General features: G+C 58.0%; 1 protein-coding gene and 1 long non-coding RNA gene across 7 annotated transcripts; one reads left to right on the plus strand and one right to left on the minus strand.

Moving 5' to 3' along the window:
- Nucleotides 1-6,290: 6,290 nt before the first annotated feature.
- On the minus strand, nt 6,291-16,174 carry LOC121817284 (uncharacterized). Of its 2 annotated transcripts, none has more exons than XR_006057125.2 (2): nt 15,779-16,174; nt 6,291-6,667 (listed from the first exon to the last, which is right to left on the minus strand). It is a non-coding gene; the product is annotated as an uncharacterized LOC121817284 (long non-coding RNA). The 2 variants fall into 2 exon arrangements; XR_006057126.2 differs by having other exon boundaries at nt 13,839-16,174.
- Nucleotides 16,175-16,299: 125 nt separating this feature from the next.
- Nucleotides 16,300-107,425, plus strand: NUP210 (nucleoporin 210). Of its 5 annotated transcripts, XR_006057124.2 has the most exons (41): nt 16,300-16,651; nt 30,540-30,676; nt 32,645-32,776; nt 37,119-37,215; nt 41,937-42,087; nt 44,567-44,699; nt 50,265-50,423; nt 50,980-51,048; nt 52,000-52,106; nt 52,812-52,952; nt 53,773-53,910; nt 54,863-55,018; nt 56,822-57,020; nt 60,470-60,615; nt 62,804-63,025; nt 63,518-63,691; nt 66,571-66,763; nt 67,244-67,350; nt 67,887-67,991; nt 68,081-68,182; nt 76,536-76,664; nt 79,001-79,128; nt 79,227-79,362; nt 80,848-80,910; nt 81,066-81,245; nt 82,892-82,972; nt 84,178-84,309; nt 85,457-85,615; nt 88,927-89,018; nt 90,755-90,929; nt 92,780-92,955; nt 95,467-95,687; nt 96,840-96,976; nt 98,988-99,111; nt 100,414-100,560; nt 101,976-102,226; nt 103,438-103,654; nt 104,546-104,641; nt 104,729-104,812; nt 106,038-106,295; nt 106,373-107,425. XR_006057124.2 is itself a non-coding variant. In XM_027957836.3 (40 exons), exons 1-40 carry the CDS (start codon nt 16,479-16,481, stop codon nt 106,136-106,138), a joined length of 5,670 nt encoding a protein of 1,889 aa, XP_027813637.1. In that variant the 5' UTR covers nt 16,300-16,478; the 3' UTR covers nt 106,139-107,425. The 5 variants fall into 5 exon arrangements, 4 of the variants coding, with proteins under 4 accessions (XP_027813637.1, XP_042092393.1, XP_042092394.1 ...); XM_027957836.3 differs by having other exon boundaries at nt 106,038-107,425; XM_042236458.2 differs by lacking the exon at nt 16,300-16,651 and adding an exon at nt 17,959-29,980 and having other exon boundaries at nt 106,038-107,425.
- The last annotated feature ends 31,338 nt before the right edge of the window (nt 107,426-138,763 follow it).

Genomic DNA, 138,763 nt, shown 5'->3' on the forward strand with positions numbered 1-138,763 from the left:
CATATTTATCTAACTTTTAAAATTAAAGACATAAACTGTTATAAAGTTGACTCTGATTACTATCATGACTTGGGTGGGAATCAAGGAGCTCAAATCAGTTAGTCCTAAAGGAAATCAACCCTGGATATTCACCGGGAGGAGTGTGGCTGAAGCTGAAGCTCCAATACTTGGGCCACCTGATGTGAAGAGCCGCTTATGGAAACGTCCCTGATGCTGGGAAAGATTGAGAGCAAGAGGAGAGGGAGAAGTCAGAGGGTGAGATGGTAGGATGGCATCACCAACTCAACGGACATGAGTCTGAGCAAACTCATGCAGACAGTGAAGGACAGGGAAGCCTGGTCCGCTGCAGTCCATGGGGTTGCAAAGAGTTGGACATGACTGAGCGGCTGAACCGCAGCAGCAGCAAAGCTGGCTGAGATCACTATCGCGACTCGGGTGGGAACCCTTCCTGTATAAACGCTGGGTTCTGTCTGTCAGCCCTGTTCCGTCTTTGCCTGCTCTCTGCTTAGCCTGTGGGACCGGCAGCTTCCGAGCTATCTGCCCGACCCCCTTGTTTCTGCATTTGGAGATTGTCAGGGAGGAGAGAGAAAGAAGCTGTCCTCCTTTCTGCCCCAGCTCTGCAGGTGGATGGTGCTTTCAGCTGTGGCAGGAGACGGACCCTAGGCCCCCAAGCTCATGGTGGAGGGCAGGGCTTCCGGCGGGTGTGTGGTACCTGCGCATTCTCGACATCAGTCCGGGGGCAGAGACAGCCTCCTGATGTCTGAGTACTGTTTCCTATTGTTCATCCCCTTCAACACACTTGAAAGCAATTATTGACATTAAGTACTTTTCTGCTCAGTATAGCTAGAACAACTTCTATTTTCCTGACCAGGCATCAGTTCAGTTCAGTCGCTCAGCTGTGTCCGACTCTTTGCGACCCCATGAATCGCAGCACACCAGGCCTCCCTGTCCATCACCAACTCCCGGAGTTCACTCAGACTCACGTCCATCGAGTCCGTGATGCCATCCAGCCATCTCATCCTCGGTCGTCCCCTTCTCCTCCTGCCCCCAATCCCTCCCAGCATCAGAGTTTTTTCCAATGAGTCACCTCTTCGCATGAGGTGGCCAAAGTACTGGAGCTTCAGCTTTAGCATCATTCCTTCCAAAGAAATCCCAGGGTTGATCTCCTTCAGAATGGACTGGTTGGATCTCCTTGCAGTCCAAGGGACTCTCAAGAATCTTCTCCAACACCACAGTTCAAAAGCATCAATTCTTCGGCGCTCAGCCTTCTTCACAGTCCAACTCTCACATCCATACATGACCACTGGAAAAACCATAGCCTTGACTAGACGGACCTTTGTTGGCAAAGTAATGTCTCTGCTTTTGAATATACTATCTAGGTTGCTCATAACTTTTCTTCTAAGGAGTAAGGGTCTTTTAATTTCATGGCTGCAATCACCATCTGCAGTGATTTTGGAGCCCAAAAAAAATAAAGTCTGACACTGTCTCCACTGTTTCCCCATCTGTTTCCCATGAAGTGATGGGACCAGATGCGATGATCTTCGTTTTCTGAATGTTGAGCTTTAAGCCAACTGTTTCACTCTCCTCTTTCACTTTCATCAAGAGGCTTTTAAGTTCCTCTTCACTTTCTGCCATAAGGGTGGTGTCATCTGCATATCTGAGGTTATTGATATTTCTCCCGGCAGTCTTGATTCCAGCTTGTGTTTCTTCCAGTCCAACATTTCTCATGATGTACTCTGCATAGAAGTTAAATAAGCAGGGTGACAATATACAGCCTTGACGTACTCCTTTTCCTATTTGGAACCAGTCTGTTGTTCCATGTCCAGTTCTAACTGTTGCTTCCTGACCTGCATACAGATTTCTCAAGAGGCAGGTTAGGCGGTCTGGTAGTCCCATCTCTTGAAGAATTTTCCACAGTTTATTGTGATCCACACAGTCAAAGGCTTTGACATAGTCAATAAAGCAGAAATAGATGTTTTTCTGGAACTCTCTTGCTTTTCGATGATCCAGCGAATGTTTTTGGCAATTTGATCTCTGGTTCCTCTGCCTTTTCGAAAACAAGCTTGAACATCAGGAAGTTCACGGTTCATGTATTGCTGAAGCCTGGCTTGGAGAATTTTGAGCATTACTTTACTAGCATGTGAGATGAGTGCAATTGTTCGGTAGTTTGAGCATTCTTTAGCGTTGCCTTTCTTTGGGATTGGAATGAAAGCTGACCTTTTCCAGTCCTGTGGCCGCTGTTGAGTTTTCCCAATTTGCTGGCATATTGAGTGCAGCACTTTCACAGCATCATCTTTCAGGATTTGAAACAGCTCCACTGGAATTCTATCACCTCCACTAGCTTTGTTCATAGTGATGCTTTCTAAGGCCCACTTGACTTCACATTCCAGGATGTCTGGCTCTAGGTGAGTGATCACACCATTGTGATTATCTGGGTCATGAAGATCTTTTTTGTACAGTTCTTCTGTGTATTCTTGCCATCTCTTCTTAATATCTTCTGCTTCTGTTAGGTCCAGACCATTTCTGTCCTTTATCGAGCCCATTTTTACATGAAATGTTCCCTTGGTATCTCTAATTTTCTTGAAGAGATCTCTAGTCTTTCCCATTCTGTTCTTTCCCTCTATTTCTTTGCATTGATCGCTGAAGAAGGCTTTCTTATCTCTTCTTGCTATTCTTTGGAACTCTGCATTCAGATGCTTATATCTTTCCTTTTCTCCTTTGCTTTTTGCTTCTCTTCTTTTCACAGCTATCTGTAAGGCCTCCGCAGACAGCCATTTTGCTTTTTTGCATTTCTTTTCCATGGGGATGGTCTTGATCCCTGTCTCCTGTACAATGTCACCAACCTCATTCCATAGTTCATCAGGCGATGGGTACAATGCTATTGATTGGCATGTTTGTAAAATTTATACATAAACAGCATCAAGCTGCGCCTAATATGCCGCATTTTCTGTTTTAAAAAAATTAAATTATTTATAACTTATGCAGATACAGAAAAGTGTTTGGTTTTACAGAAGGGTGCAAAGTGAGCCCTCGTGGGACCGTCAGTCAGGCGAAGAAAAAGAACATTCCTGAGAGCAGAAAGCCCCAGGGTTCCCTGATGATGTGGCTGCTTCATGCAGCGCTGTGATGCTGTGATCTCAAGCTGTCAATCTGCGGGTCTGGGTCATCCTTTTTTACTGTTGCATTTTATCCCAAGAGTGAAATTAGAGACACTTCCACTTTATTTATATTCACAAAAAAAGTCTTGCAATAAATATCCTTCTTCGCATCTGCTTGTACACGTGAGGCTTTCTCTGTAGCCATTTCGTCTCACTGCGGGTCACAACCTATAAGCGGCGTGAGAGATGAATGTAAGGGATTTCAACCAAAATTGTGTGTGTGTGAGTGTGTGTGTAGCAGAGTTTTATTAAAGTATAAAAAGGACAGGGAAAGCTTCTGACACAGACATCAGAAAGGGGGCAGAGAGTGCCCCAGACTCCAACCAAACTTCTTTTACAGCTTTATCGAGATACAGTTTGCGTGTCGTGAAAACTCATGCATTTACAGCGTTTCGCGGTATTTCGGAGTTGTACCAGCATCACAATGTTCTAATTTTACTTACTTAGTTTTTGGCCGCTCAGCGTGGCGAGTGTGATCTTATTCCCCAACCAGGGATCAAACCACTGTCCCTTGCATTGGGAGTGTCGACTCTCAGCCACTGGACCCCCAGGAAAGTCCGAGCGTGTGTTAGTCACTCAGTCACGACCTACTCTTCGTGACGCCATGGACTGTAGGCCGCCAGGCTTCTCTGTCGATGGATTTCTCCAGGCAAGAATACGGGAGTGGCTTGCCGTTTCCTTCTCCAGGGCATCTTCCAGGGGTTTAACCAGGGTCCCCTGCATTTCAGGCAGATTCTTACTGTCTGAGCCACCAAAAAGCCCAGGGAAGTCACCAACCACCCTCTAATTTTAGAACATTCTCAGAGCCCCTCAAACCAACCTTTGGACCATCAGCAACCGTTCCCCATTTCTGCTCTCCACCCACGCCCCCACTGCCAGGCAACCACTAAGCTACGCTTCTGCTTCTGGAAATTCTGGACATTTCGCATGAATGGGGTAATACGGCGTGTGGCATTCTGTGACTGGCTGCTTTCACTGACCATGCTGCTTTCAAGGTTCGTTCACGTTGTAGCGCGTCTGAACACTTGCTTCCTTTTTGTTGTCGAACAGTATTCCATTGTCTGGCAGACCACACTCGCCTACACTCCTCAGCTGATGGACGGTTGGGTTGTTTCCCCTTTTTGGTTGCTGTGAGTAATCTAATGAATGTCTGTATACAGGCTTTTGTGTAGAGGAACGTTTCCTTTTCCTTTTGGGTATATACCCGGGAGCAGAATTGTTGGCTCATAGGCAACTCATTGGAAAAGACCCTGATGCTGGGAAAGGTGGAAGGCAAAAGAAGGGGGCGGCAGAGGAGGAGACAGATAGATAGCATCGTCAAGTCAATGGACGTGAGTTTGGGAAAACTCCGGGAGACAGTGAAGGGCAGGAAAGCCTGGCGTGCTGCAGCGCATGGGGTCACAAAGAGTCGGACCCGACTGAGCAACCGAACAACAACAATGGGGGCTTCCCCCGTGGCTCAGCTGGTAAAAAACTGCCTGCAACACAGGAGACCTGGGTTCGACCCCTGGGTTGGGAAGATCCCCTGGAGAAGGGAAAGGCCACCCGCTCCAGGATTCTGGCCTGGAGACCTCCATGGGCTGTGTAGTCCGTGGGGTCGCAAAGAATCTGACACGCCAGAGCGACGTTCACTTTCAACAACAGGGCAGCTCTATGTTTAATTTTTCAGGAACTGCCAGGCTGTTTTCCAAAGTGTCCGCACGATTTTGCATTCCCATCAGCACTGAGCGAGGGTCCTTTGGGGGCCCGCCGAGGCCTCCAGAGTTGAAAGAAAGATCATTTTAAAGGAAAGACATTTGAGATTCACAGTTGCAGGAAGAGCCTCTTCAGAGCTTCCTTCATTCAGTTAAAGGTGGAAACTTCTGGACCCTCCTTTCTAGGGCTGGAAAGAAGCGACTGGAAGCCCCTCGTAGCTGCTTGCCTGCTGTGCCAAGTCGCTTCAGTCGCGTCTGACTCTTTGCGACCCTATGGACTGTAGCCGCCAGGCTCCTCTGTCTGTGAGATTTCCCAGGCCAGACACTGGAGTGGCTGCCGTGTCCACCTCCATCCCCTCCCAACCCAGGGGTCGAGCCGGCCTCTCCTGCACTGGCGGGTGGGTACCTTACCACTAGCACCACCGGCTGAAACAAACATCACAGGCTTTCTGACTTCCCGTTTGCTCCTCTGGAAGCCCGTTTGTTATTCCACGGAAGCATTTCCCCGTATCCTTCTCCCCTGTTAAGTCCTCAGCTATTTAGAGATTATGTTTTCCTGTGAACTTCCAGTACCTATAAAAGTCTATCTTTCTTCTTGCTAACCTGCTCCCACTACTGAACCTAACATGGCAGGGGAAAGTTTTTCCTTCCCTGTGGTTCCAGTTCCCACATCCTCGCCAGCACTTGTTGTGTTTCTTTTTGGCTATCACGGCCATCCCAGTTGACGTGGAATGCTGCCTGTTGTGGTTTTGATTGACATTTCCCTGGTGGCTGATAATGTTGGACATCTTCCCATTGGCTGTTTATATATCTTCTGCAGAAAAATACCTATTCACGCGCTTTCTTCATTTTTTAAATTGGGTTATTTGGCTTTTTTTTATCATTGAGTTGTTATCCAAGAACTTTTGAAAGAATGAAATATAGGGAAAAAGGCTTAGAACTATGTCTGGCACGTATTAAACACACAAATGATGAAATACGAAACAGAAGATATCAGAATGGTCACCTGCAGGAAGGTGAATGCTGCTTCATGAAACTTGCGTTTCACTCCCACAAAGCATTGTGAAATGGGTCACATGTGGTTGCGTTGCTTTGTTTTTCAACGGCACTGCACAGCATGTGGAATATAGTTCCCTGAGCAGGGATCGAACCCATGCCCCCTGCCGTGGGAGCGCGGAGCCCTAACCTCTGGACCACCAGGGAAGCCTCTGACTGGTGTTTCTCATACTGCGGGTTGCACTCAGAAAAGTTCAGATTCTGTTAGTAGGTGCAACCTGTTATATACAGGATGGATAAACAACAAAGCCCTGCTGTATGGCCCAGGGAACTGTAGCGATGCCCTGCAATACACCACAAGGGGAAAGAGCGTGGAGAAGACCGCGCATCTTCACAACTGAGTCACTCTGCTGCACAGCAGAAATTAACATGGTAAATCAGCTATGCTTCAGAATTTTTTAATTGAGAAAAAAAGTTCAAATCTCATATTCTAAGGTACATATGTACGAGATGAATTGCTAGGTCTTGAGCTATGTCCGTGTTCAGGTTTACTAAATACAGATCCAAATCCCTCCCCACCATTCTGAAATAAAAAAACAACCCCCCAAAACCCCTCACATCACTTTGCCTGTAAGTTCTCATCAAAGTCCTTTGCAGTGAAAACTGACATACTTGTGTCGAGACGGTTTAAAGTCTTCTGCCCATTCAGTGTGAGCACTGATGCTTAAGAGCAGCTGAAGTGTTGACAGTAGGTGCTGGTCCTGAATTCACTGGGAGTGGTGTTGCAAAGATGGGCTTCTGCACCTTTTACTTTTCAAACTAAATGAAAAAGAAAAAGATTCTGAAACAGCAGCTTCCCTGGCGCCTCAGTGGTAAAGAACCCGCCTGCCAGTGCAATCGGGGGACCGATTCCTGGTCCAGGAAGATCCCACACGTGTCTGAGCATCTAAGCCCGCGTGCCACCACCACTGAGCTGCGCTCTAGCGCCCATGCGTTGCAGCTGCTCAGCCCCTTGCAGCCTGTAGCTCGTGCTCCGCAGCGAGACAAGCCGCCACAGTGAGAAGCCCGCCTAGAGAGCAGCCCCCTGCCGCTAGAGAGCAGCCCCCTCTGGCCACAACTAGAGAGAGGCCCGCACAGCAGCCAAGACCAGCACAGCCAAAATAAATGAATAAAAAGAGATTATTTTTAAAAATTCGGAAACATATCTGGTCTCAGATTTCCAAGGACTTGCACACACATGTACTGAAAATCTCCAGTTGGCTGGAGCAATTCACACCTCCACCAGCCGTGCAAGAGACTTCAGTTCCCCTGCCTTCGCTCAGACTCGAGAGAGTCAGACTTTAAAAGTCTGGCTGATCTGATCAGTGAGAAAAGACAGCTCCTTCCTGTTTCAGTTTGCCTTTCCCTGGGCTCAAGGAGGGGGCAGATCTTTTTCTGTGTACTGGTCGCTGGGACTTTCTCTCCTGGGAATTCTCTGTATGTTTAGCTTCTCTGTATGATTTTCCAGCTCTCCACCAACTGACTCTAACACCGCGTTCAAGTAGCTCTAATTTGCAGCTGGTGGAGAACTTGCATATATTCTCACAAACTTCTGTCTTTGCCCTGAGATAAAAATGGCAGGAGAGAAAGTGGGAAGTCTCCAGCGAAGATGATCTCTGCCAGGTCGGGCCATCCCCAGATAGGTCCTAACGGCACACTGGTTATTCTGAGTTAAAATTACTCAGGGCTTCGCCGGTGGCTCAGAGGGTAAAGAATCTGCCTGCAATGCAGGAGATCCAGGTTCGATCCCTGGGTCAGGAAGATGCCCTGGAGGAGGAATGGATACCCACTGCAGTACTCTTGCCTGGAGAAGTCCATGGACTGAGGAGCTGGGAGGGCCACAGTCCTTAGGGTCACAAAGAGTCGGACACAGCTGAGAGGCTAACACTTGAGATAGATGTTAGCACAAGAGGGAACCTGTGACCCTCCTCTCTGCATTTCGAAAAGCAGGGAATAAATCTCTCCTGTAAAAGGGCCACTGCCTGCATCTGGAAGTGGAAGGAAACAGGGGATCCATGGTGGAGCGTCTATATAAACAAACCTGTTACTTCTTTAATTTACCACCCCAAGGCCCAACTCTGATTAGAGTTCCCAAAGCCTCATTTCCTTTTTCCTGTCAATTCCTCTCAAATTTATTGTTTCTTTGTCTAAAGAAATATACAAGCTGCTTGCTTTGGCCACCTCTTAGGTCCCATTACTGTGAAACCTCTATGAGCACAAATTAAAATTTATTTACTTACGTGTCTTGTGTCCATTTTATTATTAGCTCAGCCACAGGAACTCAATGGGGGGAGAGGGAAATTTCCCCTCCCCAATAGACACTGCCTTTCTCAATCCTGCAGAAAGCATTCTGGGCCCACGGAGTAAAAATGGGAGCAAAGAACCGCACCCTCCACCCTCACCAGCTACTTAAACTTTGAGTTCATCAAAGTTTCTAATGGATGCAGAACCTAAATTATCCACTCAAGTCACGTTCGGACTTAAAGTGAAAGTGAAAGTGAAGTCGCTCAGTTGTGTCCATCTCTTTGCGACCCCTTGGGCTGTAGTCCACCAGGTTCCTCTGTCCACGGGATTTTCCAGGCAGGAACACTGGAGTGGGGTGCCACTTCCTTCTCCACCTGACTTAAAGGACACTAGGATCCGCCGCAGTCTAACGTGCACCTTTGTGATGTAAATACTGTGATGCTGTCCGCAGTTTAGGGACTTCCTGTTGGTCCAGTGGTTAAGGCTCTGCGTTTCCACTGCAGGGGGCGAGGGTTCGATCCCTGGTTGTGAAACTAAAATCCCACGTGCCCAGGCCAAGAGTTACAAAAACAAAACAAGAAACAAAAAGAACCCCCAGAACAGTTTAGCTAAAGTTTCCTGGCTGTTCTGCGAAATGAAAACAAGTGCCCTGCGGGATGGGCGGGGAGGGAGAGCGCAGCTTCACGCAGGAAGTCATCCTTGGCTCTGACAGGCATCTCGGCCGGAGGGCGGACAATCTGCCGCCTGCTGCAAGGTCGCCGGAACTGCGGCCCCTTGGCTTCAGTGGACATATGGAAAGTTATGGGAAAACCTAAAGTTCCTCCTGATCACTGCATTGGCAAGTCTGGGTGAAATGAAAGTTTCCTAATGTATTTTGTTTCCTGGGTTTGAATTTTCCTTTCTGTACAATGTCAAGCTCATTGGGATGAGTAGGGAGTGGTGGAGACTGTGGCAAACTGGGGAGGTCGAAAATCCTTCTTTCAAAAGATGTCGGCCACTCGTGTCTGGCAGGTCGTTTACCCTGTGGAAAGATGAGCCCCGTGTTGCCAATACTTCTGATTTTTTTTTTTAAACTTCTGATGTTTTGAAAGAAATTATAAAGCTAGATTTTATGTTAAAAAAAACCCGATTATTAAATATTGGGAAACAATTCAAAGGGAAGAAATCTGGGTAGTGTTTTCTGTCTGAGGAAGAGGAACGTCCTCCTTGTGGAGAAAGTAATTGACTACATAGTGTCCTAAGCCCTGTCCTAAGGTTACGTGTCTTAATGGAATGTCTGTGCCTTGGAGACCATGAGGAACTCCATGTTGTCAATGAAGGTGTAACCTTCTCAGGGCCACGCAGCCAACAGGGAGCAGGGACGGCGTCTGACCAGCATATGCAGAGGCCTCAGAGAAAGCTGTGCCCGAGGAAGGGCTGGGGGCTGCCCACAGCACGAAGGTGCGCTGTCCAGAGATGCTGCACCCAGCAACAGGATGGACTGAAGTCGGTCTGGTCTCCGTAACCACCATGCCCAGGCAGGATTAATGGCAGTGATAAAAGACACACCATATGTTTCTAATTCATCACACAGGGATGAAATACACAGACGCCTGGAAGCCTCTGTAGGTTTAAGTTCTAAAGAGTCCCTGTGGCTACTGTTAAGGGTTTAAAAAAAAATCCTTTTGTTGTGGTGGTGGTAAAGTTCATGTAAAGTTTATCACCTTAATGACTTTTAAAAATAATTTTATTTATTTACGTGTTTTGGCTATGCTGGGTGTTCCTTGCCTCACGGGCTTGTCTCTGGTTGCCCTGAGCAGAGGCTACTCTCTAGCTGCGGTGTGCAGGCTTCCGATTGTGGTAGCCGCTCGTTGCAGAGTGCAGGCTCTAGGGCACACGGGCATGAGTAGCTGGAGCCCTCAGACTCTAGAGCTTGGGCTCAACGGTGCTGAACTGGCTTAGACGCCCCGCGGCGGGTGGGATTGCCCCAGATCAGGGATGGAAGCTGCGTCTCCTGCATTGGCAGGTGGAATCCTCACCCCCACCAAAACTGCAAACTTCTTTTTAATTGCATTATTTAGTAAATAGACCCGTACACCCTGATGTTATTTATTACTGCAATGGGCAGATATGTAAGCATGTTTTTAAGAAATGTACTAATATAATTAAAAAGAATAATCTATTAGCTTTCCCTTTGGGGCTGTATTATTTAATTTTTAATAAAAAATAAAAATATCTTTTAATTAAAAAATCAAAACAATAATTTTGTCTTATGAAGGAGTGTTACAAAAAAACGTTCATTCCTAAGAGGCTGAAATAGCCAACTGTGTCCCACTGGATGGGAGGGCCTGGGAGGTGGACGGAAGAGGTGATGCTGTGTCGGAAGCAGATACACCTGGAGGGGCCTTAAGATCACGGAGGAGTTTAGACTCTTCTGCCAAAGGCATCTGGGGGGCTCTGGAGGGTGGGCCAGGCAGGCGTGTACTGTGGTGTGTCAACCACTCTGGTACCAGCGTCCGCGTCCTGGTGGTGGGCAGGGCGCATCTGGGAAGCCAGGGCTAGGACATACTCTCCTCCAGTATTTTTCAGATTCGTTTGTGCAGAATCTTCCACCTTTGTTGTGGCCTGCAAGCTCTCAGCTGTGGCGTGTGGCATCCAGTTCCCTGACCACGATCGAACCCAGGCCCCCTACGTTGGGAGCGCAGAGTCTCAGCCAGTGGCCCACCAGGGAAGACCCCCTCCTCCAGTTTTTGGTGGCCTGGTGAGGTCGAGACCCCCTGTGTCTCTCCAGGGCTGCTGGCGTCAGGCTTGGCGGTGGGATGGCACGCGTGCCAGCACTTCCGAGGGGCCTGACGGTGTGGCGCTTCAGTCAGCTTTCCCTGCCTCCACTGTCCCCTAGTGAGGTCTTCGGGGAAGAAGAGAGCTGGGCGGCGAGGATGAGGGCTTCGGCGGTCCAGGGGCAGAGAACTGGCCCGGGCATTCCCTGATCCTGGCAGGGGATGGAAGTGGCAAGTGTGGGAAGGCCGCCCTCGTGAGCGTGAATGTGCAAATCAAAACGAGATCCGGCGAGCAGGCGGCGTGTCTGAGCACTGGCAAAAAGCTGCAATTTCTGCCTAATTAGACGGTGCCATTCCCTTGAAGTTTTAGAAAGCATTTTGCCAGGGTTGGAGCTGTTCCATCGCGCCCAGCCTTTTTCTTTCTTTTGTTTTAATTTCCCTAAATGCTGAGGTTTCCATCTCAGAGATGGTGCTGAAGGCCCACAGCGGGAACCCCCCACCTTTACCTTAATCCTCAGGGACCATGACTAGAAGCTGCTGTGGCCTCACGCCGCGGGAGGACCACGGCTGCCGGGCAGCTCCCACAGATGGATGGCGTGGGGGTGGGCAGGCGGGCGTGAAGTTGCGCTAAAGAGGAGCTGCTATTGCGAGAGGAACACAGACAACGCCTGGAGGCAGGGAGCCGGCCGGGGAGCCTGCAGATTAAAAGCTCATTTCGGCCCATTGCAACGTGTGCACCTTACTTGGATCCTGATTCTGAAAGTACAATTTGTGGGAAAAAAAAAAAAGCTATGACAGTTGGAAGTCTGAACTCTGGATATGTTATGACTGAGAATTACTGGTCGTTTTTTAGATGTGGTGATAGCTTTGTGGTTATCGTGTACATGTAAAAGGGTTCTTATCTTTAGTGATACACACTGAAATGCAGATGAAATGGTAAGATGTCTCGGAATTGTTTCAAGTGAGATGGTTAGGGGCTGGAGTCGGCTGCAGAAGGAGCAATGCTGGCCACAGCGGTGGCTGTGGGGGTGGAGGGTCCCGCCGGGGGCTTCGTTTTGCTATTCTAGCAACTACTGTGGATGTGTGAGCTTCTCCACTGCACCATTTAAAAAATATATTTGTTGCAAACAGTTGAGAGATGGATTCTAATACGACAGCGTGCCAGTAGAGGCAGGTTGCTTGCCTTTGAAATCCCCTCTCGACCCTCATTCGCTCCTGGAGAAAGGTCCTTGTCGGCCGGGGCGTGGTCCTCCTCCCAGGAACTAGAGCGTGGGCCTTGGGCTCCGGAAGCAGTGTCTCCTGGTAGACTCATGGCATCCTATTGTTTCATTGTATTTATTTTATGGCTACTATTTGAGCAAATGATGCTGCATTCCTATTTACAGAACTGACAAAGTCTCCTTAAATAAATGTGAACGGTTTGATTTGAAGACAAATAGGAAATACCAGTACCCGTGGTCCTCAGTTCAGTTCAGTTCAGTCACTCAATTGTGTCCGACTCTTTGCGACCCCATGAATCGCAGCACGCCAGGCCTCCCTGTCCATCACCAACTCCCAGAGTTCACTCAGACTCACGTCCATCGAGTCCGTGATGCCATCCAGCCATCTCATCCTCTGTCGTCCCCTTCTCCTCCTGCGCCCAATCCCTCCCAGCATCAGAGTCTTTTCCAATGAGCCAGCTCTCAGGGCTGCACATTTTTTCTGAGTGGTGGGAGACAACAGGCATGGCACACACTGACAGAAGTCACTGTCCTGTCTCACTTTATTTATCAGGCAGACGAACGTGGGTCCCTTCCTTCCACGGGGGCTCTCTGTGCCTGGGGCAGCATGGCCTGCTCAGGCCAGGCCCCCTGGCCCCCTGAAACTCAGATAAAGCACTGGATTCCCAGAGAAGGTACCCAGAGGCAGGGCATGGACGCAGATCACACATAGAAGGCAGGTGCTGCTTAGAGTCTGGGACCCAGACACCGTGGGCAACTGGGCGGGGCTGGGCTGGGGTGGGGGTGGGCAGGACTAAGGACAAAAGAAAGAGGGAAGGGAAATGTTCTGTCCATCATTTTGTTGCTTCCTGTTGGCTGGTTTCCTCAGGGGAAATTTCCTGACTGCCTTAAGGTAAGCACCTTAAGGTGGCCAACAAGCTGTGTCTACCGAGATTATTCTGTTAGGCCTGTTTGTACGTTTGCTTTTCCCTTTGCATAATGAAACTTTTTTCTTTTCAGGTAATTATAGATTCACATGCAACTCTTTCTTTAATGTTTTTTTTGTGTATTTGGCTGGGCTGGGTCTTAGTTGTGGCACGTGGATCTGGTTCCCTGACCAGGGATGGAACCCGGGTCCCCTGCGTTGGAAGCCTGGAGCCTTAGCCACTGGACCACCAGGAAAGTCCTTCCCATGCAGTTTTAAGACACAGACAGAGACATGTTTAAGACAGAGCCTGTGTACCCTCTCCCCGGCACCACCCCCCCCCCACCAATGGTGACTTCTTGCAGAACTATAGGACACCAGGGAACTCTTTGAATATCTTGTAATAATTTATAATGGAAAAGAATTTGAAAAAAAAGTAAACGAATCATTTTGCTGTATACCCGAAACTAAGGCAACATTGTATCGATAAATCAAGTATGTGTCAATTAGGAAAAACCAATGGGACATATTGTAACCAGGATTTACCCTGCAGTGCAGGAGACCCAGCTACAATTCCTGGGTTGGGAAGACCCCCTGGAGATGGGCTGGCAACCTACTCCAGTATTCTTGCCTTTGAGAATCCCATGGACAGAGGAGCCCGGCCGGCTACAATCCATGGGGTCGCAGAGTCAGACACCACTGAGCTACTAACACGTTCACCTTTTCTCAGTCAAGACGCATTTCCATCCTCACAAAGATTTCATATTTCACAGCCACATCACCACCATCCCCTCCCCTGTCTGACTCTCACCCCGTCAAGCACTCACCTGTTCTCCAGTTCTATAATTTTGCCATTTTTAAGAATGTTATATGAGTGGAATTATGCCATATGTAACCGTTTGTGATTGACTTTTTTCCACTCAGCATAATTTCCTTTGAATTCGAGTTACTGAGTGTATCAGTTGTTTTCCTTTGTTGCCAAGTAGCATTTCATGGTGTCGACTGACCAGTCCGTTTTTCCATCACCCATGGAAGGACTCCTATGCTGTTTTCAGTGCTGGGTTGTTCTGAAGAAAGTTGCCTTGAACACTGTATGTATGGGCTTTTGTGAAAACTAAGCTTTCATTTTCCTGGGATAAATGTCCAAGATAAATTACATTCACTTACACTCAAGATGTTTTCTTTACAAATCGACATCACTGATTTCTCCTCAATAATCAGAAGATCTGGAAAGCTGGGGTCACAGGGATTCATGCTGCCCATGGACCAGACGGGCTTAAGATCCCCAGTGGCCCACCGAGTTCCTTGTATTTACTTATCTGCTGGACAAGGCTCCTGGCTTGCCAATTTAACTGGGCAGATTGGAACATGACGAGGTACATCATGAATTTCAAATATACACACACATGTATTTGCTTATATATGCATAAAATCTGTCTGGAAGCATACCCAACCAGAAAACACTGATTGCCTCTGGGAAGGGGACTGGGTGAGGGGGAGGAGGGGGGAGTCATTTTTACTATGAGCTCTTTTCAGCCTTTTTAGCTTAAACCATCTGTTATTTACTAAAAAAACAAATCAATAAAACACGCAAACAAGAACACTAAGAACTCCTCACAGACACCCACCCTGGGGCTGTTTTTTTTCATACAGCTCTCATTTCTTTACATAAGAGAGCCCCCTGGAATTTCCCCTCCCAGAGCCCTTGGCTCCACACAGGGAAGAGCCCAGCTCACAGAGCTCTCTCTGCCTTTAGGCCTTGAGTGGAAGTGAAAGTGAAATAGCTCAGTCCAGTCCGGCTCTTTGTGACCCCATGGACTGCAGCCAGTCAGGCTCCTCCAGGCATGGGATTCTCCAGGTAAGAATACTGGAGTGGGTTGCCATGTCCTTCTCCAGGGGATCTTCCAGACCCAGGGATCGAACCTGGGTCTTCCACACTGCAAGCAGGCTCTTTACCATCTGAGCCGCCAGGAAAGGCTTTGAGTGTGATCCCCAAACATTCCTCCCTACTGTCACAAAGCTGGCTGGCCCCTGAAGGGCAGGCCATCAGGGCCTCTCTGAGACCCAGTGAGATGTCTTTGCCCAACCTCCTCCCAGGGGCCACCTCCTCCCAGAAGCCTTTCCCAGCAGGACTGAAGTTCAGCCTCTCCCTCCACCCTCAGACAGGGTCGTCAGGGGGCCGGAGTCTGTCAGTCCTGTCCGACTCTTGGCGACCCCGTGGGCTGCAGCCCGCCAGGCTCCTCTGTCCATGGGATTCTCCAGGCAAGAATGCTGGAGTGGGCTGCCATGCCCTCCTCCAGGGGATCAGGGGGCCTCCCGGTTACAATTCAGGGCACACTTCCTGGATCCTTCACACCGGGGCCCCTGGGCACTCGCTCCGCCCTTTCCTGACCTCCCACTAGGCTGGGGCCTCCCCTCCGCGCAGCGGATTATCATCTTAACTGGGAGTAGGGTACATGCTGAGCCCTCTCCTCCTGTAAGTCTGGACAAAGACAACTACAAACCCAGAACACAACCTGTAGATTGAATGTAAGATCGGAGGCTTCTGCGCCCAGAATTCACTGATGCTGAGCGTTCCCTGCCGTGCAGTTGAGGGCAGAGGCTGGCAGAGTGTGCTCTGGCGGTGTCAGCCCCTAAATCTGCCCTTTGAGTAACCTCCCATGGCTTCCGGAAGGAAGAGAGGGGGTGCAGCGCAGAGAACAGGGCTTTGGGGGCTGAGAGCCTCGGCGCTGTCCTTCGTGGCTGAGCGGCCTTCAGGCCAACTCACCTTGTTTCTCCTCGAAAACTGGGGACCACAGTGCCTCCCTGGGGGAGATAGAAGGGTCCAGGTCTTCAGCAGGTGGCTCATACTTGCGGAACTAGGCGCCTCTTTTGGATGCCCAGGCCAGGATGCGTACACATTCCGGATTTCCTGGGAGCCCGTTCCTTCGCGTGTTGATGGGGGTCTCCTCCGACCGAGCTCGAGGTCTCAGGAGCCTGGCTGACTTGTTTGTGAGGCCCTGGCCAGGCTCACTGGCCAGGGGCGCTGCCTGGGGCCCAGTGAATGGCTGCGGGTGGCGGAGAGGAGTCTGAAACCAGGGGACCGAACGTGGAGGCCGGGAAACCGTGCAGCGCTTCCCGCGCGGTCGACGGGCGTCCTGCAGGCCGGCGCCGTACTCGCCCTGCCCGCGGTGACTCGGGCGCACGCCCCGTCCCACTCACCCACCCCCCCGCGGGGCCCCGGGCGCGCCCCAGCCCCTCGCTCCGCCCCGCAGGGCCCGGGGCTGGGGCTGCGAGCCCGGCCCCTCCAGTTCCCGCGCTCAGGTCCCGCCGGGGCCCAGGAAGTGGCCCCGGGCCGCGGCCCTCGCCCCGCCCCACTCCCTCCCGCGCTTATCACCTGCCGGCCGGGCGCGCGGCCGGGGACGGAGGGCGCGAGGGGAGCGCGCGGGCCGCCGGCACCGGGTCGCGGGAGGGGACGCGCGGCGAGGATGGCGGCTGGGGGCCGGGGGCTGCGGCCGCAGCTGCTCCTGCTCTCGGGGCTGCTGGCGCTGGGGCCCGGCGCGCTGGCGGCCAAGCTCAACATCCCCAAGGTGCTGCTGCCCTTCACGCGGGCCACGCGCGTGAACTTCACGCTGGAGGCCTCGGAGGGCTGCTACCGCTGGTGAGCAGCGGCCCGGCGCGGGCCTGGGACGCGGGCGGCCGGGCGGGCGCGCTGCAGGTGCGCGGGCGCGGGGAGAGGGCCGCGGCCCCCGGGCAGGTCCGGCGGGGCCTGCGGCGCGCGGCCTTCGGGCCGGGCCGGGAGGCGGGGAGCCGCGCTCCCCCGCGGGCCCGCGCAGCAGGTGCGCCGACGCGCGCTCTCGGGCCCCGGGCTGGCGGCCGATCGGCCACGGCCCCGGCTGCTGGCCGCTCGTGACCCGGCGGCGTGCGCGCGGCTCGCCGCCACTGCGCATGGCGCCGCCCGGGCCTCGGCGCGTCGCGCGGGAGGGGGCCTGCCGGGCGCGGGGCTGCGGCCGGGAGCCCAGCGGTAGGCGTCTGGCGGGCGCGGCTGAGGGCCTCCGAAGACCTATCGGTCCGGGGCTTCCGGAGGGACCCTCTGCTGGGGGAGAGGGTCACAGAGGAGAGCTGCCGGGCCGGGATGCGCGTCCACGTGGTCGCACTCCGTTCTCCTTCAGGCTCCGGGAGGGGTGGTCGGCGCCCTGCAGAGCCCTGGGATGGGGACGCAGGCAGCTCGCTGGAGTCTGTCTGGTGACTGGTTCCTGGCGCCGGCCTGGTGTGGGAACCCGGCTTGTGGGGAAGCCGGGAAGGTGTGCGCGGGAGTTGAGTCAGCAGTGCAGCGTCTCGGGAGGGAATGTAAGCCTTTGATGAGAGGTCTTTCGGACAAACCCTTGGTTTTTAACACATGATACACCTACACTGGAGAAAGAAATGGCAACACAGTCCAGTATTCTTGCCTGGAGAATGTTATGGACAGAGGAGCCTGGTGGGCTACAGTCCCTGAGGTCGCAAAGACTCAGACAGGACCGAGCGACTAACACAGCTACATTACAGATGGAAGATGCAAAAGAATGGTTGGTGATTCACCCCAGGTTGCCCACAGAGCAGGGCTGGCCTGGATGCCTAGCTTGCTGGGGGCTCAGGAATTCTGCACCTTGTGGGGGGTGTGATCTGGGAAGCCCAGGAGCTAATGAGACTAGGGGTCTGCCTCACCCCAAGGTGGCTGGGCGATGCGGTCCAGCTGCTCCATCCCTCGGATGGAGAACAAGGCGGCCTGCGGAGGCCTCCACTCGCAGGAGATTCATTCCCAGCAGGGCGCTGAGTGCTGGGTGTGGCGGAGGCCCTACCACACCTCCCTGCCACCTTGCTGCAGATGAAAGGGAGGGGTGCCGCCCACACGCTACACCCTGCTCCTTTATTTGGTTGCTTGTTTCCAGGCTAGCCTATAACAGGTGTGATTGCATTACAGAGTCCAGAGTGTGTTAAGTCTGCGGGGCCAGTAGTCCATGGATATCGAGAGAGCATGCTGCTGGGGCTCCGACTGTTTTTTCCCGAGTCACTTCAGGCGTCTCTGACTCTTTGCAATCCCATGGACTGTAGCGCGCCAGGCGCCTCTGTCCATGGCATTCTCCAGGCAGCAAGGCTCAAGTGGGTTGCCAAACCCTCCTCCAGGGGATCTTCCCAACCCAGGGCTTGAACCGGCGTCTCCTGCATTGCAGGCAGATTCTTCACCCACTGAGCCCCCTGCATGCGTTGCTAGTGCCGATTCGATTTCTGAAGGTCGCCTCCTGAAATGACAGTGCAGTTAGCCAGACACACTTTCGGGTTAGTGCCTTCTGCACCTGGTGAGTCGTATTTCCGGCTTGGTATCAGAGGCTGAGCTTCGCTCTGACTTTTCTGCATCCTTGTCCAGGGCCCTGACTGGTGTTGGGGGATCAGCTGTCAGCCCAGACTTGGCCCGAGACTGTGCTCCTTCTATGGTTGAGGTTGTCTCTTCTCTTAACATGGGAACAAGGAAAAGGAAGCCGACTATTACAAACAGCTGGCTTCAGACGAGCCCCCTTGGGTGTCCTTGTGTGCTGCTTCCTGAGATTCTAGAGCTGTGTTTTTTGTTTTTGAAGTAACAACTGGTTTTTTTTTTCTTCCCCCCTACCTGCTGTTTTTGGAAAAACTGATGGATTTTAATTTACCTATCTAGCTTCTTAGGAGGAAGGGGGAAAAACAACAACGAAAAATGCCTAATCTGTGATGCACCAGGGGAGTGCTAAGTACCTTATAACTTGTTTTGAATCTGATCCATAGTCTTTTTATTTTGCAAATGTGTGACTGCTTGAGTGTCTCAGAGGTATTTGGTGCTGTGATTTCTCCCTTAACGTCACAGGAAAAGCTGCTGTTCTTTAAGCGCTGGAAATGTTTGTTTTCAGTCCCCTTTTCCTAGCCCAGTCAGGTGTTGTTTTAGTTTTTGAAGAGTCTCTCCTGGAACTTTAAGAGTGGGTGTGCAGGCAAGCTTTCTATCCGCCTTCTTCTTCACCCGAGGAGGTCACTGTGAAGTCTGTGAGTGGAGAACAGAGAGCGTGAAAACGCCCCTGGACCCTGGGGGAGTGTTTGCCCAACCTTTGCATTTTCAGCCCAGCTCCCAGTTTTCTGGATCATTGCACACCTGAGCCAGAGGCTTTCAGTTTGCTTTCTCTGTTTCTTGATTTTATAGCATCAAACACTCAGGCAATTTTAAGGTGAGGAGAGCTATAGAGATTCTCAAGTCAAGACTGTGCACACATCAGTGCGAGCCTCGGGAGGCCGGTGCTCTGGGGGCTGAGTGGTGGTCTCCATCGGGCAGGAGCCCACGGAAGGGGGCAGGGGACAGGGGACGGTGCCTTCTGACCCACCCTCTTTGGGGATGTGCAGCCTCTGGCTAATTGGCCAGACCTGACTGAACCCCTCCCGTCACACCAGTATTGCTGGTTTTGTGACAAGTTCCTGGTTCTTTTTTGATATTTCGTGTCATTGCTTGGGTGCACGCTCAGTCGGAGAGTCGTATCCAGCTGTTTAGGACTCCATGGACTGTAGGGTGCCAGGCTCCTCTGCCCATGGCATTTCCCAGGCAAGAGTACTGGAGTGGATTGCTGGGCTGGTGACCGGGGCCTGGCTGTGCCCCCACCCCTACCCTGGCCCACGGGTCCTGGTTCCCCCATGGGTGCTCGGGTCCCCCCTCCCAGACCCACAGAAGGAGGTGACGGCAAGTGTGTTTACCTGCTTCCTGGGTGGTTTTCTTCCTGCTCCCCTTGCCTGTCCCTGACCCTCACCCCACTCTGCTCTCGCGGTGACTTCCGCCCTGTCAGCCCTGCGTCTGTGTGTGTGTGTGTTGGGGGGACGGTTAGCCAGTGGGTGGAGGGTGTCTTCCTCTGCCCACACCCACCTCTTCATTGCACAGCCATTACTTCTCCTTTTTCCACTCCTGACCTCCCCTGTCCTTGGGTTCCCATGTCCGGTTAGACACCCTGAAGATAAATTTCATTTCTGGCGCCAGCGTGTTTCTATTTTTTCTTTAAGAAACAAAATTGGTGAAATACACATATCATTAAAGTAAGCGTCTCTAAGCGTCCAGCTCAGTGACGCCAGCTATGTTCACGTTGTTGTCCAGCCATCTCCGCCATCATCTCCAGAACTCTTTCATCTTCCCAAACTGAGACTCAGGCAGGGTCCGCTATCGCTCCTCCCGGCCTCCAGCCCCGACACCCACCTTCTAGTCTCCTTAACGCACTGTGGTATCAGCCGGTTTCCTTCTTCACCCCCATCCCTGGAAGTAGCAACATTGTTTTCACTCATGTTTGTCTTTATGGTTGCTTCAGATGGAAGGCAGATGATACACGAGTGATAGACAGTTTCCTCTTTAAATGCTTTTGCAGGACTTCCCTCCTGGTCCAGTGGTTAAGACTTCCACTTTCACTGCAGGGGTATAGGTTAGATCCCTGGTTGGGGGAGCCAAGATCCCACATGCCTCAGGGCATGGCCTAAAGGGCATGGCCTAAAGGGCGTGGTACTTTAAAACTTTTTAAAGTACCTTTTCAATAAAGAAGAATCAATTTTTTTTAAATTAAAGTAGGAAAATGATAAAAGGGTAACTTGGATATAACTGGAGGCAGAAAGAGAGGGGCTGGGAACTGGGGAAGGCACCAGTGTCCAGGCAGCCGCCATGGTGGGTGGGTGGCCAGACACCCAGGCCCAAAGGCAGGGACTTGAGTCCTGCAGGTGGGGGCGGCCGAGGCAGCCACAGAGCAGAAGCAGCGTTTCTGCTAATTCCTTTGCATGTTTTGCGTGCTACTCTCCACTCAATCCTGAAAACAAAACACCTCAAGAGTGACCACCCACTGCGCAAATAGGGAACCGAGCAGAGCCAAGTTCAAAGCCAGGTGACAGGGGCTGGCCGGCGGTCCAGTGGTTAAGACTGCTTCCCAGTGCAGAGGGTGTGGGGTTGATCCCTGGTCGGGGAGCTAGGATCCCACATGCCTCCTGGCCAAAAATGCTCAAAACATAAAACAGAAGTACTGTTGCAACAAATTCAACAAAACCTGGGGGGGCGGGGAAGGCCCACTTAAAAAACAAAAGGCGAGTCACAGGCTTGTGCCTTCTCAGTCCTGGGATGCCCAGGAAATGTGCCTTCTCATCAATGGCCGTTTTACTCAGGTTCCTTCAGTAGGGCTTTCGGAAAGTGGACGGTACGCTGAGAAGCAGGATTAAGGATGTAAGCAGGGTCGGGGTAATTGAGGGCATGGAGTCAGTTTTCACTGAGGTCTGTCGGCCTGGACGCTCCTGTGGGCAACTGCAGATAGAGGGAGTCTGCTGGCTTTGTTCTGAACGATCTGGGTGCATTTATCACAAGAGGGGAGGGTGGTGTCCGGGTGAGCGGTCTAGAGACCAACCTCACTGAGGTGTTTCTAGGAATGTATCCTTGGGCAAGTTGCATCCCATCCATGCTGTTGTCTCCGTGGGTATCATATGGAAGTTTCAGTTGGCTTGTTGGGAGGCAAATAAAATATTTGTGCTGTGTTTCGTTCTGTGCCTGACACATAATAAGCACATAATAAATGACACTTTTTTTCTTTTTTAAAAAATATAGTACCAGCAGTTTGAATGAAATGAGACAACATGTCTTGAAGAGTTCAGTCGGGGTTTCACTTGGCTCGACTGTCCTGAGTTGCCTGCATGTGACAGGAAACTCAAACCACAATAGTTTAAATAAAGTTTAAATAAACTTTGAAGTTACGTAAAGTTTAAATAAACTCTGTTTTGGCAGCGTTTGCTTCAGGCTGCACACAGGGTGCAGTGAGGTCAGCAGAGCCTGGTCTGAGGTCCTAGGCCTGGACCTCTGCCTGGGGCTCCCTGGACAGCAGTTCCAGCCCTGCAAACCCCGTCACTGCTGTGGGGGCACACCCTGGGTCTGGACCCCTCCAGCCCAGGGTTCACACTGCTTCCTGACCGGGCCTCCCAGTGTCCCAGGAGCATGGGTGCCTGGAACCTCATGGTCTGAGGGTGGAGAAGAGCCACAGAAAAGCTGGGTGCTGTTACTGAGGCGGGGGGCAGAGGCTGGGCAGCCAAAACCCAACACGGGTCCCCTGCACACAGGTCCCCACGTGTGCACATTTACCCGGCTCCGTGTGTGTGTGTGTGTGTGTGTGTGTGTGTGTGTGTTGGGGGTGGGGAGGGTGTGTGTACCCTGGGTTTGCTCAGCTTGGGCCCTTGACGGGAGCTGCTGTGATCTGGCAGGGGGAGGGGGTGGTCTTGCTGGAATGTGGGTGAGAAATTCTAGAGGAAAGGAGGCAACATGGCCGCAGGCCATCGGCACTGCGCCACAGGCTCCCCCAGCTGTGGGGTGCCCCCGCCCCCTCTCCTGTGCAGGACCTGGGGGAGGGCTCTCAGAACACCTTGGTGCCTTCCAGTCCGCTTAGGACATTTGGTAAAATTAAGTTTACAGCCACAGACCTTCTCATAAAGAAAACTACAAGCCTGCGTTGCCTCACTTGTAAATTCTGTGAAACATTTAAGGAGGAAATAGTACAAATCCTCTACAAACTCTTTCAGGAAAAAGAGAAAGAACAGTCATTTCCCAGTTTATTTTTATGAGGCCAATATTACATTGATTGCAAACCAGGCACAAATATTATAAGAAAAAGAAATTCACAGACCCAGAGTTCAAGATTCCTTCACAAAATAGCAAATCAAGTCCAGAAAAATATAAAAAGGGTAATGGATTATGACCAACTGGGCTGGTTCCCAGGAATGCAAGGTTGGTTTAATACTAACCAATCAGTGTAATTGCTTGACCAACAATAAACAATTCCATGAACCAAATGAAGAAGAAAAGCCATATAATGGTCTCAATACGTGCAGAGCATTCAGGAGTCACTTATAACAGAAAATGAGGCACGTTTGGAGTAGAAGAGACTCCATAACAAACCGAAATGAAGGTGCCAGTTTCTCAGTCGTGTCCAGACCTTTGCGACCCCTGTAGCCCACCAGGCTCCTCTCTCCATGGAACTGTCCAGGCAGGAATACTGGAGTGAGTTGCCATTTCCTTCTCCAGGGGATCTTCCTGACCTAGGGATTGAACTCTGGTCTCCCACAATGCAGGCAGATTCTTTACCATCTGAGCCTCCAAGGATGCCTGTCAACCTCTTAAAGGGCATCTGTACAAACTGGCACCAGGGTCTTACCTGCGTGCAGCAGGGGCAAGAAATGAGCACGCCGTGGACTGTGGACGAGGGAGTCTGGCGGGGAGGAGGGTCACGCCTGCCGTGGTCTCGGGGCCTTCGCGCTCTCCTGTGCTTTTGTTGGAATGCCCTTCTTGCAGTTATCCAGGGACCCCGTGGGGGCCCCTCCTGCTCACACATCCCGCCTGAGTGAGGCTCCCTTCAGCATCCAGGTGGAAACCGCAGCCCTTCCCTCCCCTGGCTTCTGTTTGTCCACAGCCCTGGTCTCACTCATTTGTCTGTTCTTATTCTCCTCCTACCAAAAAGTGAGCTCCGGGAAGTGGGGTGCTGATGTTTAGTTGGTGCTTTGCTGTGTTCCCAGCACCTCGGAAGTGCCTGGAACATCGCACAAAACCCAATAAAAATGGATTCATGCATGAATGAATGAGTCCACTAGGGACCCCAAGGAGAACCGGCTGTGGGGTCAGCATAAGCTCAGGGAAGGCGGGGGGAGGGGAGCTGGGGGGAGGGAGCACAGCCGGGAAACCCACCTCTGACTCTTTGCTCTGACTCGGGGCTCTGAGGATGTCTGTCTGTGGTTGGGGGTGGGGCCCTTCACTCAGGGAAGCGGATGGGCAGGTCAGGCATCAGTGATGACAATCTAGAAGGACCCCTGTTCTCTTCCTCCCTTTAAAAATCAAAAGTTCTTGTGGTTGGAATCTCACCAAACACCTCAGGGCCACAAGCGCTCATTTGGGCACCTGCTCCTGGTTCCTGAGTTTGAGAGCTTACTGTGTGCGAGGCCCTGTGATAAGGTGTCTATCATCCTATCCAGGCCACCCCAACCCTTTGCAACAGGTATCATTTTTCTTCCCATTGTACAGATGCAGAAACAGAGGCCCAGAGACGTTGACTTGTTTGTTCAAGGTCACAGAACTGGTGTGTGGCAGCGCCCTGCTGTCCTAGGCCTTCACCTTCTCGGCAGACAACAGGGCCATCTTGCCAGCACCGCCTGTGCCAGGGGCCTGGGGAGGGCCAGCTCCTCCTGCGGGCCTTGGGGCGAGTGAGCAGGGAGGGTGGGCAGGCCTGCTGACCTCTGGCGAAGATGCACGGAAGGACAGATGGACAGGCTGAAGCAGCTCTCATCCCTTCTGAGCAGCTGCATCAGTGCATTTACACTGGGGGCAGGGCCCTCCCTGGTGGTCCAGTGGCTGAGTGTCTGCCCTCCAATGCAGGCGACGTGGGCATGATTACCTGGTTAGAGAAATAAGACGCTACGTGCCACGGGTCAGCTGAGCCTGTGGGCCGCAGCTGGAGAAAAGCCTGCACACCGCAACAAAGGACGGTGCAGCCAGCATAAAGTAAACAGAAAACTTAAAACAAGTAAAACAGCAAACAGAAAAACTGGGGGCAGAGGAAGGCTCTTGTGCAGAAAAGCCGTTGAGCCTGAACGTGCTTCTTTGGCAAACGCGAGGCTGTATCCAAATGACCTGGCTGTTAGGGCTGGTTCCCACGTGGGCGTCCCAGCCTTCCACCCCACGCAGACCCTGTCTTCTCTACCGAGTGCCCAGCCGTCTCTGAGCCCACAAAGGTCAGGCTGGGGAAGCCGTTGCGGCCCGCGTGGTGTCTTTCCCTCTTTCCCTGCCTTCCTCGCCTGGGTCCTCCCCAAGCAGCGTGGGCACGGTCTGGTTGTTAGCTCTCTGGCCAGCCTTGTGGAGGCCGCTCGGTCCTTGTCTGAGATACCCTGGAGCCGGCGGCTGATGGACAGACCCCGCCCCTCACAGCTGCCCCAGGAATGCACTCTGATATTTCCTCCCCAAACTGCAGCCACTCAGCCGCTGTTGCACGCTGCCTCTTCAAGGTCCTGCCTGTGCTAGACCTGTTTCCTTCAAAATGACTACCTTTGGGAACACTGGAGATGCTCCTCCATATTAACATTTAGGAGCTCATACGTTTGATGCGTTTGTATCTCCTGAAACAGTAAAGATGAATGTGGGCTAATTAAAAGACGTAGAGACTCAATCTAAAAGAAGCTCATCTGCGCCTCGCTGCTCTGTGGCGCCGTGTGTTTCTGGGGAAAGCACTCGTGTGTTGCGAGGACGGTCTGATCTGGGCTCACACAGCTATGACCACTGGCCCTGCCACTCATGGCTGTGTGGCTTTGGGGAAACTACTCAACCTCTCTGAGTCTCAGTTTGGCTTTATCCACACACGTCTGCTGGAGGGTTAAGTGATCTGATGGATTGAAGGATTTAGCTCTGGGCTTAACACAGGGTAGACAATGCCTTTCATTATCTTCTATGCCCTCCCTATATTGCTCCGGTTCTCCAGAGACCCACGATTAATAGGAGATATATATGTGGCTTCCCAGATGGCGCTGGTGCTAAAGAACCCGCCCGCCAAAGCAGGACACGTAGAGACGCGGGCTCGATCCCGGGGTCGGGAGGATCCCCTGGAGGAGGGCATGGCAACCCACTCCAGTGTTCCTGCCTGGAGAATCCCGTGGACGGAGGAGCCTGGCGGCTATAGTCCACAGGGTCACAAAGAGTTGGACATGACTGAAGTGACTTAGCGTAGACGAGTGGGGGCTTTTTGTTCTAGTCAGGCCTCAACTGAGTGGGTGAGAGCCACCCACACTGGGGAGGGTAATTTCCTTTACTGGTTTACTGGTTTAAGTGCTAATCTCATCCCCAAACGCCCTCAGACACACCCAGAATAATGTCTGACCCTGTAGCTGGGCACCTCATGTCCCAGCCAGACTGACACGTGAAATGAGCCGCCGCACGGCCCCAGCACACTTCTGTGTTTTAAAAGAACCGTGTCTGGATATCTCTGCGTTTGCCGCACTCAAGGGGCTCCTGCCTGTCATCCCCCCTTATCTCCACTCCCTCTGCCCGGCTCGGGCTGCAAGGTGATTAACCGTCGTGTCTGTGAAGGATGGCCCGTCCTCCCTGCGTGGAGGAGGTGATTCTTCTCTTGCCAGGTCCCGGGGGCAGCAGCTTTCCGGAACTGCACAGGATCAGCACTTCCCTTCGCAGCCCAGGAGGGAGCCAGCCTCCTCTGCGGGCAGCTCTCAGGGTGATCAGAGCTCTGAGACGCAGACACAGCACTTCTGAGGGACTGAGACGTGATTCGAACGGCAGGGAACATCCGCGTTTGGGTCTGGAGCCCTGTGTCCTGACCCTGGCCCTCAGAGAGGCCCTAAACCAGCCCGCCTTCACTCCGGGGGCTGTAGAGGCTCAGACGGTAAAGAACCCGCCTGCAGTGCGGGAGACCGGGGTTGGACCCCTGGGTGGGGAAGACCCCCTGGAGAGGGCGCTGGCACCCCACTCCAGGATTCTTGCCTGGAGAATCCCATGGACAGAGGAGCCTGGCGGGCTACAGTCCGTGGGGTCACAAAGGGTCACAGCTGACACTGTCACGTCAACACTTCACTCCTCCGAGCGCACAGCAACTCTCCAAGTTCCATCTAACGCTGGCGGGGAGTGCTGTTGTTTAGAAGTTAGAGTGACGCAGAAGAGGGTGGAATAACACAGTGAACACCCGTATCCCCAGGGTCAGAAGCAGGCGCTGTTAGCAGGCTGTGTGTGTGGCTTTCTCCCCTTAGGAGACGTTGTGGGTGGAGCGGCAGCCCCCTTTGCTGCCGCTCCTAGTCTTCAGCCCCTGCCCCCAATCCCCACTCTGAATTTGGGCTCCAGGGGTCCCTTCCCTTTCGAATCCCTTGACAAGCACCTTAGAAAGTGCTTTTTCCACTGACTCACGCCAGTGACAGGGACACCCGACACCAGGCCCCTGCTGGGCTCTCTGCTCTTAAAGGCACAGCCAGAGCACACGGGCCTGCAAGCATCCTCCAAGGTAACCGAGAATGACCCTCTGGTGGGGACAGAGACACCCCTCCAGCCTGTCTTACGCCCTCTAGGTGGTTGGGATGAGCCCGCCAGCTTCAGATGTGGGGCCCTAGAGCCGGGTGAGAGGGGGCAGTGGTGGGGGGTGCGCTTTCCAGCACCCCAGCTCCCTGTGAGGGTGGACCGTGGCTCCCTTGCCCTTAGCTCCCCTGAGCGGGAGCCCCTGTCTGCTGGCTGGACCCTGCTGCAGTCCTGAGTGGGCGGTGGGCGGCTGCACTGGCTGGTCTGTGTTATCTCCAGGCTGCACTTACTGCCCTCGTACCCACCCTAAGTGTGAAGAGGAGGGGCTTCTTTAAGAGCTGCTGGGAGCCCAGGCTGGGATTAGACACCATCCCCAGGGCTCTCCATCCCCTGAAGGCCTGCCCCGGGACCACTCACTGTGTCCAAAATGCAGGGCCCCCCGGGTCATAAGGATGATCGGGATGTTTGCGGTGAAATAATACGCGTCATTAAAATTAAGATCAACCAGTGAGCAGACTGTCACCCCTGCAGTGGAAGTGCAGTCTTAACCGCGGGGCCACCAGGGAAGCCCCTACCTACTGCTTTTTAAGAAGGCAGCGAGGACATTTAGATGTGCTTTGCGGTGTATTTCTCTCGGACAGGGCGGCTTAGGGCTGTCCCTGTACCTAGCAGAGCCCTGCAGCCCTGGAGGCCCTGGATGAGGGGTGGGGTGCCCCCGGCCAGGCTCCGGGGCTGCAGGCATCTCAGGGGCCACTCATGGGGGGCCTGGGTTTGGGAGGACTCCAGGCCTCTTGGACTTAAATGAGGGCAGTCTGCTCTTATCCGCGTTGACTTCTTTACTGGGAGAGTGAGATTAATTCACTGCCCTGAGGGAGTGCGAAAAGAGCTTGTCATCCCTGTTCTTGAGGAGCCTGAGATTCAGGGTTGGGGAGGGACTTAGAGCCTGGATTCCTGGCTCCCAGGGGCCACGGAACAGGGCTCCCCACATTGTTTCTCAAAGTTAGAAGCAGAAGACAATGGGCTGTCTTATTTTTTTACAACAGACTCTTAAAAAGAGCAGTCTTAGGTTGATTAAAAAATATGAGCCCAAATTACAGCAATTTCCTGTATATACCCCCTCCCCCCACAGCATCTGCCACCGTCAACATCCCCACCAGATGGGGCATTTGTTTCAGTCGGTGAGTCTGCACGTGTGTGTGTGTGTGTGCGCGTGCGCGCGTGCGTGCTCGTGGTCCGTTGTGACTGACGCTTTGCGACCCCATGAACTGCAGCCCACCAGGCCTCACTGCCCATGGGATTTCCCAGGCAAGGTACTGGAGTGGGTAGCCAGGCCCTTCTCCAGGGGATCGTCCCGACCCGGGGACCAAGCCCAGGTCTCCTGCACGGCAGGCAGATTCTTTACCCCTAGCGCCGCTTGGGAAGCTGTACCTGCGTGGACACCTCATCACAATCAACGTCTGTGTGCCGTTACACAGCCGGCACTGATTCATTGTGGCCAGCCAAATGTGTCGCGACTGTATCATTGGAGTATCACACAGAGTAGTCTCACTGTCCTAAAACTTCTCTGTGCTCAGCCTATTCATCCCTCACTCCCCTTGTCACTGAAAAGTTTTTTTTAAAGTTTGGAGCAATTTTAGATTTACAGGAAAGTTGCAAAGATAACACAGAGTTCCTCTGTGCCTTCGCCCAGCTTCCCCTGCAGTTACCATCCTTCCAGACCAGGATTGCTGAGAACGGGAAACGGTAGCCCTGGAACTTGAGCTGACTAAACTCTAGCTGGCTCGGGCTGCGTCAGGGCCTCCACTGAGCTTCCTTCTTTGCCCCTGGGTCCCCTGGATCCAAGCTGCGCCCTCCGTCACATTTGTCTCCCGGTCTCTCAGGTCTGAGCTCTCTGTGTTTTCTGTTCTTGTTTCCATGTCAGGTTTTTTTTTTTCCTTCAAAGTGAGGTAGGTATAGTTGATTTACAATGTTGTGTTAATTCCCACAGCAGCTTTGTGAGCCTCTGTGCACGTGTGGGGAGGTCTGATGCCCTTTGAAATCACCTTGGAACAACGAAGCTGCCGCAGTTCTGTGGTGTGGGGCGAGGCTGTGCCCCGGACCATCTCGCTCCTCCCTATCTGGGCTCAATCTTTGTTGTCTCCACTGGTCTCTGAAATGTACCGTTCTCGGGGGACGTCTCTTGCTGCAGGGACCACAGGTGCATTTCCCTGGGGGCTTGGACGTTCGTCTCCCTCGGCCTCGGGTGAGGTTCATCCTCAGAGTAGAGGCGTTGCTATACCCTGCTGGGTGCTGTGTGTTCGCCTGTCTGAGCGTCCGTGCTGAGCTTGGAGAGGCTTGCGTCGACTTGGAGACGTCAGTTGGGTATATTTCACACCATTGCCTTTTAACAGCAGACTATACAAGTTTCCTTCTAAGTAAACCAGGACACTGAGGCTCCAGGCAGTGAAAGCCCAGGGCGGGGGTGGCAGCCATGACTCGGGAGTGCCCACTCCCTGCTGGGCACCACAGTGCTGCACGCAGCCCTGGGGACCACAGGTGCCCTTCCCTGGGGCCTCCCCGCCTGGAGCACATGGAGGGCAGCCCTGACTGCGCTCTGAAAAGTGGGGATCAGATTAGAACGTTCACCTGCTCAAGATGGCCCAGGGGCTGGTCATTGTCCTCAGAATAAATCTTAGCTCCTTCCTGTGGCCTCCAATGCCTGCTTGCCCTCCGTACCCCGTGTCCCTGAGCTCAGCACCCCATCTTCCTGACCTCAGCGCCTTGACCTCAGCATCGATCTCCTGACCTCCCGAGTGGCTGTGCTCACCCGGTTCTGCAGAGTCCACTCTGCTCCTCCCCACTCGCTGCATCTCGCTCCCCTGGGAACTGCTGCTACACCAGGTCTCAGATGAGAAGCCTCACGCTAACCCTGGGTGCCTGCTCATCACACTGTCCCTTCAGCCGGTTAGTCCAAGGCCCGAGTCTCCGAGGGAAGTCACGGATTCTGCGGACCCGTCCATCTGAATGTTTACCTGCCCTTCTGCCCACCTTCACGTAACCTTGGCCCTGAGTGTGCTGGGCCGTAGTGCCTGTTGTCTTGGTTCCTGTGGGCGGGCTCTGGGTTTGCAGAGCTTGTTGGGTAGGGAGGTGACCGTCTGGGAAGCTGCCATATGCGCGACCCAGCCTAGAGATCAGCGGGTACCTGGCCTGTCCTCCTCCCTGGGGGCTGTAGGCACTTTCCCCACTGAGAGTTATTTCCAGTTCCAGGGAATTACCCTGTCAGGACTGTTGAACGTAGGGGTGTTTCCAAGTGTCCCGGCTCCTGTGGGATGAACTCGGGGCGGGCGGAGCCTGTTCCCAGCAGAGGGGCTTGGCCGCCCAGCTCACCCAAGTCTGAAGCTGGCAGAGCCCGGCCCCTCTCTCCTATGAGTCTGGGGCAGACGGAGGCCGCAGCTCTGGCTTCGGATCGCAGCCCTGCCCCTCCAGCAGCTCCAGGGAGCACACTCTTATCTTCCCGCTGCAGGTCGTCAACCCGGCCGGAGGTGGCCAGCATCGAGCCTCTGGGCCTGGACGAGCAGCAGTGCTCCCGGAGGGCGGTGGTGCAGGCCCGCCTGTCCCAGCCCGCCCGCCTGACCAGCATCATCTTCGCAGAGGACATCAGTAAGGGCTTCCAGGCCTGGCCCTGGCGCGGAACGGGGAGGTGGGGAGGTGGGGACACCCTACTGAGACCTTGGGCCGCTGGGGCTGTGGAGCCGTGGTTGGGCACACTTCGTCTTCTCTTGCTGGGTTGCAGGACGCCTGCAGAGTGGGTGGGGGGTCACCAAGCAGGGAGCACCCAGCCTGGTCCCCCCTGCGAGCGCCATGCTCCGCTTTCCCTCCCGTGGAGGGGGGCTTCCATTTCCAAGTTGTTATTTGTTACCAAAATGACTCTTAGTGATTGGAAATGGAGAGGTTTGTGCAGCGTTCACTTCGGCATCTTTAATTGACCATATTATGGTCATAAGGGGCTCCCCAGGCGGCGCTGCTGCTGCTGCTGCTAAGTCGCTTCAGTCGTGTCCAACTCTGTGCGACCCCATGGATGGCAGCCCACCAGGCTCCCGCGTCCCTGGGTAGTGGTAAAGAACCTGCCCTCCACTGCCGGAGATGTAACAGTTTGATCCCTGGGTCGGGAAGCTCCCCTGGAGAAGGAAATGGCAACCCACTCCAGGATTCTTGCCTGGAAAATCCCATGGACAGAGGAGCCTGGCGGGCTACAGTCCACGGGGGCACAAAGAGTGCTCAGAAAACAATGAATTCTCCGCTGTGCTTTCCCCCCACCGAAGATGGCATGAAAGGCTCCCATTTTAGTGTAGGAGTATTTTTAATAGCTGAGTAACGAGCCTTCCCCGCACTGGATATTCAGACTGTTTTCTGATGTTTGTTTCAGTGTTATGTAAGAAACTCATGTTACACAAGATAACAATTTTGGGTTCTTTCAGGTTATTTCCTGCCAAGGATAGAGTCCCAGCTTTACTGGGTCACAGTCTATGTAAATATTTTTGAGACTTTTGATAATGAGGCTGAATGACTTTCTCAGAAAGCTAAGCGTGTTCAAGTAGTTTTATATGATGCCTGGAGAAGAGTCGGAATGATTCTTTATCCCAAGTTATTTCTTTACCCTAGATTCTCCAGGTAATGCCGTTTACGCATCTTATTGATGGAGCAGATAAAAATGTCAGTGTGGAAGTGCAGATGCTCTTTCATAGTCGAGTGAGAAGGGCACGGCGACCCACTCCAGCGTTCTGGCCTGGAGTGTCCCGTGGACAGAGGAGCCTGGCGGGCCACCGTGCATGGGGCCGCAGAGTCGGACACGGCTGAAGCGACTTGGCACGTCGTTGATGGTGTTATGCAGCAGCGGTGTACACACGCTCAGATGCACAAGCTCTGGGTGTGGCTCCTGATCTCTGCGCGGGGACAGGTGCTCAGAGCAGCGTCGTCCTTTTGGGTGCTAACTCGTCAAACCAGGGCCCTTGTCGGGGAGCTCAGATGTCACAGCCTGAGCAGAACTAGGGAGTCTAGGGACTGGTTGCCACAGCGTTAAGAAGCCGTGTGTTTGCTCACTTGCTCTGGGCCTCGCTGGGCCTCGCTGGGCCTTTTCTCCAGCTGTGGCGAGCAGGGCTGCCCTCGAGTTGCTCTGCGCCCGGCTTCCCCAGGCGGTGGCTTCTCCGTCGTGGAGCTCGGGCTCCAGGGCGCGCGAGCTCAGTCCTTGCGGCTCCTGAGCTTAGTTGCCCCACGGCACGTGGGATTTTCCCGGACCAGGGATCGAGCTTATGTCTCCTGCGTTGGCAGGCGGGTTTTTGACCGCTTAGCCACCAGGGAAGCCCCTTGCCACAGCTTTAAACGCTGGTGCCCAGGATGGAAGAGTACAAGACGGACAATTAATGTGCCTGCAAAGCCCTCACTTCCTGGATGTCTGGGCTGACTCCCAGGCCGAGTGAGGCTCCTAAGGGTGACTTGGCTCTTCCAGCCCTGTGTTTTTGGGGTCATTGGTCACCCCCAGTCTTTGCCAAAGCGTGAGACCGCCCACCCTATGAGGCGCTGGAGGGGGTGTGAGTCCCCCACTGCCTGACCGTGCGCTCCCACCTGCAGCCACCGGCCAGGTCCTGCGTTGCGACGCCATCGTGGACCTCATCCACGGCATTCAGATCGTCTCCACCACCCGAGAGCTCTACCTGGAGGACGCCCCGCTGGAGCTGAAGATCCAGGCCCTGGACTCAGAAGGTGAGGCCACCGGGCTGTCCGCCCTCCCCTAGCCTGTGGCCCGCTCTCTCCCTGGTGGGGGGGGGGGCTTCTCTGGCCAGGAGGGTGTTGTGCCACAGGTCGGGACCGCCTCTGAATGGACACCGGGCCCCTGGGGGCAGCAAGGCCACGGCCACGGCCACGACTCCACAGGGCCTAGAGGTCAGCCCTGTGCCTGGAGGGACCCGGTTGGTACAGCGTGTCTTTGGGAAGCGACAGCATCGTCTGGGCAGCGGTGGGAGCTGAGAGCGGCTCACAGGGTCGGTGCTGTGACCAGCAGAGGCCTTGAGGGCTGGGCTTGGCTTCCTGGTCCAGACTGCAGACTGCGTGCATGTGTGCGCGTGCTCTTGTGTGTGTGTGTGTGCGTGTGTGTACATGCGTGTGTGCACGCGTGTGCATGTGTGTACGTGTGTGCGTGTGTGCATGCGTGTGTGTGCCCACACATGTATGTGTGTTGTGGGCAGTGCGTCTCTGCTGCCAGCCCCATGCCCCGACCTCCCGTTTGTAATAGCGCAGTCACTTGTTCTGGGCTGGGACTCTCCTCACAGTATCTGTGTTGCTGGGTGGCTGACTGCCCCGGCCGTAGTCCAACCTCTCAGTCAGGGAACAAAGGGAGTATTTGTAGGTGGAGGTTTTGTCGAAGAAAGTAGGTCAGGCCCAAAGACATCTTTTCAACAAAGGAGCTTCTAAAACTTGCAGTCCAAGTCAAGTCTCTCCTTGCCTTTGAAACCTCCCCTGACCGCTCTAGCCCCTGCTTCTAGAAGCACTTTCCCAGATCAGGGTTTCTCAGGCTCGTGGGGTTGACATTTGGGGCAGATAATCCTTTGTGGTGGGGGCTGCCCAGGACACTCACGGCAGGCTGGTCAGCAGCGTCCCTGGTCTCTGCCCTGGATGCCAGGGGCGCCCCTGAGCTGTGTCAACCAAGGCTGTCTCCCAGCCATCGCCCAGTGTCCTTTGGGGTCAGAGTCCTGTTTTGGAGTGTCTCCATGCCATCTTTCCTCTCTGCGTCATTCATCTGGTGAGCTGCCCGGCGTCTCTGAACTGCCCTCTGACCGGCGAGACCGACATAGAGACACTCACCTCGCTGGTGAGCAGATGTGCAGGCCCCGCCCTGCCCGGCGTGCAGTGGGCGCTCAGCCCGCTAGCTGTCACTGGGTGGGTTCTGCCTCTGGAGTTCTGCCAGGTACTGGGGTGCTGCATCTCAGGCTGGGGTCCACATGTAGGTCAGGCCCCACGTGTACCCCAGCAGGCACTGTCTGTAATCACTCTGGGGGCAAAGGGTGAAGGGTCCACAGGTTGGGAAGCAACCCCAGGGGGCTCAGAGGCGAGGCGTGGAGATCACAGGTCAGGAGAGTTTCTTAGAAGCTGTGATGCTTGAGCCTCGAGAGGTGTGGGGTCCGCCAGGCAGGGACCCTGTTTCATCCTTGAGACTGAGATTGGAGAGGCCGCACTGCTGTCTCCTGATGCTGAGTTTTTCCTGGGCTCTGGGGTCTGCGCCACGGTCTGGGGTCTATTTTTTTGACCTGAGGTGGTCTGCAGGGTGTCTGTCCCGGGTTCGTTGTTTTCTGATCTCTCCCAGCCTGCATGTGGCTGGTGCCCGGGCAGCGCTGGGTGGCTCTGGTCCCCCAGACGCCCCACCCCCGTCCTGACACCCAGGCTCTGCTCAGAGCACCTCCCATCTGCTTTCAGAGGCTGAGCCCCCCGGGCCACAGCCCGCACCCCCGCCTCCCCGTGATATCCTGTCCTCGGGGCTCCCGGCGTGGGGTGAGTCCCTCCCCTCTGAGACCCCCAGCACTTCCCAGCCCGGCCTTGGGGTGCGGGCGCCTTTCGCTCTGCCTCTGGACAGGGTCGGGGTCCCACCATTCCCCGTTTGGCGGTGGGCTTTGGTCCAGCAAATGTTCGTTAGTGTTTGCTTATGTTTTCCAGCTGCCCTCCTGAGACCAGGGCGGGGGGCGGGGGTGCCAGCTCCAGAGACTGGGTCCTGGCATCTCTTCGTTACTGTGAACACTCGGCACCCAGTAGGGCTAACAGACACGTTTGAAACAGACAAGCGCCCAAGCCTGCAAACTCCTGCTGACTGTGTGGGTCCTGCAGCCTGTGTTGCGGGGAGGTGCCCTTGCTCGCTGTCCGCTCTGAGAAGTCGCGCTGAGACTGCTTGCTGTCTCCTGTGGCTTCATTCCGTCTCCCAGACGTCAGGGCCAGCTTCACGCAGGGCCTTGTGCGCCACAGGGCCCTGGGCTTGATTTAACGCTCCACTGCTGCCGTCTTGAAATTTTGATGCGTTTCTTTTCGCACTTGTGTGTGGTGAGCGGGGTCCGCTGGGACTTGGAGCCTCGGGGACTTGAGATGCTGCTTCACTGCCCCCTCCCTGCCCCCGGGGTTCCCTGCCTCCTGTGCCCCGTCCCCTGGTGTCCTGGGTCTTGCCTGTCCCTCGTAGTTCTTGTCCCATGACAACAACTGCCTTCCATCCCCCTGGGCTGGGAGTGAGCACGCCAGGGTGTGTCGGGTGGAGCACGGGCAAGGCCTTTCCGGTCCCAGGACCGTCCGGTCCAGCTGCTGCGTTTTGGCCAGAGTGAGCCTCTCCCCTGGCCTCATCCGGCTTCCGAGCACATCTGGGCACAGCTTTAGAGGTTTAGCATGGAGGTCGGGGGGCCGGGAAGGGGAGATGCTGACTCCATTTCCCGGGGCCTGCTCAGCCGGGACGCAGCGTGTTGGTTCAGCAGCTGGCAGGGGGGGACCCCACTAGCTGGCATGTCTGTGTGTAACCCGAGTTGCAGGGCAGGCACTCTGGGTGCCTCTGAGGGTCTGTGCTCACATTGGGGTATCTGTGCCCTTCCAGGGAACCCCTTCATCCAGCTCTGTGTCTGGGGCTGCCTCTGCCTCCCTCCAACTGCCCCAAGTCTGACTTGCCTCCTGACACCTTCCTTCCCTTTGGGATGAGGGCCCTGAGCGAACCAGGGCCCTGCAAACCAGGCGCTGGTCCTGTGTGTGCACCTCCCCACGTGGGCAAAACTTTCAGAAGCCCACGGACGCTTTCTGCTCTAGGAATGGTCCCACAGTCATCCCTCCCTTCACGTCTGAACGTGCAGGTGGGAAGGGATTTTGATGCTGAAAACAGAGCTCCAAGCGTAGCTCCTGAAGTGGATGAAGACAGGGATTTCCTGTCTCCAAATCCCAGGTTAAGAGACCCCGGGAGGCCTGCCCCAGCCTCCATCTCCTTGTCCTCAGTAGGCCATGGTGACCTGGCTGGCACCCTGCAGGCCCCGCCTGGGGCCCTGTCTCCTCTCGGCCTTCTCCACAGCCCTAGACCTCAGAGGTGGGCTGGGGCAGACTCTCAGGCCCATCTGACTCTGAATGCCTTGGTCTTCGCACCATAGAAAGAGCTTTTCGAGGCCCCCGAGGCTCTGTTTGGGCGCTGGCCGGGTGGGGAATATCCGAAGATGATTGAGGTGGAGCGGGAGAGGCAGTAGCCTGTGCTGGGGCATGTGGCGAGCCGGCGGAGAGGCTGGGCCAGCCGTGGGCCACTAGAGGAAGAAGGGGCCAGGCCGCCGGATCTGCGGGCTTGTGAACTTGGGCACATACATGGCGCTTCTTCATTTGAAATGATGGGAACCAGTGGAAAGGGGCAAGACCAAAATCACCCGGGGAGAAGGCCACCGTAGCTCCGGGCAGGTCAGGCCTCTGAGCCCCAGGTTTCATCTCCCGCCCTGCTTCTGAGTAGCAGCGCTAGGCATTGCCCTTACCTTGAGAAGGTGTGTACAGAGGGCTTCAGCCCCTGCCTGGGTCCTGTTCCTCCAGAAATCATCGCCCACTCACGTGCTGGGCTCCGCCCGTTCTTCCGTCTGGGCCAAGGCATGCCTCCGGCAGTCAGGACTTCAGAGCGGAGGCCAGCTGTGCGAGGCCCACCTCCTCCACCGGGACCGGGGGTCTCGGCACCTCGGGGAGGAGAGAGGATGGGCACGTGAAACCAGACGGCCGGGGTTCCTCTCCCAGCATGGGGAGGGGCTGGGGGGTTGACTCACAGTCTCAGGAGCCGCTGTCTAGACTGAAAAGCGCTCACCCACTCGAGGGGTGAGGGGCACACAGGTGGGACACAGTGTGTCCATGGGAGACCCGGGGTCAGGGGGCGGAGACCCGGGGTCAGGGGGCGCAGCCCCGCTTGGTCACGTGACCCTGATCCCTTACGCCTCGGTTTCCCCTCCAGGAGGGAGGCTGGAGATGGTGCCCCCGCTCCATGGGGGGTGGTGCTGAGTCCACCGCCCCTCCCCTTGGCCCCGGGGATTAACTTGGGTGCACCCCCCCACCCCCTGCTCTGCTCCTGCAGGAAACACGTTCAGCACGCTGGCCGGGCTGGTCTTTGACTGGACGATCGTGAAAGACACGGAGGCTGACGGCTACTCAGACACCCACAACGCGCTCCGGTAAGAGGTGGGAGGGAGGTGGGAGGGGGGTGGGCTGGGGGCTTTCACCCTCATCGTCACTGTTAGCACCCCCGTCAGCGAGGAGCGCAGGATGGTTCCCAGGCTGCCGGCCGACGTGCCCCGGGACTGGTCCAAGTGTTCGGCTGGCGCAGCCGTGCGGGGCCTTGTCCCGGGGCCTTGTCCCGGGGTGTGTTCTGGGGGCCGTTGTCGAGGGCGCTGGGCTGTCCAGCTGCAGCAGAGAAAGCTCATCCTGTTACCTGGAGCTGTCACGGGGTGCCAGAGGGGTGGGGAGGGGCCCCACGGTGGGTGAGTGGGTAACAGTCCCGGCTAGGAGGTCCCTTCAGCTGTGACAGCTGGTCACAGCTGTCCAGGCACGGGAGGGTGCCTGTCCCAGCGCCGGGCGGGACAGGAGGCAGGGGGCCAGTTCTGCAGACAGATGGACGCCTTGTGGGAGGACTCGCTCCCCGTCTTGACTTGGGCGGTCCTCCTGACAGCCGTGTGGCTTATGTTCCCCTGTCCATTCGCCTCGGATTGGTAAGGGGTGGAGCTGGACTTCAGCTGTTCTGGTCTGTGGGAATCCTCACCGTGCCGCATGGTGGCCACTGGCCCCACCCTGGCCGTTCATGCTTACACCAGGGAAGACGGGGGTCGGTCTCCGATGCACGGACCCTATCAGTTGCTCGTTAGCTGTGTGGCCGGTGTTACCCGCACTGGGCAGGGCGGACAGGGCATTTCCATCGGCAGAAGGTTCTGCTGGCTGGCACTCGTGCGCTCCTGGAGTCTGGGCTAACATCCCCTGAGAGGAGGTGGCTCAGTGGTAAAGAACCTGCCTGCCAGTGCAGGAGACGCGTAAACGTGGGTTCGATCCCTGGGTCGGGAAGATCCCCTGGAGGAGGAAATGGCAACCCACTCCAGTATTCTTGCCTGAAGAGTCCCATGGAGAGAGAGGAGCCTGGTGTGCTGCAGTCCATGGGGTCACAAAGAGTTGGACGCGGCTGAGCGACTAAACAGCAACAAGAGCAAAATGCTGCATCGCGTCGAGCTGCATTGAATACAGTTCGCGGGGGAGGAAGACTTACTTTTTAAAGATTTGCAGCGATTTTCAGCCTACAGAAAAGTTGCAAGTACGGTACAGGAAGTGGATTCCCCAAACCATTTGAGAGCAAGCAGCCAGCCTGGCTGTGACCCCCGATTATTTTAGTGTGTGTTTACCATCTCTTAGGACACTTCCCTGCATATTGACGAGACAGTCATCACAGTTAGGGAATTAACACTGATGCCTGCAATCACTGGACCTCATTCAAGTTTTGCCAGTTCACCCCGTTTGTGGCAAACACGCAGCCCAGGGCCCCCTGCCTCAAGCTGTCCTGTCTCTCCTCGTCTCCGTCAGCCTGGGGACTTGGTCCAGTTTCCTGGGCCTTCTTTGACTCCCGGGATGTGGGACTTGTGATGATGGTAGTGTAGATATTTTGTAGAGCTTCCCCCATTCCAACCTGACGTTCCCTCTGATTAGACCCAGAGTCTGCATCTTTGCAGGGACATCACCAGAGGCGAGATTCCGCATTCTCACTGCATCTTATCATAAAGCAGCACTGACTTTGTCCTCTGTCATCCTCCGGGAGGGTGGTGTCTGCCAGGTGCCCCACTCTGAAGTCGCTTTCTTCCCCCTTGCAATTAATAACTTTTTTATGGGGAGTTATGAGTCTGACCTCTTATTTACACTTTAAAAAGTCCAGCTAAGGGCTCCAGGAAGCACTGGGGCTCAGCTCACGGCCATTTCCACAGCGGGCACTCTCACAGCCTGACACCGTGTAAGCCAGTTGCCCTCCTGGCTCAGAGCTCTCTGGGGGCTGGGCTGTCAACCTCCATCTCCTGAATGATGAGCTCTGGAACTCCTGCTGTCTTGTAAGCCCAGAGTGCAGGCTTTAGGTCAGAGAGACCTGGCGCCCAATCCTGACCTTGTCGTGTCCTGCCTGTGGCTGTCGTCAAGGACTGTAACCACCTGAGCACCAGCTTCCTCCTCCAGCGGATGGAGGCGTCACTGTGCCCGCCTTCAGGGGTGCTGGATGGGGAGCACCTTGACGGGATGAGAGCCCGTCGCCAGGCCTGGCACACACTAGGTGTTCAGGATTTGCGGGCTGCCTGCCCCCTCCCCCCACCAGCCCTGTTTCCTGCCCTGACAGCGGCCCGGAGCTTCCGAGCACCGGGCGTGAGCTGCGTGCTGACCCAAGTCCAGGAGTGCTGAGAGCGTTGGAACCAGAGTGCCCTGGGCTTTTATTCAGTTCAGCAGGAGATTACTTACAATAGCCAGGACAGAGAGGCGACCCGGATGTCCGTCACCAGAGGAGTGGGTCAGGACGCCGTGGTCCAGACGCACAAGGGAATGCTACTCAGCTGTGGAAAGGAACGCATGAGTCAGTTCTAACGAGGTGGATGAGTCTAGAGCCTGTTATACAGAGTGAAGTGAGTCAGGAAGAGAGAGACGAATCTCATCTATGAACACACACGTGTGGAGTCTAGAAGGGTGGTACTGATGATCCTACATGCAGGACAGGAGAGGAGACAAGCACAGACAACGGGCTGTGGACCCGGGGGGAGAGGAGGTGGGACAATGGGGGGGAGAGGAGGTGGGATGATGGTGGGGGGAGAGGAAGTGGGATGATGGGGGGGAAGGGGAGGGTGGGACGATGGAGGGGGTGGGGAGGGTGGGATGATGGTGGGTGGGAGAGGAGGGTGGGATGATGGTGGGGGGAGAGGAGGTGGGATGATGGGGGGAAGGGGAGATGGGATGATGGGGGCGAAGGGGAGGGTGGGACAACGGGGGGGTGGGGAGAGTGGGATGATGGTGGGGGGAGAGGAGGTGGGATGATGGGGGGGGAAGGGGAGGGTGGGACGACAGGGGGGTGGGGAAGAGGAGGGTGGGACGATGAGGGAGAATGGCTTTGAACATACACAGATGTATCTGGTGGCTCAGGCTGTGAAGAGTCCGCCTGCGATGCAGGAGACCTGGACTCCATCCCTGGGTCGGGAGGATTCCCTGGGGAAGGACCTGGCAGCCCCCTCCAGCATTCTTTGGCTTCCCAGGTGGCGCTAGAGGCAAAGAACCCGCCTGCCCGCCCGCGCAGGAGATGTAAGAGACACGGGCTCGCTCCCTGGGTGGGGAAGATCCCCTGGAGAAGGAGAGGAGAGGACACCCCCTCCAGTATTCTTGGCTGCAGAATCCCATGGACAGAGGCGCCTGGTGGGCTACAGTCCATAGAGTCGCAAAGAGTCGCAGAAACGACACTGCTGAAGTGGCTTAGCATGCACGTTACCGTGTGTGGAGTAGACAGCCAGTGGGAGGCATGGCTTAGCATGCACGTTACCGTGTGTGGAGTAGACAGCCAGTGGGAGGCATGGCTTAGCATGCACGTTACCGTGTGTGGAGTAGACAGCCAGTGGGAGGCATGGCTTAGCATGCACGTTACCGTGTGTGGAGTAGACAGCCAGTGGGAGGCATGGCTTAGCATGCACGTTACCGTGTGTGGAGTAGACAGCCAGTGGGAGGCATGGCTTAGCATGCACGTTACCGTATGTGGAGTAGACAGCCAGTGGGAGGCATGACGTCAGATGCAGGGAACCTAGACCCCATGCTCTGCGACAACCCAGAGAGGTGGGGTGGGGAGGGGGCGTATGTATACCTACGGCTGATTGGTGTGGATGTATGGCGAAAACCCTCACAATATTGTTAAGTAATTATCCTCTGAAAAATAGAAAATGATAAAAAAAAAAGAACCCAAACTCTTCTGTTTGCAAAGAAAGCAAATTTCAGCATGGAATACCTTGTGGAACGGCGAGGAAATGAGTCACCGCAGCACTCGGCCGGTCTTGGGGAGAATGAGCATGTCTGACTGCTCTCGTTCAGGCGGAATGGGAGGCTTATTTATAGATCTGTCTGTCAGGAAAGACTCAGGCTGGCCCCGCTCACCAGCCTGCGCTTTGGGGGTCCCACTCCATCCCGAATGCTCCCTCCCTTCCCACAGCCTAACGGTAGGGTTAGGGTAGGATGCAATGTGATCCCTTGTTCCTGACACTTGAGGGGTCATCGCTGAACCGTTTCCCAGATGCAGGAGCTGGCCGGGGAGAGGAGAGTGGGACTAGTGGGGAGCCCTGGCTGGGCCTCTGGTCCTGGGGCTCACCCTTCACGTCTGTGAGGCCAAAGTGTTTCATAAAGTTGACTGAGTGAAAGTCACTCAGTCGTGTCCAACTCTTTGCAACACCATGGACCGTAGGCTGCCAGGCTCCCCCGTCCCTGGGGTTCTCCAGGCAAGAATACTGGAGTGGGGTTGCCGTGCCCTCCTCAAGGGGACCCTCCCGACCCGGGGATCAAACCCAAGTCTCCAGCATTTCGGACAGATTCTCTACCATGTGAGCCACCAGGGGTCCCTCAGCTAAGTGGGCAGTCCTCAGATTTCAGTGCTGCCTTTGATCAGAGTCACAGCTGGATGTTTATAAAATGCAGGTTCCCAGGTGCAGACCAAGGGCCGGGCCGGGGACTGAGAGCCCGGGTGTTTCCGGGGATGCTGGAAGTTCTGAGGCGGGGCGTTCTGGGGACGGTTTTCTAGGCGACACCCACTGGGTCATTTCTGTGGCGCCTGGCAGCACGCGGAGGAGCCACCTAGAGGGAATGCGTGAGGTTCCTGGTTCCGCACGGCAGGGCTGAGCACACGCTTCTTTTCCAGCATCCTGACATTCCTGGAGTCCACCTACATCCCCCCCTCCTACATCTCAGAGATGGAGAAGGCGGCCAAGCAGGGCGACACCATCCTAGTGTCCGGGCTGAAGACGGGCAGCTCCAAGCTCAAGGCGCGCATCCAGGAGGCCGTGTACAAGGTGGGCGCGGGCGGCCCTGGGCTCCGGGGCGGCATCTGGATGCATGGGCCCCTGGCGTGTTTACTAGCGGAGAGGAGATGCCGTGCGGGGACCAGGGTCTGCTGTGAGCCGCGCTTGGGAACAGGTGGCTGGGGAGCCAGCACCAGCATCGCTGCACCCCCAAGGCGGTCCCTCCATTTCACCCTGAGCCCCGGTCTTGAGCCCCAACTGCTGGCTGCTTTCTAGAAAGATCAGCTTCCGGGGTGCGCTGACTCCTGCTGTGCCCTGGGGCTGGTAGCTGGTTAAGAGCTTTCTCGGCTGGTTCCGGTCCCATGGAACCCGAGAGCCCGTGTCTGGGCACCAGAGCCGGGTGTGGAGACATGTCGTCCGGCAGCAGCTGCCAAAGTCAGGGCCCCGGGGATGGGTGCTCCCCGCTTCTGTAAGTCAGGTGGGCTCGACTGAGGCTGGGGTGTGGCGGTGCCGCCCGGCCCACCCCCCGCAGAGCTCTCTGGGGGCCCCTCTGGGCAGACCGACCGGCCTCTTTCCCAGGACGGCTGGGCGTGCTGGTCTGCTGTCTGCGTGCCCTGGGCTGGGGTCCTGCCAGGAACGGTCTCTCCAATTGTGACAGGCCTGTGTGACCCGGGAGCTCAGCACCCCGACCTCAGCCCCCAGCATGCGGTGATCTGGCTTGTTTCCTGGGTGGTAGCTACAAAGCCAGGTGGAGATATGAGAACTGGGGCACCGGGGAGGGGGCGTCTGAGCTCCGGGGCGTGGCCGAGCAGGGGTCCGCTGGCGGGAACGAGTCCAGTGGGCGCTGAGTCTCTGTCACAGCACGCCTGAGCATCTCTCTCCCTTTCTTCTCTCCTTCCTTCCTTTCCGATATCTTGGTCCCACCACACGGCTTGCGGGATCTTAGTTCCCTAACCAGGGATTGAACCCATGCCCTCAACAGCCAAAGTGCTGAGTCTTAACCCACTGGACCACCAGGGAATTCCCTGAGCACTCTCCACGGGCTGTGCCTGCTCTGGGCCCCAGGCGGTAGGTTTCTGCATAGCCGGGCCCTTCAGGGACGCCTGCCAGTCCCCGCAGCCCCTCTGGTCTTTTTTTCTGTAAGTGCACGTACTGGTTATCAGCTGTGCTGGGCCTCGCTGCTGTGCGGGCTTTCAGTTGCAGAGATCGGGGGCTGCTGTCTGCTCACAGTGCGCAGGCTTCTCGCTGAGGTGGCGTCTCTCTCTGCAGAGCACGGGCGGTAGGGGCGTGGGCGTCAGGAGCTGCCGCCCCCCGGCTCTAGAGATAGGCTCGGCGGCTGTGGTGCCCGGGCTTGGCTGCTCTGTGGCACGTGGGATAGTCCCGGACCAGGGATCAAACCCGTGTCTCCTGCAGGCTCTGGCAGATTCCTTACCACTGAGCCACCAGGGAAGCCCCCGACTCAGGTCTTTAAGACCAGACGTTTTGGGGCTCATCTCTCAGGCACTGGAGCCTGATGTGAGACCCAAACCCTTCCCTCCTCAGGGAGAGGCCCCGGGTTTGGGTTCCCGGTGAGGGGTGAGGTTTATGATGAGACTGTCCTGGGATCCTAGTCGCTTTGGTGTGGTTTCCCTGCTGTTTGTCCCGTGTGAAGAGGTTGCTTTGCCAGTTTTGGGGGATTTTTAAGAGGAAGCTGTTGCATATGTAGCTGTAGACACGACTGGGAGGGGTGAGTGCAGGGTCTTCCTACATGGCCACCGGGAATGGGAACCGTAACTTAACGTTAAGTGAGGATGCGTGTAACATGTCAGAGCGTGTTCAGTAGAAAACCCAAAGAGACCTACAGAGAGGTGCAGAACCGGCCTGCGTCCAGGGATGAGCACTGCTTGTCCTCCAGGGAACACACGTCTGCATTTCTGTGGACAGGGATCCCTTGCTTTGCCCTCCATTTTCCCAACTTGTGGGGTGACGAGCAGCTCCAAGACAGTGGAAGGTGCCGGCCCCACAGAGTCTGACCATCCGGGGCGCCCCGGACTCCATGCAGGTGTCTGCCCCCGATTTCAGTCTGTCATGATGCTTCCTGAGGAGGGAGTCTGGGTGGGGACGAGAGGCGGGCTGGCGGGGTGGCCTGAACAGTGGGCGCTTGTCAGAGCGCAGCCGTTCTTCCTCGGGCTGCGAGCGGGCCCCCCACCTCCCTGGCCTTTGGGGCTCTTGCCTGGAGCCCCTGGCGCCTCCGTCTCCATAGCCATCACTCCTGGCTCCTCGATCTTCTCTGTACTTCTTACATTTAAAACTGACCTGCAGGCTACACGCTGTGAAGTGCTGTGCTCGGGGTATTTTGGCCATGACCTCTGAACGCCTGCCCCCTCTGCCACAGGGCCCCCTGGGGCTTGGGGCGTCCCAAGGTGTTGCCTTGGTTTCTCAGCCTCGCCTGCCTTCAGTGAACAGGCTGAAAAGCTCTCGAGGTTCTGTCTCTCGCCCACACCGACCCCCACTCGGGCTCACCTCCCCTTCTCTCTCTTCCTCACGCTAGAACGTCCACCCCGCGGAGGTCCGGCTGCTGGTCTTGGAGAACATCCTTCTGAACCCGGCTCACGACGTCTACCTCTTGGTGGGGACATCCATCCGCTACAGCGTGCAGAAGATCAGGCAAGGGAAAATTACAGGTGGGCCCCCCGCTGCACGCTGCGCTCAGGCAGCCTTTTTATCGCGGTGAAATAGGCATGACGTGGAACTTGCCGTTTTAGCTACTTCTTAAGTGTGGGTTTTAGTGACATTGATTATATCTATCGATAGATTGTTGTACAGCCATCGCCACCGTCATCTCCAGAACTTCGTCTTCCCAAACTGAAGCTCTGAGCCCGTTAAGCACTAACTCCCTAGCCCCCTTCTCCAGCCCCTGACCAGCCCGCTTGTGCTTTCTGTTTCTATGAATCCGACTGCTGTCGGGACCTCATGTGAGTGGAATCGTGTAGTGTCTGGCCTTTTGTGGCCGGCTTATTTCACTGAGCAGAGCATCCTCTAGGCCTGTCTGGATTGGACCAGGCGGCACGATGTCCCCCCTTCTCAAGGCTGAGTACCTGTCTACTGTCTGTATAGACCACATTTTGGAGGTTCATCCTTTGATGGACACGGTTTCTTCTGCCTCTTGGCTATTATAAATAGTGCCTCTGTGAGCAGAGGTGAACAAACATCTTGAGATCCTGCTTGCAGTCCTTGGGGGTTTATATCCCTTTGTTTGAAGAATGTCAGAAGCCACGAGCTTCCATCGGACTGGGTTTTGTTCCCAGTCAGCGTCGGACTGGCGCTGACTCCTGGGCGGCCTGGACTAGGCACTGCCCCACTTTAGGGCTCAGCGTCTCTGCTGGAGCCCTCAGGGCCTTTCTGCCTGTGTCGAGGGCACGATGGATGAATTATTGTGGATGTGTTCCGGAAGCTCTAAGGCTCTGCGTACGTGTGACGCATCCTTGGTGGTGAGTGTTCTTCATGCATCACCAGGCCTGCTAAGAATTATCATCGTCATCATTTTGTTTCGTTTACACACGTTTCGTGGTCAGAGCCCAGGGCGTCCAGGCTCGTGGGTGCGAGAGTGTCCCATTCAAGGCCTGCGGGCTGCGAGGCGTGTCCGGGCAGGCGCCTCCCCCAGTTGCTGGCTTCCTGTCTGTGAGGCAGGGCAGCAGTTACGAAGTGTGTAGCTGCTCCAACGTCGGAGCAGCCTGCGCCTGTTCCGCAGCTGGGTCTGCAGATCAGGGCGGTGGGTCTGGTCTGTCATTATCGTGTAGCAGGCGCTGCAGGCCTGGGGAGGCCTTGGGGTCCAGCTCTCTCCCACTCAGGGTGCCCTGCTGAAGGACAGGAGACTGGGGGTCCTGAGCAGCCCTAAGTGGTGGGCGCTCAGCGTCTGGCTCTTCTGTGTGTATCAGTGTGGAGGTGGGGTGTGTACGAAGCTGGGTGGGGTCCTGGCCCGAGGCTGACGTGCCCCCCAGATTTAGGACCCGGGTGTGGCCTTCTGAGACTCTTGAAGGGGAGATGGCTCAGGGGCGGAGTTCTCGGGATCCTGCCCCTGAGTGCTCAGGGGGAACGCGGTGGGAACAGGTTGAAAGGCCAGAGTGAACCTGGCGGGGGTTCCTGACAATACCACCTCCCGCTGCGCACTGTCAAGAAGCGCCTTGTGACCGGATGGAGGTGGTCTGGAGACGTCTGACCGTGGTGAGCGTTTCCTCGGCGTCGTGCTTGTCACGTCATGACCCAACAATGCTGTGACGGGGGTTTCGGTACTACCTTGGTTTACTGAGGAAGGAAAACAGGTTTACAGATGAGGAAACCGAGGCCCAGATGCCCGATAGTCACAGAGCTGTCAGTGCTTTGCCTGTAATCCCACGCCTGCAGGATCGGGGCATCCCGGCCCTGGGGAGGCACGACAGCGGCCCTCTGTCCTCCCAGGGCAGGGCGGGTGGCCTCTTTGCAGGGGTGGATGAGAGTGGAGACATGTGCCCCACCAGGGAGGTTGGGGGAGATTTAATAAAGCCGACTTCACCGCTTACCCTTCAGTGTCTGACGGACAGCACATCCCAAGACACCCAGACGACTTTTGGGCTTGGTCACTGACCTCCGGTAGAAAGCAAAGAATGGAACCCAGGAAAGTTAGCCCCGGAGAGGAAGTAGTTAAGCTGCCTTCCTCGCATCTGTAGGGTAATGAGATGGAAAATGCCTCTAAAAATAAACGCACCTGCGTGACTGATGGCACCAGGCGCCGGGGCTGGCGTGCCTTCCAGACAGATGCTCGGGGACGGACGGGGAGGAGCCAGCACCGACCCACTGTGAACAAGACATCTGGGTGGAAACGCACTGTCCGTTGTTTTTTTTTTTTTTTGGATGGCTTGTTTTTAATTGACATAGAATTCACATTGCTGTCATTTTTAACCGGCTGCCAGACAGGAAAGTCAGGGGGACGGCGTCGTGACAGGGGACCTGGATTTCGGCGAGCCCTAGTCTTATATGACGTCCCGCAGAAGGCTCAGAGGATGACACCCAGAGGGCAGTCACCCCAAATCCGTTCTTCGCGTTTTCTCTCAGTCTCTCTTCCTTCCAAATGCAGTGTTTCCCCTTTTCTTTCCTATTTTCATCTCCTGACGTCTGCCTGCCTTCCGTTAAGTGACGGTGTAAGCGAAGGTGTTAGTTGCTCAGTCACGTCCGACTCTGCGACCCCACGCAGCGTGTGCCGTGTCCCTGGGGCTCTCCCGGTGAGAATCCTGGAGTGGATGGCCATGCCCTTCTCCGCTGAGTGGTGGCGTGCTTTCTCACGAGCCTGTTTGTTTATGGAGCCCCTGCTCTGTCTGTGGGCACTGTTGAGGGGACCGCAGCGGTTGGGGGGCGGCCCAGGACCCACCCACCTGGGTCTCCAGTGACGGCCTGCAGTGGGGCAGGTGAAGGGGGCGAGGGGCCCAGAAGAGGGGTGTCTGTGAGGCCCTGCTTGGTCCTCAGTGCATGGTGCTGGTGTCACAGGCTTGCCTGGCGCAGTAACCAACTGTGAGAATAAGACGTGGGGAGGACGTGCTGGCTGAGGAACAGGGTGTCTAAGGAGACCTCGGTGACAGGGCTGCTGGAAATTCCTGGGATAAATCGGGCTGAGGTTGAAAGATGGATGGGTGTGGAGCAGGGGTTCCTGAGTCCAAGATGCAGCTATTAAAGGACCCAGTGCACCCTGAGCTGCGGCTGCCCAGAGCGACTGTATGCTGGGCTGCCTGCAGGGCTGGGCTCAGAGGCAGGGCTGTGTGCTTCTCCTCGTCCTGGGCTTGGACCCACCTCCCCAGGAGCTCCGTGGTCATCCCTGCAGCCTACACGGGGTGGGGGTGGGGGTTCCGGCAATCAGAAACACGTCTGGAGGATCAGCCAGGGTTGAGGGGGGTCAGAGCCCAGCTGCCCTCCTGCCCACGGAAGGGCACCTTTGGGGCTGGCCTCTTGCCCTCAGCAGTGGTAGCTGGGCTGGGCTGGGGCCCAGGAGCAATCTCCTCCACCTGTGGACGGACAGGAACCTTTCACATCCGCAGAGCCTTCCCTGCTCAGGACCTCAGACAAGCAGCAAGGTCCTGTGATACAGGAGGCGCTGGAGAGGTTCACCAGGCAAGCCCCTCATTTTTGTTGTCTTCAGTTCAGTTCAGTTGCTCAGTCGTGTCCGACTGTTTGCGACCCCGTGAATCGCAGCATGCCAGGCCTCCCTGTCTGTCACCAACTCCCAGAGTTCACTCAGACTCACGTCCATCGAGTCAGTGATGCCATCCAGCCATCTCATCCTCTATCGTCCCCTTCTCCTCCTGCCCCAATCCCTCCCAGCATCAGGGTCTTTTCCAATGAGTCAACTCTTCACATGAGGTGGCCAAAGTACTGGAGCTTCAGCTTTAGCATCATTCCTTCCAAAGAAATCCCAGGGCTGATCTTCAGAATGGACTGGTTGGATCTCCTCGCAGTCCAAGGGACTCTCAAGAGTCTTCTCCAACACCACAGTTCAAGAGCATCAATTCTTCAGCGCTCAGCCTTCTTCACAGTCCAACTCTCACATCCATACATGACCACAGGAAAAACCATAGCCTTGACTAGACGGACCTTAGTCGGCAAAGTAATGTCCCTGCTTTTGAATATGCTATCTAGGTTGGTCATAACTTTTCTTCCAAGGAGTAAGCGTCTTTTAATCTCATGGCTGCAATCACCATCTGCAGTGATTTTGGAGCCCCCCAAAATAAAGTCTGACACTGTTTCCACTGTTTCCCCATCTATTTCCCATGAAGTGATGGGACCAGATGCCATGATCTTCGTTTTCTGAATGTTGAGCTTTAAGCCAACTTTTTCACTCTCCTCTTTCACTTTCATCAAGAGGCTTTTTAGTTCCTCTTCACTCTCTGCCATAAGGGTGGTGTCATCTGCATATCTGAGGTTATTGATGTTTCTCCCAGCAGTCTTGATTCCAGCTTGTGCTTCCTCCAGTCCAGCGTTTCTCATGATGTATAAATAGAGTTACATCTTGTTGTTCAAGATCCTTCCAGAGTCTTGCTCCCTGAGTTTGGTTCAGCGGGCCTGGGATGGGACCAATTATTTGCAGCTTCCCAGGTGATGCTGATGGTCCAGGGAACACACTTTGAGAACACTCTGCTCCAGGGCAAATTCCTGGGGACTTATTGGAACACACAACTGGTACCCTAGGGCTGGAGATGGGCATGTTGCCCACCCCCCCTTTCAGAATTCCTGGGCGTTCTGAAGGATGTTCTGGATGAAACGCCTCTCGGATCCTTGTCCTGGGCGCCTCCCGGGGCAGCCCCCGCCTGGGATGAGGTGGTGAGCAGGGAAGCTGACTGTGGTCCCTCTCTGGAGGGCCGGAGCGGGGCCTCACACACAGGCTCGGTGAGTGGGCTATCTGATAGGAAGTCCTACAGACGGCGGAGAGGGGGCGTGTCCACGTGGTCCTGCTCCCTGTGGTCTGCGTCCCAGGTCTGCTGCCCGCTGCTGAGGGGCCCCTAGCAAGCTTCCGGTCTTGATTTCTGCAGGTCCCCCAGTGCTCACGTGAGGGTTTCAGGGGCGTCGTGGGATAAACAGGGTGAGGTGCACAGGAAGGTCAGACCCCGAGGTCATGGGTTTGTAGAACCCGTTATTTCCCAGGGAAATTGTTGGGTGGGTTCTCTTCCACAGCACGACACAGAGAACACCAGTGGAAGGTCAGGACAGCAAGAGAGAAAATTCTTTACAAATATTTCTTGAAACCCAGTGGGGCACCACAGACCAGCATCTCTTTGCAGACCCCCGGAAGATGGCCAGGTCCAGTGAGCCCTGCCCTGGGCCCCTCAGTGCAAAAGCAGCGTCATTTACTTCTGTGACAAGCAGAAAAAGCTCTAATGTTGGTATCCTGCCAGATGCTGGCAGTTTGAGTCAGAGGCTGTGCTTAATTATTAAAAAAAAAAAAAAAAAGCTGCTCATGGCATCCACAGAAAACTGATTGCCTCTGAAAATTCATGGAGAGTGTCAGCTTTGTCCACAGGCATGGAGAATACTATTAAAATTGAAAGTGCTGAAAAAAACTAGGCAAAAAAAGAAAATCAAGCAGCTGTACTGACTGCAGGGTCCAGGGATTGCCGTGGTGGGGGTGGGGGTGGGGGTGGGGGTGAGGGAGAGTGACATTGACTTTTACCATTTCCTGTCTTGGCTCTCTCCGCCCGCTTTGCTCATCCCTGTTTCTGGGTGGCCAGAACTCTCAATGCCGTCTGATCAGTACGAGCTACAGCTTCTGAACAATGTCTGGGACCCGCAGGGAGCCCCGGGCCGGCCTGTGGCGGTCTTGGCCCAGGATACGTCGACGGTCACCGCTGTGCAGCTGGGGCAGAGTAGCCTGGTCCTTGGCCACAAGAGTATCCTTTTCCTGGATGGCGCGTCCACGCATGTGTGTCCTGCACACACGTGCTGTTTGGAAGTCAAGTCACTTTTCTCCCTGAAACCTTGGCGAGGCTAAAAATAGCCCAGTTTTCCCTCAAGGTCTGAAAATCAAAAAGGACCAAAATAGCACCGTGTCTGAGCAGAACGGCTCACCTCTGTGCAGGACTCCTTGGAGAGGCTCCAAGGTGGGAGTAGTGGCTGGGGCTGAGCCCCCCTTCCTGCCTCTGGAACTTTCTCTGGTCTCATCCTAGGGGCCTGGCCTAGGCTGTTCCCATACCAGCATGTGGGCTGTCACGTGTCCCAGACTGGTTCACGTGGCCCAGGCGGTCTCCAGGGTCCCTGTAGAGGCCCCCTTTTGAGTGGAGGAAGTGCCCTGTGGCCGCCGATCCTGGAAAAGACCTGTGTTCTGCAGGCCTAGTGCAGGGGTCCTTCCATCCTTGCTTCTGCCTGCGTGATGTTGACAATGACGGAGCCACAGGAACCAGACCGAAGCCTGCCAGTCTGTTCGTTGCTCCTTAATTCAAAATCCAGGCATCCGCATGCAGGGAGCTTCCCGGTTACCCAACAGCACAATCTACGTGGTGGAGCCTGGGTACCTAGGTGAGTGTGTGCGTCCTGGGTTATCTGGGATTACAGGAGGTAAAGAGTCAGATGAAAGCAACAGCTCCCCAGAAAATGGCCTCACTTTGGCCAGATCTGCTGGCTGGGAGGCCTGGGACATCAGCTCCCACCCTGACCCCCAGTCCTTCCCCCATCTGTGTACAGGACAAGTGGAGGAAGGGTGGGCCAAATTCCAGCAGGTAGCCAGCTCTTCAGGGAGAGAAGCAGGACAGAGTAGAGTGGGGAGGGCTCTGTCTCCTGGCTTTATACCTGGGCGCTGCACAGACCGCACCATGGCTGCGGATGCTGGCGAGATGGTCTTGGAGGAAAAGAGGGGAAGGCTGGAGGCCTAGAGAGGAGGGGAGAAATTCCCAGCCATAGAGGACCCAGAGGAGCATAGTCAGGGCCAGCTGCCCGGGGGCAGTGCTCAGAGTGTAGACCTACTGTGGATTCAGGGTGCAGACTCACTGTGAAGTCAGAGTGCAGACCTACTGTGCACCCAGAGTGTGGATTTGCTGTGTATTCAGAGTATAGACTCACTGTGAAATCAGAGTGCAGACCTACTGTGCACCAGAGTGTAGACCTACTGCGCACTCAGCGTGCAGACCTATTGTGCACCCAGAGTGCAGACCTACTGTGGACTCAGGGTGCAGACTCACTGTGGGTCAGAGCTGGGCCCACCATGGATAAGGTCAAGTTTGAATGGGCCCTGAAGCCATCGGGAGTCAATGTTCAGGTTTGATCCAGGGGCATCTGAGGTCCGCTCGGGTTCTGAGGGCTCAGGGCTGCTGTGGGCATTAGATCTGCCATTCATGGGCGCTGGTCCCTCCCCGGGAGGCGTGCAGCGGAGCGGCTGTGGCCCCGGTGCTCACGGGGCCTGGTTTGCCCTCTTCCTGAGCCGCAGGCCCCTGTGACCCCAGTGCTGAGACTGTGCACCTGCCTCTTCTGCAGGGTTCACGGTCCACCCTGGTGGCAGGTGGGTGCTCGAGACTGGCCGTCTGTACGAAGTCACCGTCGAAGTGCTTGACAAGTCCGGCAACAGGGTGTACCTGTCAGATGTGAGTCCCCTTCTGGCCTGGTTGGGGGTGCAGGGGTACTTCTCCTGGAGCAGGTGCCTGAAGAGCTGCCTCAAATCACAGGGCCCCCTAGCATGCGGGCTGAGTTGGGGGGCTTCTTATGGTGCTGCTGGATCCCTGGGAAACCCTGTCATGGGGAACCTCGGGCATCTCAGGGCCCCGTGAGCCCGACCCTGCACCCTAAGGCCGCACTCCCATCAGGGTTGGAGCAGGGAGAGGAAGCCACAGGCAGCAGGGTTATAGAGGCGGTGATGGTGGCGGGGGTGGCGTCTACCATCTGCCCTCCAAGGATCCTGAGAATATCCAGACCTTCCTTGTGGGCCCTGAGGTTTCCCTTCGGCCTCTTGGCAGAAGCCACCGCCTTCCTTGTGTTCCTAGACTCGCTCCATCACCGTCTTGGGGGGAAGTTAGCTCTAAGGGATTCCATTGTTGTTCTTTGTATTTGGTGGTTTCCTTGTTGGGACCACGGGGTTTGAGAGCCAACTGTGACTTCGCGCTCCTGAGCACCAGCTCATCGGGTCATGCACGAAGGGGCTAAGGCTCAGGGCTCAGAGCTCAGTCCTGGGTTTTGTGCGGCTCACCAGTCTGGCCCGACTGCTCTTTGGAGGCCACGTGGCTTCTTTCCCGCGTCCTGACTTCCCCGAGTTGTTCCGGAATCTCCTCTCACCATCCTGTGTTGCTTTCCAGAACATCCGCATCGAAACTGTGCTCCCTGCGGAGTTCTTTGAGGTGCTGGCTTCTTCCCAGAATGGGTCGTACCATCATGTCAGGGTGACAAAGAGGGGCCAGACGGTCATCGAGGCGGCCCTCACCTCTGTGGTGGACCAGGCAAGTTGGCACCTCCCTGGGCCACCCCTGGGCCCTCTGCAGGCAGAAATGTCAACCCAGGGTGGACCTGAGCTGGAGGAGTCGGGGCCCCAGGAGCTCAGTGCTGTCACGGGTGCCGTGGGGGTCCCTCCTCCTCCAGGCTCCCAGTGGCGTCAGGCGTGGGGGCTTTGGCTTTTGCCTGTCCCCTGTCCTCTGTCCCTGTCATGGGCCAGAGCCCCCTTCCTCTGCCACTTGCTGGCTCCTGAAAAAGCAAGCCCTCACCCCTGGGACTGGATTTAGAAACCCTTGTTGGGGCCCGTGTGTCCAGCTGTGCACTGACTGGGACCCATGAGTGAGTCTTTGACTGTTTTTGGTCCTTCAGAGTTTTTAAATTCCCCCCACCCCGGTTTTGAAAGGCCAGTTGGTTTCGGTGGGAGCAGATTCTACTGATTGGAAGCTTGGTGTAGGGATTCTCATCTCCACACTACACCTCTCCTGGGCCTAGTGGAGGCTGCTGTGGCCTGGGGACCAGGCAGAGATTCCTACTGAAGTGGCCAGGTCTCCTCTGGGGGCTCTGGGAGAGTGGCTTTCATGTCCCATGCCTCGGTTTCCCCATCTGCAAAGGGAGGATAGCCACGACCGTCCCGGCAGGAGTGCCACGAGGATGCAGTCAAGCAGTGCTGACTCGAGTGGCTGTTGCAGAGCCACTGAAAGCCGTCTCCATGGAGACAAAGAAGGCTGCAGGGTACCCGGCGTCTTCCTTCCCACTCCCCCACAGTCTGAGGGGAGGGGCGGGGGTCTGGTTGTCATGCTGGTGTGTGGCTCCCTCGCCCCCTTGCAGGATGGAGGGGTCCACACGTTACGGGTGCCTGTGTGGAACCAGCAGGAGGTGGAAATCCACAGCCCCATCACCCTTCATCCGAGCATCTTGACGTTTCCATGGCAATCAAAGGCAGGCGCCTATCAGTACACAATAAAGGTAACTAGGAGACCCCATCTGGGTGACTTTCTTTGGGTGTTTCCATGTGTTGGGGCTTTAACTCCATTCTGTTTCTGTTAAATTACCTTCTGTTGGTTGAAATAATTTGAAATCAAAGTCTTTATGCTTTCTGTATCTTCCAAGGCTTTCTATCACAGTCGGGTATTTTGGTAATTAGAAAAAAAACTTGAAAAATAGGAAAGAAAACACGATGAAGAAAGTCCTGAACGTGACTTTACCTTTCACATGTGGTTTCTATTGTTCATAAAAATAATTGCTTTCTGGAAGCAGTGTAAATATCTTTAGAGAAAACCTTGGACCTGGCGGGGAGATGTCTGAACTCCGTCGCACGTCCGGTGCTCTTGGTCTCTGAAGTTCACGTGTGGCCCAAGCGTCAGTGGCAGGGCCCAGGGCCCTTTGGGGCTGGGTTCATGGGGGCCGCCTTCCATCCACCCCACTGTCTCCCGGCAGTGAGGACAGGTGTCCTACTTGTGCTCTGGGACCCACTGTCCCTTCCCTCAGCTGTGTCACCTTCCCGGCCCCTCCAGGGTTCAGGGGTGGTGGCCCCAGCGCGGAGGCTGCCGGGCTGTCCTTGACTTCACGGTAGATGACAGGGAGGGCAGGGTCTATGCAGGAGGGGCAGGGACATCACGAGCCTGTGGCTGGGGTCTCCCCCCTGCAGCCTGAGCTCGGGAGGTGCCCCTGGGTCCTGGGGCCACTCTCGGGCGTGTGCTTACACGCGTGTGTCAGTCAGAGATCCGTGGAATACAAGGACCAGAAACAGACAGGGCAGGGAGAGCGAGGAGTGGGGGCGGTGCCAGCCGGACGTTGGCTGATGCCTTGTGTCTCCACGTGGGGACGCGACGCCAACACGTGTGCGTGAAGGTGTGAGAGGGAGAGGGATAGAGGGGCAGGGCAGGTGGGCTGACCCGATGATGCCTTCCCCCGCCAGGCCCACGGTGGCAGCGGGAACTTCAGCTGGTCCTCCTCAAGCTCTATGGTGGCCACAGTCACTGTCAAGGGCGTGATGACCACAGGCAGCGACACGGGGGTCAGTGTGATCCAGGCACACGACGTGCAGAACCCGCTGCATTTTGGCGAGATGAAGGTGAGGCCTGGGTCGGGGCGGTCGCAGGGCAGCTCGGGGAGTGATCTGAGCCGCCGTCTTAACCAGCCTCAGGCTTAATTCAAAAACACCCTTTAGTCATCAGTCTTGATCTTGGCTGGGATTGTGGTGGGGAGGGGGTTAGGGGTCAGGTCCAGCCTGGCTCCTGAGCTCATGGACAGACCCAGGAGACAGCCATCCCATCCCACACCGGGCAGTGGTAGGACCGCCGGGATCCCAGAGGGAAGTCAGAGGATTCAGAAACACAAGGTACTCGAGTCACTCTAGAAGACTCTCCAACCCGAAAGATAGGACTCTGGGTCAGAAAGGCCGCTGGGTGCTGGCTTGTAAATTCATAGGGAGAGGGAGCCCCCAGACCCCAAGAGACTGGCCTGCTCCTTTCCTCTGATTCCTGTTCAGATCCAAGTCAGGAGTCCCCCCGACCGGGACGCTATACCTGGCATCCATCCCAAGTGACGTCCCAAGCAACGGCTGAAGGTGGGAGTGACCCCCGGACAGCCCCGCCTGGTGGCTTCCTGACCCCAGCTCTTTCCTGACCGCCCGACCCTGACCTCAGCTGCTTTTATCACTCCATTTAGGGCCAAAACGGAAGCTCCATACATAGCGTGTCCAGCCCCAACCTTCTACACTTTGTGGGATGTTAATGCACAGGTCGTCCTCGTCTTTTTATTTCGACCCACATGCACCTACCTAAAGATCCATGTAACTCTCACGTGTGTGCTAAGTCCTTTCTGTCATGTCGACTCTGTGCGACCCCATGGACTGCAGCCCGCCAGACTCCTCTGTCCGTGAGAACACTGGATACTGCCGTGGGTTGCCAGGCCCTCCTCCAGGGGGTTTTCCCGACCCAGGGGTCAAACCTGAGTCTTTTGTGTCCCCTGCACGGGCAGGTGGGTTCTTTACCACCAGCGCCTCCTGGGAAGCCCTAACTCTCGCATAAGGAGGGGTGTAGCCGACACAGCTTAGCTGCAGCATCGCTTCAGGTGTTTGGATGATCTGTGGCCGCGGGCTGATTCACCTCGGAGAATGCGCCCCGCCCACCCCCACGAGCCCAGAGCCCGCCGTGTGTGCTGGTCGGAGCCTGGCTTCTGGGGCTGCCTGCCTGGTCCAGACTCACCCTGCTGCCGCCAGGCGGGCTCTCAACCCCCACAGCAGGTTCCTTATCGGGCAGAGGCACCAGTGACCTTGTTGACAAGGAGGCTGGGAGGATGGGGTGAGCTCGTCCAGCTCTTGGAACGGAGCTTGGCGTGTGGGCAGTTTTGTTCGGTGTTGACACCGGTGACGCCTCTCACCCTGTGCTCCCCTCTTCTTTACTTCCCTCCGACGCCTCTCACCCTGTGCTCCCCTCCTTTACCTCCCTCCGACGCCTCTCACCCTGTGCTCCCCTCTTCTTTACTTCCCTCCGACGCCTCTCACCCTGTGCTTCCCTCCTTTACCTCCCTCCGATGCCTCTCACCCTGTGCTCCCCTCCTTTACCTCCCTCCGATGCGCCGAGCTGCACATGCCTCAGGGCCTTTGCACAGACCCTCTCTTCAGCCAGACTCCGTCTGACCATCTCTGACACGCTCCCAGGTCAAGCTCATACGTCACCTTCCCAGGGAAGCCTTCTCTGCATCTCTTCCCTGAACGTCTCTCTTGCCCCCTGCACAAAGCACCGTGTCCACCAAGCTCAGGCTTCTCACCAGCGGGTCCTGAGTGCCCACATGCAGGAATCAGGAGAGCTGAGCAGCGGCTCTTCCTCCTCTGTGTAGCCGGCTGACCACACCCCCCAACCCTGTCCTGCAGGTGTACGTGATCGAGCCCAGCGGCATGGAGTTCGCCCCGTGCCCAGTGGAGGCCCGCGTGGGCCAGAGCCTGGAGCTGCCCCTCAGGATCCACGGCCTCATGCCGGGCGGTGCCAACGATGTGGTCACCCTGAGCGACTGCTCCCACTTTGACTTGGTGGTGGAGGTGGAGAACCAGGGCGTGTTCCAGCCGCTCCCAGGTAACGAACGCAGCGCTGTGAGTGGCCGCCGACTGGCGGGGTCACCGCCGATGACCTGAGTTCTCAGCGTGGGTTGCCCAGATTCCTAAATCGGGAACTGAGCCAGCGGAGGGGTTGAGAAATGGTGTTTGTCCCCTGTCCACCCCCAGCTATGGTCTGCCCTGCACCTTTCTGCTGTGCGGCCCTCGTGTCGCTCGGCTTTCTGAGCCTCAGTCTCCACGTCTGTAAAATGGGCGTCATCCTAAGGAGACTCGCGTGTCGTGGTGCCTGTCGCAGTACCTGGAATGTGGCAGCTGCCTGGAATACACTGTCCACAGCGGTTCTGATGAGTGACAGAATCGCAGCACCTTGGAGACGCCACGGTCTGCCCCTCCAGGGCCGCTGGAGCCAGGCCCCCCGCAGTGCTGGGTGGTGAAATGGGTGGTGATGGTGGTGGCCCTCAGGCATAGTGTCAGCCCTGCCGGGTGAGGTGCGCGCACTTGGCGTGCATGACCTCACCAGACTCAGAGCCTCTGTGGAAGGAGGGGCTGTGGTCAGGCCACGTGTTGGACAAAGAGACCGAGCCGTGTCACTGCCCAGGGTCTCCCGAGGGCCCAAAGCCAGGTCCTCAGGGTGGAATGCAAGGCTGGGTGTGTCAGCACTCCCCCAGAGCCTTAGTGCCTGGGAAACGGGGCCTCCCGGGGGAGTCGCCCCCGGAGTCCCCTGGGGTTGCAGGTGATGCTAACCAAGGACTGATGGTGAGCACACCCCGGGCAGGGTGGGAGGGGTGGGGAGCAGCGCTCCTGGGCACGCCTGTGGGCCGTGTGCGCACACAGTGGTCTGAGGTTGCGGAACCTGTCAAACCCTGCATCCCTGGGGCTTTGGGGTACGTGGACCTCAAAGTGACCAGAACTGGGGGCCACCTCTGGGTTCTGAGCAGAGGAGTGACCGCTGGACCCTGGCAGGGTTTAGGGAGCTTGACAGTTGGAGGTGTTTGCAGGCTTGCCTGTGGGTCCACCGTGGTTGTGGTCATCCACAGAGCTGTTTGAAGGCGAAGCTGCTCCCAGGAACATCCCGGGACATCACCGTGTTCACAAACTTCCCCATAGCTGTGGTTGCATCTTCTCAGACTGTCCAGGGGAAACCAGGCCTTATGGGTCCTGTGTCTTCAGAGAAGCCACTGTTTAGTGGGGAGGCAGACATCAGTACGGCCTTCCCAGGTGGTTCAGCAGGACAAGATCTAGTTGCCAAAGCAGGAGACGCAGGAGGCTTGGGTTTCATCCCTGAGTCAGGAAGATCCCCTGGAGGGGGAAATGGCAACCCCCTCCAGTGTTCTTGCCTGGAGAACCCTGTGGACAGAGGAGCTTGGCGGGCTATAGTCCACAGGGTCACAAACAGCTGGACGACTGAGCGGCTGAACACCGACGACAAAACATCAGCACAGAAGAAAGAGGCCGTCCTCCCGCTGGCCCGAGTGGGGACCGCTGCTCCGTCCCGCCCCACGTGTCCTGGAGGAGTGTGCACGGGCTGCAGCCGCGAGCTCTGCGGTCGGAGGAGAAAGGACAGGTTGGGGTCCCTGGTCCTGGTCCCGGCGCTGCCTTTGTCAGAACCGCCGATGGGCTCTACTCTAGATCTGTGCACCTCCCCGTGTGTACATGCGCCTCAGGGGAAGAAAGAACCCAAAGAAATACTGACCTGTAGTTATTGCACGCGTGCGAAGCGTTCAGGAGGAAGTGCCCCGACGCTTGAGGCTCACTTCTAGAGGCGCGAGGTGTGGGACGGACTGTTGGGTGGGTAGACAGGCACCCCGAGGAGCAGAGACGAATGTTCGCTGTGGCCTCTAAGGGGCAGGGTGTGCAGCTTCATCGCGTCATTCTTTCTAAGTGTTTGGGGAAAAAACTGTAAAATACCACCAGAATGGCGTTTTTTCAAACAGGTGGGAAATACCGTGGATTGGCGGGGATGTCATGCAGCCGCTGGTGGCAGCGTGAGTCAACACAGCCATTTGGGGAAGGACGGTTGGCGAAAGTGATGGAGCTGAGCATAGACACTCCCAGGCAGTAAGGACCAGAGAAGAAATCCCACTGTCTGTGGCATGCCGTGCCGTGCGTGCTGAAACGCATCCCCAGAGAAATGCCGTGCGTGCTCATGGCAGCGGAGGGCGCCCTCGTGGCCCCACGTGGCCAACGGCACGTTAGAAGGGTTAAGCGCAGCAGCGGGTCGGATGTTCTCCTGGAATGCAGTGTCTCAGCAGTCTAACGGTAACATGATACACCACGGTAGCAAAGCAGACGAAGAAAACCGCGTCGCTATCTCAGAGGAGGCAGAGAGACCAGTGGGCACATCTCAAAACCTTTTTCTGATAAAAGCCTACAAACTGGAAATAGAAGGAAACTGCGCGAACTTAATAAAAGCCCTATATGAACACCCATAACTGACATCATACTCCGTGGTAAATGGCTGAAAACCTTCACCCTGAGATCTGGACGATGAGGCCACCTGCTGTCACCGCGTCAACGCAATAGCGGAAGTCCTAGCCAAGCTATTAGGCAAGAAAAGCAAAGAAAACATACCCAAACTGGAAAGGAACATGTAAGCTTATCCGCTTGCAAATGAGCCAGTCTTATATGTGAAAACCCTAAAGATTCCACCAAAAAACACCTCTCAAGAGTGAAATGAATGTGGAGAAAGAGTATTCGTGTGGAATCCGGAAGATGCAGCGTAGCCAGCGCGATGCTGAGAAAGAACAAACTGGGAGACCTCATTCTTCCCTCTTTCAGGACCTGTTTCAGGCTGCTGTTGATCAGTCGCTGAGTCGTGTCCGACCCTTTGTGACCCCGTGGACGGTAGCCCGCCAGGCTCCTTTTTCTATGGGATTTCCCAGGCGAGAACCCTGGAGTGGGTTGTCATTTCCTGCTCCAGGGGATCTTCCCGACCCAGGGATCAAACCTGTATCTCCTGCTTGGCGGGTGGACTCTTTACCACTGAGCCACCTGGGAAAGTCCTTATTATAGTAACTGAATCTGAGTGGCGGCTGCACAGACTTGGAGACTGGTGAAATAGAACAGAGAGCCCCAAAATACTCTGATGCCGCCAGTACTGAGCAGGAGAGAGCCAGTTACCAAGGACTTCTGCCCAGCAGTTCCCTTTGTTTGAGTTCCAAGGCCAGCAGCACTTGGCTCTGCTCTTAGAAGTGGTTAGGTTTTCCTCTGAGGAGGGGCACGGGGAGGTGCAGGTCCTGCTGGTACCTGATCCCAGTCCTAGAAATAGGGCATGTTCAGTCTGCGGGGAAAAATGGTGAGCTGTATGCTTACGACACGCGTATGCTTTTTGGTATGAGAATTATACTTGAAAATGGTAAGTTAAAAAAATTGGATTTGTATCAAGCGCAGCGTGAAAGAGGGCGTAAGCCCGTCGAGTCTCCCCTGACAGAGGCGCGGGCTCACTGACCTCTGCTGCCCCCATTGCAGGCAGGCTGCGCCCGGGGCCTGACCACTGCAGCGGCGTCACGGTGAGGGCGGAGGCCCAGGGCTACACGGCGCTGCTCGTCAGCTACAGGCACGGCCACGTGCAGCTGAGCGCCCGCGTCACCATCGCCGCCTACCTGCCCCTCAAGGTGAGCCCCAGGCCTCGCCCTCCTCTCTTCCCCGGCGCGAATTACCTGTCCGCTCTGGCAAATGTGTGTTAAATCGGATCAGCTCCAGAGGCGCTTCTCAGTCAGGATTCAGGAGCCTGCAGCAGAGCAGGGCCTGCCTGAGTGCTGACATCCATGTGGATGAAGTGACCCCACAGGGATCCAGACGGAGGGGCTCCTGGCCCACTCTGGAGTCAGCCTGCAGGGTCTCCACAGGGCCCCGTGGTGGGGACAGTGGCCCTGGGGATGGTATGGATGCTGGGGCCTCGGGGCTCTGGGTCCAGTCTGGACGTGCCCCTCACTGGGTGGCAGGTAAACGTCAGCGTCTGGGTTCCCTGTGCACACACGAGCAGAAGGCGTGAAGCGTGTTCCCGCTCAGAGCACGCTACCTTTGCTGTGACATTGACTCCCGAGTCTGAATCCAGGTCCCGCAGCAACTCTGCGACTTTGGTTTAATTTCTCAGGGCCTCAGTTTCCTTGCCTGTAAAATGGGGTTAATACAGCACCTGCCTTGCAGGGCTGTAGCGAGGAGGAGGATCTGAGCAAAACCAGATGGGCTGCGCGCCGTGCCTGGGAGGTGGCAGATGCTCAGTAGGGTTAGTAGTTAACGTGGGGGCGAGAAGGGCCCGGCCCTCCCTCTAACGTGGGGTCGTGCAGCCTCGCACGGAGACCCGAGCAGGGTGGGTCTGCGCCTCTGGGCCTGTCGGTCTGGGGTGTGTTTCCCTCTCCCCCTGGCCCACCAGAAGCAAGCTCAGGGACATTAGAAACCATCATCTCTGAACCCCTAGCCCTGGGCACAGTGTCTGATGCAGGGCAGACCACAGCGCAGGGTTGTTCTGGGTTTCTTGTGGAGACGTAATCGGCAGATAATGCTGTGGGGTTTCATTGGTGCAGCGACTGGAGACTGGTCTGTACTGTGAAACGAGCGCCATGACGAGGGTGCCTCGCGCCCATCACCACACACAGTCACGCGGGTTTTTTGCTGGCTCCTCTTGGCCTCAGAAGGTGCCGTCCTCTAGATCCTGTCCTGCACCTTCCTCCTTTTCCGAAAAACAAAGAAGGTGACCTGCAGGTCTCTTCACATACACACGGGAAGGGCTTTGCTATTTGGTCATAAAGATAGCACCGTGCTGACGGGTGTTTGGGCTGTCCCCACGCTTTCCCCTCTTAAAAAATAACACTGCAGTGCGTAGTTCTGAGCCTGCGGTTGATGTGTTCATGGAGCCCTATCTTCCGAGTCCATCCCTAGAAGGAATACTGCTTGGACAGGAGCTAAATAGGCCTGTGATTTTAGCAGACAGACATTGCTGACTTTGCTCCTGTTGGGGTTGTGCCATTTTCCTATCTTTCCCAGCAGGATATGAGAACACATTTCTTAATAATACTGTATTTGAAAGTTGCTGAGAGAGCAGATCTTAAAAGTTCTTCTCCTCACGAGGAAAAACACATTAGTAACTTTGTGTGGTGACAGCTGTTGACTAGACGTACCGTGCTGATCATCAACAGTCTGTGCAAACGTTGAATCCCCATCCTGCACTGATGAAGCTCACATAACGTTATCTGTCGTTGATCGTATCTCAAGAAAACAGCTTCTTTTCATGAGAGAGTGTGTGCTTAGGACTTCCCTGGTGGGGAAGACTCTGTGCTCCCAACGCAGGACCTCGATCCCCGGGTTCGATCCCTGGTCGGAGAGCTACATCCCATGTGCCACAGCTAAAGACCCCACGTGCTGCAGCCGAGACCTGGCACAGCCAAAGGAAAAATGAATGAAATGCATGTGTTGCTACAAACTCATCAGCAGTGTGTGTACTCAGACTTGATTTTTGCTGATGAGATGGCAGAGAAACAGTGTCCAGTGTAGTTGTGATTTGCTCTTCTTAAAATATTTTACTTTTTTCTACGTGGTGTTTCATTTCTCATGTGGTTGAGATCACTCTGCAGATATGAGGGGAAGCAGACATGCCCGTCCTTTAATGGAGCCCGTAGGCCAGGAGGGGAGACAGACGCCCAAACAGGTCTTTCCTGGCAGGGCAGGGAGCATCACATGGGGCAAGAACCAGAGAGTGGGCCCCCGCCCGGCAGGCCTGCTCCTCTGGGGGACACGCCAGCCCCCCGCCCGGCAGGCCTGCTTCTCCCGGGGACACGCCGACTCTGCTGCCTTCTCCCACAGGCTGTGGACCCCTCCTCTGTCGCCTTGGTGACCCTTGGCTCCTCGAAGGAGATGCTCTTTGAGGGTGGTCCCAGACCCTGGGTCCTGGAGCCTTCCAAGTTCTTCCGCAACGTCACCTCAGAGGACGCGGACAGCATCAGTCTGGCTCTCTTTGGGCCCCCTGCCTCCCGGAATTACCAGCAACATTGGATCCTCGTGACTTGCCAGGTCTTGGGTGAACAGGTGAGAAGGCAGCCACCCCCAGGCCTACCTTGGCCAGAGGAGGGGTGGAAAGTCATGTCCCCGAGTACCCTGCTGTGCCTCACATCCTCATTTTGTCTAATCCTCAAGATAGTCCTGAGACACAGCTGTGGCGGTTGTACCCATTCTACAGGCAGGCAGACTGAGGATCAGGGCAGGGGGGTGACTGAGTGAACACCAGGTGGGCCGAGCAGGGGGCGGGACCCTGAGACGTGCTGGCCAGTCCTGCGAAGCTGCATGGCATCCCCAGACCCTCCTCTTGGAGCAGGCCAGTTCTGTTCTGTTTGTAGGGGCCTCCAGGGCCCCCGCCGGAAGGTCCCTCCGTCTCCCATCCACATATCCCTGGACCGTTGTAAGCCCTCGGGATGGGTTATCACCACCACCCCCATTCTGCAGAACAGCCCCGTGAGTCCAGGGGCTCCCAGTGGAGCGGGGACTGAGCCTGGGTGTGCGATGCATCTTCCGCCCCGCCAGGTCATCGCCCTCACGGTGGGGAACAAGCCCAGCGTCACCAACCCCTTCCCGGCGCTGGAGCCCGCCGTGGTGAAGCTCGTGTGCGCGCAGCCCTCCCGGCTCACGCTGACGCCCGTCTACGCCAGCCCCCAGCTGGACCTGTCCTGCCCGCTGCTGCAGCAGAACAAGCAGGTGGTGAGTGGCCTCCAAGGGCCGGGCGACGGCTGGTGCCGCCCCTCCCTCATTGGCACACCTGTCCTGCCCAGCGGCGCTCGTCTGGGGGTGCCGTGGGGTGCCCGGGACCTGTGCTGTGGTAGTGTCAGGAGAAAGGGAACCTCTCCAACCCCAGGCTCGGCCGCCGCTCTCATCCCCTGTGGCAAGAGCGACGTATGAAGTCCGGGCTCTGGGAAGACCCGGCCCACTGGGTCCACTGTGAGGCTGGAGCTGGGGGCCGCTCAGGGCGGCAGGCCCAGCCCCGATCTCACTCGCGTGCATCCGCCTCCTTGAGTGACGTGGGGTGACAGCAGCCTCCAGGGTTACTAAGGGCGTGAGGGAAGCTGCACACACATCGGCGCTCAGAGGGGGGCTTAGGCGTCTCACCTTGCTCCTTGCTTCCGCCCTGCTGCGGCTTCCTGTGTGCCCAGAGCGAGAGCTAGACTCACACCCCTGCCTCCTGAGGCCCGCAGGCCCCGGGTCTGCCCGTCACCTTCCCCACCCCACCTCCGTCCCCTGTTGGACCAGGGATGGCCCCGTGGTCTGGCTTGCTGTTCCCTGACTGGGATGGTCTCCTTCTGAGTGCCCAGGCCCGCTCCTGCCTTGCTCAGCTCTCTGCTCACACATTACCTTCTTGGAGGGCCTTACTTAGCCTTCAGTTCAGTTCAGTTCAGTCGCTCAGTCGTGTCCGACTCTGCGACCCCGTGAATCGCAGCACGTGACCCCATCTAATATGTGTCCCCCGGCTTCCCTGGTGGCTCAGTGGTAAAGAATCTATCTGCCTGCAATGCAGGAGCTGCAGATTCGATCCCTGGGTCGGGAAGATCCCCTGGAGAAGGAAGTGGCAACCCACTCCAGTATTCTTGCCTGGAGAATCCCATGGACGGACGAACGTGGCGGGCTACCGTCCATGGGGTCGCAATTACTGAGCATCTAACCAACGGTAATAAAGGGCGTCCCCAGAGTTTCCTCCTCTGGTTTGCTCCTCCTCCCCGACTCCTGCCCCCAGGCACCTGACGTCCTAACGCTGTAGAATTTGCAGGAAGGCAGACCTCAGAGAGAGCCGGGCTTTGGTTCTAGACCCACCGATACAGCTTGAATGTTGTGATAAAACGAGTCACGTGAACTTCTTGGTTCTCTGCTGCGTTTAAAAGTTATGTTTATGTTATCCTGGAGCCTGTCTAGTGTGCAATAGTGATACAGCTAAGGAAAACCACGTACAGACCTTAATTTTAAACTACTTTATTGCTAAACAACGCTGACCACCAACCGAGCCTTCAGAAGTGAGTTGTGGTAGTAATTTCAAAGGCCCCTGATCACAGATGCCCTAACAGATACAGACAGAAATGATGAAAAAGCCTAAAGCGCTGGGAGAATTTCCACGACGTGACCCGGAGATGCAAAGTGAGCAAACGCTGCTGGGAAACTGGCCTGACAGGCTTGCTCTACGCAGGGCTGCCCCTGACCTGTGAAAACAGATTCCGCGAGGCTCGGCGTGTCCGAGCTATGTCTGTGCTCATCTCCTTCTCTGTGGTTCTAGAGCGGGGCCTGGCTCGGGCTGGGAGGCGGGGGCCTGTGGAGCGGTGTTGCCCGGGGACCCCCCACCCCTCTAGGCTCGCGTCCCTGCCACCCTCTGCTCTTACTCTGCAGACTCACGTGCCTGGGGACTCCGAACCCAGGCGTGGTGGACAGGGCTGGGAGGGGTCAGGCGTGGAGAGCGGATGCCCCTCCAAAGCCCCCTCATTCTGGCTCGTGCCCCACCAGGCTGGCCAGACCGTCTCAGTTTCAGAGAATAAGATAATCAGATCCCTGTGCATCCGTCCTGTCCATAACCACTGGCTGTTCACCAAGAGGGCTGCGTCTGGCCGTCGGTCAGCAGTGACCTCCGGGTCAGCCCAGGGTTGCCTCTTGGTTGAAAGATGGTGACGGGCAGCAAGCACAGCTCTGCGTGGGCTTTCGTGTGTCGTAGATCTCGCTTGAATCTGCCCTGAGATCCGGCCTCCCTGGGCCTGCAGAGTCCGCAGCCACGCAGACAGGGCCCCTGTGATTTGTGGTCCTGCAGGGACCTGGGGAGGATAGATCCCTGCCGTGTGTGCTGGCGCAATGTCAGTCTCGCTTTATGCCCCTCCGGAGCCAGAGGCCGCCCAGGACGTGTTTGCAGAGTAAATCACCAGCGCTGAAACAGGGCTGGCCTGCCACAGTGACAGACGGGGGCTGCACTCCAGCCTGACCCCGGGCTCCTGAGCTGGGCCTCGGCCGGGAGTGCCAAGCCGGGGCTTGGATGGAGCCACTGCCTGACTCCTGCAGGGGGAGAGAGGCTGCACAACGTCCAAGGAGGCCTGCGGGCTTTACACTCAGACCAGACCGTCCACCCCAGAACCTGTGTGGCCTTGGGCAAGTGACTCAGCATCTCTGAGCCGCCTCGGCCTCCCCGTCCGTGAATTTGGGGGTGGTGTTGCCGTTGCAGGACCAGGGAGCTTGCAAGCGTGCTTGACGCCTGGTCCCCTCGGCGCTGCCGACCCTTTGGGCCGGGTCCTCCCTTCTTGAGGGGGCTGTCCTGTGCCCTAGGCAGCACCCTGACCTCTACCTCCTGGATGCCAGTAGCGCCCCCTACAGTCGTGACAACCGAAAACGTTTCCAGACATCACCGAGGTCCCTGTCGAGGAGCATGGGCTGGAACTGGAGGCCGGGTTGTGTAGGACTGTCAGGGGCACCTTGACAGCAGCAGTAGTGAGCATCCCTTAGTGGGTCACCCCCAGAAGCTCGCCAGGACCCCTGTGAGCCCCCAAGGTGCATCGTGTGTCAGGGACAGGTCTGCGCAGCCTGGGGTGAGGCCCCGAGGTGAGCTCGGCTCCTTGCAGGTTCCCGTCTCCAGCCACCGCAGCCCGCTGCTGGACCTGGCCGCCTACGACCAGCAGGGCCGCAGGTTTGACAACTTCAGCTCACTGAGCGTCCAGTGGGAGTCCAGCAGGCCGTCGCTGGCCAGCATCGAGCCTGCCCCGCCCCTGCAGCTGGTGTCTCAGGACGACGGGAGTGGGCAGAGGAAGCTGCACGGTGAGCAGCGGCCCCCGACCGGCGAGCTGGGCGCAGAGAGGGGTGGGCGGCTGCGGGCGGGGGGCCAGGACCCCGTCTATCCAGGGCTGAGGCCTGGGGAGCATTGGGACTCCCCTTTATTCCTCACACGTCTGCGAGGGAGGAACGGACTCTGGGTGGGAGGTGGGGAGCAGCTCAGGGCACACGGCGGCTGAGCTCAAGGCCCAGCTTGTGCATGGACCGGGCTGGAGCCCAGACCCGGCTGCTCCGAGCTCCGAGACCCCCTGACGCTGCCGTCGGGGACCCTCGCGGCCAGGACCTGAGCTGTCCCCTCCAGCTCCTCTAAGCCTCTTTAGGAAGCTTGCTCAGGGCCCCTCAACTCTCAGAGGTGCACACGGTGTGCCCCGCCCCCCAATTTCAGGGCGGTGGGAGACTTCAAGCTGCACGCTGGGTAGAGGGGAGGCGGGGCTGCGTCACAGTCGGCTTCCCTCTCGCTCTCAGGCCTGCAGGCCATTTCGGTTCACCGGGCCTCGGGCACCACGGCCATCTCTGTCACCGCCACTGGCTACCAGCAGCCGCACCTGGACGCGGCGAGAGTGAAGCAGCCGGTACCGATCGGGGCCCCTGGGGTGGGCTGTCCTCCCAACCCCCCCCCCCACGCTCTGCCCAGTGCTCCCGGGGTCCTGAGGCTGGCCTACTGACGGGGAGCGCCTCCTTGCTGGCCCCCATGCCTCAGTCTCCCCTCCTGCGCTCCCTGCAATCTGGTGATGGTGGGGGTAGGAGGGTCCATCTGAAAGGCAGAGGGGCTCGCCCATCTAGACTCCTCCCCGCCGCTGCCCGCCTCACAGCCCCTGCTGAGTGCGCCCTGGTGGTTCAGCCCCGTCCCTGTCAGCCCACAGCCCCCACTGCCTGGGACACTGCCCCACTTCCCTGGCAGATCAGGGGGCGGCTGATTTGCCGGGACTAGGGGAGGCCTCACAGGACACAGCTCAAAGCTTGACGGGTGTTGCTGGGCTTGTGTCCCCAAGACAGCGCAGTCCCCGGTGTGATGCCAGCGCCTGGGGCTGCTCTTCCGTGGGGGGTGCCCATGTGCCTGTCTGGCCCTTGGCCGCCTGGATCTGACCGTGTGGCCTTGCCCCTTCAGCACGACCCCCTCACACCTGTGTCGGCCTCCATTGAACTCATGCTGGTGGAGGACGTGAGGGTCAGCCCGGAAGAGCTGACCATCTACAACCACCCAGACGTGCAGGTACGGCCGCCCCGTTCCCCACCCCGCCGCCCCCCATCGCGACCCCCGAGGACCCCTCCCCTCTGACACCAGCCCGGCCCCTCCCGCAGGCGGAGCTGCATGTCCGAGAAGGCTCTGGCCACTTCTTCCTCAACACCAGCAGCGCCGACGTGGTCAGGGTGGCCTACCAGGAGGCCCAGGGCGTCGCCACGGTGAGTGTGGGCTCCGCCCGCCTGCCGCTGCAGTCAGCCGCGGGTCATGTCGGTCCCGGTGCAGGGTCTTCAGCGTCTCCCAGGGGTCACTGCAGACACCCTCGAGCTGCCTGTGCAGCCCGTATCGTGTCTCACAAGCTGCCCACGCTATTAGCTACCTAATGGTTTCCTTTCAGTCGGCCTTTCGGGTACGATGGAAATATCATTACGTGAGCGACACTGTGGGAACGGGAAGGACTGTTGCCTTGACAGACACGTCGGCTCTTTCTGTTTCTCCATGTTCCTTCCCTGACCTCCACCCAGCCGTGACCACGGAAGAACCGAGCCTTCCACGCTCATCAGGGCCTTAATTCAAGTTTTCTCTTGCTCCATATTGTTCTGCAGGCTGGATGATGATGACGACGATGATTTTTTGGCAATCATTTGTGCTCTGCCATTCTCTCCTTGTGGGGCGTTTGGGTTGTGTAATTTTTTTTTTATAATTGCCCTATGGGACTTCTTTGGCAGTCCAGTGGTTAAGACCCCATGCTTCCAACACAGGGGGCACAGGTTCAATGCTTGGTCAGGGGACTGAGACCCTGCATGCCACGTGGTGAAGCCAAAAACTACAAAAAGGAAAGGGCTTCCTATGGCTATGACAAAGAGTAAAGGCTGACCAACCCCGCATCCTAACTGCCCGTGTATCGGCACAGCACGTTGTTATACGGTCACGAAAACTGAACTGTGCTTAAAAGGAAACCGTCAGGACGGAGTGTGTCAAAGCCCTATGTGAGTCGCGGTATCCTGGCATCGCAGCTCTGCCGTGAGCTCTGCACCACTCAGAGCCGAAGGCCTGCATTCCCCTGTGGGGGTGGTTGCCAGGCGTTGAAGGAGCTTTACAGTCATCCCAGCGCCCAGCAAGGCTTGGTCCCAGACTCGGGAGAGGCCGGGTGCTTGGTGCTTGGCGTGCGGTGAGCGTTGCGGCAGGCTCACCTGCAGGCTTGCCGTCTGCACTTGCTTTTGGGCACTGCCTGTCTGTGCGAGGGAGCCCTCACCACTGGCAAGAGCACTTAACACTCATTCTGGGCAAGGCTGCCATCGGACTCAGCCTTCGCAGGGACCTGGTCCCACCAGCTCCTTTCAGAAACACAGCCCGGTGCCTTGCCCACGGCTGTGCTGAACATTTGTGCCTTAGCCTGACACCTCGCTGTCTCGGCTGTAACTCCCTGCAGGTCCCTTTCTCTGACTTTCTGCATCCGATGACTGTCTTGATGCAAGGGTCACGGCATCAGTTGCTTCTGAAGTGGGACAGGTGCTGAGTAAGTGAGGCAGGTGAGCAGGACGCAAGGACCACACTGGGGAGAGCCGGGCTAGCCGACACCAGGTGCTTAGCGGTAGATGCTTAGCGGTAGATGCTTAGCGGTAGTGCTGGAGGTGATTAGGGCATGGTGGGGACTGCGGCAAACTGGAGAGCAGAGACTGGCTCAGCGACAGCTGTGGCCCCTCCTCAATCTTCAGTGTCTTTAGCAGCAGCTTTATCGAGGTGTGATTGACACACCATACGATCCACTGACTCAAAGTCACAGTTCAGTGGGTCTTAGTGTGCTCGTAGATAAATGCAACATCACCAAAGTCAGCTTCAGAGTATTTTATCACCTCAAAAAAAACCACCATAATAGTCACCTCCCTGCTCTTCCACACACATAATAGTCACCTCCCTGCTCTCCCACACACATACCCACGTGGAAGTGTGCTGGGTTTTCTAATTTAGTGTGTCTTTCTTGGTGCACTCGGGCTTTCTCTAGTTGTGGCAGGTGGGGGCTCCTCTCCGGTTGTGGTGCGTGAGCTCCTCCTCGCAGGGGCCTCTCCCAGCTCTGGAGCACAGGCTTTCACTGGGGCATGTGGGCTCAGGGGCTGCCCTCCCGGCTCTGGAGCACAGGCTTTCACTGGGGCATGTGGGCTCAGGGGCTGCCCTCCTGGCTCTGGAGCACAGACACCCGGGCATGTGGGCTCAGGGGCTGCCCTCCTGGCTCTGGAGCACAGACACCCGGGCATGTGGGCTCAGGGGCTGCCCTCCCGGCTCTGGAGCACAGGCTTTCACTGGGGCATGTGGGCTCAGGGGCTGCCCTCCCGGCTCTGGAGCACAGGCTCTCGGGCATGTGGGCTCAGGGGCTTCTCCTGACTCTGGAGCACAGGCTCTTGGGCATGTGGGCTCAGGGGATTCTCCCGGCTCTGGAGCACAGACGCTCGGGCATGTGGGCTCAGGGGCTGCCCTCCCGGCTCTGGAGCACAGGCTCAGTAGCTCTGCGCACAGGCTCCGTTGCCCCTCGGCCTGTGGGATCTTCCCAAGCCAGGGATCGAAGCCATGTCCCCTGTATTGGCAGATGGATTCTTAACCACTGACACCAAGGAAGTCCTGCGCATTGATTTTGTCCAATATTTTTTCTGTGTTTCTTGAAATAATCGTGTGGGGTTTTTTTTATTCTGTTGATATGATGTATTACATTAATTGGCTCTCAGATGTTAAACCAGCCTTGCATTCTGGGATACATTCTGCCTGATCATGATATGTAATTCTTTTTCTGTATAACTAGACGCAGTTTGCTGGCATTTAATTGAGTGTATGTTCATATTCCTGAGAGATACTGGTTTGTGGTTTTTGGTGGTGTCTTTGTCTGGTTTGGTATCAGGATGTCAGCCTCATGGAATGACTTAGAAATGTTCCCTCTTCTAACTGTTAGAAGAGTCTGTGTAGAATTGCTAACAAGTACTCTTGAATGTCTGGTAGAATTAACCAGTGAAGCCACGTTGTCACGGGCTTTCCTCATGGATAGTTTTTTTTTTTAGGAATTCAATCTCTTCACCTCTTATTGGTCTGTTCAGATTGTTTCTTTTTGAGTCAGTTTTGGTAGCCTGCGAGTTTCTAGGAGGATTGGTTTTTTGTTAGATTGTTTTTCTGACATTTTCTTACCTTCCCCCAGTGGGCAACCTTGGTCTTTAGCTCTCTTGTGGAGCCCCTCCGCAAAGGTGAAGCATGAGGAAGCATGTCGTAACATACCTGTTTTTCTCAGAGGCAGAATCGTGGATGTCAGGGCCTCTTGGGTTTATTGCCGTAAATCAGAGCAAGAAAAAGCCGTCCCTTGGTGCCTGTGGACGAGCGTGTGTTGTTAGAGGGAGTCTGGGGGCAGCTGGATGGCTGAGATCATAGGAAGCTCCCCCGAGGCATTGTTACTCCTTTTGTCCGAGAAAGGACAATCCCCTGGCCATTCCTCTTCTGTGTAAACGAGTGCTCAGTATCAGATCCTTCCCACTGAATGGAAAACCTCAAATTGTAAATGATTCCAACTGCTTGAAATATGCCTTGCTTTGCTTTATCTCTGGAGATTAAAAATAACTCCCCTGTTATCTAGAAGAGGGACGTGTCCAGTTCAGAAAGATGTGTGGAGTGCCAACAAAACTCGGGCTCCTTTTTACTCACAGTTAACCTCGCACCACACATCTTGAGTGAGCCCTGAGGGCAGCCCAGGGGCCAGGGAGAGACCTTTCCTCCAGGAACAAGCGCCTCTAAGAGTCAGTGATGGACTAGGCTACTGCTGCAGAGACTGAGCTCCCTGTCCAGGGGGGCATTCAAGCTGGCACGCTTGTCTGAAAGACTCAAGACGGGATTACAGCATCAGAGTCAAGTCTTCCCAGAACTACGAACCCCTGCTCAGTCCTGCGGTGTCCTATGGTGTATGGTCCCTGTTGGCAGCAGATTTTAGGCTTGTCCGTGCCAAGAGGGGCATGATGTCCCTGTTTATAGATGGTCCCAAAGAGCTCAAGCTAGAGCTACAGCATGGAGTCCCTTGAACTGCAAGGAGATCAAACCAGTCAGTCTTAAAGGAAATCAACCCCAAATGCTCACTGGAAGGACTGAAGCTAAAGCTGAAGCTCCAATACACTGGCCACGTGATGTGAACAGCCAACTCATTGGAAAAAACCCTGATGCTGGGGAAAGATTGAAGGCGGGAGGAGAAGAGGGCGACAGAGGATGAGATGGTTGGATGGCATCACCAATGAATGGCCACAACTTGGGCAAACCCTGGGAGACGGTGGGGGACAGGGACACCTGGCGTGCTGCAGTCCGTGGGGTCGCAAGAGTCAGGCACAGCTTGGTGACTCTAAATAAAAGAGCTGGAGCAGTGCTCTCTCCGCGTGGTGGACGAGCCTTCGCCCACGTCTCATCTTCCGCGGCTCTTGCTGACGGGGGCTGATCCCTGCCGCAGACACGACCCTGTGACTCATCTAGTACCGTGTGTGGGGCATGCCAGCAGCGCCCGACGAGGCAGGTCCCACCAGGATTGTGTTTGCCCAGAAGGTGTCCTGGAGGGGCCTCGGCCCCGGGGGTCTCTGCTTCCCCCGACCTCGGCCTGCGCAGACGCTTCTGCGGCTCCAGATGCAATCGGACACTGATTCCTTTGCCTCCTCCTCCAAGGGCACGAGGGATTTTTCACGGAGTGTTGACAGCCGATGACGGGTCCTCGCGGCGTCTCAGAGCGCTCCTTCTGAAGGACATTTACACATTTCTGCAGCATCTCCCAGCTGCTAATTAGCAGCATTCTCATTTCCCTTAATCGCAGAGACAAGGAAGCCCACAGCAGTTCTTCAATTAGCTCAGAGGAAATGTTTCTTTCTTTCGCTATCGAGGCCCATTCAGAGGCAAGAATGGCTCGTGGGTGCGTGTCGGCTTCCGTGTGTCTCTGGGCGGGGGCCTGGCGTGGGCGCACCTGGGCTGCTGCGGGGCGATGGTGCCCGCACGACGGTCTCAGGGCTGCACAGGCTCACACAGCCCCAACCCTCTGCCAGGTGTCTCTGTTTCCTTCTCGGCTGGCTTACGCACGGGAGGGTTTACCTGACTTAAACTCAGGGCTTCTTTATTCTCATCACCTCTTTACATCTCACAGGTTCCCTCCTTGCAGAAGCCGTGTGGGAATTCTAAGGGTGGCGGGAAGGAGCCTAGCACTTGGGCCTTTCATCAAGCGGTCACTCTGCAAAGGCTGGTTCCCGTCATGCACCAGCCCAGGCCAGGCTCTGGGGACTCAGCAGGGAGCAGTCAGCCAGGGGCCCTGCTCTTAGGAGCCGACCCCTCTCCTGGGTCCTGGGCTGTGGGCTGGTCCCCGTGAAGCTGTGCCTCTGAGGAGGTGCTTTGGCGTGGGGGTGGGGGGTCCTTCCTTGAGACCCGGGTGGGTGGTAGGTGGCGGCTGTGCGGCATGAACTCAGGTATGTCCCACCTTTTTCCTGAGAGGGGACAGTGGGCAGAGGAACCAGTCCCCAACCTGGCCCCGTAGGAAGCCTCGGGGCTGGGCGGGGCCCCTTGGGTGGCATTTCTTGCCTCACTGTGACCCTGGCCACTCCCCACCGGCCTTGAGGGGGACGTATCTGCGGGGGCACAATCCTTACCTCCGGCGTGGACCTGGCCACCATGAAACGTTGCTGGGCACACACGGGCGACAGAAGCCGATGGCACCGGTGACATTTGGAGGCATGCACAGGGTCCTCGCTCATCTATAGATGCTGCTTGTCAAGGGACAAGCGTGACGTGTGACAGGCCTGGGGAGCGTGGAGCCGTGAGGACGCATTGGCACCTCGGAGCCTGGCGGGCGCGGGCAGACGTCCTGAGCAGAGCTGCCCCTGGCTCCACGGCAGCGTCTTAATGAGCAGTGACGTGTCCCCCGCTCCAGAGAGATGACAGGGCTTCCTCGGGGCTCTCAGGGGGCAGTGTCACCCCTGAGGAAGGAGAATTGGTTCTGGGGGTGGGTTCTCTCCCCTCCCCTCCTGCATATGCATCCCCCTGGCACGTCCTTCAAGAGGCAAGTGGGTCTGGAGCCTGGAGAAGCAGGCGGTGACGCTTGCACAGTGGGGGTGGGGACAGGACCCTCCACCCCACCCCGTGCCACCTGCCAGCCTGCCCCCTCGCCTCCTCCAGAGCAGCTTGTCTCCAGAGCGGCGGGCAGGCTCTCCCGTGGGGCACCGTTCACCGTTGGGTGAGCTGGCAGGGCTGACGTGTGGGTGGCCCGGTGGGCCGTGTGGTCTCCCTGTGGACTGCCGTCCTGCCCCCTGTCACCCGGGAGGTGCCTGGACGTCCAGCTGCTGGGAAATCAAGTGGGAGAGAAACCGATTTCCTCAACGTCAGTTAGATCTTTGTTTAAAATGTGCAAAATGGCTCTTTTGAAGGAGAGACAAAAACACCTCCCCTGCGCACCCACCCCTGCCTCGCGCGTCTCTCCCCGTGGGTGCAGCAAGCCACCATTTCTCTGCCTCCTGAGTGACGGGCTGCTCCCGACGGCGGTGACGTTTGCAGGGGGATCAGGTCGGAGCCCTCGCTTCTTCCTGGGATTTTTAAGTGGGTTCTCTTTGGGGGACATGTAATCAGCCAGGTGAATCGTCCACCACAGAACTGGAGACCCGTGGCTCTGACCCCCCGTCTTTAGTGTATTTGATGCCAGGCTGGCTCGGTTGTTGTTCAGGGTGCCGGCGGGGTTTCCAGTCTGGGATTTTTACTGAGCTACCTGGGTCCTTCCGTGAAGTGCCCTGAGCATCCTTCACCTGTGCTTATGCCCCTGAGCCCAGCGCTGCAGGCGTAGTTAGCCCGCTTTGTCCGGCCCGGCCCCCTGCCCGACAGCTCCCTTCGGGCTGCTGGTGGCGTCCGGCTCTCAGGCGTGGCCGAGTGTGGCAGAAGGCGCCCTAAAGTGACGGCTCGGGCGCTGTGCTCCCTCCCCAGCACCGCCCCTTTGAGGCTGGGTTCCTACCCTGGGTGGGCCTGTCTCTGTATGTCCGCTGAGGCGGGTGTGGACTAGTCAGTGCTTCCCAGATAGATGAGGGTCCCTGGGGTTTGCAGACTTCTTTCTGAATTCTGGTCTCGATGAAGGCAGGACCAAAGCCGAGCTGGTGGAAGCGCAGGTCTCCGTAGGTTACCCAGCGCCTCACAGCGGTGACCCTGAATCTCCATGTACATAGACGCTGCGGGGCTAGGCCGTACTCGAGGCTCAGCCCTGAGCCTCTGCGGTACGTGCACCGCAGCCTTGGGGCGGACACACAGGAGGTCTGCCTGCTGATCAGGTGGGAGCGGCAGAGCTGCCCCAGGAGAAGTGAGCAGGGGGGCGAAGATTCCCACCTGCACCAGGGGAGACTTGGCCAGAGAGGGACCTTCAGAGCTGAGGCTCAGAGGAAACCAGCAGGTGGACGCCGGGGAGGAAGAGCCCAGATTTCAGGGGTGGATCGTGCAGCCCCGAGGGGCAGGCGGGTGCAAGCTGTTCGGAGGATGACGGCCGTGGGGGGCACGGTTTGCAGTGACATCAGAGCCCCGGGCAGGGGCCAGATATGCCAGGTTCTCGTAGAACATGAAGCTCACTCTGGGTGGCCTTTGAAGGCTTTTAACCTAGCCCAGCCCCAGACTACCCGGCGGAGACGCGTGTCTAAGCAATACAACCAATCACTGCAAGTCCGTCTGCCGCGTGAGAAAGTGGTGATGAGGCAGGCTGTCTGGGGAGGGCTTCTTCTGAAAGTGGGATCCCTGGAAAGAAGTAGAGAAGAAGGTCTTTGGCAAGGAAAGCTTGGAAGACAGCAGCTCAGATGAGTTCATCCACTCTGAACATTTCACGCAGGCTCTACGTCAAATAAAGGGAAAGTGTGTCCAAGTGTGAGTCGCTTGGTCACATCTGACTCTTTGCCACCCCGTGGACTGCAGCCCGCCAGGCTCCTCTGTCCATGGGATCCTCCAGGCAAGAATACTGGAGTGGGTTACCGTTTCCTTCTCCAGAGGATCCTCCCGACCCAGGGATCGAACCCGGGTCTCCCGCATTGGAGGCAGACGCTTTAGCCTCTGAGCCACATCAAGCTCAGCGGAGGTAGGGATGAATGTGGAGATTAGAGATTCGAGGAGCTCACTGTGAAGATGCGGTGGCCTCTGGGGCCTATTCCCAGGCTCTGAGAGTCTGTGGGCCCAGGTTAGGGTTCCCCAGTGAGGGCTTCATGTGGAAAGCAGCCGCCTCACTCCCTGCCAGCATCAGAGGAGACCCCACAGGATGCTCTGCTCTGATGGAGGTGGCAGCAGGTGGCCTGGACATGGGATCCTGGGTGTGAATCCTCTCTCTGCCGAGCTCTGATCACCCTCCTTGGGGCAGCTTCCATTTCTTCTCTGTAATTTGTGCCAGGTTGCAATAAATGCTCCTTGAAATCTATCCTGGCACTAACATATTACATCCCAAGCCCGTCTCCCAGCTGGCAGTGGGGGCTCACGGTGAGGGGCGGGCAGGGCCGGCTTTGGGTTCGGGTTTTCCGAGCAGGCGACGGGCCCCGAGCGGCTGTGTGACCGCACCCCGCTCCCGCCTTGCAGGTGCGCCCTCTGCTCCCCGGCACCTCCACCATCATGGTCCACGACCTGTGCTTAGCCTTCCCTGCCCCCGCGAAGGCCGACGTCTACGTCTCGGACATTCAGGAGCTGTACATCCGCGTGGTGGACAAGGTCAGTGTCAGCCTCCCCGTACGCTCCCTCTTTAGCTGCACAGGACCCGGGAGCATGGCGGGGCTGTGGGGGGTGCTTTCCTCGCATCTCCCCAGCCCTTGCAGCGCCGTCTCACCTGGCATCCTGGGCTCAGCGCAGGGCGGCCTCTGGGGGCGTCCAGCTCCATCTCGGTCGGCACTGGCTGTAACCCCCCTGGAAGCTGTCCTCATGCTAGCCCCGGCCTGGGGACCTGGAAGCTGTCCTCACGCTAGCCCCGGCCTGGGGACTCCTATTCTCTGACTGCTGCAGGTGACTGACCAGCCAGACCCTGAACTTTCTCCCCCGTCTGTCCTTTTTGGATTCTCAGAAATTCAGCGGCAGATGAATAAAGCGTACTAATGCCAAGAGCTTCTGCGCAAGGAATGCATAATAGGTCTAGGCTTTTCTTTAATGTGAGGAGGGATTTTACGTAACTCAGATACACGAGGTGACTGCAGCGGTTTCCAGAGGAATGACGTCAGGGTCCTGTCTTCCCGAGGGAGAGAAGGGGTGGTCATTAAAGCGGGCATTCACGCAGCTTGGGCTCCTTCAAAGTCACTTTTCTCTCAGCCTCGGATGTGCCTTCTCTGATCTCGTTTCCGCTGGTGAGTGGCTTCTAGACTTGTGTTCTTTCACTGAGCGCCTCTGGCTCATGTTTCCCAAAGTTCTCACCGAGCACAATAGGTGCTGCCAGGTGTGAACTGCTGAGCGCTTATTAAACCCCCACTGTATGTCTTTCTGGAGAAGGAAACGGCAACCCACTCCAGTGTTCATGCCTAGAGAATCCCATGGACCGAGGAGCCTGGTGGGCTACAATCTGCGGGGTCGCAAAGCGTTGGACACGACTGAGCGGCTTCCGTGCGTGTGTGTGCGTGTGTGTGTGTGCCTGTTGCCATCCGAAGGTGTGGTTTAGCTCTCTAACTAGGCCCTCGGTTCTTTTCTTACTGAAGTAGCGTCAATTTGCAGTGCTGTGTGAGTTTCAGGTGTTCAGCAAAGTGATCCGGGTTCATATTTATTCACGGACACATATGCTGTGCTTAGTTGCTTCACTTCAGTCCAGTCGCTCAGTCGCGTCCGACTCTTTGTGGCCCCATGGACCGCAGCACGCCAGGCCTCCCTGCCCGTCGCCAACTCCCAGAGTTCACTCAGATTCATGTCCATTGAGTCGGTGATGCCATCCAGCCATCTCATCCTCTGTCTTCCCCTTCTGCCTTCAATCTTTCCCAGCATCAGGGAAATGAGTCAGTTCTTCCCATCAGGTAGACAAAGTATTTTGAGTTTCAGCTTCAGCTCTCAAGTCCTTCCAATGAATATTCAGGACTAATTTCCTTTAGGATGGACTGGTTGGATCTCCTTGCAGCCCAAGGGACTCACAGGAGTCTTCTCCAACAGCACAGTTCAGAAGCATCAATTCTTTGGCGCTCAGCTTTCTTCACAGTCCAACTCTCACATCCATAGATGCCCACTGGAAAAAGCATAGCCTTGACTGGATGGACCTTTGTTGGCAAAGTAATGTCTCTGCTTTTTAATGTGCTATCTAGGTTGGTCATCACTTTCCTTAATCGCTTCAGTTGTGTCCTGCTCTTTGTGACCCCCTGGACTGTAACCTGCCAGGCTCCTCTGTCCATGGAATTCTCCAGGCAGGAGTATCCCCAAGCTCACAGCCAGAGGCCCACGATGACTTCTGGAGTGGGTTGCCATGCCCTCCTCCAGGGGATCTTTCCGACCCAGGGCTCAAACCCAGGGCTCAAACCCAGGTCTCCCGCGTTGCAGGCGATTCTTCACTGCCTGAGCCCCCAGGGAGGCCCAGAATACTGGAGTGGGTGGTTTTTCTAGGGGATTTCGCGACCCAGGAGTCATGCCGGGGTCCCCTGCATCGCAGGCAGACCCTTCACCAGCTGAGCTGCCAGGGAAGCCCGTAGATACATTCGCTTCCACTGTAGGTTGTTGTGAGATATGGAAGGCAGTCCCTGTGCTCTTGATAGATCCTTGCCGTTTACCTGCTTTATATGCAGTCATGTGTATCTGTTAATCCCATCCTCGTTTATCCCTCTCCCAGATGTTAGTTCTCTCAGAGTAGAATGTGACCTTTATGTCACATGTATGCTTCAGGCAAAGCCCCTGAGTATCCCCTCGAGGCCCCCTGAACACGGAAAGCATGTAAACAGTTCCGCTTGCTGGTAGGCTGATAGTCTGGAGGTCATCGTGGGCCTCTGGCTGTGAGCTTGGGGATGCTTTTGCAGAGAGCTGTAGGCACCGCAGGTGGTGGCCTTGGTCGTCCGAAGGCCATCCCGGAGTCTCTGTCCCCCACGATGTAGGTGGAGATCGGGAAGACGGTCAAGGCGTATGTCCGCGTGCTGGACTTCCACAAGAAGCCTTTCCTGGCCAAGTACTTGGCCTTCATGGACCTGAAACTCCGGGCAGCCTCCCAGATCGTCACGTTGGTGTGAGTTCTCGTGGGGTCGGGGGTCGGGGGAGGGCATCTGGGGGCAGCGGCGACGGGTCTGCCTGGGGGAGAGGTCCCAGCCCCTCCCTCTGTTCCAGGGCGCTCGATGAGGCCCCGGACGACTACACCGCCTCCTTCCGCGTCCACGGCGTGGCCATCGGCCAGACCAGCCTCACCGCGACTGTGACGGACAAGGCGGGACAGAGAATCAACTCAGCCCCACAGCAGATTGAGGTAGAGCCGCTCCTCCCCACGCCTCCTGGGCCCGGCCCAGCCCCTGGGGCACGTCAGGGCCCTGTGGGGGTGGGACATGGCACTGTTGGTGATCGGCTGGGCCTTTTAGGGGCAGCCCAGGTAGCTCCGTGGGAAGGGAAAGTGTTAGTCACTCAGCTGTCTCTGCAACCGTCCCCCTGGACTGTAGCCCACCAGGCTTCTCTGTCCGTGGAATTCTCCAGGCAGTAATACTAGGGTGGGAAGCCATTCCCTTCTCCAGGGGCTCTTCCTGACCCAGGGATGGAACCCGGGTCTCCCGCATTGCAGGCGGATTCTTTACCATCCGAGGCACCAGGGAAGGCCCCACGTGGAGAGGCCATGTTAAACCACTCTCCGGGGTCCTCTGATTGAAAGGGGGCCTTCCGTGGTCCTGGAGGTCTGGGAGCCCAGGAGTGAGGGGCTGGGTCACTTCACTCTCTCCGGGACTCAGGGGTCCTGGTGTGGCTCAGAGGAGGGGAGTGACTTGTCACAGACGGGGGAGTGGCGGGGGGAGCGGTGGGTCTGGCCTCGAGTGTAGAGGCAGGCACTGGTGGCTGGGGCCCTGAGGCAGCAGGCTTTTCACGGGAGCCCCCAGAGTAGCGTTTCTGGGTGAGGGAGCTCGGGGCCCACCTGGTGCCCCCACGGTGTTAGGCTGAGACGGGAGCCCACGGCCGCCAGGGCCGGGAAGCCGTGTGGGAGCTTATCGTTCGGTGGCAGCACGCTGCTCCCGCCACGTCCCTGCGGGCTCAGCCTCGCGGGCTGGGGGGCTTCGTGCCGGTGGGTGTGGGTGGTGCTTCAGGATGGAGGCGCGCCCTTCTCCTCCGGGTGAGAAGGCAGTCCTCTGCGCCTGTACTCAGGGCAGCCCTTCGGAGAGCACGCCTCACGCACCTGTCACCTGGGCTGACTGGCGCGTCTTCAGGCAAATCGGGGACTGTGGGGTTGGAGGAGGAGGACGCAGGGACTCTGCCGCAGAGACAGGGCCTCCTCACCCTGCCCCCCCGAGCTCCCCTTTCCTCGTCTGGAAAGTACGGAGGCCGTGGGAGTAGAGAACCATTCTAGGTGATTATTCAGCAGAAATCTGGAAACCGCAAGAGTCAGCCTTCCAAAGGGAAGCTGGGGAACCTCGAAGGCAGAGCGTTGGAAACGTGGGCGTGCGCCAGACTGCCCTGGGGACTTGCTGAAACACACAGCAGGACTGCCTCTGACGGGCAGGTCCCGGGCGGGCCGGGGAGCGGGTGTTTCTGCCGACCCCACCAGTGCGGAACACGCCCCTGAGAGCCCCGGAGCCGCGGGCCCAGGGAGCGTGAGGTCCCCCCAGGGCTGGCCGGGGCCCCAGGCCCTCGTTGGCCCCCTTCAGCGGCAGGAGTCGGTGCACGTGCTCCTGCAACCCTGGAGTTAGAGGTGGCCGCGCCCGGCCGTGTGCGCCTGGAGCCCAGCGGCCTGTCTCCCTATTGTCTCCACGCCCAGGTCTTCCCCCCATTTAGGCTGATCCCCCGGAAGGTGACGCTGATTATTGGGGCCACGATGCAGGTAGGCGTTCAAGGCCACGCCCTATCCCCCCCACCACCTGGGGCTTCAGAGCGGGCTGTGGGAGGAGCTCCGGGGTGTCGGCACCCCGGCCCTGGAGGGCGGCGTGTGGGCCCCCGGGGGGGCTGGCTGATGGGCCCTGCTGCCTGCCCCTCCAGATCACCTCCGAGGGCGGCCCCCAGCCCCAGTCCAACATCCTCTTCTCCATGAGCAACGAGAGCGTGGCGCTGGTGAGCGGCGCCGGGCTGGTGCGGGGCCTCGCCGTGGGCCGTGGCGCCGTGTCGGGGGTCGTGCAGGCCGTGGACGCTGAGACCGGCAAGCTGGTCGTCGTGTCGCAGGTAACGGCGGGGGCTCTCCGCTCCCCAGGACCTGAGGACCACCCCTCTCCCAGAGTCCTGCTCTTCCCTCAGAGCCCGAGGCATCTGCCTGTCGCCTTCCCCTCTTCCCAGGCCAGACCTGCACTTGCATGCCCACGGTCACGCTTCTGCAGACTGGGGGGCCCTGAAAGTGAAAGCCGTCGGTCGTGTCCGACTCTCTGCGGCCCCATGGACTATATATACAGTCCATGGAGCTCTCCAGGCCAGAATACCGGAGTGGGTTGCCGTTCCCTTCTGCAGGGGATCTTCCTGACCTAGGGACTGAACCCAGGTCTCCCGCATTGCAGGTGGACTCTTTACCAGCTGAGCCAGCAGGGAAGCCCAGGAATCCGGGAGCGGGTAGCCTATGCCTTCTCCCGCGGATCTTCCCGACCCGGGAACTGAGCCTGGGCGTCCTGCGTTGCAGGCAGATTCTTTGCCAGCTGAGCTCTTGGCTCCTTACGCCAAGCTCTCCCGCCTTGGAGACACTGCTGTGCAGGGTGGGGTGGTGGTTGTGACGGCAGGCCCTGTGGTCCGTGCCTCCGTGGCTCCTCTCTGGACTGTCTGCCCTGCCTGGGTGCAGCTGGCCCACGGCCGTCCGCAGCTGTTCTAGGCCTGAGCTAGTGTTGCCCATGTCGGAGCCCTCCCGCCTTTAGTTCGTCCATCTCCAGCAGGGCTTGCAGACACTCTCACAGGAGAGCTGGGATGCGGAGGGCCCTGGGGAGCTTATGGTGTGTGTTTTTAGAGGCACATGCTGGCTTGGCTGCCATAAACCAGGGTAACTGGGCGCCAGTGGTATTTCAGACCTGGATTGATATTTCCAGAAGAAAACCTGAGTCAGCCGCTAGTATCTGCTCAGCTGGAGGTTAAATTATCTCTAGGCCTCCTCTCGGGAGCGGGGGACATTTCCTAGCAGCTTTTCTGGGTCGGGGGAGATGCTGGAGGCCGAGTTAGGAGGGCCTCACCCAGGAGGGGCTCCATCCTGCCCCCCATGGTGGCTCTGGCCCCAGCAGGTGGTGGCGGTGTCTCGCTCTCCTCTCTTCCTGCTTTCCTGGGGCGGGCACTTCTGTGGGCCTCTGGGAAGGACAGAGCAGAGCGTGTCCCCTTCTGGGAAGGGCTCAAGGTGCCTGGGTTCCGCGGACGGCAGTGACTTGCAGGAGCAGCGACTTGGTGGTCCAGCCACGCTGGAGCCCCAGCTCTGAGAGTGCTTCCTTCTGGGTGACGTGACTGTGGACGGAAACTGGGTCCCTGACAGTGGTCCAGGAGCACAGCATCTAAGCACACAGCTCTGGGCGCTGGGACCCCCTGGAGTGGGTGGGACTGACCTTGACCCGGCCCTGAGTTCACTGATTCACGCCTTTCCCAGCAGTTCCAGTGTCTCCAAGTATCCTGGTCAGACCGCAAAGCCCTTTTGAGTCACAGGGTGGATACTCCGAGTCTATCAATTTTATAAAAACAGGAAAGTACCAGGCGTGTTGAGAGTAAAATTAAGTACGAGGGAGGGCCTACTTCATTCCTCTCTGCAGAAAGGGTTGCAGCCTCGGATATGGGAGTTTCAGGCAGGGACATCTGCTGTTGGCATGTAGCCCTGAGCCCTGCCGGCCTGAGCCCCAAAGCCCTCTTTCCAGGATCTCGTGGAGGTGGAGGTGCTGCTGCTCCAGGCTGTGAGGATCCGCGCGCCCATCACAAGGATGAGGACGGGGACCCAGGTGAGGTTCCCATCACAGGGATGAGGGGGGACCCAGGTGAGGTTCCCATCACAGGGATGAGGGGGGGACCCAGGTAAGGTTCCCATCACAGGGATGAGGGGGGACCCAGGTGAGGTTCCCATCACAGGGATGAGGGGGGACCCAGGTGAGGTTCCCATCACAGGGATGAGGGGGGACCCAGGTGAGGTTCCCATCACAGGGATGAAGGGGGACCCAGGTGAGGTTCCCATCACAGGGATGTGGGCAGGGACCCGGGTAAGGCAGAACCTCTCCGGCCCCTCCTGTCTGTGTCCTTGGAGCAGCCTCCAGCAGGTGTCAAGCTCTGAGACCTGGTTCAGGATGAGCCTGGGGGGCCTGCTCCCGGGACGCTCTTTCCTCTGCTGGGGCGATTCTGCAGCCCCTTGACCCTGTTTGCTCTCTGGGTCCAGCCTTACTCCCGCCTCTCCTGCTGCGTAGCCCAGGCTCCCTGTCCTTTTCCCCCGGGCGCCAGCTCCCGTACTGTGGCGCCTACCCCTGCAAGTCCCGCGGGGGTGACGCCTGTGTCTCCACCGGTCTGGCACCTCCCCGCGCCTGGAGTAGCACCTGGCGCCTCCCTGCAGCTGGTGTTTGGGTGGCGTGCATCTTTCTCGTGCTTTGTATGTCGTTGTCTGCGTGGCACGCATTTCAGCCCCCCAGGGTGGCTCCAGGGTCATCTCCGCATCGCAGACGAGGAGGTGCACGCGGGGCAGGCTTAGGGCGTCTGCTGAGGCCACGCAGCCAGTGAGCATTGGACCTGGGCGCCGGCCTGCAGCTGGACTCAGGTCCACCCCAGCCCCTTGCTGCGTTGCCCCCATGTCTGTCTGCCCTCGGATCAGCGCTTGGTAAATCCAGAGTGTAGGAGACCAGGCCCACCGCTGTGAGCAGGGCCCCCACTAGACTGAGAGGGACGGGAACAGGGTGAGCCGGCCTGCCCGGGGGCCGCAGGCCCCTCAGAGCTCTAGGCGGCCATTCAGGATCGGGGTCCCTCGGCCCTGGAAGGACGGGCGGGCGGGCTGGCGCTGTGCCGGGCCGGCCGCCGACTCAGCAGGACTTGATGGAGGCCCCGCCCTGCCCTCAGGAGGCAGGGTGGCGGTGGGCCCCGCAGGGCAGTGCAGGCTGTGTCTCAGGGCGTCCGGGGGCTCCGGCCATGGGATGCACGTGGTCACCGGCCTGGCTTCTCCCCGCAGATGCCCGTCTATGTCACCGGGATCACCAACAACCAGAACCCTTTCTCCTTCGGCAACGCTGTGCCGGGCCTGACCTTCCACTGGTCTGTCACCAAGCGAGACGTCCTGGATGTCCGGGGGCGGCACCACGAGGTACTCACCCCCCCTTGAGACCCCGCCCTCCATCCCAGACTACAGCCCGTCAGGCCCTCTTGAGGCTTCCTCGTCTGCAGCCACCCTGTCCCTCACTGGGGTCCCTGCCCCCTCCAGCCCTTCATGTGTCCAGGAACCTGGCCTTCAGCTCCCCTCTCGTGGGTCCCAGGACAGGCTTCAGCCTTTTCCTCCTAAGCTCGTTCTTGCTGAACAGCCGCACCACCCAGGTGCTTAGAGGCGACCTGCGGGTGGAAGGCAGCAGAAACAGCAGCCTAGTGGGGAAGTCGCGGAGGTCCTGAGTGTCATGGGGCCCTGGGTGGGCCCCCGTCTGTAGTTTCTGACCCCCTTGCTAAGATGTCACCTGCCCCTGGCAGCCCTGGAGTTTCCTCCAGGTTTGTCCCAGGGCCCTACCCTGTCCCCTTAGGCTCCCTAGGGGGGCCCTGGCCCCTCCCCAGGTCTGTGCTGGAAGGTGCTGGGGAGACACGCCACCCCATGTGTGTGAGCTGAAGGCCGTGCGTGGGGAGGGCGGACACGCCCGGGTGACCCAGCCAGTGGGCTGTGCAGTGGGTACTGGCCCTGTGACTCCAGGCAGTAACCCCAGGCGGGCCTCGGTCACCCGGGGCCTGAGTGCGGCTGCTTCCTGGGGTCTCTCCTTGTCTTGTTTGTGGACAGTGGGGGCCTGGAGAGGGGGCCAGACGGGATGGGATCTCTTAGAGGCTGCCTGAAGCTCATACAATGCAAGATGAGACCCCCCGCCTCCTGACCCCATGGGACCAGATCCTGTCCCCAGAGCATCCCCGCAGTACCCAGGCATGTGACTTCTTCACAGATACCCCATACCAAGGTCTCTGTGGGCGACACCCCAAGCCTAGCGTTGTCCGTGTGATCCGCCCTGAGCCCAGCAGCCAAGGCTCTGAGAAGTCCTGGGTGAAGATGCTGGTGGGGCCCACCGCTCCCACAGGCCCTGGGAACGGCGTGAATTGCAGTGTGGAGCGCCCCACACGCGTGCCGGGGTTGGCAGGCCCCCACTGGGGAGAGAGGGCAGCAGGGGGACAGCAGGCGGTGGCTCGGGGGGTCTGGGGCGCCTGCCCTGTGTGGGAGCCGGGCCTGGGGCCCCCAGGGACATTCCGCTCTGTGTCTGTCGCAGGCCTCACTCCGGCTGCCGTCCCAGTACAACTTTGCCATGAATGTGCTCGGCCGGGCGAAGGGCCGTACCGGGCTGAGGGTGGTGGTCAAGGCCCTGGACCCCACCGCCGGGCAGCTGCTGGGCCTCGCCAAAGAGCTCTCTGACGAGGTCCAGATCCAGGTGAGGGTCGGGTGGGCAGGGGCTGCTGTCAGCAGGGGAGCGCTGGCCAGCCCAGGGTGCTGCTCCCCTGGGGTGTGTGGGCACACGTGGGGGATTGGGGGCCGGAGGCCTGCCCTGGGGGGTGCTCGGCCTGCGGGGAGCTGTGGTGAGGCTGGCGGGGCCTGAGCTGGGGCTCTGAGGTGCTGTGGGAGCCAAGGGCCGGGGTGACCGTGGGCTTCGTGGAGGGGAGGCGTTTGGGGCTGGGAGGGCCTGGCGGGGGCAGGTGGGGGGCTTGGCCTGTGCGTGCAGAGGCCTGGAGGTCTGCAGTAGCTCAATGCGCTTCCAGAGCAGGAGCTGACTGGGAGTTGGGTGCCTTCTGGGGGGAAGAGGCTGGAAAATCTGGGCAGGGCATGCATCTAATTGCCTGTATTTCATGGAGGACGAGACGGAGGCGGATGCGTTCCCGCTCCCCCTCCTCCCCCCACCCCGCCCCCCCCGCTTCCTTATCTGGGTTCTGCGAAGCCCCGGGGCAGGGGGATCCCAGGGAACAGGCAGCGGAGAGAACCAGAAGGCCTCGAGAGCTGTGCCCCAGGAGACAGGGTGTGACCCCATCTTTCACAGATGGGACCCGAGCCTCAGGATGGGGGCAGCCGGCCTGCTCAGAGCCCCTCGAAGGGGCAGCGGCAGGATGGAGCTGTCCACCCAGGGCCTGGCCCACGGCTCTCTCCAGCCCCACTGCCCTGAGCACGTTTAGCCTTAGGGACCCTCTTCTGCTAACGTGAGACTCAGTAACATCCTGACCTCGTGCGTATGTGCTCAGCTGTGTCTGACTCTTTGCAGCCCCTTGGGCTGTAGCCCACCAGGCTCCTCTGTCCGTGGACTTCTCCAGACAAGAACACTGGAGTGGGTTGCCGTTTCCTCCCTCAGGGAATCTTCCTGGCCCAGGGATCGAACCCAGGTCCCCTGCATTGCAGGCAGATTATCACTTGAGCCATCTGGGAAGCCCTTAAATGTAATATCTGGGTCCCCCTAAATTGCAAAGAACCAGTCCATCCTAAAGGAGATCAGCCCTGGGATTTCTTTGGATGGACTGATGCTGAAGCTGAAACTCTAGTACTTTGGCCACCTCATGCGGAGTTGACTCATTGGAAAAGACCCTGATGCTGGAAGGGATTGGGGGCAGGAGGAGAAGGGGACGAGAGAGGATGAGATGGCTGGATGGCATCATTGACTTGATGGATGTGAGTCTGTGAACTCTGGGAGTTGGTGATGGACAGGGAGGCCTGGCATGCTGCGGTTCATGGGGTCGCAAAGAGTCGGACACAACTGAGCGACTGAACTGAACTGAACTGAAACTGCAAAGAAAGACTGAAAGCGACTCCTAGATATCATGAGGAAAGACACCGGTTCAAACCCCCTCTTCAAGAGGAAACAAGCCATTTTTGGTCAGGCACAGACCCCCACGCAGGGTGAAGAAGCACATTTCAGAGAGAAACGCCTGTCTGCCCAGCCCCTGCCCCCGACTCCTGCCTGCATACACAGACTCACACACACACACACACACACACACAGACTCACACACACACACAGACACACACATACACACACACAGACTCACACACACAAACACACAGACACAGACTCACAGATATACACAAACATACACAAACACACATACACATACACAAACACACAGACACATATACACAGACACACACACACAGACTCACACAGACACAGACTCACACACACACACAAACATAGACAAACACACATACACATACACAAACACACACAGACACATATACACAGACTCACACACATACACAAACACACACACAGACACATAGACACACACGAACACACAGACACACACACATAAACACAGACACACACACAAATACACACGAACGCACACACACAACAAACACACACAGACATACACACAGACACACACATATACACACAGGCACACACACGCACAGACACACACACAAGCATGTGTTCTTCCCAGCTGAAGACAAAGTGAAGCGAGCTCTGACCCTGTCCTGGAATTAGAGACGGGGCTTTGCATCTCCCGAATTCTGTGACCTCAGTCGGGTCACTTAGCAGCTCTGCGCCCCGGTTTTCCTGGCCGACAGCAGGTAACTTTCAAGGGCGTCGGCAACTCAGAGACGCTCAATCCAGCCCACAGAGGTGTTTTATTTGGCTCATTCCATGCTTTAAAACAGTTTTTTATTTGTTGCCAATGTTGAAAAATAGTAAGATTTTGTCTAAAAGCCCAGTGTGCAGCTCGTCCTGGGGACGTGGAGTGATGCCACCGGCCAAACTGGCAGATGAGACAGCTTCTCACTGATAGAGCTGAGACCCCCGGTCACAGCCCCCAGGCCCCCTCGTCACCCTGACCCTGAGGCTGGGCCACATGTAGGGACCCCTGCCCCTCCGTAGTGTCCAGCACATCCCCAGCTCCGGGAGGTGAGCGCGCCAAGGATGCTTCCCTCGGGACCCTTCTTACTGATGGGGAAGGTGCACCTGAGCGTGTGTTCAGAGCAGCTGCTGGGCGGGAGGGGACGGAGGCCAATTTCCTCTTCAGAAATCACCCGTTTGGTTTTAGACACAGGCCCTCAGAGCGTCCAGCTGGTCTGATTGTATCAGAAGCCAGCGGGGAGCCCCAAGGTGTGCTCAGCGCCCAGGCTCAGTGTCAAGGGTGCCAGCAGCCCGAAGGCCCTCAGACAGAGGGCCTTAGGAGGGTGTGGGCGCAGCGGGCTGCGCGCGGGGAGCGGTCTGGAGTCCCTGGGGGAGGGCTGCCTCGTGGGCTCGGGGCTGCCGGGGAGGAGCACGAGCAGATCCCCCCGACATCGTCAGGTGTATCAGCACTGGCCAGAGGTCACCAGGCACCCTGTCCCGGTGCTGTGGGATTCAGCAGGAGCCTGGCAGGCAGAGAGGGTGCGAGGTGGGGCTGAGGGGGGTGCCTGGGGGGTGGTTGTGGGAGGGGCCGATGTGGAGAGCATGTCTGGCTGGGGGAAAGAGAATTCAGACAGAGCCTCCCCAGCCTGGCAGTGTCGCCGCGCAGGACCCTAGGCCCCATCGCTGAGTGTGCCGCCTTTCACACGCACACCCTGAGAGCTCAGGGGGTCGCGCCCCCGCCCCCTGAAGAGCCCCGGGGGCCTCCCCGGCGCACCTGCTGCTCCTGCCCAGCACACGCTCAGCGCTCGCCGCCACACCCCAGCTCCTAGCGGGGTGGCACCTGGGTCTCTTGGCCCACGGGAGGCACGCCGCCCCTGCACGTGGTTCGGGGATCACAGGAGAGCAGAACTCGCCCTCTCCCCCAGGTGTTTGAGAAGCTGCGGCTGCTGAGCCCTGAAGTAGAAGCGGAGCACGTGCTCATGTCGCCGAGCTCATTCATCAAGCTCCAGACAAACAGGTACGTGACTCGGCGCGGCTCCATGTGGGTCGCGAGGCTGCGCTCACATCCGACGGCTCATTTGTCAACGTCGGCAGGAGCCGTGAGTGCCGAGGGCCAGCCGCACGCCCTGCCGTCCTCCTCCTCCTCCCAGCCACAGGGACGGCCCCTGCCCGTCTGCGGCATCTCCCCTTGGGCCCTTCTCCTCCTCTCCGCAGCCCAGAATGCCTCATGCTTTCTGCACAAATCCACGTCTTCAAAGGCAGGAAAGTGCCAGCTTGGAGGGGTGCAGTCTCTCAGATGCCCCGTGTCTTTAAGACTTGCCGCACAGTGTAGCCTGGGAATTGGGACATCAGCTGGGGGGAGGGGCACGGGAACAGTGCAGCTCTCGGCCCCTCTTGGGTGGTGGAGACGCCTGTGAAGGCTGAGAAGCGAGTTCTGAAGCCTGCGGGCACACGAGACTCCTGACTGTGTTCTGAGGCGGTGCTTTGGGTAGTGACGCCTTGTGTGTGAACTGCAGTTGCAAAGTCGGGAATTGCAAGGACTTTGGAGAAACACACACACACACACACACACACACACACACGGTGGGCACACAGCCAAAAGTGTCAGTGCCCGGCTCCGAGCTGGACTCTAGATCCCAGATGGACGGTAGAGTGCCTTGGAGGAGGCTGGTGGGGGAGAGGGGAGGGTCGTGTGAGAAGGCTTGTAATGGAACAAAGCCACAGCCACAGCCCAAAGGAGGGCCTCCGTGCCAGGATTCTGGGGAGGCATGGCCCCCGTGGACATGCAGGGGTCGGGTCTCGCAGGATGCGTAGGAGTCCTGCGGGTTAAGAGGAGGGCGTTGATGGAGGGGCAGGAATTTGAGGCAGAGGCGGTGACATTTGCTTAAGGAGTCATCTGCAGAGGATTTGTGGGGCTGCGGCACGGAGGGTGCCTGGGGGGCGGGCCTGGGAGCCTTTCCTTCCTTCCTTTCTTTGTAACATCATGAATATGTAAAAGAGCAGAGGAGACTGTCATTTGTCTTCTCTGGCGCACGTTATCGGTAGTTTTCCGAACCACATTCTTATTATAGCAACGGCCCGTTTTTATCCGGTTATTGGCGGAAATAGGACAGGGCCAGGCCGTCGCTCCCATTTCACAGCTGAGCAAGCCGAGGCCGGGAGAGGGGACTTGTGTGTCTGAAGACGCACAGTTGCTGGTGGGCCGTTGGGACGGCCTCTGGGCTCCGTCCGGCTCAGAGCCCGCGGGCTTCTCGTGTCGGTGGCATCCCTTGCTGCAGAGCGCAGGCTCTAGGCTTCACTAGTTGCGGCTCACAGGTTGCAGAGCGCAAGTCGTGGTGCACGAGCTTAGTTGGTCCGTAGCATGTGGAATCTTCCCGGACCAGCATAAAACCTGTGTCCCCCTCGCTGGCAGGGAGATTCTTATCTACTGAGCAACCAGGGAAGCCTTAAAATGGAAGGGTCTTTTGACTGCAGGCATCCGTGTGGCTCATGAGACCCTCCGCTCCCACATGCTTCCTGCCAGCCGGCTGTGGAAGATGCTGCTCTACTGGGAACCCTTGCTTTTCCAAATGAGGTTTCTCATCGGTGGCCAGTGAGCTGCAGCAGGCTGTGCGTGGCGGCCTGGTGCATCGTGAGGCCAGGATTGTGCCGCTGTTTCCCGTGCGAGCAGCAGAACTCCCGAACCCCAGGCCCCTCTCTGTGGCTGTCTCGCCGCTGTTGTCTGCGAGAATGCGTGTGTTTCCTTTTCCCAAGGGATAGTGCTGCCTCTGTGAGCTACCGCGTCCTGGACGGGCCAGAGAAGGTTCCTGTCGTGCATGTTGACGAGAAGGGCTTCCTGGCGTCGGGGTCCGTGATCGGCACGTCCATGGTCGAAGTGACCGCCCAAGAAGCTTTCGGGGCCAACCAGACCATCATTGTTGCTGTCAAGGTAGGATCTCGTCTGCCTCCTTTTTGGAATAATAGCAGTAGTACTGTTTTCCCCGTGCAGGTGTGCAAGTAAAGACGCTCACCTTCTAGCCAAGAAATTGTAAGAAACTATTAAGGCCCTAGGAGCTGAGCGCCGAAGAACTGATGCTTCTGAGCTGTGGTTTGAGAAGACTCTTGAGAGTCCCTTGGACAGCAAGGAGATCCAACCAGTCCATCCTAAAGGAGATCAGTCCTGAATATTCATTGGAAGGCCTGATGCTGAAGCTGAAGCTCCCATACTTTGGCCACATGATGCAAAGAGCTGACTCATTGGAAAAGCCCCTGATGCTGGGAGAGATTGAAGGCATGAGGGGAAGGGGATGCTAGAGGATGAGATGGTTGGATGGCATCACCGACTCAATGGACATGAGTTTGAGCAAACTCTGGGAGATGGTGAAGGACACGGAAGCCTAACATGCTGCCGTCCGTGGGGCTGCAGAGAGTCAGACACGCCTGGGCGACTAAACTGCAACGATAGGTGAAAAGCCGCAGCACCTCCTGGGCATCAGAGCAAAGATCTCTGGACATGACTGATGGCAACGAGCTCCGTTCACAGATGAGTAACTGGGGCCCAGAGCCGTATGAGGTTTGCAGGACTGGCACCCCGGTGTCCTGTCCGGCCAGCAGTGCCTGGATCAGCAGACACCTAAGCGCGATGAACTCAGCATGTGCTGTGTCCTGGCCCAGAAAGCACTCGGTCACAGACAGCACCGGGAGGGTGAGAGGGCCTGTCTTGCAGGCGAGGCAGTCAAGTCACCGAGGCCGCCTGGGGGCTGGGAGTCAGGCTCTGGGCCCCAGCCCACGTTGGCCTGCCCCGGGTTGGTGCCCTCTGGTCCCCCCGCCCCTGCCACCTTTCCCAGCATGCCTCTCTGTGCTCCTGAAGACGGGATGTTCTCCTTGGGAGTCTCCTGGATTGGGTCCCAGGGTTTATCCTGAACAGAATTTTCTTTGCACATCTCATCACAACCACATAATCCTTACTGACAGAGCAAATACATGACCTCTTGAATATTAATATTTACACTCTGCTTGGGTCCTGGGCCTCTTTCCTTACTAGTATCTTTTTGTTTCAAGATGAGTGTCTAGCAAGGAACCCTCAACCCTAGTTTCCAAGTAACCGAAAGTGACTGAGGACTCGTCCTGGGTCACCAGATGGTACTGAGTGCCAGCTGTGTGCCCATCCCTGGAAGCGGGGTCTTTGAGGGGCTGGCGTTTTGGCTACGATGGATTTTACTGGAGACAGAGAACCAAGTTGGCTCTCTAAGGACCTCGGGTTCCCAGGCTCCCAAAAGCTGTCGTCCCTTCCTTTCCCATCCCCCCTTGCTTGCCCATCCCCCCTTGCTTGCCCATCCCCCCTTCCTTGCCCATCCCCCCTTCCTTGCCCATCCCCCCTTCCTTGCCCATCCCCCTTTTCCCTGGAGCACCTCTAGGCACCTCAGCAGCATGCAGTGAACCCCAGACACCACCACCGTCCGCGCGGACACTGTTTCTACTCTGTATGCCTGGAGAGCCAGGTCCTCTGACATAGCCCAGCATTCAAAGCCCAGGGGATGTTTTTGCAACATGAATAATGATCTAATTTTTCACAGTCATGGACTCTGACTCTTGCAGGTTAGATTTCCTCGGAATGAGGCCAGCCACCGCAGGGAGGAGGAGGGCCAGCATCTGGGCTGAGCCAGTCTCTCCCAGACCCCACGTCGGTCTCGCCCAAGGGGTCCTGTGCGGGGGAGCAGCGGGAGCGGCGCCCGTCCCCGGGGGGCTCTCGGGGGCGTCCCTGGCGCCATTGCCACCGCAGCTGTTTGCTGTCCCCAGGTGTCCCCTGTTTCCTACCTGAGGATCTCCATGAGCCCCGCCCTGCACACTCGGAACAAGGAGGCCCTGGCGGCCCTGCCCCTGGGCGTGACCGTGACCTTCACCGTCCACTTCCACGACAGCTCTGGAGATGTCTTCCACGCTCACAACTCCATCCCCAACTTTGCAACTAACAGGTAGGCGGTGGGCCCCCCGCATTCCCCACATGAAGTCACGTCTCCATCACATCCAGATCTGACTCACACGTGACCGATGACCGTGGGGAGAAGCCAGCGCTGCTGAAGGATGAGTTCGTCACTCATGATTCCCAAGAGCAGGGCGTTCGCCCCACTCTCAGGACCCCGGGAGGAGCGCCAGGCGCGGCCAGGCCGCAGGGATGAGGGGCCGTTGCCGAGAGTCTTTATTATGAGACAGTCATTCAGCAGGGACGTCCCCTAATGCCCAGGAAGTGGAGCCCGGAGGTCGGGGCTTGTGGCTGGAGGTTTGTACTAAGACTCTGTGGGAGCTGGGCTGCAGGGGAGACGCAGACAGCCCCGGCCCTGAAGCCGGTGGACGCACAGCGCTCGCTGCTCCCTCTGCCAAAGCCGACTGGAGAAGGCGCACGCCTTCCAGCGCCCAGAGGTCGGCGAGGCCAGAGTCGACGGTCGCCAGCCTCTGCTGTGTGCAGGCCCGCCACGCGCCGTCTCGCTGACTCCTCGCTGCTGCCCACGTGTCCCGGCCCAGAGAGGTCAGGCCGCGCGTCTCAGGCCACGCAGCCCGAGAGCAGGGCTTGAACACCAGGCCCCATTTGCGCTGCACGGGCTGACACTTCGGGAACAGAACTGCAGCCTCAGGCTGAGTGTGAGGGAGAGGGGAGTGGTCTCCAGGAAGGAGAGCCGTGGCTCCAGGCTAGACCTGCCCGCCTGAGGGTCCCCTGGAGCCGCAGTTCTCAAAGTGCGGCCCCCGCACGGCAGCGTCGCCGCTGCCCGGGGACCCTCAGTGCATGCTCTCAGGGCCCTTGGGTGTAACAGGGCCTTCGGGTGATTGTCAAGGCTGAGGACCACTGTCCCAGGGGATGTAGGCCAAGCCAGGAGGAGCTGAGAGGAGCCTCAGGCCCGGAAGGAGGCAGCAGGGCTCCAGCGCGTCCTCTCCGGGCACAGCAGGTCCTGACCGGGGGCTGGTGACCCCTGCAGCCTGGGCTTCCCGCGGGCCCTGGAGCAGAGGTGTGCCCCACGCTGAGCACACCTGGGCCCGGGCACTGGGAGAGCGGGGTCTGGAGTTGGGCCTGAGTCAAGCCTGGCTCTGCCCTCTCTGGGGCCTGTGAGCCTGGATGGACAGGTCACCCCTCCAGGCTTCCGTGTCTACACCTGTCGTGTGGGAAAGTGGCCTCATCCCCGGGGCCACCAGTTGAGGCTGTGGTCATGAGGGCCTCTGGCCTGTGGGGTGCTCCATGCACACAGCAGGGCATCTGCAGGCCTGGGGCACAGCCTGCCCCTTGTCCAGCGCCCCAACTCCCCTGCGGAAGTCACACGGGCCCTTCCATGGCCAACGCATCCATCTCCAAGAGAGCGGTCAGGGCTCGGGAGGCGGGGGCGTGGGGAGGGAGGCCGTGGAGCGGGGGCCCTGACCCTCCGCCTGCTCAGCCCAGCCATCCCTCCCAGCCCGCAGGGGTCCCTGAGTGCCTGCGTGTGCCCACACGCCTGGCGCTGACCTTAGCTCTTTCCAGCCCACAGGGGTCCCCGAGTGCCCCTTTGTGCCCGCACGCCTGGCCTGACCTTAGCTCTTTCCAGCCCGAGTGCCTGCGTGTGCCCGCACGCCTGGCCTGACCTTAGCTCTTTCCAGCCCGCAGGGGTCCCCGAGTGCCTGCGTGTGCCCGCACACCTGGCCTGACCTTAGCTCTTTCCAGCCCGAGTGCCCACGTATGCCCGCACACCTGGCCTGACCTTAGCTCTTTCCAGCCCGAGTGCCTGCGTGTGCCTGCACGCCTGGCCTGACCTTAGCTCTTTCCAGCCCGAGTGCCTGCGTGTGCCCGCACGCCTGGCCTGACCTTAGCTCTTTCCAGCCCGAGTGCCTGCGTGTGCCCGCACGCCTGGCCTGACCTTAGCTCTTTCCAGCCCGAGTGCCTGCGTGTGCCCGCACGCCTGGCCTGACCTTAGCTCTTTCCAGCCCGAGTGCCTGCGTGTGCCCGCACGCCTGGCCTGACCTTAGCTCTTTCCAGCCCGAGTGCCTGCGTGTGCCCGCACGCCTGGCCTGACCTTAGCTCTTTCCAGCTGCTGACCGGGTGTGCAGCTCACGTCAAGCCTGTGATGTGTGTACGTGGTCAGCCCCACTCGGCAGATGAGAAAGCAGGTGGACGGGGGTGATGCCCTTGTCCCGGTTACTCGGTTGAGGGCCTCGTGTCCCCAGAGTGTCCTGGTTCCCTGCTCGGGTGGGCTGGGAACACAGCCCCATCACCTGCTCTGGGCCTCGGCCTCCCCGTGGGATGTGGGGGTGCTGAAGCTGGCCGTCCTGTCTGGGCCATGGATGGTGGGGGAGTCTGGTTGGTATGGCCTGAGACCCCTCACCTAGAACAGCTGCTCCATGAACCTGAGCTGGGCAGCATCAGGGCGCAGTGGGCAGGCGTGGGGCCCAGCCAGGGCCCTGTGCCAGCCCCTCCTTGGGAGCTGGGGCCACCCCCAAGACTGAGAGCCACGTCTCCCGTGCTGCAGGGACGAGTTCGTGCAGATTGGGAAGGGCGTCGCCAACAACACCTGCGTGATCCGCACGGTCAGTGTGGGCCTGACGCTGCTCAGGGCGTGGGACTCGGCACACGGCGGCCTCTCCGACTTCGTCCCGCTGCCCGTCCTGCAGGCCATCTCCCCCGACCTGTCCGGGGCGGTGGTGGTGGGGGATGTCCTCTGTCTGGCTACGGTACTCGTCAGCCCGGAAGGTATGAGGGGTTCCGGCCAAGGGACACGTGTCTTGGGTTGGGAGGTGGGAAGGGCTGCTCTGCCCCCCGAGGCTGGTGTGCACGTGGAGGTTGGTGAGGTTCTGGAGTGGGCATCGGAAAGCTGCTGTCCCGACCGGAGCCAGCCCGCGGCCTCTCTCTGCACTGGGCTGTAACTGGTGCTCAGCCGCACCCCCAGCTCCCCGTGTCAGCGGCCGTTTTCATCTGCGTGCTGAGTGGCAGCGTCAGGCATGTCCAACCCCAAATACTTACCATCTGGCTCTTTATAGGGACCTGGTGGCTCAGATGGTAAAGAATCCGCCTGCAATGCAGGAGACGTGGGTTCCACCCCTGAGTCGGGAAGATCCCCTGGAGGGGCATGGCCACCCACTCCAGTGTTCTTGCCTGGAGACTCCCACAGACAGAGGAGCCTGGCGGGCTGCGGGCCAGGGGGTTGCAAAAGAGTCGATAAAAGTGAAGCCGCGCAGTCGTGTCCGACTCTTTGCGACCCCACGGACTGTAGCCCACCAGGCTCCTCTGTCCATGGGATTCTCCAGGCAAGAGTACTGGAGTGGATTGCCATTTCCTTCTCCAGGGGATCTTCCCGGCCCAGGGACTGAACCCAGGTCTCCCGCATTGTAGACAGAGGCTTTACCGTCTGAGTCACAACAATACCAACAAACTCATTTTAAAACGAAGTTACACACTGCCTTTAAAGTAAAGCAGATATTATTTGCCACAAATAGAAGGTGGTTGTTGAATGTTCTCGTCATGTTTATTGTATAACGAGGTTGGCTTTTCACTAAGGACCGCCGTCTAGTGACAGACAGCTCAGAGTCTGCCACCTTCTTTGTGTAAAAAGGATTGCGTAGCAGGGTGGCTGAGCAGGGGCGATGCTGGGGGATGGCACGCAGAGGGCCAGCCCTGGAGGACCAGCGCCCGGGTCACCCAGAATGGGAAATGACCGTGAGGTTCCCGGCGGGAAGGCACTGGGCAGGGGCCTCGGCCGCTCAGGGAGCAGGTGGCGTGGCCAGGAGCCAGGGGAGGGCGGGGGCAGGCTTGGGGCAGCGGGGACACTGCCCGGTGAGCCAGGCTAGATGGGAATGACTGGAGTGTGAGGCGTGGGAGACGGTCACGCGCAGCTTCCCCTCCCAGGAGTCCCCGGGACCTGGAGCTCGTCAGCCAGCAGCATCCTCCACGTCGACCCCAAGACCGGCGCGGCCGTGGCCCGGCAGGCAGGCTCCGTGACTGTCTACTATGAGGTCGCCGGGCACCTGAGGACCTACAAGGAGGTGGGCCTCGGGCACACGTGTTTGACTCCCGGGGGTGGAAAGCTCGTCTTCCCTCCTGACTGCTTCTCTTCTTCATGTAAGAAGCTCCAGCGCCTTGCAGGGCAGTTGGCTGGGGGTCACGAGCCTGGTGGGGGGCAGGCCCCTCCTCGCAGGCCGCCGGACCCCCCAGTCCACGGCGGTGGGAGGACAGAGCTGGCCTCTTGGGGGCATTCCTGCGCCCATGCCACCTCGACGGAGCCCCGTGGGCAAGACTGTCCGCGTGGGCATCCCCCGGGGCATGGTGGCTGTGGGCGGTGCCATGCAGCAATTTGGCATCACCGGCAAAGCCAGCCTCCCCCAGCGAGTCACCTTTTGAGTCTTTGTGGAGGCGAACAAGACTGCTCTCTCTCCTGTCTATCTCCAGCCGAGAATCAATCAACGAGCGGAGTCGGGCTGCATTGCGCGCGTCTGTCTCATTCTCCGAGCAGCGTGTGCTCTTTGGAGCCCGGCAGTGTCACCTAATAGCGGGCGTGCTCAGCGCTGCTGCTGGGGCGAGCTGGTGCAGAGGCACTGTGTGACTGACAGCAATGCCCCCACCCCGAGCAGCCCCGGGGACAGCCGGACAGGCTTGGGCGGTGGGGGCAGGGGCGGGGCTGGCAGAGCAGGGCACCACCCAGCAGACGTGTGCAGGCTTTGAGAGCCAGCTCTGGGGCAGTGGAGGCTGGCGTTGTGATCGGATCACAGTTCGGTTCAGTTCAGTCGCTCAATCATGTCCGACTCTTTGCGACCCCACGGACTGCAGCACACCAGGCCTCCCTGTCCATCAGAACATGCGTTCAATTCCAGGGAGCTCCTAGCATGGTTAGGTGTGTGGGCTCTGGGGCCAGGCTGTGTGGGTTCAAACCCCAGCTGGTCACGGACAGGCTGTGTGACCTCGGGTTGTCCTTTAACGTCTCTGTGTGAACCTCTCTGGGCTGACGTTGTGTGAAATAAGTGAGTCGTTGATGGGTGTGAAGCCCTTAGGACGGTACTTCATGGGCATGAGCCGCTGCTGTCCAGAGTAAGGACGTTGTAACTTTGGCCAGATGCAGTAGGGATTCAGCAGAGAAATTTTTTAAGGCAAAGAGTGATGTCGACCAGAGGTATGTTTGGAAAGATTGCCTGGTACCTGGCTGAGTCCAGGAGCCCAAGGGAGGGGGCAGTAAGGCCTGGGGCCTCTGGGTGGGGCAGACTAAGGGCTTGGAGACACTCAGGAGGGAGGGTCATCAGACCTCGGTAACCATTTGGGAGAAGGAAGCCTTGGGAGTGAGTGTCAGGGTCTGGCCTGGGCGACGAGAGGGGAGCCAAGAGGGGAGCAGGGAGGAAGGCGGAGCTGGGGGCAGGTAACGGGGTTTGAGGTGGCTGTGGCTCCTGCTGGCGGGGCTGGGGACCACGCAGCTGGGCAGCTGTGTCAGGAGCTCCAGGGTTGAACGCTGGAGACGGCAAAGGGTGAGGGGAGTGGGGGGGAGGGGGGGAGTCTGCAGCCCTAGAGGCGGCGGGAACACACAGGGCCTCCTGGAGCAAAAGTGAGTGGAGCTGGGCCTGGGGCCTCTCCCCGGGGTGGGGGAAGAGGCATTGCATGGGAGCGGTTAAGGGGGAGAGACCACCCCTCAAAATGCCCATGTGGGCCTGCATTTTGGTCAGGCTGGTTCATCTTGAATAAATGGCACTGAAGTAAAATAGGTCCTTCTCTCTTCACTGAAAGATTAATTAACCGAGCTGACGTTCAGAGAAGAGGCCGTAGCTGTCGGGGAGCCAGAGTCCTCAGTCCACCCCCGACTACCACGTGGATTCAGGCCTGACATCGACCCTGCCCCGTGCTGGGAGAGGCAGCTGGTTCCGTGGGGGCGTCCAGCCAGCATGGGGTCTAGCCCAGCTCTGCCCCATCCAAGCAAATCACGTGGCCAGGGAGCCTCAGCCTTGCCCCCTGTACCGTGGAAAGGGCAGTACCTGATCCCAGGCGCTCAACGACCCGCCCCGGCTTCCTCCCCAGATCGTGGTCAGCCTGCCTCAGAGGATCGTGGCCCGGTATGCCCGCCCCGTCCAGGGCAGCTTCCAGGAGGTCTCGGCCTCCAAAGTGATGGTCACCGTGGGAGACTGGAGCTCCAACCTGAGAGGTAGGGAGCAAGGGGCTAGGAGGCCTGGGGGGCCCTGCTGGGCTGGGGAGCGGGCCCTTCAGATCGGATTCTGTGTCCTTCCTGCTCAGACTCGCCTCCCCATCTCCTGAGAGGGCATTTAACCCCGGCTGGCCCGTTTAACGCCCCTTCCAGCTCTTTAGAAATTCGAGTCCTCTAAGGCAGAACCAGTGAGGGATGTTTCTGAAGGCCCAGTGCTGAGAAACTGCCCGTTTCTGGGCTTGGCGATGCAGTGTCAGCCCCGGGCACCAACTAGAGAAAGCTTCACCATGCCTCCACACAGCCCTGAAAAGCTGGCCTAGCAGGCCTCGCTGTCCATTCTGATTTTCGTAATCCAAGTCCCGCGTGGAATAGTCGACCTCCTCCCCTGCCCACGACAGTCCTGGGCAGCAGCTGCCGGAGAGAAGTGCGTCCCCGTGCTGCGCTTGCTTAGTTGCTCCGTCGTGTCCGACTCTCTGCGACCCCACGGACTGTAGCCCGCCAGGCTCCTCTGCCCATGGGATTCTCCAGGCAAGAATACGAGAATCCCTTCTCCAGCGGATCTTCCTGACCCAGGGATCGAACCTGGGTCTCCTGCATTGCAGGCGGATTCTTTACCAGCTGAGTACCAGGGAAACCCAAGTGCATCCATACAGGTTGTTACACCACTTAACCGGTAGAATTAGATGCCAGTGCTACCAATCTGCGGCAGCGCTGCTGCGCTGTGGCGGCCTCTCCCCACTCCAGGGCACGTGGACAGGAGCAGTGCTCGGGGCCAGTGGGGAACCGGTGTCCAGGGATGAAGTGCCCATTTCCCTTGCTAGTTCAGTGCTAAAGAACCCGCCTGTCAATGCAGGAGACGCAGGAGTCGCGTGTTCGATCCCTGGGTCTGAAAGATCCCCTGGAGGAGGGCACGGCAACCCACTCCGGTGTTCTTGCCTGGAGAATCCCTGTGGACAGAGGAGCCTGGCAGGCTACAGTCCACGGGGTCGCAGAGAGTCAGACATGGCTGAGCACACGTACACACACACGTGCTGATGGGCAGACCCAGCTGCCCAGCCTCTGGACACTCTCTGGACGCTCTCTGGACGCAGGCTCTGAGCAAACGCTGACATGGCCCGTTCCCTCAGCCTTTATCAGCTTCAGTCATCAAGAGGGCTGTGGTGCAGGTCTGGTTCTCAGAGCAGCCGGCCCCCGCGTGGTCTGCTCGGGCTTCCTGTGCTGGGCTCTGCAGGCGAGGGCTGAGGCGGGTGCCGGGGACTGGGGGCCTGGGTGTGGCGCCCCTCACTGCTCCCCCGTCTGCAGGCGAGTGCTCCCCCAGTCAGGCGGAAGGCATCGCGGCCCTGCGCCCAGACGCGCTCCTCAGCTGCCAGCTGCAGTTCAAGCAGGATGTCTTCGACTTCCCGGCACGAGAGGTCTTCAGCGTGGAGCCCGAGTTTGACGCCGCCCTGGGTGAGCCAGTGGGTCTGGAGGGGAACGTGACCTACACACTGGGTGTGCCTGTGGTGTGTCTGGCTCGCAATGGCAGTCTGTCCGTGCAGCCCGTGTCTGTCAGGAGCCTGACCTGGGGACGGATGTGGTCATCCTGGCGTCCCACTGCGACCTCCGGGAGGGTTCGCGCTCCTATGCCAGGCGCCGGCCTCTCCCAGCGGCTGCCTCCACCCGGGGAGAGGACGCAACGAGCTGAGAAGCCTGGTCCAAGCCCTCTCCTGTTCTTCTCACTCAGCTTGGAGGCTGCTGCCCTCAAGTCCTGGGAAGGAAGGGTGGTGCCCTGCGCCACCTGCATGATGCAGCTCTGGCTGGGGGCTCCACGGAGGCAGGGCCCTCATTTGCTCTTAGAGTCCCGGGCATCTCTGGAGTGGAGCTGCTCCGCAGACCTGCTGACCGGAGCTGGGGAGCTGCTGGCCAGCCCCACGGGGTGGCTCTGAGAGGAGGGCCGCCGTCACGGCAGCCACAACTGCTCAGGACAGTCCCCGTGACAAGCCTGCACGGCGCCCAGCTCGAGTCAGTGTTGCCGTGAGTCTCTGTGGACGGGCGTGCAGCGCGTTGCTCGGCTCTTTCTGAGGGTGCGCGGCCTGGTGTCACCCGACGAATTTGGCTGCAGGCTGAGGCGAGGCCCTCCTCTGCCCACTCCTAGGATCTGGGGGACCAAGCTCGGGCTCAGCACAGAGTAGGCCCTCAGCTGTCCCAGGCCCTGTGCATTCGCCCGCACAGCCCCACACGAGCTCGCTGTTACCCCCACTTGAAGGACACAGAGTCAGCCAGGAAGCTGACTTGCTGGGGGCTCCCAGCTGGTGGCGGTGGGGGAGGAGGAAAGGAAGGGACCGGCCTCCAGGCGCCTGGCTGGCAGGAGCACGGGGGGGACCCGGGACCCATCCCAGGCACCCTGGTACCTGCTCACCAAGCCTCCCAAGGCACCCTCGGCAGTGGCCACTCAGCCCAGGCACCTGCTGTGGTTCAGGCGTGGACCCCAAACAGTCCCAGCCAGGCAGCCGTGGGACCTCCTGCAGCACCCGGGGTGCCGGCTATGGAGGGGTCAGCCCCGCTGGGCGTGGGGCCAGTGCCGGGCCATGGTGCCAGTTCACCCGTCCCTCACCTCCGCTCTGAGCTGGCCTGGTGGGGCCCCAAGATTCAGAGATGGACCTGGCATTCCTGCCCAAGGGGAGTCCGTGAACGGAGGATTCCAGGACACTCGGGAGCTCTGGGCCCAGAAAGGGGGCCCATGGCGGGCGAGGACACTGAAGAGGGCCTTGCCAGGAGGCCCCTGGAGGAGGGCATGCCTCACCTGGGCACCTCCGGGGGGAAGGGGCGGTGGCAGGGCCTGGGTGGGGAGGGGCCCGGGCAGAACGGTGCCCCTGTCCCCGCAGGCCGGTACCTGTGCTCCGTGACGATGCTCCCGCTGACGGACCGGCAGCTGAAGCACCTGAGCCTGAAGCGGACGGCGCTGCTGGTCACAGCGAGCCTCCTGGGCAGCCCCTCGCCCACGGAGCAGGTTGGGGCCGAGGTGCCCTTCAGCCCGGGGCTTTACGCTGACCAGGCCGAAATCCTCCTGAGCAACCACTACACCAGCTCCGAGGTGAAGGTCTTTGGTGCCATGGAGGTTCTGGAGCACCTGGAGGTGAGTGCTGAGCAGGTGGGAGCCAAGGCCCCGGGGGGGGGAGGCGGGCAGGACTAGCTGCAGCTGTGAGGTCCTGGGCCACCTCTCCTGGAAATGAGCACAGAGCTGGACTCTCTTGACCATCCTTTTCCCCAGAGCAGAATCGCTGTCTATTGTTCAGTCATTAAGTCGTATCCAACTCTGTGACCCCGTGGACCGCAGCACGCCAGGCTTCCCTGTCCTTCAGGGTCTCCCAGAGCTTGCTCAAAGTCATGTCCATTGAGTCGGTGATGCCATCCAACCATCTCCTCCTCTGTTACCCTCTCTCCTCCTGCCTCTGTCTTTCCGGTCATCAGGGTCTTCCCAGCACTGTCTGTCGGCCCGTGTGCTTGTGTGAGGGGCGTGGCTGCTCCTCTCCTCTGCAGCACGTGCTCAGCAAGCACATCACGTGTCCGCGAGTGAGTTCAGGGCAGGACGGTGGTGACCGAGAGCAGGGCGAGCGGCTCTGGGCCCTCACCTATCACAGGTCCTGCACACCTGCCACAGCACGTCCCCAGCTCTGGGCCTGGGCCGCCCCGTGTGCTGAAGGGTGGTGTAGCACGGGGGTTCCGGGGCCCGGCAGCATGGGAGGGGCTCGGGGCGCCATGTGCAGGGCCCGCCAGCGTCTCCTCGGCCTTCTCCGGTCTCGCTGCGGCACCCTTGGGTGCAGAGTGAGGCAGAGATGAGTCGGCTGCTGACGGGGGAGCGTCTGCTGGGCCCTGGGCTGGGCTGCTGGCATCTGACAGCCCAGTGGCAGAGCCCCGGCTGCCCCCTCGGGAAGCGAGCTTGGGGGCGGCTCGCAGAACGCATCACTATTTAAAAGGAGCTGTGGCACTGATTTGTCCTTTTGAAAACCACCCAGCCTAGACAGCGTGCTCCTCTGACTCTGTGGGTTGCGCGCCTGTCAGCTGGATGTGCCCAGCCAGCAGGGCAGCGTGAGTGTCAGGAAGAAGTGGGGGTGTGCCCCGCAGCCCTGGGGCTCCCCAGGTGCCAGTGCAGGAGATGCAAGAGACACGGGTTCAATCCCTGGGTCGGGAAGACCCCCTGCAGGAGGGCACGGCCGCCCACTCCAGTGTTCTCGCCTGGAGAATCCCATGGACAGAGGAGCCTGGCGGGCCACAGTCCACGGGGTCGCGGAGAGTCGGGCACGACTGAGCCGGCATTCATGTCCTCAGCCCTGACGTCTCTCCCAGGTGAAGTCGGGGTCCCCAGCCGTGCTGGCCTTCGTGAAGGAGAAGTCTCTGGGGCTGCCGAGCTTCGCCACCTACACAGTCAGCATCTCGGACCCCGCGGCCGGCAGCCAGGGGCCTCTGTCCACCTCCCTGACCTTCTCCAGCCCCAGCACTGACCAGGCTGTCACCATCCCAGTCACCGTGGCCTTCGTGATGGACCGCCGAGGCCCGGGCGCTCGTGAGTCACGGGACGGGGCCCCCGGGGGGAGGACAGTCAGTGTGGTCCAGCAGGAGCGGACCCGGGAGTCTGGGGGCGGGAGGAGCAGAAACGCACCTGCCCGCCCCACCCCCCAGCCCCCGCCCCGAGCGAGTGGCCGAGTCTCGGGCAGGCGGGCTTTGCTCCCCTCACCCCCATCTGCGCTCAGGGCCTGGAGGCCTTGTCACATGTGGCTGAGCTGCGCCCCTCGAGCATGGCCTTCGCTTTCGGGGCAGCACACCCCTGAAGGAGCAGCAGCTGAGCCTCCTCCTGCTCCCGGAGGCCAGGCCCCAGGCCCAGGGGGTGGGCTCAGGCAGCCAGAGATGGATGGGGCGGTCCCGGGCCCAGGGGGTGGGCTCAGGAGATGGACGGGGTTGGGCCCCAGGCCCAGGGGGTGGGCTCAGGCAGCCAGAGATGGATGGGGCGGTCCCGGGCCCAGGGGGTGGGCTCAGGAGATGGACCGGGTTGGGCCCTGGGCCCAGGGGGTAGGCTCAGGAGATGGACGGGGATGGGCCCCGGGCCCAGGGGATGGGCTCAGGAGATGGACGGGGCAGGCCCTGGGCCCAGGGGGGTGGGCTCAGGCAGCCAGAGATGGATGGGGCAGGCCCTGGGCCCAAGGGGTGGGCTCAGGAGATGGACGGGGACAGGCCCCGGGCCCAGGGGCTGGGCTCAGGAGATGGACGGGGCGGGCCCCGGGCCCAGGGGCTGGGCTCAGGAGATGGACGGGATTGGGCCCCGGGCCCAGGGGCTGGGCTCAGGAGATGGACGGGACGGTCCTGGGCTGACTGGGCTCGAGCCCGGCCCCTCCCCCCGAGCGCGGGCACAGCCCCTGGGACTCTGCGGGCGCGTTGGTGACTGTGTCCCGGGTTGCAGACGGCGCCGGGCTCTTCCAGCGCGTCCTGGACTCCTACCAGGCCATGTTTTTCACGCTCTTCGCCCTGCTGGCCGGGACGGCAGCCATGATCATAGGTGAGCTGGGCGCACCGCGTCCCCACCCCCCGCTCCATCTGCCCCGCCGTCCCCGCCCCCAAACTAATAGCCGCTCGTGCCTCTCAGCCTACCACGCGGTCTGCGCGCCTCGGGAGCCCCCTGCCACGCCAGCTCTCTCCCCGAGAGCCAGCCCTCAGCACAGCCCTCACTGTGAGTAGATGCCCCGCGGAGCGGTCCAGGGGTGGGGGGACCCCGGGTCTCACAAGGCCTGGCCCTGGGCGTGAGTTGCAGCTGGGCTGTGAACCCCAGAGGGCAGGTCCGGGCGCTGGCGGGGGAACGGGAGCTGGTGGGGGAACGGGAGCTGGTGGACGTCGGTCCTGGGCAAGGAGAGCTTTCCCCGGGGCAGACCAGGCAAGGTGGAGGGGCTGGGGCCAGGGACGCCGGGTCTGCCAGTGTGCCCCACAACTGGTTCCCACCCACTGCTGCTGCTTCCTAGGGCTCTCAGCAGGGGGCGGATGGGCTGACTCAGGGGAGAGGGTTTGGGCGGTCCCAAGGAGATGCTGCTCAGAGAAGAAGCCCGTGGCTTGCTCCTCTTCGTAACGCAGCCGTCTCTGCAGTCTGAGGCCCTGGGGACCCGTGAGTGGCGTCCCCTGGGGCTGCACAGTGCAACCCGCGCCGCTGTACAGGCGGCCCCGCGCCTCCCGATTGTCTTCCAAGGGTTCCCTCCTCTACGCAAAGAGTCCTTGAGGGGGTGTCTACTGACCGACACGGGGGCCTGGCCTGGGTGCGAGGGGCCTGTGCGTTTCTTGGAAGAGGACACAGCTTTCTGTATAGATGCAAGTTGCTGGGTAACAGGACCGTCCACGTGTTGTGGGCCGAGAATCACAGCCCTCGTCCGGGCTGGCTCTCAGGCCTGTGACGCCCAGGGGAGGCCTGGACTGCTCAGCAGCTCGCCCCCCTGTGTCGACCCTGCTCACAGAGCCGTCCTGTTGACGGTCTGTTGGCCTGTTGGTCAGCTGTCCTGCAGTGGGCGCCCGCCTGGCAACCCGTATCCCCCAGCACACGCCTCCCTGTTTTGCGGGAGCCGTGCCGGGGGCTTCACCTTGCCCCCTGAGCACTCCAGAGCCTTCCACCTACACACGTTGGAGTCTGTTCTTACAGCTTTCACTGCCCAGATGGACAGGCCCCTTTTCCCCAAGTGCGCCCTGGATGGGACATGGTCCTGGGATCCTGAGTCTCTGCCCGGCAGGCTGTGCGCTCTGGGAGGTCAGGCTGGGGCCCAGGCCTCTGCCTGTGCAGCTCAGCAGGCCCCTATGGACCCCGCCTACTGGCCTGGGAGCCTGGGTCGCTTCCTGACCATCGTCTGGCCTGGGCCTGCGGGGTCCGCAGGCGTCGAGGTCTCCCTTGAGCTGACCACATCTCTCTTCCCGCCTAGATTTTGCTGCCTCATGGCCAACACCTTTCAACGCACTCCCTCCTGCCCGCCGAACCAGCCCCGCCTCGGGGCTGTGGAGCCCACCGTACCCGTCCCACTAGGCAGCGGGCCAAGACCCTGGGCCCCCACCGCCCCCGGGGACAGGCCTGCCAGGTCCAGCCTGGAGCGAGCCCCGGCCCAGCCGCCGTTGCCACCATCACCGCTGCCCCCTGCCTGTAACTGGAGTCTAGGCTGTCCCCAAGACCTCAATCTTAACATGTAGGAATTTAAGTTTGTTGTTTGGGTGTTTTTTTTTTTTTTTTTTTTTGCTTTTATTGTTGTTTTGTTTTACTCAGAGTCTTGCAGAGGCGAAGACTTTGGCTCCCTCCTCGACCTGTTGTCTGGGGTTTCTTGAAGTACACGCAGCTTTTGTCATTTCGGGGTCTCTAGAATCACACCGTTCTCAGGACTTAGAGCAGGTGGCCGTCTTTGGACCAGGGCTCTGTAGATGCTGTGACAGCAGCGTTCTCAGGGAAAGGACTTCGTCAGTGATGTTTTTTTATTTGTGTGAGTTCTTTTCTCTCTGGAAACCCGACATTTCCCCCGTCCGGCTCCTGCTGGGAAATGATTGGAGTGAATGGACGCGAGTGGCCTGGGCCACCCCAGGGCTACACGAGGAGCCTCGGGGCTGGGCCAGGGTGCCCAGCTCAGCCTCAGGGGCTGCTGAAACTCCCGGAGCCGGGAGCCTTCCCTCCTGCCCCCACCTAGGGCCGCTGTGAGCAGAGTCTCCTCTGTGGTTCTTTGTTTTCCTGGCGGTGAACTTGGCCTCTGCCCCGGGGGACAGCCCGTCCTGCCTGTCCCAGCTTCCCTATCAGCACAGGGGCTTCAGAGTCGAATCAGGGAGGCGTCCTTGACCTGGAGCCAGGCGCCGCCCGTGAGCTCAGACCTCTGCCCACGCACAGGCCCGTGTTCTCCGCCCCTCCTTCTGTACGAAGCACCTCGCCGATCTGAGCCGCCGGCGCCCTGCAGGACGGGCTCCCTCAAGGCAGCTCCCCAGACGGGCCAGGGAGGAGGCAGCTTGGAAAATGGCCTCCCGCCCAGCCCTCATCCATGTGGCAGCTGAGACCTCCAGGACGCAGCCCTCCCGTGGCCGGGGAGCCGCACCACCCCAGAAAGCCCCAGAGCCTGGTGCGCGTGGACCCTGCCATGGGGCCTCCAGCTTTGACCCTGAGCCGTATGCCTGAACCTGCCTCAGTCCTTTGGGGCTGGACCATGCAGTTTATTTTTTTAAAGCTAGAGACAGGAAGAATTGTGCCTTGGCATATTACTTGAGCTCAAACTGACAACTTGGATGTAAATAGGCGCATTTCTACTTGGTTTATTTAATAAAGCTCGATTTAGTTTCTTAACACGAGTGTGATTATTGCCGGAGCCCCATGCGTCCTGCCCGGAGCCGACCCAGGGCTGGTGTTGCCGCTTCCCATTGTGTGAATTTGGGGAGCGGGGCTGCTCTATGGGCTCTCTTCTCTGGCTGCACACCCAGGCCCCCCTCCCCTCTGAGGGATCTCTGTGACCATCATTAGCCCCACTGCCCCACCCTGGCTGGTCCAGCCTCGAGGATGGGAACAGACCCGGTGTGTCTCCAGAGTCTGGTCCACAGGAACACCTAGAAAGCATGTAATGATACCATATGCCCCTGGTGGCTCAGACGGTAGAGAAGGTGCCTGCAGTGTGGGAGACCCAGGACAGAGGAGAATGGAAATCTCCTCTAGAGAGATTGTCCAGAGAACCCCATGGACAGAGGAGGGTGGTGGGCAAAGCATTGGACACAGCTGAGTGACTAACACACCCATATGCACACATGCTCAGCACAGGGCCTGCCTGGCACACAGCACTCAATACAAGTCAGCACAGCCCTCAGGCACACCCCTCAGTGGCACAAGAGGGCTGCCAGGATCCAGGTATCACATCACAACTGGACACGGCAGCATCCAGAAGAAGCGCAGAGACAAACTCTCCCCGACTCTTTCTAAGGACCTAAGGCTTCTCTTCTGGAAGGCTCCTCAGCAAACAGCTCCCACCTTACCTGTCAGCCAGAGTTGGTGTCCACGGCCCTTCCCAGCCCCACGGATGATTGTTCCTTCAGGAAACAATCACGTATGGTGTTCCTTCAGGGTTGACTGGAGGTCGGGGTGTCGACCCCCTCAACTTCCTCCAGGTGAAAATGGAAAGGTGTCAGGGTCTGCCCAGCTGGCCTCCTCGCTGATCACTGCGCCTTTCTCCCTTCGCTCATCTCAGGCACTCTGACCCCTGACGGAGCTGGATGGACACGCGGGCCTACGGCCGAGAGGTCTGGGCTTTCTTTTCTCCGGGCGTCACCGTCATCTTAAAGCACATGCTACTGGAAACAGCCAGACCCGGCCGGAGGCCAGGCTATTAACAAAACCCGGCGACTTGCCTCCATTTTCTGTTCCCAAGCTAACCAAGCAACTTTCTCTCTCTCAAGGGTGCCAAAAAATGCTTTCAGCACCATTTCGTGCTAAAAATATAGTACTGCATATAGGGATTTTTTTTTTCTCCTCTAGAATTCCTAAGTTTGGCCAAAAAATAACTCTGTTTCTCTCTGTCTCCTCCTGTTTCTCTGTGTCTGTGTGTGTTGGGGGCAGGGAGGGGGCCGTATTGGACATGTTGCATCCCAAGGTCTGAGACACCAGCTCTGAGACAGACCACAGCCTGGCTGTCCAGGTGGGTGAGAAAGGCACGGGGTTTACAGATGAGGTGGCTGAGGTGCAGGCCCACCGTCTGCAGTGGGAAGGGGCTTGTGTTCCCCCGTCTGCACCTGGCTGCCTCCCTACCCGCCAGCCCGCGGTGGCACCAGGGTAACAGGTGGCACGTCGGCTACACGTTCATCCCAGCCCTCCGCCTCCCTGCGCCTCCCCCGAGGCTGAATGCATCCCCCCGCCGCCATGGAGATCATGTGACTTGCTTTGGCCAGCGGAGTATGGGTGGAAGTGACCACGTGTCCATTCAGAGCCTGGGCTTAAAGAGGACTCACCAGCTTCCCCCACCCTCCATGTGCTTCTGCCATTGACAGAATCACGAGGAGGCCCAGGGCACCTGAGGCACGCGTCCCCATCCCCAGCCACCTGGCCCTGGGTGTGAGTGATGGCAGTTACAAACTCACCAACGCTGGGGATGGTTTGTCAGGCAGTGTTACCGCAGCAGTAGGTGACTGCTACAAAGCGCGGCATGAATTCCCTTCTGGCTGAACCCTGTGGGGCAGCTTTCTGCCGCTTGTCTCAGAATCTGAGTGACAGCTGCGGCCTCGGACCCGTCCCCCCCAGCCTGTTTGCTCCTGGGCTCTGCCTGGAGCTGGACAGGGCTTCCTGGTGGCCTTGACAGGAGCGGGAAGCATGCCCGTGTCAGCGCCCCGAGCAGGCACTCAGGCAGGTGCCGTGGAGGCCAACCACGCAGGGCCTTCCTCCCCGGAGCCCTGGCTTTCTCCTCCTCAGGCTTCTTTCCCACCTCATCACCCCAGTGGGCCGGGTGACGACCAGGAGCAAGAGAGGAGGTGGGGACACGCAGCCCCCCGGGGCTGGGCTGGGGTGCTGCGAGAGCTGCTGCTCTCCAGTCTCTTGAATAAGGCGACTCATGAATCTGAGTCAAGGCCCGGGGACAGGCTACCTTGGCTGGGGGGGGCACTGCAAAGTCACGGTGTGAGAGGAGGGGTCAGGAGTGAAGGTCATTAGCAGAGAACAATCATGGGTCGTCCTTTTCTTTATTGTTCAACTCCCTTATCGTGCAGATGGGAAAACAGGTCCAGAGACAGGAAGGGACTGGCGGGGGCCGCCCCTGGGTAGTACACCAGGCCCTTCTCCTGGCGGTCAAGGTCGCTCCTCCTCCCCCCGGAGTAGCCACCCAGGACACAAGGACCCATCGGTGGATGGCAGGGGCCTTTCCCCCACGACTGTCTCTCAAGGAGCCCATCTGGAGCCCCAGTTCTAACATCACATGAGGTGAGTGATCTCAGTTAGAGAGAGAGAGACGGGAAGAAAACGAAGCCAGAACCGTGGGTTTGGGGATCGTCCATCCTCCTGCTGGGTTTTATGCTGTGTGTAAGCGGCGCACATTAACTCCCGAGGGGAGGACTCCATCAGCAGATTCCTCAGCTGACCACTTTCACCTGGGGACTATTTACTGAAAGCAAATGGGGACGACTGTGAGCACCAGGAAGGTGGCAGCCCGTTTTCCCTTTGCTCCGTGGTTCCCAGGTGCCGTCGCCCTGGGGTGGCGGTGGCTCGCCCCTTGGGTCCTTCTCCATGGAGCGGGGCGTGTCGGGAGGCCAAGGGCAGCAGTCCAGGGAGCCTGGCCACCGCAGAGCGCCTGCCTCTGCTGCTCACCTGCAGGTGGCCGGGACCTTGAGGATGCCCCCTCACCTCTCAGAGCCTCAGTTTCCCCATCTGCAAAGTGGAGGTGTGCTGTGAGCTTCCACGAGCTGCTGTGTTAGACCCCCAGCATGCTGGTGAGCAAGCCCATGGCACTCAGTGACTGTGAGCCTCTCTTGCTTCGTCTCCCTGGGGGTTGGAGGCAGCCCACCCTCGCTCTCGGGGGCCGTGAAACCTTCCCCGCCGGAGTCCCTGCTGCCGCTCACCAGGCCGATGGAACCAAATTGCAGGCAGGTGCAGGCTCACAAACGACGGGACAGCCCAGCACATGACCTGGAGAGAGCGGGGCTGAGGATGGATGGCCTCATCCACTGGACTCACCTGCCAGGTGGGAGCAGAGCCCTGCGGGCCCGTTCTTCTGGTTTTCTAGAGACTCTGAAATTCCAGCTCGGGGGAGGTAAAACCTTCCGGTTTATACATATTGGTAATAAAGTTTAAAATATGTATATATTTTTAGAAAAACCAACTTGTGGGGGCCAAAGAAACCTGCTCTCAGTCCACCAGCTTTCATTTGAGTTTCTTCATAAACAGCAAACATTCTGGCACGTGCGTGCCCCCAGCCCCTTCTTGCGTCCCTGGCAGACATTGCTAATCGCTCCCAGAACTCTCTCTTGCTCGGGCAGGCCTCTGCCTTGGACTCCCTACAGCCCAGCATTCCTGCAGCCACGGCCAGTTAGCTGGTATCAGCGGAAGTGAGGAGTCCCATCTTGCCCACTAACCTACTCCCAAGCCGCTCATTTCAGAGGCAGGAAAGGACTAGTTTTAGCTCACTCGTAACCAGACGTGAAAGGATCTGCTTTGCTTTGGCAGCTGACAAAGATAGAGGGTTGATAAAGGATGTTTTGTGTGCTGGAGTGTGTGTGTGTGTGTGTGTGTGTGTTTTCTTCAAAAGTATAGGTTTGGGACCGAAGCATCTTAAAATGCAGGAGATGTAGGCCCCGCCTCCTGCCCCTACTGCCCACCAGGTCCAGGTTGAGGGCATTGATGGGCAGAGGTAGGGTGTTTGTATAAATGTAATACTTTATTTTCAGGAACCACTGAAACGACATTCGCCCCCCTGTGGGGGAGGAGAACAGGAGCTCATGGTCTAAATCAAAGGAAAATGATCAAGGCGCCCAAGTTGGAGGCAGACTCCTGTCGGCTGTCAAGCCGGTAATTTTGTTCCCTGAGCTGGGAGGGGTGAGGTGCTGTTACCACCTCCAGGAGATGCTGGCAGCCTTTGTCAACGCCATGCTTCCCCAGGAGCTGGCAGGGTGGGAGTTGGAGGGATGAGTCAGACAAGGCTTCCTTCTGGTGGGGCAGGGGGAGACCCGGCAAGGCTCAGAGCTGCTCCTATGGGTAGGGCGTGCTGCAGCCTCAGCAGAGGGACGCAGCTGGATTGGAGGAGGCTCCTAGGAGGAGGGGAGCCAGAACCAGGCGTGGGACACCGTCAGAGGGGCTGATGTGAGCCGCAGGTTAGAAGCTGCTTTTGGAATAGGAAATGGCAACCCACTCCAGTGTTCTTGCCTGGAGAATTCCATGGACAGAGGAAGCTGGTGGGCTATAATCCAAAGGGTCGCAAAGAGTTGGACATGGCTGGGTGACCAGGCATATCAGAAACTCCCAGCCTCCTCTGGGGGCAGTGTTGAGCAGTGGGAAGGAACGCACTGGGGCCTGGGTTCATATCCTCACCCATTTGGGACAGAGTTATGGCCTGTTGTTCTGGGTATAAAAAGCTCTTGGCTCCCAAACTAGGGGGTGCAGGGAAGTGCCGATTTGGGGTGATGGCTCAGTGCATTCAAACAAGGCCTCCTGTGTCCCCCAGGCCTGTGGCATTCCCCAGGGGCGTGCATGGCTGCGTTGAGATGTTCTGAATTCCGGACACCTGGAGAGAAGTCAGTTAATTAACTTCTAAAGTTAATTCTTCCCAATCTAACTGACCTCTTACTCTTTTTAAGTTTCTCACTTTTTGAGTGACAAATTGGATAAAGCCCGCTTTCAGTACGATTTCACATAATTTCAGATTCTGAGTAGGGTATTTCATATGACAGTTAAAAGCTATTATATCAAGTCACGGTATAAAACATTCTAATTACGGGTCAATCCTCATTGTATTTCAACTTGTAAAGTGTTTAATGTGCTCTATGTCCTACTCATAAAAGTATACCTTTAAACCAAGGATGAAAGACCACAGATGTCACCTTGGAAAAACTGGGGGGACTGAGTTTTATCGAGATGCTGTAAGGGAGCAGGCACAGAGCTGTGAGCCCCGCTGTGTGCGGTGGGGAGCCTGCCCCCCGTATGGCAGGTGCCTGAGTGGGCATGTAGCGGCCAGCAGCTGCTCAGAGGGGTACCCTGGGGGTCACTGTGTGTGTGAACATGGAGTCCCCTCGGAGACAGTTGGCAGGATGACTGCTCCGCCCAAGGAGAGTGGACGGGATGTGTTTGGGGGAAACAACGTGCCCTCACCTCACCTCTGCCCCTTGGCCCTTTAGCCAGGCTCCCCCAGACTTCTGGTCCTGACTGTCCAGCCAGGCCCTTCCCTTCCCTGGGCCTCAGCGTCCCCCTCGGCTCTGATCAGATACCCCAGCTCCCAAAACCTGTGGGTCCAGGAAGGGAGCAGACCCAAGGCTGGGGCTCTACCTGCCCGCCTGCCGCCGCAGCCGCATCCCCGGGGAGCACAGCTGCCACCCCGGGGCCGCCTTGCTCTTGGCAGGCGGGAGACGGAACTGCAGAGGCCCCAGCAGGGGAGGGGGTGCTGGGTGGCCCAGCGGGCTGGTTCCTCTGCCAACCACGTCCTGATTTAACCAGCACGGTGCAGCGAGGCCCTGAAGGGCAGCGCATGTCCCTGCCTGATTCAGAATACCTGAGCCACCTCGACTCCTCCCACCCCAAGTGGGGCGATGCTCCGGGCAGCCCGGGCTGGTCGTCAGCCTGCCCCGCTGCTCTTCTCGTCTCCCTTCTCTGCGGGCCTGACTCCCCGCTCCAGGGTGGAGCTCTCCTCTCTCCCGCACTTTCCCTTCTTCCTCTTCTCCTCCTGCACCCCTCCCCGCCTCGTCCCCACCCCCAGCCTCCTCCCGCTTCCCATCCTCCTCCTATTCCCCCTATCCTTCTCCCGCGACACCCTACAGCCTCGCTGCTCAGACTCTGGTCCTCAGATGGACAGCGTGGGTGCCCCCGGGAGCCTGTGAGAAGAGCAGACTCTCAGGCCACACCCCAGCCCTGCTGCGCGGGGGGCCTGCAGTTCAACAAGCCCCCCGGGTGGCTCGTGTGCTCTTCTCTAATTACAGGGCAATCAGAGCTCATTAAAGCGGCCAATGCCGCAGCCTCACCTGTAGCCCTCAGCTGATTGCTGACTCCGCTTCCAATTTGCCCTGCTTTCCTCCCAAGGGTTTTCTTTTTTAAATTTTATCTTATATTGGCGCATCGTTGATTTACAATGTTGCGTTGGTTCCCGGTGTACAGCAAAGGGATTCGGTTATACCTGTACCCACTCTTTCTCGGCTTCTTTTTTCCATGTAGGGTATTGCAGAATGTTGAGTGGAGTTCCCTGGATTCAGTGTTCATCCCAAACCCCTAATTTGGCAAGGGTCGCCAAGAGGAGAGGACAGCCCTTGCAAAGATGACCAGAGGGAACCAGGAGGCGGGGGTGGGTGTGTCCGTGTGTCTGTGCTGAGCAGTTAGCGGCGGTTCCAGGGAAGGGCAGCGCAGAGGTCAGGAGGGGGCTGAGGCGGTGTGGCTCGGGTTTGCTGTAGACACTGAAGCGAGTGAAGTTAGAGGCTGGACCAGGCCACTGTTTTCTCTGAAGTCAGAAAGCCCAGGTCCAGATTCTGACTCCACTTCCCACATGCCGTTTCACTGTGAGCAATCCGATCTGTGCCTCAGTTTCCTTACCCCGGAAATGGAGGCCGCAGTGGTGCTTCCGTCGATTGAGCGGACGTGAGATTAAATGAGGGAATCCACGGAAAGTACTGGGAAGCGTTCCTGGCGTGTAAGGGCCCAGCTGGAGCCCAAGGCCCGGTGGTCCACTGCCTTGAGCCTCAGCTTCCTCAGCGGCGGTGAGGGCTGCCCTCTCCTGCAGGGCTGCTTGTAAATATTCAACAGCCAACAGCGGGCATGTGCCTGGCCCTCTGCCTGGTAGGCTTGGCTTCTCTCGTGGAGCTGGCACTGTACTGGGGGAGACGGAAAAAGCGGAAACAGATAGCACAGTTGCAGAGATAGTGCTAAGAACCCCGAGAAATACCAGACAAGATGGGAGGGGACGGGATGAAGGCGGAGAGGACCCTGCTTCTGTTTGGTGGTCGGAGAAGACTTTTCTGCAGCGACGTGTGAGTCGAGATCTGAGCCAAGGACTCGGCAGAGACGGGGAAGGAGTGTTCCGGCCGGAGGAACAGCATGTGCAGAGGCCCTGAGGTGGGAGTGCCCTGGGCCTGACTGTGGGACGGAGCAGGGGCCCCGTGGCTGGAGTAGGGTCCCAGGTTTTAGCGAACGAAGATGCAGGGCACCCAGTTAAAGATCTGAACAGCAAAAGATTTTTTATTGTTGTTCACTTGCTCAGTCGTGTCTGACTCTTTGTGACCCCATGGACTGAAGCACGCCAGGCCTCCCTGTCCTTCACTATGTCCCAGAGTTTGCTCAAACTCATGTCCATTGAGTCGGTGATGCCATCCACCCGTCTCATCCTCTGTCGTCCCCTTCTCCTCCTGCCCTCAATCTTTCCCAGCATCAGGGTCTTTTCCAATGAGTCTGCTCTTTGCACCAGGTGGCCAAAGTATTGGAGCTTCAGCATCAATCCTTCCAATGAATATTCAGGACTGATTTCCTTTAGGATTGACTGGTTTGGTTAAAAGGATTTTTTAATATAAGTGTATTCCAAATGTTGCATAAGCCATTTGTTGTTCTCTGAAATTCCAGTTTTACTGGGAACCTCTATTTTATCTGGCAGTCCTACGCTCGGGGGAGGAGTTGTGTGTAGGGGGAGTGATTCATCAGCCTGATGGAGGCTTGGCCGGCCTGGGGAGGTGGTTGGATTTCTTTCTAAGGATCAGGGTTAACAGGCCTGAGGCCTCCAACCTGCATGCTGGCCCAGGCGCTGCAATGGCTGGGCCTTGCAGCTCAGTGCGGGAGGTGCCTGTCAGGGACCCCGGAACAAGAGGTTCGAGCCACTCGCTGTATTGAGAATTCTCCAAAAGATGACTCATCGCAAGTCACAGACTGGATCCCAGGCTGCATCCCTCCCAGAAACGACAGGGAGGGGAGGCGGTCGGGGTGGTGGGAGTGATGTTAAAATTAGAACCACTGTGTTCTCCTAATTACAGATGCAGTCGGAGCCCTGGGAATCTGTGACGGGCTTCCTTGCAGCCCTCTGGAAGGGGGCGTCCACCACGTACGCGTTCACAAGGAATCGGGAGAGGGTCTCCGGGGCCGCTGTGTGCCCAGAAGGGGCCCAAGGGGAAGGTGGGGCTGGGTGTCCACACTGCTCTGCGGCTGGCAGCGTGAGTCCGTGACGTCAGGCCTGCCCTGCTCCCTGCAGGCCTCGGGGGACGGATGGGGGCAGAGTCAGCTGCAGGAGAGACTCCCGGAGGCGGCGTCTGGGTCCCTCATGCGGGCTCTGCTGGCCCCCGGGGCTCAGCGCTTGCCAGATGAATGAATGAGGGTGCTTTGGCCACCCCCTCCTGCTCGGGGCTGGGCTGTGTTAAGCCTCGCGCTAGGCCCTGTGTGGGCGCCTCCACTCCACGTCACAGCAAACAGATTAAAAGGCCCCCACATGCCTCATTAAATAGAATTTATATATAACCTCACGGCAATAGTGGAGAAGCCACAGACTAGCTGACTGAGGTTCTGTTCTGTGGACACTTAATCACACATTTATTCATTTTGACGCGTTAGTATGTTTGTCCTCTGTCCTCCACCCCCCCGACCCCCACCCCCATCTGCAAAACGTTGCTGGGCCCCCGACAGCCTCCTGGCTACAGGTGCTCTGCCCCCTGGCTAAGCAGGCGGCCTTGTCTCGGGGCCCCAGGGCCCCCTCAGCCTGTCTGTAAGGGGACGGTGAATGCGGTGACCACCTGGGTGTGTCCTCCCACGCGGAGGCTTTTCAGAGCCCCCCGCGTCCTTCAGAGACAGGGGGTGAGAGTACCTGCCGCCCTCACAGGGCCACTGACTGCCGGGGGCCCCAGCATCAGCACTGTTCTTATCCCCACTTTACAGGTGGAAAGGCAGAGGCTGGGAGGTGAGCACAGCCCTGGGGGACCCTGGCCCGCCCGAGGAGGTGTGGGCCGAAGCGCATCACACAGCCTGGGCTCGGGCCCGTTGCCCTTCAGTCCTGACCATGTGAAGGAGCTGCTCACGGGTCTTCAGTGCCCCCCTGGACTGTGGGCCACCAGGCTCCTCTGTCAGGCTCCTCTGTCCGTGGGACTTCCTGGGTTGCCATTTCCTGCTCCAGGGGATCTTCCCGACCCAGGATTGGATTCACGCCCCGCACTTCCTGCACTGGCAGCTGGGGTCTTCACCGCTGGGCCACCAGGGAAGCCCAGGCCTCTGTAGTGAACGTACCGAATCCTCACCACGAGGCCACCAGGGAACGCCCCTAAAAATATTTTTGTCTAAAACAGTAAAGAAAAAAATTAAATTTGTGTTTTATGTATACCCAGTAACAGCAAAATTCATGAAGGCAGCATTAAAAAATTTTTTACTGGAGCATAGTTGATCTACAATGTTTCATGTTAATTTCTTCCTTACAGCAAAATGCTTCTGTTATCCATAAGTATATATCCTTTCTCATATTCTTTCCTGTTACAAGTTATCGCAGGATACTGAGTGGGTCCCTGCGCTGGGCAGGAGGCCCTTGTTGTTCGTCCGCGAGGTGCGTAAGAGTTCGCCTCTGCGAATCCCAAACTCCCGATCCCTCCCTGTCCTCCCCTCGGCAACCGTGCACGTGTTCCCTGCGTCTGTGTCTGATTCTGTTCCACAGACGGGTCCGCGGGGGGTTGTGTGCCAGGCCCTGCGTCTGCTGAGTGAGACCATACGGTATTTCCCTTTCTCTTGTCTGATTTGCTTTGCTCGGTGTGGTCATCTCTAGGGCGTCACTGCCTTTCCTGGTGGCTGAGTAGCAGGCGCTTGCACGCGTGTGTGTGTGCACGCGTGTGTGTGTGCGCGCGTGTCCCATCTTCATCCGTCCCATGGACATTTAGCGTGTTTCCGTGTCCCGGCTGTTGTCCGCAGCGCAGCCATGAACGTGGGGTGCATCTGTATACGTAGGTGTCTTTTCAAACTGTAGTTCTTTCCTGGATATATGTCTAGGACTGGGATTGCCGGATTATATGGCAACTCTGCTTTCAGTTTTTTGAGGAACCTCCACACCATTTTCCACGGGGGCTGTTCCCACGAATGGCGTAGCATTTATTGTTTGTGGACTTTTAAATGGTGGCCATCATGAAGGTAACATCTGAACGGCCGACTTGAGGGTTCCGTGGGGTTGGGACGCAGTTAGCATGCCATGTGCTGTCCAGTGGCCAAGTCGTGTCTGGCTCTTTGCGACCCCGTGCACTGCGGCACGCCAGGCTTCACTGACCTCCACTGTCTCCCAGTTTGCTCAGATTCACGTCCACAGAGTTGGTGATGCCATCCAACCAGCTCACCCTCCGTTGTGTCTCCTCAGACAAACCAGTCCCCCTCTCTGGGCCGCCCCATTCCTGATAAGGATTGCTAATGCAGACAAGGCCCTGTGCTAAGGATCTAACACTAAAGATTCCTGTTTCTGATGGTTGAGGCCACAGACATTCTGTGAAAGGGACTGTCCACGATGCCTTGGAGCTCGTGAGTGGGTTTACTGTGGGACGCACCCCTGAGTTTGGAATTGTGCACGTGAGCGTCGAGGAGGGCTCGACCCCAGCTGCCTTCAGAGGAGCGCGTTCTCCGAGGGGCGTGTGCTGCTGCCGCCCCAGCCGTGACGGGCTTAGCGTGCATCGTCCCGGAGCTCCATCAGACTGAAGGCTGTCTTTTAAACACAGCAGCAGAAAGAGCCTCGAGAGAGGCCCAACCCGGGGGGTGGGGAGCTCTTAGGTGGGCTGCACGCTGGGCCTGGAGAAGCTGGCTCCCCACCTCCCGGCCGCCCACCCGCATCGCCCGCTTCAGATAAGACTCGGGAAGAGCGGTCAGACTCCTTAACTGAAGCCGTGCTAGCAGATATGGTGGCGTGTTTTTCCTTTTAATAGCTTCAGCGAGACATAATTAACATACTACACAATTCTCCCGTTTAAAGTGTACGAGTCAATGCTTTTCAGTACATTCACAGAGTTTTACAATCAATTTTGGAGTATTTTCATTTCCCCATAAAGAAATCTTCATCTGCCCACCAGTCACCCACCCGCTCCCCTCAGCTGCCACTGGTCGGCTTTCTCTCCCTGTAGATCTGTCTATTCTGGACCTTTCGTGTAAATGGAACCCTGCACTAGCTGGTCCTTCGTGACTGACTTCTACTTAGCATCATGTTTTCAGGGTTCGTCCATATAGCAGGTGCCAGTATTGTATTCTTTTTTTATTGACAAGTAAACATTCATTACTTTCTCAACAGAGGTCCGTCTAGTCAAGGCTATGGTTTTCCAGTGGCCATGTATGGATGTGAGACTTGGACTGTGAAGAAAGCTGAGTGCTGAAGAATTGATGCTTTTGAACTGTGGTGCTGAAGAAGACTCTTGAGAGTCCCTTGCACTGCAAGAAGACCCAACCAGTCCATCCTAAAGGAGATCAGTCCTGGGTGTTCATTGGTAGGACTAATGTTGAAGCTGAAACTCCAATACTTTGGCCACCTGATGTGAAAAGCTAACTCATTTGTAAAGACCCTGATGCTGGGAAAGATTGAGGGCAGGAGGAGAAGGGGACGACAGAGGATGAGATGGTTGGATGGCATCAGCGACTCAATGGACATGGGTTTGGGTGGACTCTGAGAGTTCATGATGGACACGGAGGCCTGGTGTGCTGTGGTTCATGGGGTCACAAAGAGTCGGACACGACTGAGCAACTGAACTGAACTGAACTGAAGTATACATTGAGGGGATAGACCACTTTGTATCAATCAATTAATGGAGACTTGTTTCCATATTTTTGCTCAATGCTGTTATTACATTTGTGTACAACTTTTTGTGAGGATGTATGTTTTCAATTCTCTTGGCTGTATATCTAGGAATAGAATTTCTGGATCATATAAGTGCTAAATGTTTGAGGAACTGCCAGGCTATTTCCCAAAGCAGCTGTATTACGTTAGACTCCCCCCAGCTATGTATGAGCGTCCACTTTCTCAGCACCCTTGCCAACACTTATTATTTTCTGCATTTTTAATGTTAGCTAACCTAGTAAGGGTGAAGTGGCATGTCAGCTGGGTTTCAATTGGTTTCAATTTGCATTTCCCCGATCACTAATGATGTCAAGCATCTTTTCCTGTGCTTATTATATTTTTTTGAGAAATGTCTATTTAGAGCTTTTGCCCACTTTACATTGGGCTGTCTTTTTAGATTGTTGAGTTATTAAAGTTACTTATTCTAGAAACAAAAGTCTCATCAAATGTATGACTCACAGAAATTTTTTCCCATTTGGAGGGTCGTCGTTTCCATTTCTTGACTGATGTCTTTTGGAGAATTGGCAGGTGGATTCTTTACCACTGTGCCTCCCGGGAAGCCCTCTGATGGCTTTGGTGTCATATATAAGTCATTATGATTTTGATTTGCCTGTCCCTAGCAGCTAATGAAGCTGAGCATTTTTTTTGCGTGCTTATTTGCCATTAATCTATCTTCTTTGGTAAAATGTCTGTTCAGACCTTTCGCCCCTTTTTAATTGGGTTGTCTGTCTTATTACTAAGTTGTAAGCATTCTTTGTACAGTCTACGCACAAGCTCTTTGTTGAATGTATTTTGTGAATATTTGCTCCCGTACTTTTCTTTTTCTTAACAGTGTCTTTTTCTTGTTTGTTTAAGTAGAGGATTTCCTTTTCAAAGGAAACTACAAGTGAAGACAGTCTTGAAGAGCCAGCAGCGGGTGGTTCTGTGGTGCCGCGTGAGGACTGGGAAGAGCATGCAGGATCCCAGCTGGGGCCCAATTGACTGGCTGGGACTCCAGGTCAGAGGAGGTGCACTGCTAAGCAGCACTCGCCACCCAGGGCGGCGACTGGGAGCCAGGCCCCAGGAGCCGGGACCGTCACCGGGACCGGAGGCTCGTCTGCCGGGACGCGGGGCTCTTCACACCACATGTGGGCTCTCAGTTCCCTGACCAGGGATCAGACCCGGACCTCCTGCCGTGCAGGCGAGGAGTCCTCTCACTACTGAACGGCCAGAAACATCCCCTTAGTTCAGTTCAGTTCAGTTCAGTCGCTCAGTCGTGTCCGACTCTTTGCGACCCCATGAATCGCAGCACGCCAGGCCTCCCTGTCCATCACCATCTCCCGGAGTTCACTCAGACTCACGTCCATCGAGTCAGTGATGCCATCCAGCCATCTCATCCTCGGTCGTCCCCTTCTCCTCCTGCCCCCAATCCCTCCCAGCATCAGAGTCTTTTCCAGTGAGTCAACTCTTCGCATGAGGTGGCCCAAGTACTGGAGTTTCAGCTTCAGCATCATTCCTTCCAAAAGAAATCCCAGGGCTGATCTGCTTCAGAATGGACTGGTTGTATCTCCTTGCAGTCCAAGGGACTCTCAAGAGTCTTCTCCAACACCACAGTTCAAAAGCATCAATTCTTTGGCGCTCAGCCTTCTTCACAGTCCAACTCTCACATCCATACATGACCACAGGAAAAACCATAGCCTTGACTAGACGGACCTTAGTCGGCAAAGTAATGTCTCTGCTTTTGAATATACTATCTATGTTGGTCATAACTTTCCTTCTAAGGAGTAAGCGTCTTTGAATTTCATGGCTGCATTCACCATCTGCAGTAATTTTGGAGCCCCCAAAAAAGTAAAGTCTGACACTGTTTCTACTGTTTCCCCATCTATTTCCCATGAAGTGATGGGACCAGATGCCATGATCTTCGTTTTCTAAATGTTGAGCTTTAAGCCAACTTTTTCACTCTCCTCTTTCACTTTCATCAAGAGGCTTTTCAGTTCCTCTTCACTTTCTGCCATAAGGGTGGTGTCATCTGCCTTTCTGAGGTTATTGATATTTCTCCCGGCAATCTTGATTCCAGCTTCTGCTTCTTCCAGTCCAGCATTTCTCATGATGTACTCTGCATATAAGTTAAATAAGCAGGGTGACAATATACAGCCTTGATGTACTCCTTTTCCTATGTGGAACCAGTCTGTTGTTCCATGTCCAGTTCTAACTGTTGCTTCCTGACCTGCATACAGATTTCTCAAGAGGCAGGTCAGGTGGTCTGGTATTCCCATCTCTTTCAGAATTTTCCACAGTTTATTGTGATCCACACAGTCAAAGACTTTGGCATAGTCAATAAAGCAGAAATAGATGTTTTTCTGAATCCTCTTGCTTTTTCCACGATCCAGCGAATGTTGGCAATTTGATCTCTGGTTCCTCTGCCTTTTCTAAAATCAGCTTGAACATCAGGGAGTTCACAGTTCACATATTGCTGAAGCCTGGCTTGGAGAATTTTGAGCATTACTTTACTAGCATGTGAGATGAGTGCAATCGTGCAGTAGTTTGAGCATTCTTTGGCATTGCCTTTCTTTGGGATTGGAATGAAAACTGACCTTTTCCAGTCCTGTGGCCACTGCTGAGTTTTCCAAACTTGCTGGCATATTGAGTGCAGCACTTCCACAGCATCATCTTTCAGGATTTGAAACAGCTCCACTGGAATTCCAACACCTCCACTAGCTTTGTTCATAGTGATGCTTTCTAAGGCCCACTTGACTTCACATTCCACAATGTCTGGCTCTAGATGAGTGATCACATCATCATGATTATCTGGGTCGTGAAGATCTTTTTGTACAGTTCTTCCGTGTATTCTTGCCATCTCTTCTTAATATCTTCTGCTTCTGTTAGGTCCAGACCATTTCTGTCCTTTATCGAGCCCATCTTTGCATGAAATGTTCCCTTGGTATCTCTAATTTTCTTGAAGAGATCTCTAGTCTTTCCCATTCTGTTGTTTTCTCTATGTCTTTGCATTGATCGCTGAAGAAGGCTTTCTTATCTCTTCCTGCTATTCTTTGGAACTCTGCATTCAGATGCGTATATCTTTCCTTTTCTCCTTTGGTTTTTGCCTTTCTTCTTTTTACAACGTCCCCTTAAGTGTCTTAAAAAAAATTTTTTTTTTTTACAATGTTGTGTTGGTTTCTGCCACACAACAACTGAAATCAGCCACAACTACACACATTCCCCTTCCCTCGTGAGCCTCCCCACCTCCCCCATTCCACCCCTGCGGGTCATCACAGAGCCCCAGTCTGGGCTCCCTGCGGGGGAGCACCTTCCCACCAGCTCTCCGCCCCACACACGCTGGTGCATATATGCTGATGCTGCTTTCCCAGCTCATCCCGCCCCGTCCCTCCCCCAGAGTCCATGAGTTGTTCTCCACGCCTCTGTCTTCACTGCTGCCCTGTAAATAGGCTCATCAACATCGTTTTTCTAGATTCCATATATATGCATTAATAGTCTCTGTTTTTCTCTTTCTGACTTACTTCACTCTGTGTAACAGGCTCTAGGTTCATCCCCCTCACTAGAACAAGCCACCTCAAATTCGTTCTTTTTATGGCTCAGTAATATTCCATTGTGAACTCTCCGGGAGCTGGTGATGGACAGGGAGGCCTGGCGTGCTGCAATTCATGGGGTCGCAAGGAGTCGGACACGACTGAGTGACTGAACTGAATATTCCATTGTATATAGGCAACTCAATATCAGGAAAACAAACAGTCCGATCAAAAGATGGGCAAAAGACCTCAACAGTGTCTTTTGAAGACCAAATTGTTTCTTTTTTTTTTTTTTTCCATCATGATCAAGTCCAATGTGTGGATTTTTTTTTTTTCCTTTAGAGTTCATGCTTTTGGTGTCAAACTTAAGAAATCTTTGCCAAACTCAAGGCCATTAAGACTTTCTCCTGTGGCTTTTCCCCTACAAGGTATATATACTTCAGTCTCACATTTAGGGTCATGCTCTATTCCCCGTTAGTTTTTGTAGATGCCCTCAAGTGTGGGCTTTCCTTTTTTTGCACGTGGATATCCAGTTGTGCCAGCAGTATTTGTTGAAAGACGATCCTTCCCCTTATTAGGCTGTCTTGGCATCTTTGTTAAAATCAGCTGGCCACATGTGTGGGGGTCTCTCTTCGTGCTCTCTTCTCTTCTGTTGGCCTTTTTGTCCAGCTTTACCCTGGGACCACTTGGCCTTGATCGCTCTTGCTTCACAGTGAGTCTTGAGCTTCATGCAGCATGCCTCTGCAACTTTGCTCTTTTTGGCGATTTGAATGGAGTGGCTTTCGTTAGACGAGACTTTACTGCACTGAATACCAGAGTGAACCCCGTCATCGTGATGATCAAAAAAGCCCCCTACCAGATTTCCAAAAGTTGTGATTGGGGGCAGTAACACTGCTCCAAGAGAATTTCTTCCTCACAGGGAGGGGAATCAGATTAGCATCAGCAGCACTAAATGATAAGGAAAATGGTAGAAACCCTTCCAAGTTCTGAGGAACCTGATTTTAACCTGGAATTCTATACCCAGAAAGACTGTCACTCGAGTGCGAGGGGAAAATATATCATTTCAGACACCCAAGGACTCTGAGACCTTCCCACAGGCCGTCTCTGGGAGAATTGCTAGAGGATGTTCACAGCAAGATACAGAATGAATCCAAGAAAGAGAATTCATAAAATCCAAGAAAGCGTGGACCCAGTCCAGGAGGGAAATGCCAAGAAATCGCCGACGATAGCCACATAGCAGGCCAAGGAGGCACCAGGCCAAATTGTAACGGTGAGTCAGAAAGCTCTCAGGAGGGTTTTTAGGAAGAAAAATGACGATTCTACAACAAAGGGTGATATTTAAATGATAGATGGTCTCACTGCGAAGCTGAATGTGGATAATGATAGTAAAAGCTAATAGATGATTACTACACGCCCCTCCTTCCCCTCTCACCTCCAAACTTTTGTCACCTCTCTCTTCTTTGCAGCTCATAGTAGTATGTTTTTTCTACCCCTTGGCCTTGTGTTCAGGTAATGATAACACTGGAAAAGGCTACCACTGGTTTTTCAGGTTTAGAATCTTCCCCCACAAAGCAAGGGCACGTTCACTAGGCTGACACGGGGTCGGGAGGGGTGGGGAGATGAGGCTGGTGCAGCAGGCTTGCTGGCCGAGCTCTCAGGACCAGCACGAGGCCCGGGCAGGAGGAGGGCTGGCCGACGGGCCTGTCCCAGCAGAGGCCGCCTCCGCGAGTCCCGTCAGCGGCTCTGGAGCTGGGACCACCCTGCAGAGCTGGCCGAGTTTGGACAAAGGCGTTGGTCTCTTGTGCCCCTGCGTGGACCAGTCACGGCCTCAGGGAAGCAGGGGCGTAGCTTTGGATGCGGTCGAGCCTGTGGGCACAGGGCAGTGTCTGAAGAGGGACACTGCCGAGCTCTCAGATGCCGGCGTGTCTGGCGGGTGGCGGGTGAGAGCCCCATCCTGGGGCGGGGTCCTGTCGGCTGCCGTGGCGTCCACGCACAGGTCCCCTCTGTTGTCCCCTGCGGGGATCCAGACAAGAGGCAGTGTCGAAACAGGATGACCTGAGTGCGTGTTCGCCGCTTCATTTTGCAGGTGTGTTGAAGCACCCTGGGTTACCTCTCTCCACCATCTGCCACCTTGCCCCTCAGTGCTCTGACATCATCAGCTTGTGTGGGGACGCTGTAAAGGGCGTCTGGGTGGCTGAGTCCAGAGTCTAGTCCTTCATCCAGAGGGAGGTCAGTTAGCCCACTGCCTCTGGGGGTTCTAGGGGGAGGCAGCATGGAGATAGAACCATGAGGTCACCCTCAACCCAGAACCGCTGCAAGAGGGTGCTGGGGTGGGGGTGGGGACAGGCATATGGCGGCTGGTGGGGGGATGGCGGAAGCTGCTCCTCACCCCCCATCAGCTTTTCCCCACCCCCACTCCTCACTCAAGTGCCCCAGATTTACACCTGAGTTTCCTTCATTCCCAAACTGGCAGAGACCCCCATACGTGGGGCCTGAGGGTCAGGTCTCCCAAATAATTCACTAGATGTCAAGGTCATATCCCTTTTGGGAAAGCTCCTGGTATCTTTATAAAGGGAGGAATATTGGAACCAGCTTGCAAAGATGTCGGTATCTTTTCAAAATATAAACTGAAGCGATAAACACATTTCACACACACAAGCAGGATGTCATTTGCCCTAGAGAAAATAATTACAGGATTTATAAAAACTATGCATTTCTACAACATCACAAGTAGCCTAGGAAAAGTACTCGGTGAGTTTGAGGACCTCGAAACAGCTCCCCTGTCATTCTCTTTCACAGGCCATGCCCAGGGGCCACCCAAGGAGGCCTTAGGGCCCTGGAGGGTCAGGGGTCTCTCTAGGTGGGGCCCATCATCTCTTTAAGGTAAAGGGGTGTCAACAATCATGGATGTAGGATACCAAGTTTTATCGAAGCCAGTGTGACGCCAGCCTTAACAAAGAGACACTATACCATCAAAACGTACACTATTTGGAGGAGGAGATGGCAACCCACTCCAGTGTTCTTGCCTGGGAAATTCCATGGACAGAGGAGCCTGGCAGGCTACAGTCCATAAAATTTATTAAAAAAAAAAACAAAAACGTACACTATTACAAGGTTTTTAGAAACTCATGAGATGTAGCTAAAGCTTTACCCAGAGGCAAATTTGTAACATTTGCCAGAAAACAAACGGTGGAAAGCTCTCCAAGAAGGCGGGAAAAGAACAAGGTTAGTCCTAAGGAACTTTAGAGTATGAAAAGGATAAAAGGTTATTAAAAGCCAAGAAATGGAAAATACTATCTCTGGGCAACCTGAGGCTCAGAGACTAAAGGAGCTGCTGAAAGGCCACCTTGGAGGCGGGTCTTGGGACCGCGGGCCCGTCACACCACACCCGGGCCTTGGGACTCGGTCCACAGCCGCATCGTGGAGGCCTCGGGGCCGCCAGCCACCTAACCCGTCTAGGACATCGGACAGCCTGGGAAACTCGTCCTGCGTGGGCAACAGCACGAGCCCCGCGTTTTCATCACACTTGGGAGAAAAATGCCAGAGTGCTCCTGAGTTCCTTATTTTGCTGCTCACAGCCCATTCGGCGGCTGGTAATATGTAGGGACGTCTGTTTTGCCGAATTTGTCGGTGAGATTGGCATCTCAGCGCGACCGAGGCGGCGGCGAGGAGGCGCGAGTCGCACCCCAGCGGCGGGCGCGGGCGCGGGGCGCGGGGCCGGCAGGCGGCGCCCTCCCTCCGCCGCCGCCGCCGCCGCCCGCCCGCGCCTCCCGCGCCGGCCGCCGGGCTCCGGCTCCCGCTCCGCCCGCGCCGCAGCCGGCACTTTGCGAACTCCTCGCCCGCCCGCGGCGGCCGCAGCTCCGCGCCCTGTCCGCTCCCGCGCGGCCGCGGGGCCGGCGGCGGCGCGGAGGCGCCCGGGGCGGGCGCGGGCGGAGGCGGGCGCCGGGCGCCGAGGCGGGGCCGGGCCGGGCCCCGCGCGCCGCGCCCCCCGGGCCGAGCCCCGCGCCGCGCCGCCGCCGCGCAGAGCCGCCGTCCCCGCCGCGCCGCCACGGCCGCGCCGCCGCCGCCCCGCCGCCCGCGCGCGCGAGGCGGGGACCATGGCGAGCGCCGCCGAGCCCCCCGGCCAGGCGGCCGAGTACCTGCAGGAGCTGACCCGGATCGTCGCGGCGCAGCAGGAGCTGCTGGCGCGCCGGCGGCGGCGCATCGAGGAGCTGGAGCGCCAAGTGGCGCGGCTGAGCCGCGAGAACGCCGGCCTGCTGGAGCGGCACCGGCGGCACCTGGCCGCGTGCGCCCGCCGCCCCGACCCCGGCCCCGGCCCGCCGCCGCTCGGCGCCGCCCCGGAGCTCGGCGGCCACCGCGACAAGTGAGTGGGGACCGGGGGCGGCCGGCGTGTCGGGGGCGCGCGAACTTCTTGGGGGCCCCCCGGCGCCCCTCAGGGCTCGGCGTGGAGGGTGCCCGGCAAGGGGGGCACCTCGGGGTACCCCCGGCGGGGTCGCAGCCCACCCCGGGACGAGGTCTCTGCGGGACTGAGCTCCCAGGGAAAGGGGCTCCGGGGCGCTGTCCGGCGCTCCCGCGCGCCCGGCTCTCCGCGGACGGCCGGCTCGGGACTCGGGTTCCAGCGACCCGGGAGCTCGGATGCGGGATGGTCTCGCCACAGAGGGCTGTCCGGGCGCTCCCGGGGCTTTGGGTGGCGAGTCCGGAACCCCTGACCCGGAGACCCCAGGCCCGGAGCGCGGGGGCGCAGCAGGCGCAGATCCCGCCCTCGAAAGGGCCTGGGCCCCTCGCGGGTAGCTTCCCTCTGAGAGGGACTCTCTGCTGCCTCCAGCCCAGGACGCGCGGAGCCCTCCTCCCTCGGGACGCCGCCGGCTCTTCCTTCGCGGCTCCGGGTTAATACCCGCCCTCTCGGCCCTGAGATTACCCGGGGCTATTTCGGAGCGAGGATTAAGCCGGAGATGGGATGGGGCAGGACTGCATGGCCGCGCGGGCCCCGGTGTCCCTGCCGCGCGTTTGCCTCCCGTGGGTCCGGAGTCGTGTGCCCGGCCCCGCTCCGCACAAGTCCTGGTGCCCATCTGGGCGAGGCGGGGAGCGCGGGGCTCGGGTTTCCTGGGGGGTGGGGTTCCTGCGTGCTTTGCGCCCTGTCTAACCCCTCGGTCCCCGTGTCTTTGGGACCGCCTGGGCCACACACCACGGACTGGGGCTGGGGAGAAACTGTTTGCGTGGGTTTGGGGGTAGGGGGCGGAAATCCAGTGGTATGCAGCTTCAGGGAAGATTTTCTGGGAGGTTAGGGGTGGGCAGAAATGATGCGGGAAGAGTTACCCCGACTCCACAGTCCTTCGGGGAAGGGGCTACTGATTCCCAGGCGTCCAGGTGTGGCTGTCTGGTCCTCTGGTCACCCGAGACCCCGCGTGCCTCTGCCCTTGGCCGGGCTGTGCAGGCTGCGGTCATGGGACAGAGAAGCCTCCCTGCGGCCGGCTTCCTGCGTGGTCCTGGGCCGTGCTCCTGGCTCTAGTGGGCCCTGGAGGAGGAGGGGCGCCTGGGTGGGTCAGGGCCCGGGTGAGCCCGGTGGCTCTGCGGTGCCAAGCTAGCGGCAAACTTCTTTCTGTTTGTGTGCTGGGAGGGCAGAGGCGGGATGGAACCGCTCTCAGCCGGGATCACTGGAGAGGGAAGAGGCCCCACGCCGCCTCTGTATTCTGCCCCTGGCGCTCCGGCATCTTCGAGACCCCTCTGTCGCTCGATCTCTCCTGAGTCCTGACCCCCCAGGCAGGGACTCATGGAGGAGCCGGGCCCAGAGGAAGCCGTCAGCGGCTCGGCAGGCAGGGCCCCGGGGCCACGTACTGTGGGCAGGTGCCTCGTAGCAGCGTCGGAGGGCTCCTTCTTCCCCTTCAGAGTCACTTCCGGTGACCAGGTATGGCTGGAGGATGCTGCGAGCCTGCTTGGGGACCCCCACCCCCAGTGCTGGTGCGGGCGGCAGGCTCAGAGAGAGGGAGCCGGGGTGCTGAGGCGGGGCTTGGGTCACGCGTCCCCAGCGTGGCTTCAGAGCCTGTGGTCGCATCTTTTTCAAGAGAGACGGTGGCAACACGGAGTTCTGGGTGGAGGGGAGCGTCTCAGGCTGGAAGGCACACACAGGGGCCTGGGGATGCTGCTGACCAGCGGGTCTGGGAGCGGGAGGGCCGGAGGGCCTGAGGGTCTCACAAGCTCCTGGGGGTGAGGGTGCTGCGGCTTTGGGGCCACACGTGAGAAGTAAGGAGTCGGGCTGGGAGGCTCGAGCGTATTGACAGGAGTGGGGCCCGCTTCCCCATCCGTGTCTTTCCCTAGCCTTTGAGGAGAGAGGGCGCTGGAGCCCCCCTCTCTCCACGGGGCCCATGCCCTGGGCTGGTGGCACATACATGCCTTCTCCCTTCTGGAGGGTGGGTTCCGGCCCCTGCAGTGTTGGGGGAGTGAGCTGTGGGCTGCTTTTCCAGACCAGATTTGAGGGGCCCCTGCCCATCCGTGGAGAGAGGTGATTTATGCCTAAGAAGTAAGGGGGAGAGCAACTGGCTTTTATTCAGTGCCTACTGGATGCGGAGCCATTGGTGGTGTGCTGGAAACCCAAAACAGAGAGCGGAGAAGACAGCCGGGGGTGCACGGAGAAGGCAGCCGGGGGTGCACGGTGCAGGCAGGCGGCCGGGCCCCAGGGGCTGCGGGGCAGGCCTCCTCTTAGCTTCGGGGTGTTTAATTCACAGGAACAGGCTGCCACCAGGCTCTTTCCGAGTATACAGAGAAGACAAAAGATGTGCAGGGAATGTCCACAGTGGGCGCTTAATGCACGGCACGCTCTTTCCTTGTCAGGCAGGGTCTCATTTTGGGGGCCCAGGTGAGCACAGGTCGGAAGGTGAGACCTCTGGGGCATGTGGAGTGGGGCACAGCACCCTGGAGGAGACGGTCCCGAAGGTGAGGTGGGGTGGGGGCGTCGGCTCCCTGGGGTAGAGACCAGGAGGTCTGTACCTGGCTGGCCCGAGCCGACGGGCAGTGCGAGTCCAAACCGTTGAGACTGCTTCCTGCAAGGGGACCCGCTCCACTTTCCCAGGACCTGCCCCCCACCTGCAGACTGGGGCCCCTGAGGTTGAGGGTCCAGTGAGCAGGCAGGCTTGGCTGGGCCTGGCTTGAGTCAGCAACCCTGGCCCCTTGGCCGCTGGACAGGGTGCCCCCACCTGCCTGGCAGGCGCAGCGTCCTGCTGGGGAACGTGAAGACAGAGGCCATGGGACAGGCTCACACTGGACGCCAGTCATCTCTGGACCGCCTCCCCCAGGCAGTCCTCGGGGGAGTTCCTGGGTGTGGGGGAAACCTTTCCACCCAAAGATCTTTAACCCCTTCTCAGGAAGTCCCCGTCCCATCTCGGCTGAAGGTTGTCATCGTGAGTCTCTCGGCTTTGGGGAAAACAGGGTAATAGCAGGGAAGGAATGGGACGCCTTTGGTTCCATTGACTGTCTCACTGCTTTTTTCTGGTGACATCAAAATTCACATCCAGTGTTCAGTCAGCTCCATCCTAATGTTTCTAGAACCGGCCCCTCCCAACCCTGCAAGAATTCGGGCTCATAATAGATGCTTGGTAGATCCTGCTGAACACAGGGGCTTGATTAGGGTCTGTGTGCTCTCCATTAGAAAGTCAGCATGGGCTTTCGCGGGTACAGCTGTGCCGATGAGCACGCAGACCCAGACGCGGGGGGAGCAGGTGTGTGCGTCGCTGTGGTGTCCACGAGGGCGCCCCATGCGCCCACCCTGCTCCGGGTCTTCGAGTTTACCGGCTCCTTTCGTGGGCCCAGCACTTCCACGAGGCGGGGACGGTGGCCTCTCCCGTTTCACGGATGTGGAGACTGATGCTCAGAGAGGTCCCGGGACCGGCTGTGGCCCTCCTGCCTGTCCAGTGTCAAGCCAGGAGTGGGGGACCCTGCTCTCACCCCCCTCGCCCACACCTGCCCTTCACGCTCCCCAGTGATCAGACATCCTCCCGTCGGTCCTGCGTGACTCCCAGCCTGCGGCGCTGGAGGAGGCCCGGCGTGCATGGCGCTTGTCCCGCCTCCTGGGTCCTTGACACCCAGGCCGGGTCTGCAGTGTCACCCGAGGCTGCCGTGAGGAGGGGCCCAGGGTGGCATGGGACGCTGCCTCCCGGCCTCTGTTCCTGAGTTTCCAGCAGAAGTCAGCCTCGGCCTGACGAGGCTGGAAGGCCCAGTGGAGCCGCCTGCCTCGGCGCCCTTGTCCCCTCCAGCCCTCGGGGGCTGTCAACTCACCGGAGAGGACGTTTCTCTGGAGCTGCGAGCTGGTGACTCACTCCGGGGGAGGTTTCCAGTGGCGTTCAGTCTCTGCGGACTTTCCAAACGGGTGCTCCTCCGGTCTGTGCTGATATTAACCGTGACGAAGGCGCGTCAGTTTCAGGGGAGAGGGAAGGGGTGATGCTCGAGGGTGACCGGTGATGAGGGGTGGGCTGGAGGAGGGGACTCGAGCGCCTTACGGGGCGGGTCCTGGCTGGGAGCCTCCGAGAGCACATTTATCTTCAGAGTGGCCGGGGAACCCCAGACCCGGGCCGCAGGGTCGGAGGTCCCGGCCGCCTCTGATTCCACCTCTGGGGACTCGCACAGGCCGGGAGAGGCTGAGCAGGCTTCTCTGATCTCCAAGGGCGGAGGGGGCGGCCAAGAGAGATACCGGGCTCCCGTTCTCGGTCAATGATACTCTTGTTCTCCCAGCCGAGTAGCTGGTGCCGAGGAGGATGTCCCCCCGCGGGAACGGGCTGCTCTGTGCCTGCAGGGCCTCAGTCCGGCTGAAGAACACGTGGTCACATCCCAGGGAGCGGGGCGAGCCGTTCTTTCTCAGGCAGATGGTCGAGTCCGCAGAAACAAGGAGCTGCTTCTCTGACGCTGTCTGCCGGCCGTCCGACACGCTAAGCCAGTGATTCTGTTACAGCCTGGAGGATAAATCCTGAGATAAATCTGGTTCAGGCCTCCAAGCCTGCGGAGGTCTCAGGGCTGTGCCTGTGAGGTTTGCACTCAGGAGTTTGGGGTCAGGGGCAGTTTCGGTCAGCTGTGTGGCTGCTTGTCAGCTGCTTCGTCGATGACATTGTTTTGACAGCTGATCTCGGGGTTTTTTTTGTTCCCTGCTTTCTGCTTTTGTAAGAAAGAGCCAAGCTTTGCCCGACTTGGGGAGGGCACCATTCTGAGTGAGTCAGGGTGTCATCTGTGTAATTGGCCACAGAGCAGCAGGAACAAAGTGACCGGCTGGGCGTCGGGCTGGCTCTGGGAGGGGGGCGTGAGCTGACCTCACTGAAATGGAGCAGAAGCCGCCGAGGAGGTCGCAAGGCAGCTGGGAAATCAGGGGGCCTCGAATCTTCCGCCACCCCCGCCCCACCACCCTGCAGACACAGGTCAGGCTGCAGCAGAAAACACCCTGACTTCAGAGCAAGCTTCCCAGGGTGACACCCTTGCTAGGGGTCCCCAGGACCGTGGGCCTTCAGGGTCCGAATCCTGCTCTTCCAGGAGTGCCGTGCTGACGGGCGACGCCACACCAGTTGTTAGGGGTGCTGAGTGCTCATGCTTTACTGAGTGAGGAGCCACAGCCTCGAGGTTATCAAACACCGTCTGCACTCCACGTTCCCCAGCCTCAGAGGGATTCTCTGGGTGGCCCCATGATGACGCCTCAGCTGCTCAGCTCTGCTCAGGTCTGCAGGCACCCGTCAGCCTCAGGCAACCCCCAGGGGGAGGACGGATGGAGTAAGGCAGGCTTTGCCCCAGGTGCCCCCAGGCCAGTGGGCTGGGGAGGCGGCCCTGCTCCAGAGACCAGGTTGCGGGATTGCGGGGTGCCTGGTGCTGCAGGACACCAGGGACGCTGGCTCAGGGGAGGCTTGGGGTACCCAGACAGCCCTTGAGGGTTGCTTTATTTGAAATTTCCTAACCTATGGAAATGTCGAAAGGACTGAAGCAGGCAGAACACCGCTCACCCCCCACCCCTACCCCGCCCCGATTCTCCAGTGAAGGCTTTGTAGTTTGTTCACAACATGCCTGTCCATTGGGAAGGGGTGTGGAACCAGTTTGAGGCAGGAGCTGGGCTGGGCCTCACGGACCCACTATCTCCTTGTCCCCTCTGACTGCTCCTGGTGACTCAGCCCTGCCTGGTCCTTGGTCTCAGTCAGCAGCTTCTCCACGGCCTCCACATTGGCAGGGACACAGACCCTGGGCCGGGGTGAGAGGGGGGCTGAGTGGTGTGCAGGCAGCCTCCAGCAAGAGGCAGATGGCCAGGCTTGGGCGTCAGCCTCGGAAGACTTCCTGGAGGAGGTGGCGTTTGAGGCCAGGCTTGAAGAGCGAGAGAGAGGATGGTCTCTCGGCAGCAGACAGCACACGAGGGCGCCGAGACAGGAAGTGGGCGCACAGCCTGTCTGGGGTTGGACGTGCTGCCTGTGGCCGTGCTGGGCCTGGGAGTGGGGACAGTGGGCCAGGCGAGGCCCGGGCGGGCACAGCAGCCCATGGCGCTTGCTGAGAACCAGCGTCAGCTTTGGGGGGTGGGGCTGGGGAACAAGGGCGCTCACCCTCAACGAAGCTGTGCTTTGAGCCTCGTTGTGAGACGCTCAGCTTTCCTTGGAGGAAGCGAGGTTCACGGAGGAACAGACAGTGACCCTGGGCTCTGGGCACCCAAACTCCGCAGCTTCGACAACGATCGAGCCCTGGTAATAACGAGCCTTTCCCGGTGCTCCAGCGCCATGACACGTGGGGCTACCATCACCCCATTTTGCAGATGTGAATGCTGAGGCTCAGAGAGGCTGCCGGTGGTCACCAGGGCAGAGGCAGAATTCGCGTGCGGGCCTGCCTGCCTCTAGAACCCGGGCACTGTCGCGCCAGACCTGCTCACTGCGCGGTGTCCGTGTTTGGGGCTGATTCTGATTGTGCGTGGTCGGCGCACCGGGGCTTTGGCTCCAGGAGCCAGGACTGCCTCCAGCACCACCGTCCATCCTGGGACAGCCCTGCCTTTTCCCTTTGAGCATTGGGTTTGGCTTCTGCCTCACTCTGGTCTCCTTGGGGAAGTTACTTCAACACTAGGAGCCCGAGTCCTTTTCCTGCAAAATGATGGGGGTGGTGGCCCCCACTTGATGGGGTGGTGGCAAGGAGGAGGTGCCGTGTGCAGGGGAGGGACTCTGAAGCTGTCAGGCTCCAGCGGGGCTGGTGCGCTTCCCCAAGCACATGGTGAGGACGGGCCGGCCTGCCGCTGAGGCCTCTCCGGTGTGTTGACCCTCGCAACACACTGGGCACGCGGTCCTTTTTGCCCCCCACCGCCGGCTCTGCCCCCCATCTTGCTGGCTGGAGGGGCCTGTTTGCTCTGCATGGAGAGTGTCAGGCCACATGGACCCTGAGGCCCCTGGGCAGCCCTCTGCCCCCCGGGGCACCGGGCCTGCTGCAGGCAGAAGACGGGGCTCCCGCAGCCCGTGTCCCGGCGGCAGACCAGGCTCTCGCAGTCGGCCATGCCTGCCTGGTGTCCAGCGGGGCAGGGCTGGCACGAGGTGCCCCGTGAAACCCCAGCGTCCTCCTGGATGGCCATGGCACCAGGGCCCTTACAGGCGAGGGCCTGAGACCCGGGACAGGCCTCGGGGCTCCCTGACAGGCTGAGGAGCACTGTGGACGGGCGGGCGGCCCAGGAGGTCAGCCTGGGGTGAGGCCCCGCCCCTCCTGCTCCCCTTGGAGGGGGAGGGCCCTCTCTCGGGGCCCTGGCACTGCTGTCTCTGGCGGGGACAGTGGTCACTGGGTCCCCCTTTTGGTTGCCTGAGTGGACAGTGTACCTGGCATGGTCCAGGTGCCATGAGGAGACCGGTGTGTCTGCAGCAGAGGGACCCAGAGGACAGTGAGGGAGAGGAGGGGGGAAGCTGTAGGCGGTGGGTGGGCAGGACCAGCAGCTGCAGTCCTGAGGGGCTCTGGGAGCAGACGCGGGGCGTCCCCGGCGGGGGGCTGCCTGGGGGAGGGCGCTGGACAGGACACGTGGCTCCGGGAGGGGGAACCAGAGAGCAGGGGCTGCAGGAGACGCCGTAGGACTTGGGGGTCCTGGAGGCGAGCGGGGCACATGGGTTCTGGATAAAAGGAACAAGCCCCATCCTGTCTAACCCCCCAACTGCCTGTCCAGACGGAAGGGAGAGCTCATTGCTTAACCAGAAAGATGAAGGTCCGTCTAGTCAAGGCTATGGTTTTTCCAGTGGTCATGTAAGGACAAGAGAGTTGGACCATAAAGAAGGCTGAGCACCGAAGAATTGATGCTTTTGAACTGTGGTGTTGGAGAAGATGCTCGAGAGTCCCTCAGACTGCAAGGAGATCCAACCAGTCCATTCTAAAGGAAATCAACCCTGAATATTCACTGGAATGACTGATGCTGAAGCTGAAGCTCCAATACTCTGGCCACCAATGCAAAGAACTGACTCATTGGAAAAGACCCTGATGCTGGGAAAGATTGAAGGCGGAAGGAGAGGATAAGATGGTTGGATGGCATCCCTGACTCCATGGACATGAGTTTAAGCAAGCCCTGGGAGGTGGTGAGGGACAGGGAAGCCTGGCGTGCTGCATTCCATGGGGTTGCAAAGAGCGCAATACGTCTTAGTGGCTGAACAACAAGGAGCCCAGGTGTTGGCCTGTGTTGTCTGCGGTGTCTCTGGACTGGTGAGAGAGTGGGGCTGGCTGACCCCCTGGACCCTGCCTCCAGCACCCCTCACTCACCTCTCCGTAGAAGCAGCCCAGGCAGGGACATCGGCCTCCCCGGGGTGGCTGCCTGGGGGTGGATGTTAATGAGCCCATGTTGAGTGAATGCATGAGCGAGTCAGTGAACGAATCAGTGTCCAGGTGTCTGGCTGAGTGACAGATTGCTCTAAAACCAGAGGCTTAAGGCAAGCCCCGTCCTTCGAGCCGAGATGCTGCAGGGCGGGGCTGGTACGGCTGGGTCTTATGCTCCCTGTGCGGTCGCTGGGAATTACTCTGCTGCGGCTGCTAAGTCACTTCGGTCGTGTCCGACTCTGTGCGACCCCATAGACGGCAGCCCACCCGGCTCCCCCATCCCTGGGATTCTCCAGGCAAGAGCACTGGAGTGGGTTGCCATTTCCTTCTCCAATGCATGAAAGTGAAAAGTGTAAGTGAAGTCGCTCAGTCATGTCTGACTCTTCGGGACCCCATGGACTGCAGCCTACCGGGCTCCTCTGCCCATGGGATTTTCCAGGCAAGAGTACTGGAGTGGGGTGCCATTGCCTTCTCTGAATATGCTGTTGAGGTTGGTCATATGCTGACTAGGTTGGTCATAACTTTCCTTCCAAGGAGTAAGCGTCTTTTAATTTCATGGCTGCAGTCACCATCCGCAGTGCTTTTGGAGCCCCCAAAAATAAAGTCTGCCACTGTGTCCACTGTTTCCCCATCTATTTCCCATGAAGTGATGGGACCGGATGCCATGATCTTCGTTTTCTGAATGTTGAGCTTTAAGCCAACATTTTTACTCTCTTCTTTCATCAAGAGGCTCTTCAGTTCTTCACTTTCTGCCTTAAGGGTGGTTACTTAGTGGTGTTCAAATAGTGGACACTCTAGTCTGGAGCAGCCAGAACACCTTCCTCGGTGATCTGGGAACCAGTGGAGACACCCAGATTGCTGGCCCTGTGGACCAGAGTGTCCACACCTGGCCTCTCCAGCTCGGGGGTCTGGAGACCCCAGAGCCGGGGTTCTGAGGCTTGGAGGGAGGCTGGGAATGCCGCGTTCTGAGGCTTCCTGTGGCTCGACCGTGGGGATCCCACGAGGTCACTTCTGCCACCTGCTGTTGGTCAAGCAGATCCCAAGGCCAGTTTCAGGTGGGAGGGGGCTGCACACGCCTCCCACTGGGAGGAAGAGCAAGGAGTTGCAGCCTTCTTCCCCCTGCACTCGGGGTGCTCAGGCCATGCTGTCACTCCCCCCCAGGCCAAAAGGGCCTCTCTCTGTGTGGGCTCTGGCGCCGGTCCGGCCCCTGGTGGGTCGCTCTCCGTGGTGCCAGCTGTCTGACGGCTGTTGTCCAGCCGTAGCCCAGCAGGAGCTGGGGTACCTGGGCTCAGAGTGTGTCCCAGGCCGGCCTGACCAGATGCCCGCCCGCCACGCCGGGAACCTGCCCACTCCCGTCTGCACCCCCTCACTCTGAGCTGTATTTTTAACTCTGCCATATGGCGGAGCCGCCAAAACATCCAGGGAGGAGGGCGGTGGTGGGGGGGGGTGGTCTGGAGGAACTGATCACGGCTGACGCGTTTGTGATAACTGCGGTAATTAAGAGCACACCCCTGCTCCCCCAGCCTAGCAGGCACCCTGAGCAGCCTCACTCCCGCTGGGGAGGGGGCGGCTGGCATGCGGGGGCGGGGATCCCGCACCGGGGGTGTGTGGAGCCCCTGCCTGCCTCTCAGGGAGCCCGAGGAGCACAGCCCTCCTCTCTCTCCGTTCCTTCCCCTTCCCGAGACATCGTGCCCAGACATCATTTCCCTGCAGGCTCCCTCTCGCTCCCAAACCTGCCCCAGGTGGGGTGGCCGCCAGCACTGCCCTCTGCTGCTCACACCGACGCATGCAGTTTCCACGCTCCGTGCCTTGGCTCACGCGGGTCCCGCTGCCTGGACGCGCTTCATTCCTGCCCCTGGAGACCCCTTGTGTCCCCTAGGGACCGGCTTCCATCTTGGAACTCCTCGTGGTTCTGATCCACGTGAGAGTGGGTCTTGTCTTCTGCGTGTGCCGCAGCCCTGGGCCCCCTGGGGCGCCCCGTCTGGCCTGCTGTGGCGGTCCCCTGCTGGGAGCCCTGCCTCTCCCCTCCATCCCGCTGGCCGCACCGGATGCTGGCTCCCTTCAGCTGCCCGCCCAGCAAACCACTTATGTTTCAGATGAGATGTTTTAAATGAGGGCCTTCCCAGGTGGCTCAGTGGTAGAGCCACTCCTGCCAATGAAGGAGATATGGGTTTGATCCCTGGCTGGGGAAGATCCTCTGGAGAAGCAAATGGCAACCCTCTCCAGTGTTCTTGTTGGGATAATACCATGGACAGAGGAGCCTGGTGGGCTACAGTCCAGGGGGTCAGAAAAAAACAAAAGAGCATTTAAAACAAGTCCACAGCTGACATGCGAGCAAGTCCAGGGGCTCCGGAAAGGAGTGTGTGCGCCCCAGGGGCAGTCAGTAGCATCCTTGGAGGCACAGGGGGCTTCTGTTTCCACTGAGCCTGGACTTCCGTCCTCAGCGTCTTTTTGGGGCAACCTTTTGTGGCATGCGTGACGTTGCTGCGGTTGTGCCCACACACGATTAGTAAGTACACACAGAGGCAGTTACCGTGTGGACGTGTGCCCACTCTCTCTTCGGGCAGGGAGGGCTCAGCAAAGCCTAGCGCCTGGCATCTTCACCTGCAGCCGGGCTTTCCCTGCTTGTCTTCTGGAGTCGGTGGCTTTCCTGGCAGGCGGTCTCTGCTGGGAGGTGGGCTGAGTGCCTGCTGTGTGTTCCCTGACCCCTTTTAAAATCTGTGTGCCCCCCTTACAGATGAGGAAACTGAGGCTCAGAGTGGTGGCGTGTCTTTCCGGGGTTGCGCAGCTAGGAAGTGGCAGGGCCAGATGAGCCCACACCTGTGTTCTGTTCTACTCTGTGTCTGTGGTCCTGAGAGCCACACCGGCTGTGCCCTGGGGCTCTGCCCGGGGGCCAGGCAGTAGTGGCGATGGGAGGGTGGTTCTGCTGGC

Source organism: Ovis aries, chromosome 19 (assembly GCF_016772045.2).
Source record: "Ovis aries strain OAR_USU_Benz2616 breed Rambouillet chromosome 19, ARS-UI_Ramb_v3.0, whole genome shotgun sequence".
Classification (NCBI taxonomy): domain Eukaryota; kingdom Metazoa; phylum Chordata; class Mammalia; order Artiodactyla; family Bovidae; genus Ovis; species Ovis aries.

Excerpts from the sequence above, each read along its gene's own strand:
- NUP210 (XM_027957836.3), top strand. The coding sequence starts at position 16,479 with ATGGCGGCTGGGGGCCGGGGGCTGCGGCCGCAGCTGCTCCTGCTCTCG. Across the intron at positions 44,700-50,264 it reads CAGGCAAGGGAAAATTACAG|AACTCTCAATGCCGTCTGAT; the intron begins GTGGGCCCCCCG and ends CTGGGTGGCCAG. Across the intron at positions 76,665-79,000 it reads ACATCCGCGTGGTGGACAAG|GTGGAGATCGGGAAGACGGT; the intron begins GTCAGTGTCAGC and ends CCCACGATGTAG.